Source organism: Podarcis gaigeae (genome assembly GCF_964106915.1).
Source record: "Podarcis gaigeae genome assembly, chromosome: 6".
In the NCBI taxonomy this organism is placed as follows: Eukaryota; Metazoa; Chordata; class Lepidosauria; order Squamata; family Lacertidae; genus Podarcis; species Podarcis gaigeae.
Genome location: NC_139682.1, coordinates 34,665,015 through 34,784,013, shown reverse-complemented (window position 1 = coordinate 34,784,013; position 118,999 = coordinate 34,665,015). Strand labels below are relative to the sequence as shown.

The 118,999-nt window shown below is 43.0% G+C and overlaps 2 protein-coding genes across 11 annotated transcripts; both read left to right on the top strand.

Annotated features, from left to right (window-relative positions):
- The first annotated feature begins 16,820 nt into the window (after window positions 1-16,820).
- Window positions 16,821-60,778, top strand: HIPK1 (homeodomain interacting protein kinase 1). 10 transcript variants are annotated; one of them, XM_083745988.1, is made up of 17 exons: window positions 17,992-18,047; window positions 18,266-18,308; window positions 25,384-26,461; window positions 29,511-29,634; window positions 31,469-31,588; window positions 32,519-32,605; window positions 33,051-33,235; window positions 33,873-34,035; window positions 34,534-34,756; window positions 35,357-35,478; window positions 42,324-42,458; window positions 48,415-48,554; window positions 49,976-50,158; window positions 50,580-50,795; window positions 51,796-52,028; window positions 53,048-53,184; window positions 54,316-60,778. In XM_083745988.1, exons 3-17 carry the CDS (start codon window positions 25,386-25,388, stop codon window positions 54,784-54,786), a joined length of 3,615 nt encoding a protein of 1,204 aa, XP_083602114.1. In that variant the 5' UTR covers window positions 17,992-18,047; window positions 18,266-18,308; window positions 25,384-25,385; the 3' UTR covers window positions 54,787-60,778. The 10 variants fall into 10 exon arrangements, with proteins under 10 accessions (XP_083602111.1, XP_083602108.1, XP_083602110.1 ...); XM_083745987.1 differs by having other exon boundaries at window positions 48,412-48,554; XM_083745985.1 differs by lacking the exons at window positions 17,992-18,047; window positions 18,266-18,308 and adding an exon at window positions 16,821-17,256.
- An 11,472-nt stretch (window positions 60,779-72,250) lies between these two features.
- OLFML3 (olfactomedin like 3) lies at window positions 72,251-78,511 on the top strand. Its single transcript, XM_083746044.1, has 3 exons — window positions 72,251-72,498; window positions 73,489-73,774; window positions 77,022-78,511. Exons 1-3 carry the CDS (start codon window positions 72,391-72,393, stop codon window positions 77,804-77,806), a joined length of 1,179 nt encoding a protein of 392 aa, XP_083602170.1. The 5' UTR covers window positions 72,251-72,390; the 3' UTR covers window positions 77,807-78,511.
- The last annotated feature ends 40,488 nt before the right edge of the window (window positions 78,512-118,999 follow it).

Here is a 118,999-nt window from a genome sequence, read left to right as displayed (position 1 = left end):
GGTGACTTTGAGTAGACATAACTCATTTGTATTCTCAATCATTTTCAAATGAAACGCATCTCTTCTTCTGCAGTCATCTGTGACTCTAGATCTCACTTTTAAAAACAAATAGCTGAAGTTTAGCACTATATCAGAGCATAGGATTGTTGCACTGTGATAACATCCCCTTCCAGGAAAAATCAAATCAGAGCGTTTCTCACCACCACCAAAAACTTTGCCTAATAACAACACGTAACCAGAACATGACTATTGCAGGTGGGAATTAATTCCCAAACTGGCATGATAAAACTGCTACTATGCTATGAGAAATTGATTCTTGAAACAATTGAGGGCTCCTGTACAGCTAAATCATGGGAGGCTGCCCACTGTGTCTCTTTATGAATTATTGCATTCATGAAAATGTTTCTATTCATTCAGCTCTGCTGGGTGCAGCTATTTGTGTTCTCAACTCTAAACCAGACATTCATTTAGATTGCTCAGCAGCTCCCAATGTAGAAATAGAGATTAACCCAACTTTGGAGGAACCCACACCCTCTGTGTGCCTCTGTATGAGTCACTCACCTGGAATTGCCTCTTTCCAGCTAGAAAACATGGCCAGAACAATTTCACACAGAGCCATAGAATAACTGGAAGGGACTTTGGATAGCATCTAGTCCAACCTTCTGCTCAATGAAGAAAACTTGCCACTTCAAAATTCACAACAGATGGCCACCACTCCCAGTCTCTGCTTAAATCAGTAGGAAGAAGAGTTTGGATTTGATATCCCGCCTTTCACTCCCTTTAAGGAGTCTCAAAGCGGCTAACATTCTCCTTTCCCTTCCTCCCCCACAACAAATACTCTGTGAGGTGAGTGGGGCTGAGAGACTTCAAAGAAGTGTGACTTGCCCAAGGTCACCCAGCAGCTGCATGTGGAGGAGCGGAGAATCAAACCCAGTTCACCAGATTATGAGACTACCGCTCTTAACCACTACACCACACTGGCTCTCCTGGAAGCAGTCTGTTTTACCTGCTCCTGCTACTTCTCTGTTTATCTGAAATGTGCTTCCACTAAATTCTTACCCACTGAGTCTGCTTCACCTTCTGAATGACAGACCTTCAGATATTTAAATAAAATTCTCATGCCTTAATATTCTCTTCTGTCTAGGCTAAACCTGTCCAGCTCTTTCAACCATTGCTCAGAGGACCTGGAGTTGTAGCCAATTGACCCCTTTTCTTACTAATGTTTCAACAAATGAAACCAATTTTTAAAAAAATGTGTTACGTGGAAAAAAATATGAGAGAGAGACATTGCACATGCCTTTGTAAATCAAGAAAATCTTTAATAAAAATACATTTTTAAAAAAAGAGAACAAACCCATTTAAATCAATGCACACAAGTTATTTAGCTTCATTAATTTCATTGAGTCTACCCATTGAAATTAAACTTGGTTTCCAGACCCTTCACTATTTTGGTTCGCACACTTTGTCAACGTCTTTCTTAAAATGTATCATCCGGAACTGGAAGCAGTGGATGACAGGGGCAAATGGCAATCTCGGTTGTGGGCGAGGGAATTACAATAAATTGTTAAGAATTCAATATACATGTTCTAGCATCTAATTCCATGTGGGAGGGTTGAGCAAGTTGCTGCCAGTCTTAGTTCCCACATCTGTACAATGGGATTAATAGTGACTTACCTCACATAGCTGTTGTGACAACCATTAGGCAGGAGACTAACACAAAAGTGATAAATGACAGCCATGAACTGAAGCATCATGTGAATACACATCTGATATCTTCAAACACTTTTACTAAGGAAGCAACCTAAGTTGTGAAGATGTTTCAAGTGTGTCAAGAAATAGGAACCTGGCCTGAGACCTTAGCATGAAGGATGGGTAAACAACAACAACACAGGAAACTATTTATACCTACACAAACCACTAGTTCATATAGCTCAGCATTGCATGCACTGACTGGCAGCACCTCTCCATGGTTTCATAAGAGATATTTCCAGCCCTGCCTGGAAAAGCCAGGGATTGAACCTGGAATCTTCTGGATCCAAACCAAATGCTCTACCATTGAGCTATAGTCCTTGCAAGCCAAGGAGATGGCATATAGAATCATAGCATCATAGAATTGGTTGGAAGGGGCCACAAGGGGCATCCAGTCCAACCCATTGTAATGCAGGAATCATTCACCCAACGCAGGGCTCAAACCCACAACCCTCGGATTATGAGTATCATACTCTATTGACTGAGCTATCCAGTTGTCTAAAATTGGATCAAGAAAGACTCAACCTATGAAATCCTTCTGTGGGGATGCCAGGAACACAAAATACTGCAAAGTGAGACCTCCATAGAAGATACAGTCTCTAGCTTTGAGTTCCCTTTTATCTTTCTTTGCTGCATCAGCAAGGCGAGAATTTGCATCTGTGTTATGACTGTGGCTTTTAAAATCCTTTGGTTTGTTTTAACTTGCATGCTGACTTGTTTGTTTTCTTTCTTAAAAACCCTAACATCAATCTTCCCCCAGGTATGGGCCAATCAACATGGAATTATTTCTCAAATCCTTATACAAACAATGAACCACTTTGTGCCAGCCTCAGTATGCAAATTTCCAGGTTGAGGCTGCTTAGCCAGGGGTCAGCAAACTTTTTCAGCAGGGGGCCAGTCCATTATCCCTCACAGTGGCGTAGCATGGGGGTGCAGGGGAGGCTGGCCGCACCAGGCGCAACATCTGGCGGGGGGCGCTCGCACTCACAGCTTTCTGCCCCTACCTGACTCACTCACTCTATCTCACTGCAGTGCTGGCTGTGCGAATCCGATCCGAGCCGCTGGGTCGCACCCACTGTGGAGGGGGTGGGTGCCAGGCGTGCGGTGCGGAGAGAGAGCGAGGGACTATCTGGGGGGGGGGGGACAGTGCAGCGGCCGCCCAGCGCAGCGTTGAGCGCGGGAGAGAACCACACCAGACCAGACCAGGCAGCAGCAAGAAGAAGCTGGCAGCGGCGGCAGGTTAGGGGGCGCAAATTACTTGCCTTGCCCGGGTGCTGACAACCCATGCTATGCCACTGATCCCTCAGACCTGGAGGGAGGGCAGACTATATTCTGAAGAAAAAAATGAACAAATTCCTATGCCCCCCCCCCAAATAACTCTGAGATGCATTTTAAATAAAAGGACACATTCTAATCATGTAAAAACATGCTGATTTCCGGACTGTCCGCGGGCCAGATTTAGAGGGTGATTGGGACGGATCCGGCCCCCGGGCCTTAGTTTGCCTATCCATGGCTTAGGCCAGGGGTCAGCAAGGTTTATCTTGCCTGGGCCGGATCAGTCCTGCTGAGATCCCTCCATGGGCCAGATCTTGTGTGTGCATAAGCGCCTGCGCCCGTGATTTACGGCATCTGCGCGTGTGCACCCATGATTTTCGGCATCTGTGTCTGCACAGACTTGATTTCCAGCACCACAGGCAACTCAGTTTGGGGGTGGCTTGTGGGCCGGTCAAATGACCTCTGCAGGCCACTTCCGGCCCATGGGCCTTAGGTTGCTGACCCCTGGCTTAAACTATTGACACCTCATCCTCTGCTCTTTGAATGCAAAAGAACACCTCACACTTCTTTGAGGAGCACAAGTATAGCTACCAAGCCTGGTAAATTACAAGGTCATTCATATCCTTCCACATAAGCACTATTCACGAGAAGCGCTGGTTCAGGCATGCTCTTGAGAATTTTCTTGGCTCGCAGCTCCATCCCCTACCTGTTTGGGCTCTGCCACTTTTATCAGCATTATATAATGAACATGGTTTTCCAGAAGCAAGGCTTACAGGAAGACTGAAAATATTAAATAGTGTTTCTGAGGGCTGTAGTCCTCATTTTCAATTGGGCAACCTCGGAACTCAGGAACAAGGTCAACCTCTTCTGTCAAGTTGTCTGCACTGAGCTCTTAGCACAGTTTCTATATTTGAATCTTATCACTGGCAGCTCAGTCCTTTGCTGTGCGACAGAGCAAATGACACTTCTACCCTCAATTGCTGTTGTGTGCTCTTTCTGCCAAGGCCATCAACTGTCTCCTTTGGGCTTGGTGTAAGATGAGCAAAAGCAGTTTGGACACTCCTGTCCTAACTATCTAACCCCAGCCAAGCACGGTTCCTGTACACTTGTGGGACAGGCAATACTTTTACAACTTTTCCCATCAGTGGAAGGGAAAGCTGCACCTCTTGAATTTCTGCCTGTCCCAACTTCTTAGTGGCACAGGAACCCTGCCATTATTAGTCACTGATGGTGTGCCATGAAATGTTTCACCTGGTGAATTTTGCTGTTAAAAGGACAGGAGAGAGTTCAGGGGCTATTCCAACTCTGCTAACTCTACAAACAAGGGCTGGACTGATTTAAATATTGTTGGGGAAAAATTTAAAAAAAAATTAAAAAATCCTTCCAGTAGCACCTTACAGACCAACTAACTTAGTTATTGTTATGAACTTTCATGTGCATGCACACTTCTTCGGATACACTGAAACAGAAGTCACCAAACCCTTATATATAGTGAGAGGGTGCGGAGGAGTATTACTCAAAAGGGTGGTGGGAATGGGTGATTGGCTGATAGGTGTGGTAAACCTGTTAAGACTGTTAATGACTGCAAAAAGCAAGGGGTGAGATGGCTAAAAATAGCTTTATCATGTATAATGAGATAAGAATCCATGAGACAGCTATTTTTAGTCATCTCACCCATTGCTTTTTCCTGTAAGATCAAATGCAGTTATTAACAGTTGTCAACAGGTTTACCACACCTATCAGCTAATCACCCATTCCCACCATTCTTTTGAGTAATACCCCTCCCCACCCTCTCACTATATATAAGGGTTCCTTATATAGATTCCTTATCTCCTCAGCCTTTTAGTGTGTGATTATGTTTAGCTCAATGGCATTAAAACCTCCTGCTAATTTTTGCAGTTCAAATTTAAAGACCAAGATAGGGTGGTGAGGTTTTTGTTGGTGGGGGTGGCCCTACATTAGAAGATGAAAAATATTCAGCACTCAGTTTCTAGGATTATATTCTTATCTCCCTTTTTAAATACTTGGTTCTGAGAGTCACTCAGTCTCGTTATGGCTCTAGTAATCTTTCTACATTGCAATTGGGCAGAAATTGTAGCCCCACTGACGGTAATAGAGAGCTTCCGTTTTTTGGCTGCTTCATTGCTGTCTGCTGTCAAATAGCCTCACATTTTCCTGCTGTTGACACAAACATTGTGTAACAGGAAGACCTAAGCTTCCCCCACCTAGCAGCAAAGGAAACTGATTTGAGCTGTTTACAAAATTTCCTACATATTTTATCCTGGGTTTGGGCTCACATTCAGAAAAGCACTTTGACCTTATTTTTTGTACCGAAGCTATTCACTTCCATATATAGAGAGAATCATGAAAGTTCTTGAGAGGTATCTTATTTAAGTCCTACTACAGATAACACTGAAAACAGCCTCTTGCTACAAAGACTTACAACAGTAGCCAGACAAAAGGTTACTTTTTTAAAAAGAAAAAAAAGTGTTTCTCATCTCAAACAGTAACGTTTCCCAGTGTGGTCAAAAGTGTCCAGATTCTAAAGCATGAAATCTAAAATCAAGAAGTAAATGCATATTTAGTCACCATATTTTATTATGAAAGTGCTTCCCTGTGTTTCTCAGCACATTTTCATTGGAATTTTGGAAATCGGTAGTTAAGGTATTGCACATTCCAAGTAGGTAATTAAGCTGTTTTTCTCCATCCCCCATCACACTCAAAGAAAAATGATTACAGATAGTTTATTATACAAGGGTGAGGCCTTTTATAGCAATCCTTCCCCCTCCCACTGTGTTCTGAGTCTGATTCTACATGTTTTGTTATAAGATACTAGTTTCAAGTTACTGTATTTCACAATGAAATCTACAGTTTAGTCAAATTAATTTTTACTGTTTCATGGAAACATATCCATTAGAAAGGACAGCAGTGTATGGGTTTTGCCCTGAACACTGGTCAGGGGAATATCTGACAAAGGAGATAAGGGATGTATTTTTCCCCCCTTTCATGTGCAAACTCTGTTAATAATAGGGTTGCACTGAGTGACAATGTAAGTTTCCCAGTTGTTCCTGTTGGGTAACAGTGGGGGATAGGGGTGAACTGAAGGTAAAAGGAGGTTGTTTTTATTTTAAATCATTGTGCTGTGGAGATGAGGCAGCTGCACAATGTCCTTTGTCATATGAGAGTGAGGAGTGTCAACCTACCATTGCAGCAGCAGGAAAAGCAGGTTCTTTTTCTGTCTGATTTTCCTAAAGGAAAAACAAGGAAAAACTCAAGTCCATATTAAAGGTAGCTTTTAAAAATCTCTTCCTGAAACTAGCACAAACGGAACAAAATAATAAGCACCTTAGAGACCAACTAAGTTTGTTATTGGTATGAGCTTTTGTGTGCATGCACACTTCTTCAGATACACTGAAACAGAAGTCACCAGACCTTTATATATAGTGAGAGGGTTAATGACTGCAATTGGTCTTACAGGAAAAAGCAAGGGATGAGATGGCTAAAAATAGCTTTATCGTGTATATATTTCTGAAATAGTTTTGTAATAGTACTTTGAGATCTTGTATAGAATGTCCTGGGAGATTGAAGTGTTCCCCTACTGTGGGTGAGGAGTTCTTTAAGATTGGGTGGCTGTCTGCAGGCAATGAAAGATCTTCCTCCCAGAGCTTGAGAAAGAGAACTGTCATTGTCTAGGAGAGGTGGTAGATCTCTGATGATGCGTTGAACTGTTTTAACTTCTTCAAACGATTTCAGAAATATGTAGACTGGAAAGAGAGGTTGCTGAATTGCAACTTACTACCAAACTTAAAACCATGGAGAGACCTGGTCTGAATAGAGACATTGGATTCTTATCTCATTATACAAGATAAAGCTATTTTTAGCCATCTCACACCTTGCTTTTTCCTGTAAGACCAATTGCAGTCGTTAACAGTCGTTAACAGGTTTACCACATCTATCAGCTAATCACCCATTCCCACCACCCTTCTGAGTAATACCCCTCCCCACCCTGTCACTATATATAAGGGTCTGGTGACTTCTGTTTCAGTGTATCTGAAGAAGTGTGCATGCACACAAAAGCTCATACCAATAACAAACTTAGTTGGTCTCTAAGGCGCTACTGGAAGAATTTTTTTGTTTGTTTGTTTCGACTACAGCAGACCAATATGGCTACCTACCTGTAACTAGCACAAAGGGAGACATCCTCCAATTTTTAACAAGGCTTGGATCAGCCTCTAAATAAGAGCTGGCAATATGTAAATTCTCCTTCATGCAAGTTTAAAACATTATAGACATTTTTGTTCACTGAAACATACATTTCAATGTAATTTTTTGGTCGGAAAGTATTTTTAAGTGCCATGAATTTCAAAATGCTTATAGGGATGTGATCAGCAGCAGGCGCTTTAGATTGCTGGATCGGAAAAGGGGATATTCGGGCTCAAATCCCCACTCTGCCATGAAACACACCGGGTTACCTTGGCTGTGTATATGCCATACATTAAAAAGTACCCCCCAAATAATCCGGGGATCTGTAGTTTGCTAAGAGTGCTGGGAATTGCAGTTCTGTGAGAAGTAATTACAGTTCCCAGGATTCTCAGGGGGCAGGAATGAGCTTTCAATGTGTGGTGTGTGCACAGCCCTTGAGCTACTCCTCTCACAGCCTACCCAGGTTCATTTGTTTGTTGTGAGGATAAAATGAGAGGGGAGGAATCATCTACAAGCTTGATTTCATTGGAGGTGCGACTCCTTGCAGATTGTTTTTTTCCTTACAATTCTATCCTTCTGTCCTTTTGTCATTAAACCCAAGATGGCATACATATACTTAGCTGTTAGCCCCCATCTCCCATCAAGCCTCTGGTTTCCTCCCCCTAACCCCCATGAGCTCCTGATGCCATCAAACTACTACTACTGTTGCCGCTTAAATAATGGCAAAAAGGCACAAAATGTGAGCTACAAATAGCATTTAGTGTGTTCCGCAGCACATCTCCCGAGGGGTTTTGCCATTGCAACCCTGGAGAGAAAAACACAGCAAAGCTGGGGAAGTCCTATAGACACAGGAATTTGCTGTTGCTCTTGCAGACTGACCGTGGAATGCTCATCGGCTGTGCTAGTAATCACACCGATTGCACAGTAGTCAGTCCATACCAACAAAGGCTACATTAAACTGCATTATGGTTCAGACAAGTTTTGCTTTGCTTTCTGGAAATGATTTTTTGCCCCACAGACATGATTTTTCAGTTGCTTACGTTGATCTCTTTATTTTGATCTATGACTAGGGGCTGCACCCCTTCTCACTTCCTCTCACTAACTTCTTCCTTCACATAGCTATAAGCATTGGATTCTGCACACAGAGCAAGACAAGCCTCTGTGTCTCTTCCCAGCTTTCAGACCAAGACTTGGACAAAAGGTTAAGCCCTGGCCAGTGTTCTTCTACTTCAAGTATGACTTGCCATTCATCCAGGTGGGATAGAAGGAAGACCCAACAGGTCTTTGGCCATCCACATGGGGGGTGCTTATAGCCCGAGCTAAGGCCATTAGCTTAACAAAGAAATTGGTCTGATCAGTTCAGCAGTTGCCTCTACTACAAACTATGATATCAACTGCTTGAAGGTGAAGAAGATGAGGATCTGGCAAAAAAGGTGGTGTTTTAATATGGCCTGGGCAGTTTGTTTTAAATCTGAAAACTGAGAACATTTTATACTTATATAATCTATGTACATGCTGTTCCTTTAATTGTCTGTTATTTAATATCTTAATAAAACATTTGCCTAATATGTAACCCCCCTCCCATTTTTCAGACTGCACATAATCAGCTTTCCAATTGCATTAATCGCCCAACCACATTTTCTGTCCAACTGCATACTAAAATAATAATCATCATCATCATCATCTTTGATTATTGGGGGTCCCCTGAAGCCATGATTACAATTAAATTTCTGACCTATATCAATTGATTGTAGTTTTCCTGTCCTTTAGCTCGATTATGTGCATGTATACTCAGAAATGTCCCACTAAACTCAACAGGAATTTTACCTATGTAAGTATATGCATAACATTCTAATCTTGGTGGCTTTTAATAACCAATCAAATACCTTTCTACTCATGGGAGGTATGTTCTAATCTCCATATAGTAGGAAATACATCCAGAATTTCCCAGACATAGCCGGAAGCAGTTTGTCAAAATCTTTGCCAAAAAAAGCTTAGCAACTTTTCTGTCTGGCCTTTCACTTTTGGAAATATGACAACCCCAACATAGTGTCACCATATCTATTTGGGTAGTGGGTTGGGATGAACAGAAATTAAAAGAGGGAGGGTTCCCCTTTCAGAGTTTGTCCAGATTTCCTCCTTCCTGACCTTTCAAAGTTTGTCCAGGTCCTCCCTTTCAGAGTTTGTCCAGATTTTTCCCTTTTGGACCCTTCGGAGTTTGCCCAGGTCCTTCTCCTTTCAGAGCTTGTCCAGGTTTCCCCCTTTTCAGACCCTTCGGGGTTTGCCCAGGTCCTTCCCCCTTTGAAGTTGTCCAGGTTTCCCCAGACGCCCTTTTCTGGAGTTTGTCCAGGTTTCACCAGGTCCTTTTCCCTTCGGAGTTTGTCCATTTCCCCAGGTCCCTTTCCCTTCGGAGTTTGCCAGGTCCAACCCCTTTTCGAGCTTATCCACGTTTCCAGTTAAGGAGTTTTTCTAGGTTCCCCTTTTCAGAGTTTGTCAGTCTTAGAAAATGGGTGCACCTCATTCAAAAGAAATGAACCCGCAGACTCCTGATGGGAAAGAAGCCTGGTTGGTGCTTACTTCCCACCTGGTTTAAACCAAGAACTGACAAAGCTCTGCCCTGCAGGAGAAAAAAATATTCAAATTTCTTTATGTAAAAACTTGGAACCATTGAGGGAAATCACCCTTATGTGTCCTTTGCTCCAGGGGCTACTTAAGAAACAAAACAAAAGGGGTTAAGTACTGGACCATCAAAAGTTAAGTGGTTGCCAAGTTCCAAATCTAACATGCCAAATTCTTTCCACAGGTATAAATATCAGAGTACTCCTACTATAAGTTTGAATCTTGAGTAGTTTTTACTTAAAAAAAAAAGAAAAGGAAAAGCAAAAAAAGGATTTTAATGAATTTATAATTTTATAATAGTTATAAAATTAGGATAGGAGTTATAATAGTTATAAAATTATAATAGTTATAAAATTAGGAATTTTATAGTTTTATAGTTAATTTTATAATTTTATAGTTATAAAATTAGGAATTTTATAATGTTCCTAAAATGCATATATACCTATGCATTTTAGGAACAGCATTTCCTGACAGATTTTCACATGAAATAATTTCCCCTTTCAAACAGGATACATGAACCTCTAAGAAGACTAAACAAATTAAAAAAGTGTTTGTCCCTTCTTTTCTCCCACAGCACAAATAATAATGAGGGGATACAAACAGTAATTTAAATATTCTATATCCAAGGTTCTCAGAAAAGTAATTGCATTTGTGTTAGTGGCTTTGACAATTTTTAAGTTACAAATAATCTGTTTTCATTTATTAATCAGTTTTCCCATTATATCTATGAAATTAATCTAAGCACAACCAAACATTGTTTGTGGAATGGTATTTGTTTACCTTTTCGCCTGAGTATTTCTTATTAGTTCTGTCGTTGTGGCTAGTTCAAGGTACTTGCACAACTTTAAATTGCCATTCATCTTTTCTTGGTATTAACTCATTTCCCAGTATTTTGCTATTAACATTCTAGCCGATGTTATCACATCAAGAAACACTCTTTTCTTTTCATTTGGGATGCTCATTGTTAGAATGCCAAAATAGATAAGAGTAGAGTTTCTTTAACAATTGTGTGTTTTAGCATTTATTTATTTTTGGTTCCTCATAGGTCATGCCCTTTTTTCTTTTCTTTTTTTTTTTTACTTTGGGGACATGTCCACCACATGTTGAATAAGGTTCCTTCATTTTGTTGCATCTCCAAAACTTATTGCTGATATTTATTTATTCTGACTGATTTGGATGGGATCAGGTACCATATGTAAGCCATTTTCATGAAGTTCTCTTTTATCAGATAGCACATGGTGAATTTTAAGCCTTTCCCCAATGTTTTCCTATTTTTCAGTCCAATAGTAATCTGTGTGGTTTTGATAATATCTTTGTATTATTTAATAATACCTAATTCTTCTCTAAATCTGATGTCTTTGTGTCAAGTCTGTTTTCATCTGACTGGTAAGCTAATTTTTTATTTTTGTTTTCACCTTTCTTGTATTTCTACCCTTTTCTTCCTGTATATGTGGAGTAACTAAGTGAATGAAAGCAAACAAACTTAGTAGATAATAATTATATGGAAATGTGATAATAATATTCAAATGATTAAAATGCTTAACACGCTAAGATTTTATTATTTGTAGCTTCCTAAGATAACTCAAGGAGATTTTATTTATTTATTTTTTGGCTTTTGCCCCTTCCTTTTCTAACTGTGTCTTTAAGTCCCTAAAAAACCCCTTGCAGGATATCCCTTCTACAGATGTTAATGCAGACCCAATGATGGAAAACCCTCAGCCCAATTCCTCCTGATTGCAAGGCTATTTATTACCTGCAGCAGCAACAACAACAACAAAAGATACCAGAGTGGCCACAGCTATCTCTTTCCAAAGGATATAGACTGACAGGGGGCGGGGCTGACAAAAGGGGAAAAGTTGAATTGCAAAGACACTCTCTCACTTTTAAACCTCAAGACTGTGCTCCAGGATTGAAAAGATATGTAAAAGATCACGATTGCCTCAAGATATGCAACTGATATTTAATTAGTTTGTTGTGTGATATTATGTAGGAATGCTAAAATGTGTCTGACAGTATGTTAGTTCCACAAAGAGGGGACCCAATTATTGTGTGTCCTGTAATTGTTTTTATGTTCAGTATATAGTGTCTTATTGCTTACACCAGTGGAGGATTCTCATGCATTTTAAGGCTTCTAATAGATCAGGCTATTGCGTAATCCAGTATTTAGATTAGATCATGTTCCACCTGGCACTCTGCAATGTGCCTTCTCTAACCATTTTTAAATTATTTTAATTCATTTCACACAAAAAAGGCAAGCTTCAGGATCCATGAAACAGCAAATGCATGAAGGTATATATGCCTTGATTTAGCAGGAATGATCCCTTATAGAGTTAAATTGACTAATTTGGACAGGTGCCCTTTTTAGAATGTGTTTTACAGATTGGTTTGAAAAGTTGAAAACCATGATTTGAAAAGTTGAAAACCATGGTGCTATCTAAATTCTAATTGGACTCAGTTTGAATTCGACAAGTGTACCCAGACTGAAACTACCTTTTCCCCCCCTTAAGGCCAAGTGAGCAACTTCCCCATAGTGCAAGACCAGAGCCTATAATAATAAAATCCCATAGAAAGGTCAAGGCAAGGACATCTCTCTCACGACATGTCCAAACCTATGCCAAGGTGACATGGTCTATAGGGATTCACCAGGGATTGTTGCTGCTGTGGTATGATGGAGGAGAGCTAAGTTTGACACCTGAGAACACACAAAAAAGGCAGAAACAAAACAAACTGCATTTCCAATCATTATTGGACCTTCCTGCTAAGTGAGAAACATAGACCACTATTGAGTAAATGTTTCTTCCAAAGTGTTAGAATGCCGCAAGTAATTCAGTAGCAAAATGCAACATGTGTTATTTTTATGTGATATCCTATACTTACACAAAGGCATCCATTTACAGCATACCATATTATTTGTGGAGCAAAATTTTTTAAGAAAAATTCTAGCACCAAAGGGGGTATTGTGATAGGAATTTTGAGGTCTTAGATAGATGTTGAATGTTTATAAGTGTACCAACCAAGCATTTACATAGATCAGCACAGGAAGACTGACCTGAAATCATTTTTGATTCCCAAACTGACCAAAAGTTTTCTCTGCAAGGAGGGGGCGGGGTCAGGGAGCCTTCCCATTGTCTCAGGAATTGAGTAATCAGCATTTTAATGGGTGACAGACTATCAGGAAAGGCTATCAGGAAAGGCAATCAGATAACCTGGTGGACAGGAAAAACAACACCTTTTCTGTGATGCAGATATGGTTTGTGGGGGGTGGTCTTGGGTTACACCCCTTCTGTGATGTATGGAGGGGTAGTCTTGAGCTCCAGGGCAGAGTCTTGAGCTCCAGGGCAGAGAATTAAAAATGTCTATATAAGGCCTTGCGGGCCATTGTTCTTGGTTCCTCCTCCCTCCTGCATGTGGGGAGTGAGGACCCTGTTGCAACGGATGATTAAAGATCAGACTTACTAGCTGCTTTGCTTCTCAATATTCTCTGGTTGGCCTCTGTTATTTTCTCCTACCAATAGGGAACCTACGTAAGGACTCTATATGGATACTCCATAAGGGAAAAGGGCAGATTTTCGTTTACAACACACTCATGTGCTATACTCTGAAAAAGCATGATGCAGCCAGTTTGCTGAAGGAAAGCAGGTTTGGATCTGGTCAGTGCCCAGACCATCAGCAGTGGCGCCATTGGCATCTCTCCCGGCCAGCCTTCAGGGAACCTATACAAGATGGATCTCAGTCTTTTCTCTCTCTTTTTTCTTCCCAACACACCTTGCTCTAAAGATTCTCTTTTCCTGTCACCTCAAACACACACTTCATCACCATGGCAACCTCTGTCTGCCCAGGCCCAATAATTCCTCTCAGATGGGCCATCAACCCCTTTTTATCATGTTAATGCCTCTATCCCAGGTGAAGCACTGGCTTGGAAGGAAACTTGATAAATTTCAAAGGTTCAGACAGGGGTCAGCAAACTTTTTTAGCAGGGGGTCGGTCCATCAGACCATGTGGTGGGCCCCGGACTATATTTTGAAACAAAATATGAACGAATTCCTATGCCCCACAAATAACCCAGAGATGCATTCTAAATAAAAGCACACATTCTACTCATTTAAAAACACCAGACAGGCCCCACAAATAACCCAGAGATGCATTTGAAATAAAAGGACACAGTCTACTCATGTAAAAGCACACTGATTCCCGGACCGTCCACGGTCCGGATTGAGAAGGTGATTAGGCCGCCTACCCCTGGTTTAGGATTTTGACTCTTAGGTTGGCAGAAAGACTAGAAATGGTTCTGGAGTTTTCTTAGCAGCTCCCTGGTCCCCTCTGCAATCCCTAGATTGTAGCTGGATGTGTTCCTGTTAAGGGTTTAACTTTCAGCCACCTTCCCCTGTAAAATACTGTTTCTGGTCGCAACACTGCTTTCAGAAGGGTGAAAAGGCTACTATTCAGATGCTTTTGACCTTTCTTACTCCAATTTAGGGGAAACAGAGTTAAACATCCCTTGCAAGAATGTGACACTGGTTGCATACACGCCATACCTTTAAAGCATATTTACCCCTGCCCAAAGAATCCTGGGATCTGTACTTTACTTCTCACAGACCTAAAATGCCTTTCTTAACTAATTGTAATTCTCCTAATCCTTGGGGTGTACTGTGTGTGAGCTTTAAATGTATATTAAAGATCTGGAGGGCAGCCACTAATTCTGCTATCAATAGAACTTGCTACCACTGATCCTAGGGCTTGCCAATCGGAAGGTCAGTGGTTTGAATCCCCGTGACGGGGTGAGCTCCTGTTGTTCGGTCCCAGCTCCTGCCAACCTTGCAGTTCGAGAGCACGTCAAAGTGCAAGTAGATAAATAGGTACCACTCCAGTGGGAAGGTAAATGGCGTTTTCGTGCGCTGCTCTAGTTTCGCCAGAAGTGGCTTAGTCATGCTGGCTACATGACCTGGAAAAACTGTCTGCGGACAAACGTCAGCTCCCTTGGCCAGTAAAGCGAGATGAGCGTTGCAACCCCAGAGTCGTTCACGACTGGACAGAGGTCCTTTACCTTTTTATACCTACACTAGAAAATAGCCAAAAAGGAAACGGCCTTATCCTGAGTCAGACCATTGATCCATTTCGCATTAGTATGATCCACACCAATTTGCAGCTGCTCCCCAGGATTTCAGAACTGGCTGTCTCCCAGCCCTACATGGAGCTGCCTGGGATTGAACCCAGGACTTTCTAGTATGCAAAGTAGATGCTCTAACACTGAGCTAGAAACCTTCCCTAAAAGGAAACCATTTGCTTGGTGTGTTATGTTGCATGTAATAGCTGGGCCTTGTGTCTTTAGCTGCTGCACAGCAAGATATTTAACAGGTTAATCTTTCTCCTCCACTACTATATACCTATGCTAGGAAAGCTTTACTGTTAGCATTTCATGCAGCTATTAAAAAGCAGGAACTCTACTGGGGGGGGGGGATGGAGACAATTTGGGGATAGCGTGTACACCTCACAGCAAAAGGTTGCATCAAATTTCTACTTTAGACATGACAGAGAGGGGCAGACCCAGGAAGCACAAGACATTTGCCTTTGCTCCTCTCATGAGTGAAGTCTAGAAGCAACCTGAGAAATGGGCTTTTAAGCTTCAGTAACCCAGCTATTTCTGTGCCTAACAGACTCCACCTGAAACTCTTAAGTAATGTTTCAGTTTATAAAAGAGATGTACAGAGGATAGTAGGTTACAGTAAAATGGGCAGTTTAGCACTAATGGGGATATATAACAAAATACTTCTGTTCAGGCCTTGGGGGAGGAAGAAAGGACAGTGTTTCCTCCCCTCCCACAAACATTTCTCTGCTGTACTAGATAAGGGTTTCTAGACTAAAATGTGACCATTTTTATTGCTAGACATGGTACTGGAAAGTAGAAAAGGGAAGAATGCCCCCCTTTTCCTCTTGAACCTGTATATTGTAAGGAAAGACATTTCAGTTGTGAAGCTCCAAATTAACACTTCTTTTCTGTCCCCCCCCCCCACTGCTATCACGTTGAGGGGGGGGGAAGGATGCCAACCCTGATTTTAAAAACATGCTATGAGCATGTGCAGTTTTGCATTTTAAACATACTTAAATCATAGCATCGTGACTGCAGGAACAAAATGAGCTTTGCTTCTCCTGCCTGGGTGGTAAATAAATTTACTGGGGAATAAGCACCATTTTGTAATAGAAAGAATAATATATTTTAAAAGTTTTTTTTTCTTTAAAGAGCATTATGTACATGCCTGGCCAGCTGTCTCTTGGCCATAAAATAGTAAGAAAGGTTTTTGCAGTGAATTGTGTCAGCCCTGATGGGCTCTGAACTAGCTCTGCTTGCTGCTGCCCAATCATCTGTGTGGTCATTTGGGGCATCCCTGAGCTGCAGGGTCCTGGCATCTGGCCTATAGAGCATCCAGCCCCAGCTGGAAAAACCCCCAAAGCATTCCTTTGTAGCCAGTGCAAAGCCTTCAGTGTTTATTAATTCTAAGTTGAAACTAACATCTTTGTTAATTTTTATTGCAGATACTGACTTTGTTTAGAGGGGAATAATGGAGGCAGAGTGGCTTTCTACTTAAAAGTGAGCCTACTTGTTCTGTATAATTGTACCCTATTGAAATGTTGAACTGTTTGTTGGACCCATCTGTAAAATAAGGATAGTAAACTTTATTTAGCTTTGCCTTAGGCAAATGTACTGAATTGCTAAATGCTTTTAGAAGCCATGATAAATGAGCATGTTATCTCATGACCATTAGCCCCTTTCAGATTTCAATTTACAAGAACGTTGCACTTCCCTTGCCTTAGCAAAACGGCAGGATCACAGCATTAAGAGTGTTTTGCAACTACAGATTATATGACTATATTCAGTTATCCCTCCTGGCAACTACTCTTGCTGATTAGATTTGCCCCTCAAAAGGCTGATCTACGTTAATGTTGATTGGACCGTAGGACTAAGCGTGAAGCACTTAAAACTTTATTCACAAAGGCGCTAAAACGTGATGTGATTTACATATGAATCGTATTGTTCTGGCCAGGTGAGACCAGAGTCGACTATATAAAGGCTGGCTCGCCTTCTCCAGAAATGGCCTGGTGTTTCTTTCAGCAGCGGTTGCGGATGCTCTCAGGACCGGTAAAAATACTTCGTTGGCCGTTTGGAAGCGCAAAGAACTCTAGAATCATCCTGAAGACAAGTTCGGAGTGCATTCCTATCCCTTTCAGTCGTTGTCTAGGACTTCGGCGGATCGGTTGGGCTTGATCAGAGAGAGAGGACCTGTGCCGATCCAGAGGCGAGAAACTTGGGAACTTGGGCTCAGCTGATCTTAACCCGCGTGAAGATGGCAACTAAAAGGCGCGCGCGAGGAACTGAATATAGCGGGGTGATAACCACGTCGAAATGGAAAATAAGTAAGTGCGGCGCTGCGCAGCTTGCCGGGGTCGAGCTGTGGCGGGGGAGCCACGTGGCGCGTGAAGCCACAAAGGGGAGCCTTTCCTTTAGGATGCTGCAGGCGAAGCAGCCGCGGAAGAGGACGGCGCTCTGCCCGTGCCTGCGCGCCCCAAAGCGGCTCTCCCCGCGGCCGGCCGATCTCGCTCCCGAACAAGGTGCCCCGGCTGATCTTTCAGGCCATGCTCAGCTGCGTCACGGGCGGCAGGTCCCGCCACGAGGGCCCGTCTCCTGGGTTTAGGCTTGGGGAAGCCGACCCTCCATGTTCTCGGCCTGTGCCTTGGCGCACGTAACATGGAGGCGCTCCTTTCAAGGGCAGCGGGGTTTGCCGTTTCCATTGGAAACGCCCCTAGTATCTCGGCTCTGATCGTCCAGGGTTGTATCTCTCTTTCCCCCACCCCCTCCTTCCCAAATGAGATGGATCCGGGTGCCTGGGGAGGGGCTGCGTGCTTATGATTTGCGTTTTTGCTAACGTATCGCGGCCGCGACGATCGGAGAAAATGTCTCCCGTCACGACGGCGAGCCTCGATTCCTCGGCGCGGCTCAACCGCCGCTGATCACGTGGAGAGCGGGGGGAGGGAAAAAGAAAGCGGCTGTTCGCATCCCCGCCTCGGCGCTCGGCTGCTTCCGCCTGGGCGCTCGGAGCGTGAGGCGTTAGCTGGCGTGCTGCGCTCGGCTGGCTCCGCCTGACTCAGTCGAGAGAGGGGCGCGGAACGGAGCGGGAGCAGCTGGGCTGAGCGGAGGGGCCCAGAGGGCGCGGCGACTGGAAGAGCGGCGGGGGCCGGGCCGGGCTCGCTGGCGGGCGGGCGACGGGGGCCGAAGCCTGGCGTCAGCGGCATCCGAGAGGCCCGGGGGTTGCCCCTGTGCTGGCCGCCTCGAGAAGGCCGCGGCGGCCGCGCTCCCCCTTGCCCGGGCCGGCCCCGTTTCCCGGGGCTAGGATGCGCCCGCTCGTCCCCCGGCACCGGCAGGCAGCTCCCGGCCCGGCCCGTGGCTGAGACACCCCCAACGGCGGCGAGTAAGTGCCCGGGCGGCCCCTCGAGGAGAGGCCTCGGGGTGGGATGCGGCGGGCGGGGACGGCGCTCTGTCGTGGGCTGTGGGCAGGTCGCTTCTCGGGTTCAGAGGCCGCCATCATCGCACTCGAGGGCCGCTGAGGCCTGGCTGGGGAGGCGGAGGCCGAGCGTTGCCAGCCAGATCGCGTAGCTCTTGGTAGGTGGCGGAGTCGCCCGTCGAAGGGCGAGACTCGGGTTCCTTTATTTCTCTTGCTTATGCGGCCCCCGCTCCGTAACAACCTGTTAATCCACAAGGTTCCCCTTCTCACTGTAAAAAAACCAAAACGTCCAGCGAGTGGGGCGCTGTGTAATCCTTTCCCATTACGCCCGTCGCTGGGGCCTCCGGTTAGTGAGTGGGCAGGGCATTTTCATATTCTCTCTCCCCTCCCCCCGCCCGGCTTCCGCCTCTGCCAAGTTTAAACTACGGTTCATTGAAATAAGTCCCTTTTAAGAACTTACTCCAGAGGCATATTCCTCCGCCATCGTCAGCTTTCCTGTACTTGTGCTTATTCATTTAATGACTACTTACGTTTTTATCGCCCCTCTCAAAATATATATCCTTCCAAGGTGGGGTGGCTTATCAGAAATATTAAATTACATTTATTATACAAATATTAAAGCACACTTTAAGAAAACGTACTAAAGAAAATCAACATATTAAAAAGTCTTCTGCTGCTCCTCTCCCTGCCCTGTAGCAGAGTGACCCTGTTGTGGGGAGTGGATAGTCCATAGTCCAGCGCAGGCTCTGAGATTGTCTTCATTTCTTGTCTCTGCTGGAATCCTTCAAACAGGACGCTTGGGTGTGGGTTATGGGGACATAAGCTGCTTTATAGTGAGTCAGATCACTAGTTCATCTAGCACTAATGTTGTCTACACTGGCAGGCACCAGCTCTCCAGAGTTTCAGATGGGATGGTCTAAAGATCTAGCCCTACTTGGAGATTTTTGTGAGGGAGAGCTGCAGAGGGATTGCTAGGCGGTTCTGTTGAACTGAACTAGAAACCTTTAGCAAAAATGTTAGTGTTTTAACAAGTAGAAAAACCAAAGCGTAAGTCATTCTTCAGTAAAATGTGCTCATGTGAATTCCACTCTGTGGTATTGTGATTCTATTCCCATAGCAAAAGTTTTCACTATGAGAATACTTGACATTTTAGTAGCTGAACAAGTGAACTCCTGGTTTACAGCTGGTGGTTTTGATAAACTCAAATGCTTTGCATGCATTGTGGCATTCTGTTGTTGTTATTAAATACATCACAGAATGATTATGCTTGGAGTCAAAGCAGGTATTTAGTGCTGTATTCAGAGGGTAGCCAGATAACCTGTTTCAGTGTTCCTAGATGGGTACAGGTATAAATAGCAAAATTCTGTAGCTAGACTAAAGCCAAAGCCTGATATTATCAACTGTAGAAAAAACTGGCCTTAGTTTGTTCCTCAGACCCCACAAAGTGCATGAGGGATAACATGCTTTATATTAACATCTTAAAGCAAGTATTGTACTACATTGCTTGAAGCAGAATATAGCTTTAATTTTACTTCCTGCTTATGAACAAAAGCTAAATGCCCTCTTCAGAACCAAATATTTATGTAGTCTAGGACTGTGGTATCTTCGTAAGCTCTGGATGTGTGTTGATGTAGCAAATGAAATCTGCTATACAGTGGTACCTCGGGTAAAGAACTTAATTCGTTCTGGAGGTCTGTTCTTAATCTGAAACTGTTTTTAACCTGAAGCACCACTTTAGCTAATGGGGCCTCCTGCTGCCGCTGCACCGCCTCTGCACGATTTCTGTTCTCATTCTGAAGCAAAGTTCTTAACCCGAGGTAATATTTCTGGGTTAGTGGAGTCTGTAACCTGAAGTGTATGTAACCTGAAGTACCACTGTATTAGTGCAGTCCCACCTCTAAAGCTATCTAGGTCACAACACCCTGAAATGCAGAACCTGCCACTGTGGAGATCACACCCTAATATTTTTTTTAGAACTAGATGAGTGGCTAGTGTGAACTTGTTGACATGGCTGAAGAATTGGTGGCAGCAAAAATGTGCTCATTTTTACTGATAGCATTTTGCATTAAGATCAACTTTATAAAACATGAACATTGCCGATGTGGCATCTGACCTAGCTTACATACAAAATGGGGTGGGAGTTAAAACAGTTTCCTGGATACTGATAAAAGTGTTTTACTGAAATTGAAACTTGTGTTGTGGTTGTTCTTTGAAACTTAATATGATGTTTTTAGTACAGCATTTATCCTTGGGGACAGATGTTGTCTGGGAGTGAGAAGTTGAAGGGCCATCTCTTGGAGCCAAACTCATCCCTTCTTAACTACTGGTTTTTACATGCAACATGCTCCTGACAGAGTTGGAATAAACTGTTGGAAAGGATTTTAGCTCTTGAAAACGCTTGAGTCTTTGCCAAAATCACAGAGAAAACATTCATGTTGTTCCTTTAATCTGCCCTTGAATAAGTAGTGTGTACAAGACATTGCTATCTTGGTTTAGAGATCAGAGCAGTCACTTTTACTACAACCTGGCTTAATTACAGTAAGATATGAAAGGTGTTTGCAGTGAGTGGTTAAAGCATAATTGGGGGGCGGGGAAGAGAAGACCTCTCCTGTTTTACCCACTGAGGCAGCTTGAACAGATGGATTAGCTGATCTCAGAAAAACTAAACATGCTACTGTTCTCTGTATCTGGAAGAAATACAATTTAGTTGCCCTCCTCTGCACACATCCCAGCTTGTCAATATCCTTCTTGAATTGTTCTGAGAACTGGACACAGGATTCCAGGTGTGGTCTGACCAAGGTAGAATACAGTGGTACTATTACTTCCTGGTATCACTGTTAAGATGATCACCTGGGTCTTCTTTCCTCTGCTTTTTAAAGGTGGGGACATTTACCTGCCCCCAGACTGTAGGAACCTCACAGGTTCTCCAAGGCCCTGAAGATTTGAATTCATTTAAAGTAGCTAGGTGTTCTTTCCTATCTTCGGCTGCAGCTCTCTCCTTGCATCGTTTATTTTATCACCAGGTTGGGCACTGCTTTCCTTTTGGGTGAAGACAAGACAAAGTAGGTGTTAAACAGTTCCACCTTCTCTCTATCACCCATAGCACTACTCCATGCAGCGGACTACTACTTTTTTGTTCTTTCTCTGCTTCAAACATAGCCAAATAAACCTTGTATTTTTCACCTTTCTTGCAAGCCCGAGCTCATTCTGAGGTTTGGCCCACCTGACTTCTCCCTGCAACTGTATACTCTTCCTTCATTATTTCTCCTTTCTTCCATTTCTAATACATGCTGTTCTTAAATATCCATAAGATCTTATGCTGCCATACTAGATGCCTCCTACTTTAAGTAACCTCCATCCATCTTGGACTCCCTTCTCTTTTAGAATTTCTGATCATGGGATCTCTTCCCGTAGTTCATTAAGCTTTTTTGAAATCAGCCTTCAGAAATCCCAGAGTGCATGTCCAACTACACTCAGCTTTCCCTTGTCTCTGTATAATGAAACATGAGAGGACATGATCACTTCCTCCCAGTACTTCCACTTTGTCAATCAGTTCCTCCCTGTTGGTGAGAAAGAGGTCCAAGAGAGATGTTGCTTCTTCCATCTTCTGGGAAATGAAATTGCCGGTGGTGGAATTTGTTGAACCATACATTCTTGGCAGAGTTAGAGTTTCAGCATATATCAGGGTAGTCGAAGTCTCCCATGACTACTAGAACTCTCCTTTTTGAATGTTTGGTAATCTGCTGTAGGAAGGCACCATCCACTCTTTGGTCTGGCTTGAAGGTTTATAGCAGACACCTGCAGTCAGGTCACTTTTGTTCTCCTCCTACAATTTTTATCCATGTACTCTCAATATGCCTTCAATTCTCCAGGTCATGGATTTACATGTAATACTCTTCCTCTTCCCTACCTGTTTGGTTTGTTCCTTTTGAATAGGTTATACCCCTCAATTTTTACATTCCAGTCATGATTATAATCCCACCAGGTTTCAGTAATGCCTGTTAGGTCACATTTGCCATCCTGCATTAAATGCTCAAATTGATAATAGAATAGCCAGTTGAACATTAGGCTGCCAGTACTTAGGATAGTTGTTATTTCCAGGAATTGGTAGCTTTATATTGTGTAATGTGTGTGTCACTTCAGTTGGCAATCTGATGCAGGGTTTTGAAATGGCTGCTTTGGCTCAGGCTTTTGTCCTGTGTCATGTTTTCTTGTTTTCTGCCTGTCTTGGTCTTCCAGCACATCACAAAAGATTTTAAGGAACACCCTGTTTTCATGTTGGGGTAATCCACATGTCTGATGAGACATACTTGAATTCTATATGTGCAGTCTAAAAGAGACCAAAGCATACTTTAAATTGGTTGTTCAAGTGTGTGTAACTTCCTCTGGATAGTGTGTCATCATCGCTGGCAACAATGAGTTAATTTGGCAGTCTTCATAGCTGCATGTAGTGACATACCCAAAATCCTACATAGAACTCCCTACTAAGTAAATTGATACACTTTTTCCAGAGCTGCTCTTTTGACCGTCCCAGATTACTTGTAGCAGTAAGCCAAACAATGGCTTAATATGAAAGAGCAAACATGTGAATTTGCAGAGAGAACATTGCTCCTTTGCTTCTCTAATGCTGTTGCTGCACTGCTCTGAGCTAAACCATAGTTTGGCTTAGCATTATGTCCAAACCTAGGCTTGCTGTTTATCTCCCCAGACAAACCATGAGTAGTAAGCCATAGAATAAATATTAACTATAAATATTAACTATGGCCCATGGTTTGCCTGGATTGAAATAAAACGGCAAGCCTGCATTTTGACATAATGGCTAAGCCAAACCACAGTATTGGGCTCAGAAGAGGAGTAAAGCAACCAGTCTTGTCTTTGGGAACCTGCATGTTTGCTTGTTCATGTGCTTTGTGTTGTGTGAATCAGGTCAGTGAGTAAAGAAGCGGTGGCTTACATGGGCCATTATGAATGATGACACAAGCAGAAGCTTGTCATTGTCCTCTATGGACAATGTCAAATTGTATTGATGGAATAAGTTGCTTCATTGGCATTGTTTCTACTCCTAGCAAACTTTTCAGTGTTAGCTGGCACAAAAGTGTCAACACTTCTGTGAATGAACTACTGTTTCAAAATGGAGAAACTAGTTTGCAACATGAGAACTTTAGTCAAAGTCAAAAGAAACATGTGTGAATTGGCTGTGGTCTGGTGTCACACTACTACTAAGGTCTTGCAGGAAACGTGGCTTGAATAGCTGTTGGCAAATGCTCTGTTAGTCTTTAAAAACACGTGTTTCTAAAATCCAGGCTCTGCAAGTTGGAGAGAGTGTTTGCCAGTCTCCTTTGTTGAGCCTTACTTTCCTTTCACTGTAAAAGCAAATGATCAAAAGGTTACCCTCTGAATGTTTTGAACTAATCCTTTGAACTATAATTCCCCTCACCTCCAGCTATTGGCCATGCTATTTGGGCTGCTGGTAGCTGGTCCATAACCTGTTTTGTAAGGCATTGCAGATTAAAATCTGTTCCCCTAAATAGGCTTGACAACAAGCAAATATTTGGACTGGACTTTGAAGGGCCAGTAGGAGCCTGCCGCCTTTTCTCTGTGACACTTGAGACATAAACTGTTAGACCATTTATGTTTTTATCTGAAGGTAACCTTCCATACCATACGCGGGTGGCGCTGTGGTCTAAACCACTGAGCCTAGGGCTTGCTGATCGGAAGGTCGGTGGTTCGAATCCCCACGGCGGGGTGAGCTCCCGTTGCTCTGTCACAGCTTCTGCCCACCTAGCAGCTCGAAAGCATGACAAAGTAAAAGTAGATAAATAGGTACCGCTCTGGCGGGAAGGTAAACGGCGTTTCCGTGTGCTGCTCTGGTTTGCCAGAAGCGGCTTAGTCATGCTGGCCACATGAGCCGGAAGCAGTCTGCGGACAAACGCCGGCTCCCTTGGCCTATAGACCGAGATGAGCGTTCAACCCCAAAGTCGTCCGCGACTTTACCTTTAACCTTCCATAATGAAATTGCTAGTGTTTACTTCTAATACTTTAATGTATATTTCTTTTTATCACACAGAACCACAGCACTGAAATTTAGCAAAATATAAACAGTAAAGCTACAGCTCATCAGCATCAGTCATGAGTAGCATCTGATCCTAACATTGCTTAATTGAAGGCAGTGTTGGTGTCCCTTTTGCAATACTGATGGTGAAGTCAGGCATATTCCCTTCTGCTTGTTAGTGTTTTCTAGTCAGTGTTAGTTTTCATTAAGTTGTACTTCCATGTTCTCAAGGCACCTTTGAAATGAACTAAAAGCCAGTTGGTTGGTTTTTTTTTTTTAAATACTTTCAGCACAGTCAAGCTGTGGATCTGGGAAATATCCTTAGGGATGACTTGCTTCTAGGAGTGAGGTTGGGGAGTATCCTTTGGGAGTAATTATTGGGACGACATAGTGACTTCTGTCCTTAATTGTAGGTGGTTTGTATTTCGGTAGAGGTAGGATGGACAACTTGTTTGGTCGTGGTCAGGTGGATTACACATGTTGTATGTAGTAGAGCATAAAGGAAATGATAGAACCTATAAAACAGCAAATTAATGCAAATGTTAACCCCACAATACTTTAACCAGCACATCTACTCAAAGCCATTTTATTAACTCGCATGTTTCCTACACCTGACTTAAAGTAACATTTCAGCAGTTTTCCTTGTAACTACGCATTTGACCACTTACAGGAAAGTTGTACCCCCCAAAAAATATTTTTTATTGTTCTTTGTTCCTGATCCCCCTATGTATAAATACTCGCTGGCCAGGGTGACCAAGAATGTAATATTGTTTGGCTGCTGATGTGGCAGTTTGTGTGTAGCTGTAGGCAATCTATGGAAAGAGCCATTTCCCTTGTTACCTTTGGGAAACATTTGGTGAGGTCACACACTCACCATTATTACTTAGTGGGTAAAGAGAGCTGTGAATCTGGCTCATTCCCAAGTGTGATTTCTTGTTGTGTGATATATTTATTGCTTATTCATTAATTAGCTCTTTGTTTACTCTTCAGGTATGGCCTCTCAGCTGCAAGTATTCTCCCCCCCATCAGTATCTTCGAGTGCCTTCTGCAGTGCCAAGAAACTGAAAGTGGAGCCCTCTAGCTGGGATGTTTCAGGACCGAGTAACGGTGACGAGTATTACAGTCACAGCAAAAACCTCCCAGGTGCTCAAGGGCCAGCCAGCTCCTCTCACCAGGTAGCAAACTTCAGCATCCCTGCTTATGACCAGAGCCTCCATCTCCCTGCTCCTTCAGTTGAGCACATTGTGGTCACAGCAGCCGACAGCACAGGCAGTGGTGGAACAACGTCGTTCCAAAGCAGCCAGGCCCTAACACACAGGGCTAACATTGCTTTGCTGGAACCGTACCAAAAATGTGGATTAAAAAGGAAAAGTGAGGAAGTTGACAGCAACGGTAGCGTGCAAATTATTGAGGAACATCCACCTCTCATGCTGCAAAACAGACCTGCGGTGGGTGCTGCGGCCACTACCACCACTGTAACAACGAAAAGCAGTAGTTCCAGTGGCGAAGGGGATTACCAGCTGGTCCAGCATGAAATCCTTTGTTCCATGACAAACAGCTATGAAGTCCTGGAGTTCTTGGGCCGAGGGACCTTTGGGCAGGTGGCAAAATGCTGGAAGCGGAGCACCAAGGAGATTGTAGCTATCAAAATCCTGAAAAACCACCCTTCCTATGCCAGGCAGGGGCAGATCGAAGTGAGTATCCTGTCCCGGCTGAGTAGTGAGAATGCTGATGAATACAACTTTGTCCGCTCTTATGAGTGTTTTCAACATAAAAACCACACATGCCTGGTGTTTGAGATGCTGGAACAAAACTTGTACGACTTCTTAAAACAAAATAAATTTAGCCCCCTGCCTCTGAAATACATTCGGCCAATTTTGCAGCAGGTGGCCACTGCCTTGATGAAACTGAAAAGCCTGGGTCTAATACATGCTGACCTGAAGCCTGAGAACATCATGCTGGTTGATCCTGTACGCCAACCGTATAGGGTGAAGGTCATAGACTTCGGCTCTGCAAGTCATGTGTCGAAAGCTGTGTGTTCTACTTACTTGCAATCACGCTATTATAGGTAAGTACCCATTTCATTTATTTAAACAACAGGGTTTTGGTTTTTTGCATTCATCCTGTGGCACTTGATAGGTGAATTGTCTCCTTAAATCATGCCTGTCTGCTTTCTGTCTGCTCCCCATTTATCCTTTCCTGTTTCTTTTCCATTTGTGTTTTCAACTTGAAAGATATTTACAAATATTTTGCAAATAACTGGGTTGATAAAGTTGAGTGAGAACTCAGAAGCCTGACTGCTTCAAGCAGACTGCAGATGCAGATGCCAAGGGGGGGGGGGGGAAATGTCATTATTTGACATTTAGAAAAAGAACTTCTATGCTTCTAGAATTTGGGATGTAAAATGCAGTAGATTGAATAACATAGCCAGAATTCAAAAGCCCACACAAATCCCCAAGGGGAATTTATATTTCTCCAATGGTAGTCATCCTTGCCAAATGAATAAGCCCAAGTTTGAGTTCAACCTGACATATAGCCGTTGGCACTTGTAAGCCACACTCTTGGTGTTAAAATTGTGGTATCTGTGTTGGGAAGCTCAGATGTTTGTATCAGATTTGTCAGGCAGCTGCAATATTCAAATAGGTACCCAGTAGTCATGTTGTCATAAGCATAAACCATGACTTGCTGTGCACAAGTGAAATCATGCCTGCATTGCTCTTCCTGGCTTTTGGGAAAAGCAAGCCATGATCTCTGGATTGATGTTTCTGAACCAGATATTTGTTGGATCAATCCATCAATGTCTGATGGATGTTTTAGAAGTATTGGGTCTGGCATCACTTTCGCTGCCTTGACCACAGCAGTGCTGAATGCCTCTGTGTGTGTGTGTGTGTGTGTGTGTGTATATATATATATATATATATATATATATATATATATATATGCATGCTATCAATATGCTTTTATGCCTGTCAAGTAAACGTCTACACTTGATTGAATCTTTATGGCATCCATGAGTATTTATTGTCTACTGTGTGTACCCCGAAGACACTTCCCAGGAAGGAGCTGTGTTGAGATGTAACTCTGCCGAGTATGGATACTGGCACACATGCACAGCGAAAGTGATGCTGGACCCAGTCCTAATAAATCATCCATCAGATGTTGATGGACTGATCCAGCAGTATTGTGAGTTGGTTGTTCCCAACAAGTCATGATTAGTAAGATAAGAATAAAGGACTGAATTTCAGTTCCAATAATCCACAATCCCATGTTCAAATGTACTGTGAGGACAAGGATTATGATCTACTTCCTCCCAGCACCTTTCATGTATAAACACTTCATTCCTTTTTTAAGCCTCTGAAAATAACAATATGCAGCTGGTTATCTAAACAAAATATATTTAGAACAAGGAGGGGAATTTGATCTACTACTTGGTTTGGTGATTGACACAAATAGTTCAGTGGCAACTGCTGTCCATCTTGATATCACACATGGTTGAGTTGGTGACTTTGTTGATTTTCCTGTGTTTGCTGGGAGAATATGACTGATTAATACCTACAATCCTTGGGTGTGTGTGTTAGGGTAGTGTTTCAACCAACACTGGGATCTCTTGTCATTTTTGTGTGGTCAGTGTATGGCTCACTGGATAATGAATTTGGGCATAGTTTCAAATTCCTCCGTAGAACTCACTGAGTGACATAGGATAACCACTGTTTTCCTAAAGGAAAGGAAACTAGGTAAAGAAACATGGAGCTGGGTAGAGAGGTTGGACTTGGTGGTCAACTGCAGCTTAGGTTTATGACCACATTTCTCAACATGTTCCTTCTGTTTTGGGGATAAAACCTTTAATAATCCTATAGATCTGGCAATGAAGTTGTTATTTTCCAGCGTAGCCATGTTTGTCTTACTCACTGGACTTAAGCTGTATGAAATTAAATGTTGTAGTGAATTGTGTGCTAAATTTGTCAGATCATTTTCTCACTGTATTGCCTTTAAAACATAAACAGGCTGATCTTATACCTTAGCAATAATTACCTAGGAGCTATTCCTATTGAATTTAATTCGTTGAGTTATCCCAAATGTGAGTGCATACAGCCAAAGGTTGTTTGTGTGGAAAAGTCATGATTCTGTGCCCACAGAGTAAACACCATCGGACATAAAAGCTTTACTTTGAAGTATATAGTGCTTAGGTTTGGGAAGTGTTGTTGTATTAAATCTATTTGATCCAGAGGAACAGTCTGTCAGCAGAATGGGGATTGAAGCGATATTTGGCAGTAACCCTCGGCAGTACCTTGTGCCACCTCAAACCCTGTTTCAGAGGGTTCCTCAAACCTCTAGACCAGTGTTTCCCAACCTTGGGCCTCCAGCTGTTTTTGAATTACAATTCCCATCATCCCTGACCACTGGTCTTGCTAGCTAGGGATGATGGGAGTTGTAGGCCAAAAACATCTGGAGGCCCAAGGTTGGGAAACACTGCTCTAGACCAGTGTTTCCCAACCTTGTGCCTCCAGATGTTTTTGGCCTACAACTCCCATCATCCCTAGCTAGCAAGACCAGTGGTCAGGGATGATGGGAGTTGTAGGCCAAAAACATCTGGAGGCACAAGGTTGGGGATCAAAGAGTCCCCCTGTCACCAGAGGGACAGCAGTTGTTATAACCCCTATGGCTCTGCTAGGCTACCCAAGTTGAACTCATTGAATAGAAGACTGCATTGTGCTGGTATTATAGAAACTATGTGTATTGCTAGTTCCATTTATTAAAGAAGAAAAATGTACTTTGAGATAATTGTATCAGCTTTGATAGACTTCAGAGGGTGATCAATGATACTCTTTTGCACTAAAAGCAACGGAATACTGCAGCACCTTACAGGCTAGGAACGTCGTTATGGTATAAGTATTTGTAGGCCAGAGCACACTTTACCAGATGCCATACATTATCTGGGGTGCTGTATTAAATGTTTTAAGTCTTTAAGATGCCATAGCACTGATTATTGGTTTTGCTATCACTTTTGCTCATTCATTCTTGGCTATACATTTGATAATCAAAACTTTTTAATTCAGTCAAGTTTATGAGATTTGTGAAGTTGTTAGTAATCAAATATACTATTGCATGTTTTTCAGAGCTCCTGAAATCATCCTTGGTTTGCCATTTTGTGAAGCTATTGATATGTGGTCGCTGGGCTGTGTGATAGCTGAGCTGTTTCTTGGTTGGCCACTGTACCCAGGAGCATCAGAATATGATCAGGCAAGTTTGTGTAGATATTTATATAGTTTACATTCAAATCTGAATTCATATTTGGAACTGGATTTAATATCACTTTAGCACTTGATAATGCCTGTCCAAATTTAGCCACACTCTTATAAACAAAAAGGTGCCCTAAGCTGACACGGGTGGCGCTGTGGGTAAAAGCCTCAGCGCCTAGGGCTTGCCGATCGAAAGGTCGGCAGTTCGAATCCCCGCGGCGGGGTGCGCTCCCACTGCTCGGTCCCAGCGCCTGCCAACCTAGCAGTTCGAAAGCACCTCCAGGTGCAAGTAGATAAATAGGGACCGCTTACCAGCGGGAAGGTAAACGGCGTTTCCGTGTGCTGCGCTGGCTCGCCAGATGCAGCTTTGTCACGCTGGCCACGTGACCCGGAAGTGTCTCCGGACAGCGCTGGCCCCCGGCCTCTTGAGTGAGATGGGCGCACCAACCCCAGAGTCTGTCAAGACTGGCCCGCACGGGCAGGGGTACCTTTACCTTTACCTTTTAAGCCTGCAGTCCTAAGCAGATTCAATCAGGAATAAGTGCCATTGTACTCATTGAGGCTTGCCTCTGAGGAAATAATGTTAGGATTGCACTGCAAATGCATTTGTGATTGGATTATAAACATCTAATTCATGAGCACTGTACAATTGATCTAGAGAGCTGGATTAGATCAATAGTCCTACTGTTTTCAGATGGACACATGCGAGAAGCACTGGTTAGTTGTAGTGCTGTGCATTGCCTCATTCAGTTCCAATACCCAAGACCAGAAATTACAGGATTATATAAATCACCCAACTGTATAAACTTCTTTTGAATGGATAGGTTACTGGTAGATAACATAATATGCTGACATTCTGACTTCTGCCCTGGCCATGACAACACCTCTCTGCTGATGAAGGAGGATGGGACATATTCACTGATGTTGTGCTTTGCCTGAATCAGTGCTGCTCCCTCCTACCTCTGCTTAAGCTGACTACAGGCATACTTTTAGACAGTTGCAGTTCAAGATACCTGGCCTGTCCATCTTGGTGGGACCAGCTCAATGAGCACTTTCCCCCCTCAGCTCTTTTGAATGTTCATTTGGGTGGGTAGATGGGGGTCATGTGGTTCCTTCTGATCAAGGCACACACATTTTTTCACTGCCATTTCCAATTACACCATTGTTCATGGTTTACCATGAATCCATTGGTCTGGGCTATATTCTTTTCTTCAGGACGAACAAATCACATTTTATAGTGGCATCAATGAACAAACCTTGGATGTGGTTTGCTTGGAGTGAAACAATCCATGACCCCTGGTTTGGACATACAATACAATTGATTTTAATAATATGCTGTTGAAAGTAGGCTGGTTAAAATTGCACAAATCAAATGCAGGTAAGTAGAGCACCAGGTCTGCTCAGGTTACCCAGCACATGAGAGCATTTAAGCTCTGTGCCTTGCTTGTGGGACAAGGCCTTCTCAACACCCCAGCTCTGAGATGCTTGCACAATATGTTGTGGAGCCATCAGAGTTCATTGACACCACACTGGAATCCACTGGAAATGATTGTTTCCTGGGTCCAGGCTAGAAATCAGTTCAGCCCTAACAAGAAATTGGGAATCTGACGCAAGATATGGTTGGAACTGGATAATGCAGTAAAATATATTAAACAACTAAGGTTTGCAAAGAAATGTATTTGCTTCAGCATGGTAATCTGTTAAGTGAATATTGACTGAGTTTTAAAAAAAGAAAAGATCCCACTGTATGTTTTCCTTCCTCTGGAAGGAAATGCATTTAACTATTTACACAGCATTCTGCCTTTATCATAGATTACTTCTTTTTTCCATTGCAGATTCGTTACATTTCACAAACGCAAGGACTTCCAGCTGAGTACTTACTGAGTGCAGGAACGAAAACAAGCAGGTTTTTTAACAGAGATCCAAACTTGGGATACCCATTGTGGAGACTAAAGGTTTTTATTTTTTTTCAGACATTCAATTTATTGTCGTAAGAGCAGTATTTGCAGCTTTTGTAGAGGAAAAACCTTTAGTTATTGCATGTTCACCACTAGGTTAAGATAACTTTGGTTGGAGACCTAACCCCATTTACCTTCGAGGAAGCCCCATTAAATTTGGTGGGGCTTAACTACTGAGCACATGCATTTCTTCTCTGGGCACATCCAGTGAAACAGTTACAGTAAAGAGAGCTACCTATTGGTGTGACTAATTTGTATGCAGGAGCAAGTCTTTTCTGTTTGGCTGGACTTAAAAAAAATATATTCTTGATTTCAATTACATTCATTTTTTAGAATTAATTAATTAATGTCTGCCCTTTGCCATAAGGTCCCATGGTGGGTTACAGCTTTCAAAACAGTGTCAAAAACAATTTAAAACAACTAACTTGTTCAGCTGATTCACGCACAGAAGGCTCTCTTTGTCACCAGCAAAATAACATCTTAATAGAAAATTTAAGTCCATTAACATTAGTTCTCAGAAAACTTTTCAGTGACAAACCCTCTTTTTGCTAAAAGATATATTGTCAGAAAATCACTTTTGCAATCCCCTTTGCTGTAAAGCCATCCAGTGATTTAAAATCACCTTTCAGAGTTTGAACTACTGTTTAGAAACATCTGAAGCTTCACATTATGGCTGCCTTGTAAAATATCTGATACTTTGCTCAGGTTGGCTTGTATTTGTCCTTGAGAATATAGATGAGAACATTAATTTGGCGCAGTGTCATTTTTCACAAGCTTAGGTAGCAAGGTTATGATGGCCTATCATTTCTGCTTCATAGGGCATTCCATTTGTCAATGGCTGATTGCTTGTTGACCTAGCTTTGCTTTTATTGCACTGAACTGTAAAGCCCTGTTAGAGTTGCTTGTAACATGTATTTTATTTGATAGACTCCAGAGGAACATGAATTAGAGACGGGAATAAAATCAAAGGAAGCTCGGAAGTACATTTTCAACTGTTTGGATGACATGGCGCAGGTGAGCTGCTGAGAAAAATAATGATGCCTTTTATACTACAAGCATAATTACCCAGAGCAGTAGTATTTTACACTTGCTCTACATAGGAATCAATTATATTCCCTTCCTCAGGAATTAAGTTTGCAATTCTGTGCCCTCTTCTTGGGAGTAAGCCCCAGTGAACTCACTGGGTCTTATTTCTGAGTAAACATGAGTAAGATTTCATTTTCACTTCTATTCAACATGCTCTTTTAAGTAATATAACAGTGTGATTTCCCCCCCCCCCCAACATCCATATATTAGAGAAACCAGAAGAGGAAGGAATGAGATCCTGAGTCTAAAGTTGAAATGATTCTGCATTCTGAGAGCCTAGAATAAATGTATATTGTGTATCTAGTAATTTCCCTGCTATAAACTCAATGGTTTAGGCAACAGAGATCAAGTTCCATTTTTTTTCTCCTACAAGGTAAATATGTCTACAGATTTGGAGGGAACAGACATGTTGGCAGAGAAGGCAGATCGAAGGGAGTACATTGATTTGTTAAAGAAAATGTTGACAATTGATGCAGATAAGAGAATTACTCCGCTGAAGACTTTGAACCATCAGTTTGTGACAATGAACCATCTACTGGATTTCCCACATAGCAACCAGTAAGTTTCTGACAGATGTTTGAAACAATGTCCGTTCATTTATTCATTCACTCTTGTAGCCTGTCCCTCCCTCAAGGTTGAGACAAGTAAAAAAGAAAGCATATGAAAGCCTTCTAGAAGTTCACATTAACACAAAATAAATTCAAACTAGAACAAACTTGATTTAATCAATGGAATTCCCAAAGTGTATTTATTACCTCAATGGAGTTATTTAAAACAAAAAGTTGTTGCAGCTACTTATTCCACCAACACCTTTGATTTCTTATTGTCAGAATCCTTATATCCCAGATATAAAGTGGATGCTTAGCAGCCACCTCAAAAGCATACCGTTAGGATCAGGAGCATCTGGCCTTCTAGAGTATTTGCTCTACATCTTCTGATTATCCCTGACCATTTGCCATACTAGATGGGGTTGATGGGAGTTTGAGTCCAGCAACATCTGGATAAATACTGGTTCCTAATCCGTGATCATTAGTGTTTGAACTTTGGGATTTTGATGGAGGGAGGCTGGCACTCACGGTTATATTGATGCATGTTAAAATAAGGTGCAGAAGCATAGCACATATAGCCTTACATGCTTGGTAACTAACTACAGTTTCACAGCCACACAAATCTTTGACATCTCATTTCCTTTTAGTGTGAAATCCTGCTTTCAGAACATGGAGATATGCAAGCGAAGAGTTAATATGTATGACACAGTTAATCAGATAAAAAGCCCATTCACAACACATGTTGCACCGAACACAAGCACAAACCTCACCATGAGTTTCAACAACCAGCTCAATACTGTGCACCACCAGGTAATTAGTTCTGTGTTGTTGTTGTTGTTGTTGTTGTTGTTGTTGTTGTTGGGAATGAAAACCAATAAAAACTGCTTCCGTCATTTCCTGGAGTGATTCTCTTTAATCTAGATCTTATTCTAGATTAGTAATCATGAATTTAGTCTGAAATCAATGCTATATGTAATAGGCAGCTACTGCTATGCAGTGGCTTCCTTATGAATTCCATACCCAATTCCAGACATTGACCTTTAAAGCTCACCATGGCCTTGGACCTCTTAGAGCAGCTCTCCTGTGACCTGCCTTCATCCCTCACCCTTTCCCATTGTAGCTAACTAGCTGTTTAGTATTATACTGCTCACCAGCTGGTCTGTAAAATATGTCAAAGAGACAGAAAGTTGGGTTAAAGTGAGCGGGAAGCCTGAAGCGTTTCTTTTGTATTGGTTTTTGTGGTTGATTTTCAAATGCTTGAGCAAAAGACATGTTTTGGTTCTAATGATGAATGTTCCTATTTTCCAGGCTAGTGTGTTGGCTTCAAATTCTACAGCTGCTGCTACTCTGTCTCTGGCAAATTCAGATGTTTCACTGCTGAATTATCAGTCTGCTCTCTACCCATCATCTGCAGCACCGGTTACTGGTGTGGCGCAGCAGAGTGTTTCCTTACAGCCTGGAACCACTCAGATCTGCACCCAAACGGATCCATTTCAGCAAACTTTCATTGTGTGTCCTCCTGCTTTTCAAAGTAAGTGTGTGTGTGTGTGTGTGTGTGTGTTGGGGCTCTTATATTTAGTCGTTTTAAAGCTATAACAGCCAAGGTGCACATATATTACATATAAGCCACTAAGGTATAATTTGACAGATTTCATGTTTTAAGAGTTAAAAGTAAAACTCTAACATGGTGCTCAGTATACAAATTCTGAAAACTGAAAGTTTTGAAATAAGTAAAATAGGATACAATGTGCAGCTGAGCAATGGTTTCGCTTACGCTTATTCCAGGCTAAGTGGAGGAATCCAAGATGATTTGAGGGTTGCTGCGGACAGACTTGGATTTATTGTTTCATATAGAGTTGGATTTGGGGGATTATTATTATGTATTCAATTTATATCACACCTTTCTTACTGAGCGAGGAAGGTGTTTTTGAATAGGTGGTATTCCAGAAAAATATTGCTTAGACTGTACAGCTGGTCTTCTGCACCAAGTGTGTAGATAGACTTAGGCATTTCTCAGTGTCAGTAATTATTTGCTTTGTGTTTGTTTCGTTTGTTGGTAAGTGGGCTCTGAAAAGTGTACAGATAATTAAAAGCAGTAGATTAACTGTTCTCTTTTCGTTATTTCCTACAGCTGGTCTTCAGGCAACCACAAAGCATTCTGGCTTCCCTGTTAGGATGGACAACACTGTTCCAATTGTGCCACAGGCACCAGCAGCTCAGCCATTACAGATCCAGTCCGGAGTTCTCACACAGGTAAACGTAAGGAGAGCCCTTAAAATGTCAGTAAATTACCCCGAATACAATTACTGGTTTGTTCTAGATTAAAGTTGGGAACCAGAAATTACTCAAAGTTGGGTGGCAGAGTCCTGCCTTCCAATACCAAAGACAAGACAATAAAGCATGGAAATTAGTCTTTTTTTATCTAATCTATCTATGTTAAAGGTTTGGCCCTAATAAATGGGCTAACCCATTAGCTAAAATAAAGTTGTTTTAAATTCTTCTCAGTTTTTATAATACTATTATAATTCTATTATGGATACTCTGTTTTTCTACACCGCTCACATATTATCTGAATGCGGAGTGGTTTTTAAATCCTTAGCTATAAATGAAGTCCTGAGTTTTAGGCAGTTTTCATTCACAGGTACAGATAAAAAAAACACAAAGCAGAATGTGTTCACAACTGAAAATCAGCTAAAAAATTAGTGCAATATTTCATATGGCTATGTTGAGTCCCAAGTCGATTCCTCTTCCCTTTTCCTTACTCTTTCTACCCTGCCCCCATTCATAACAAGAATACTTGTTTCATTTTGTGATGTTGTATTCGTAAAAGCTTAGATGATATCAAATAATTAGATTTCAGTATATATTATTTTGGAACTCTAATCCCATTTTATATCCTACTAGAAAAACCAAAGTGATATCTGCTTCAAGGAATACTTGTATTTTGCTAAAAACTAATGGCGATTTTTTTTTCTTTGAGTGAACATGTTCTCAGGTGGGGTGAAAGCTCCCTCTAGCCTTCAAAGGCAGAATCGCAGCTGCTTCAGAGGATTTTGCTCACATCCACTCACCTTACACGGCTTTCTCCTGCCTTCACTCTGAGGCAGTTGGGGTTCACACTTGGCTATTCAGATTTGGTCAGTATTGTGTTTTGGAAGTGATTTCCATTCAGCGTGTGGTTATTTTCATAGAATCCACTACCCCCATGCTGGAACAAAAGAATTCTAAAACTAAATTGCCACATCTTCAACGAAAAGGGGAAAGGAAGATCTTGTGAGTTTGATATCAAATAAGAAACTTCGCTTTGGGGGTTTTTTATGGGGAGGGACAATTTTTTGTGTGTGGTCTGGTTGGCAGTCCCCTTCCTGCATCTTTCCATGACTGTTTCAATCCCTTCTACATTTGCTTTTTTCACCTTGTCACTTGACTCACTTCCATGACTCTTTGAAAGGCTTCCCCCTTTCATTTTTTTTTCTCCTTAGTGGCCGTTTCCCTACCACTTCAGGCCCTTGGGAGTTAAACCAGTTTTTCCTCTGTGTGTTAGTGGCTGTTGGGTTCTTATGCTGAGACCCTGCCATTGTTGCCTCTCCCCAGAGCTCCAGCCAGCGCCAAAGCAGTGCACCATTTTTAAGTAGCTGTTTGGCAAAGCCATTGGCCATAAGTCACAGAAGCTTAGTCTGTTTCCCACCCCCACTGGAAATTATCCTCATTCGCTCTGAGCCAGTGCTGCAGCAGTTGAGGAAAACTTCAGCCACATTTGAGCGGGGTGGGGCAATGACAAAAACCTACATAAATCTAAAGCCAAAGTCTTTAGGGCAGCTAAAAGCATCATATTCTTCCAGCCTCTTGTGGTGACAGTTTCCTTTTTAAGTTCCAGCATGCTTTAACAAATCATGGCGCTGCTGATTTGGAGGTGGCTGAAGGCACATTGTGGAACAGAATCCAATGGCATGGTGGGATAATCTCTGCTGAGGCTGTCCTCTAATCCAGTGTTTCCCAACCTTGTGCCTCCAGCTGTTTTTGGACTACAATTCCCATCATCCCTTGCCACTGGTCTTGCTAGTCAGGGATGTTGGGAGTTGTAGTTCAAAAACAGCTGGAGGCACAAGGTTGGGAAACACTGCGTAATCCAACTCCATTAGGTCTAATGAAGTCTGATCTGCTTGGAGTAAAAAGGCAGGCTGGAGGGAGTTTGGATACTTTTCCTACAGCTTGCTTCAGGCCATTGGAGATAAGGAGGCCCTTTCTGAGGGGGTGGAAGTAATGTTGGTCCAGTCACGACTTGTGGCACCTTTTGAAGAGGATTTTTTGGGGTTGTTTTTTTGCTGCTTCTATCTCAGGCCATTTCTGTGCCTCATAAGGCTCCTGTTCACAGCTGCTCTCTGTAACATCATCATGACCTCTAATCCAAGTTTGCCCTGTAATTTAGCTCTCTTCCAGGCTTTGCCTAGCACTTCCAGTAATCTTACTTGGGTGCAGCTTCAGTTGACTCCACAAATGCTGCTCCAGATTAAAGGAGCCTTGTTAGGTGACTTTGCTAAAGAGCTGTCGGGTGCCTAACAACAACCTGCAGTCATTGCCTCACACTCCTGGCAGTGTCTGCTCAAGCTCCTCAACCAGTTATTGTTCCAGTATCACTTCTGGCTCCAGCAGTTCCGGCTGTTGTACCAGCTGAGCTATGGGATTCAAGTGGCCCAAGGGAAAGGCACACAAGAAGTGTAAGAGCTTTTCTGCCTATAGGCAGTTGGAAGATTGAGGATGCTGTGTTTGAAGAGGAGTTTTCAGACGTTGATGACTGGAGTGAAGGACCAGAGGTTGAGGAAGTTCCTTCTAATAGGCACCATTCCTGCCTCTTCTCTGAAAACCTGTGACACCTCTGGATCTTAACAAGCCTATGGATAAACCGGCTTGCATTTCTTCTAGTTGCCTCAGCTTCACCCCAAAGAGAAGGCAAATGGAAAAGGCTTCAGTAATATATAAGTAATAACAATCACAATGGCATGAGGAGAGGGTACCTGTTCCGGTAATTCTGGTGGATTTGTAGAAGTCTGACTTTGCTCGAAGGGAGTCTGCCTTCACACAAGTCCAGACAAGAGCACAGACTTGTTGAAGAAATTGCTGATGTCACAGTCCCAAAGGATCACACCATATTAAATGTCTTCAATCAGATGAACCAAAGCTATGAGAGCAGGAAACAGCTCAGCAAGCCAACAGTGCCTTTTATTGGTCTTACTGAAAGTAAAAAACTGAACCGGCATTGCTGTCAAAATGGAGGAACTTGAATCCTGGGCAGCTTCTGTGCATGCCCCCAACACTTCACTGGCAGATACTGTGAATATTATGAAAGGAAGAGCAACATGGACAATGGATGTGAAAGAGTTGCCATCTTCGTTGTAAACTGCACTGTTTATCTCAGCAAAACTGTGCTGTAAGCGAGGAAGAGGAATAGATCCATTTACTTTCAAATGGTCAAAGATTAAAGCAAACAACGTGCTGCTTCTCCTAGGCTGTTTTTTTGTTGTTGTCTTTTTGCATTTTGCAGGTTACTCTACCTCTTGTGAAAACTCCTAGGACTGGTATTTGTAACCATTATTTGCCTTATGATGACGCTTGCCCTTCAGAAAGTAGGAAGACTAGAGGCTAAGATTTATCAGCTACTTTAAAATGAGGCTGCATTTTAAATTGCATTTTAACCTGTATTTTAAATTGGTCCCCCCCCCTTTCCCCTATTATGTTTTTACTATTATTTTATTGCTGTTAGCTGCCCTGAACCCGGCTCTGGCCGGGGAGGGCGGGGTATAAATAAAAATTATTATTATTATTATCAAAACAAAGGACACTTGATGACTGTTTTTTTTATAAAAAATTATTAAAGATTTCTTGGTTTACAAGACACTTTACTGCTTTTCCTTCATCATTTACCTGTTTAACAGGGCTTCCTTTTTAAGATTTTCCTTCATAATTTACCTGTTTAACAGGGCTTCCTTTTTAACATTTTCCTTCATAATTTACCTGTTTAACAGGGCTTCCTTTTTAACATTTTCCTTCATAATTTACCTGTTCAACAGGGCTTCCTTTTTAACATTCCTCCCCTCCCTTAAACTCCCCTCTCCCACATCTAGTTAGCCACCTCCTTCCCCACAAGCTCCTCGTCCCTCCAGTTTGAGTGTTTCTCCTCCCCCTCCATTTAAACTCCCCCCTCCAATGGCAATGGGCAGATCACTGCCAGTTTTTGATACTGGGATTGCAGCCTGGTTTATTGCTTTCATTTCATGGATCAGTGGTCTCATTAGATAGTAAAATTCATGTTAATTTGCTGTTTTGTTTTTAATTGTCTGGAACGGATTAATCCATGTTGCATTACTTTCTGTGGAAAAGCACGCCTTGGTTTTGGAACGCTTTGGTTTTGGAACAGACTTCTGCAATGGATTAAGTTTGAGAACCAAGGTACCACTGTACCTCACTTCTGCAATGTCCACAGAAAATTGCACAAGAAGTAAAGCGGGGCTGATGCTAGTTAAAAATAAACATTTTTATTTCCAGGGATGGGGAACCTGCTGCTGGAGCCCAACAGTATCTGGGAGGTCGTAGGTTTCCCATCCTTGATATCAATCAGATTGCTAAATCTGAAAAGGATACGCTACTGTCACCCAGAAGGATTGGAATTGGTGCTTGTGCTAGGCCCTAAAATTGGTCTCAAAAGTCCTGTTGTTCTGAGCATCTCAGAAGAACCAGTGAGATGCTAGATGCTAGATGCATAAAGTTATCCCTTGGGAAGTGCAAGCCCTACAGTGGCTAAGGACTGTTTCAAAGATTAGTCCCAATATTAAACTAGTGTTGATGAAAAAGTACTATAATGCATTGTCAATTTTTGTAAACTTCTGTTTGAATCTTAAGTGGTTCTTTATTTTGAAGTATTGACTCTTCCAGTGGAAGAAAAATGTATTTTCCATGGCTTAGATGCTGCAAACAGTAAATGTTGTGTATATTCTGGAACTTTCTTTTCCTTGAAATAATAAAATGTATTGGAATTGCCTCTTTTCTTTCCAACTTATGGAGCATAAATGAACCAATCTATTTTCAGTACTCCATGTTTGTATGTGTTCAATCATATGCCAGTTCTGTCCCATTTCCCCATTAAATGAAATTCGAAACTCTGGAAAAGAGAGGACTATACTAAGAAGTCGTCCGGTATGCCAATGAGTTTCCACAATGGATCAGACTTAAATGGATCAGCTAAAGCTCCCAGCCATTGGAACTGTGATTGCTTTAGTTTGTGTGGGATGCCCAGTTTGAAGACTCACATGCCAATTTGGACTTTGGTCTCAGGAAGGAATGTGGTCCCAGTGCATCAACTGTGCTTGTGCTGCACCTGTATTTTCTCATGCTTCTCTGTGGCTGTACAGAATTATTGGACAATTCTCAACAGGATCCAGTGTGACTCTGTAAGACTCTCCTGAAGGTGTACTTATAGCGGACAACTCGGTGGATTCTACACATTTTTTTGTCCTGGACTTTGGTGGTTGGTGTGGTAATGAGATTCACCTTGTGGCTGTGGCATTGGAATGTGGATCAAGCTTCTCATCTGAACCTCTCCATGGAACCCTGTGTGGGACGAAAAGGTTTTGGCGAGAAGGTAGTAAAGGACATTTTAGTTGAATCCAGGTTCAATCCACAGAGATGACTGACACTCTTACAGATATTTGCAACCAATACCAGCCGTTTTATTCTGTCACTTCGGTCTTGTTCTAGGTTTTCCAAAGAGTCACATGAAGGCGATTCTTTCCAGCTTGAAAGATTGCTCTTGGCTACGAATATAAGGAAACAACTATCTTTTTCCTGCGTGGACAGGTGCCAGTTTCAGTGACGTAAGTTTCTGTCCGTGGTGGACCAGCAACGTAGAGAAGGGAGTACCATTGAAGGAAGCCACAGTGGACATCATTCATTTTGGATGTCAGCCTCTTAATCTTAATCTTAATTGATGCCAGACTCAAACTTCGGGTCTCTTGCCTTGGTATTCAGCACTTCTCTCTGTAGTTTCCTTTTCACCATGTGCTTTTACGTATGACAACACTGTAGTGAAGAAAAAGTGGGTTGCCGAGAGAGAACCTGCTCTCTGGCACTTCAAAATGAAGCCCCTAGACCCCATCTGAACAGTGTTTTTCCTGTATGTTTTCCTTGTTTGTTTTTATATTCTTGTGGTTCGTGTGGGCTGTAGCAGATTGGACAGCCATAAACTATTTGGATGCGAGCAGAATCTTCTTAAACAAGCTGTAATTCTGTCTCTGAGCATTAGAGGGAACTCATATTCCACCAGAGAACACCTTATCACTCAAAGGAAAAATACATTTCAGGTAAGACCAACAGTCCTGTTTGTTTCAGACCAGAAGATCCAGAAAGCCTAACGGTTACATAAATGGCTAATATAATTTTGTGGTCTTTGCCATGGGACTTGGGTGATATCATTGCAAACATGTTCAGGTCAGGCATGATTAAATGAAAGATGCACTTTATAACCTGTCCTTTTTTATATCTATTGTGGAAGGCATTTGGAATTACTCAAACTAGCACAACAGAAATCCAATATGGTATTCTTTGTAAGTGCAACAAAACAAATGATTCTTATCTATTAGAAAGTGAAGTTTTATGTCAGTTTGGTTGTGGATATGTTTAATGAAATTATTCTGATCATTGAATGGCCTTTTATTTATTTAAACAAAGTCAATGGACAGGCAGGTATTGCTGTTTTTATCTTAAAGTACCAGAACACTGGTTTTGCAATCTTACATGTCCAATAGGACATTTTGGAGGCTATTAGTCTTTCCAAGCCTTCCCTGCACTAGTTTAGATATTCCTCAGGATTAATATTGTAAACACAAAAGTTTGTTCACTGAAATTCAGGAGTACTTAATATCACTTAATATCACTTCAGGCAAGAGATACTGAATTAAGCTGATAGAAAAGCATATTTATATCAGAGCATACCCATGAGTTCTGCAAGCCACTCAAAAGCGCCACTAGTTTCCTTGCGGAGAAAGCCTTTCTGGGCCTGTTTCCTCAGTACATTTGTTTCACTCACTGCCTAATCTACATTTCAGGGAAGCTGTACACCACTAATGGTAGCAACTCTTCATCCTCAAGTAGCCACCATCACGCCGCAGTATGCGGTGCCTTTTACTCTGAACTGCGCAGCCGGCCGGCCAGCGCTAGTAGAACAGACGGCTGCAGTACTGGTAATTGCCTCCCTTGATTGTGTTCACTAACGGAGTTTTTGTTTTAACTTAGACTTGCAGAGGGCATGGAAGCATGTGCCATCTTGTGGCTGTGTTCTTGCTACATCTTAATGTCTCGTTGTTTTTCCTCCCCAACATTGCTGAAGCACTGTCTGACTCTGATGTTTAGTGTTGCTCTGTAAAGAATCCAGATCCATTGACTGTTGTTCTTTACTAGCCTAGTGTGTTGATCAATCTCTTCTCCTAATCTGAGAAGAGTGGTAATTGCATTTCTTCTTTCTTTACTCTCCTATCTTTTTTTAACATTTTATTGATTGAAAACAAGGGGTATGGCCCTTAGGTTGACTCTGCCATACGCATCTGGGCAGCCAGGATTTGACAAGTTAAGCTTTTTAAAGCTTCTTCGCATGTAGAAATGTTTCAGGCACTGAAAACTTCTAATATCGGCAAATACTTTATTAATAAACGGCTTTAACAGTACAGATTTCTTAACCTCTGTTGAACAATGCTGACCTCCAATTCTCCCTGGCTTTTCATTACCTCTGACCAATCATTGGCAGTGTGCATCATCCTCAGAGAGATGTTGCTCCCCACCAATACTTTTAGTTCCTTTTGCATTTCTTGGTTGAGATTAAAGGTGAGCTCTTACCTTCTAAACTGTTTCTCAGGATAGTTTGTTCTTAAACTTGCTGGAGATATTAAGGGAAGTGTCCATTTTCAAATTTTTCTTTCTCTGTCTGAATTTGACTGGTACCTTCAGTGGAATTCACACTGTAGGTGCCAAAAAACAGTCAATTGGAAACTCCAGAATCAGATCAGTGAAGTTTATGGAAACATTGCAGTGCACTTGAAACCCTGGTGTCCTCACGTGTCTTGCAAAGCACACTTCCATTTGTTACATACATCGTTGTCTTTTGTGGCTTTAAAGTGATAATTCATGAGCATCTTTATCTTCAAATAGATACATTCTGGAGCATTGTTGGCTCTGGTCAGAACCAAAGTCTCACCAGATGAGGAACTGCTTCTTTTGGCATTGCTGTTTACACCATAGCAAGTGTAAGAAGGCAGACAGGATGGGATCTTAAAGGTTATATAATTGCATGTGCTGAAAAGACAACTTAAAAGATTTCATAGGTCTCCTGTCTGCCTCCCCTCATTCAATTCAGATTGAATTTCAATTGTGGAAACATGGATGCCTGTGCAGAACCTAAATGTTCTGTGACTAGCTGCTGTAAAAGACTTGAGTTTCTCATCCAGTAATCTGGTACATTCCTCTTTGGACATTGTAGAATACTTAATCCAGCGTTGTATATACTCGACTGTATATACTCTTAATCAAAATTCATTGACAAGGAAAGCTGTATAAGATCTGTATAAATCATTCAAATTAAGCACTTTGTATATATATTCAATTCTCTTTTGGCTCATGGGAAGGGGAGAAGAGCTCTGCAAGGCACTGACAACTTGAAAATCCTTTTGCGATTGCCCCTCCCCCACTTCTTTCTTTGATTTCACCAGGCACTGCCTGTGTTCTTTCAAACCTCTTTGCAGCCTTAAGGTCTAAAAACTAGCTTTAAAAACAAAAACTTACATTCTTGGAATGTTGAATTTTGCACCCCATCCTAATTTCTGTACTTGTGTGGTGCAATGACCGAATTTACACCCCCCACCTCCCGACTAAATCCACCTGCCTACTTGGGTCCTGCTTTTCTCTCTGAATTTTGGCTTCTAATAGCCTTTTGCCTGAAGTGCTCACCTTTAGTGCTTTCAACACTTCTCCCTTTTGCCGCTTCATCTAAGTTTGCATTAGCCATTTGCTAAGCTTTGCATATTTTTGTCCCTCCTCTGTCAAGCAGTTCGTCGCTTGGAAGGCCCGATTTCTGCCTCCTGGTGGGACATTAGATCTCGCACTGTATTAAACTCTCTGCTTTGTCTTGTGCAGGTGTTGGCTTTTGGAAAGAGGCATGGTGTGACTTTTAACATAATTCTCTCTTTTTTTTAATTATTCCGCTTGTATTGGCAGAGGGGTTAGCAGTTCTCTGCTTGAAGGCTTCTTTTTGGAACCAGTAATGTGGATCTGTTAATTGCAGAAATATGTCAACTTAAAATGGCATGTGTGCATGGTTTCACAGTTTGACCATATGTGTGGAACTCTAAAAATATATATATACTGCAGAACTTGTATCTTAAGAAGACTTTCTGTGTAGGGAAACCACTGTTATTAGATGGGTTTGAATTTAAATATGGAAAGTGCTGCAAGCTTATAACTGATCACTACACATTTAATTGTGATGAGCAGGGGAAGTCTACCATAGGAGTAGGTTTTAAAGAAGCTGTCAGTAGAGATTTCACTTTTTTTGTATTTTTGTGCCGCTTTTCACTCACATGAGTTGCAAAGTGGCTTTCATACAATAAATAACATATTAGAACATCACAAATGTATCAAAAATTATAAAAAATAATCAACAAATTATCAATAAAGCAACTACCTTCTATAAAACACTAATCTGTTTTTTAAGTTAAGGAAATCTCAGCAGGCTATGCCTTGCACCAGGATGCAGCCTTTGTGTCATCGTTTGGAGGGGGAGGAGTTGTTAGAAACATACTCTGTCCACACCTTTCCCTTGTAAAGCGTCATTTAGCCGTGGGCACAAAACAGAATCTCTTGCTCTCTAGAGTTGCTCGCTCAGTAGGGCAGAGACACAGCAGTAGCCTCTCAGCCATGGAGCTGGTGCCATCTACCAGGAAGGAAAAGGCAACTGCAAGGTTGGGGTTGTGTGGACTTGCTTACAGAGCCAATCCTTCCTTCCTACTAGTGCACCCACACAATCCCTACCTTTTCCATCCCAGCAACTCCACTGCCAGGAGGCTAGTGCTGCTTCTGTGTCCCACCAGACGAGCCACCCCTGCTTGCTTTGTCTGCAGAGCAGAAAGTGCTGTAGTGGAGCCACAGAGGCTGGATCCCAGTGGTTCCCAATTAGGGGTCCACGGAATGCACCCATGGGGTCCAGGGCCCCCTCCCTTGCCTCCCCCCTCAACTAATTTTATGTCCCTTTTTTCATGGTAACATCACAAATGTTAGGGTCTGTTTTAGGGCTGTGTGATTTTTCAATATGTTGGCCAAAATCAGTTTTGAAATCACACTGTGTTAACAATTTTGACCTGGCAATATGCAGCAATATATCACTCCTTGCACAAGGGAGAGCAGGGCAGCCGATTTCAAGGCAACACCAACATCGCATGATTGAGTGCATTTGATGTCAGCATGCCCGTGGTGTATGCAAATGCCACACGCCTGGGTTCAATTTTGAGATGGGGCGCAACCTCCTCATTGGAGCCTGCCTCCTTGCTCCGAAAGGCATCTCAACGTTCGGGTCAACCCTAAAAAAACTCAACAACTACAACCCTAAAAAAAGTTCAACAGCTTTGGGGTAAAATCCTAAAAAAATGTCACAATTTCAATCCTCAAAAAAGGTACAACAACTTTGTTTGGCCCTTTGGTCGGCCCTCACTGCCCTTCACTTCATCAAATCTGGCCCTCTTTGAAAAAAAGTTTGGACACCACTGTGTTAAGTGCTTTGTGTGTGGCAGCCGCCAGCTCCCTTGCGTCCAGCCACAGCACTGGTCCTCGGGCAGATCTGACCCTGGAGGTGGAAAGGAGAGTCAAAGCAGTGTTGCTGCCGAGGCAGTATTCTCATGCTGGCCTCTGCCCAGCGGGTTCCCTCTCCCCTGCTCCCCCATGGCGTGTGCAAACCTGGTCAGAAAATTGTGGGTGCCTGGCCACTTCATGAGGAATGTGCAGGGGGGCCTGGAGCACCCAGCCCCCCCTGCACCTGGTGCCTATGCCTCATGTTGAGGGAAAACAAGGCAGCTGATGGTCCTCATTTCAGGCCGCTGTGGCACTACCTTCCCCTGGCCCTGAGGTAAAGGAGCTTTACTTAGCAGGAAAGTTGCAGTGGCCACAGTGGATATTCATGTTTATTATCTGCCCACTGACAGTGGCTTGAAGCACCCCCTAGTCCTCTCCCACTCAAACTACATGCAGTGGAGGTGACTCTGCTTCCTCTTCTCACCACACCCATCCCATTCCTGCAGCTGCTCCTTGCCTCATGCCCACACCTGACCTGCAAGCACCCTACCCGCCCTATCTCTGTGACTGCTCCTACCCTCATCCCTATGCCTGACCTCCAATTTCCAACATTGTGATATATTGGAATATCATGATGATTAGCTGCTGATATACCACAATGGTGAAAACCAGATATCGCTCAGCCCTGGTCTTTTTTTTTTTTTTAGCATACCTAAAATCCATTGCCTATTAGGGACTACCACCAAAATTTTCAAAAGTAGGGCATCTGGTCAGTCATTTGGGAGCTTCAAAAGCTTTCTCCAGCCTGAACATCACAGCGACTGATACCAAAAGGCATTAGCACGCTTAGCGATCCTGCAGAGTATTTGCAGTTCGCGTAACAGACTCAATGGCTCAGCATTTTGGCTAATCTACTTTATTTACATATAATACACTCGGAGCATTCTGACTTAGCTCCTTCCTCTTTCTCATCAGATAGCAAAGAGAAAGAGACAAAGGACAAAAGTCCCACTTCATGGAACACAGTAACATCAAAACATCCTGTCTCCATCACTTCCCACATTGTGGAATGAAAACATACACAGTCATGTGATAGAAAACAATCTCATGACTGCAAACACAGAGCAAGAATCCTAACACTAGGCACATCAAAGAAGCGTTTCAGTTCAATGCGTTGCAAACTTTAGGAGAAATTGGGTTGGCAAAAATGGAACTCCACAGCACCATCTGGTGTCGTAGTGTTAGAATGCATAAACAACTTATATAAAGCGCTTTTTCTTTGCCAATGCAGCTGAGTCCAGAGTCTACTAGAAACAAAGTTTGCCTCTAAAGCCTATCTAAAATGTGTAGACCCTGGTAACTGAGAAATAATTGTAAGAACTTAAATTTCATTTGTAATCTATAGCCATTCTTTTTATAAAATAAATGCTGAAGATACTTAAAACCCCCTGAGAGCCAACTAATTGTATTCTCTTGCAGTTCTAATAGCTGGATCTTATGTGCAGTTGAAGTGCATAAAGCCACTGTAATAGCAAGTTATCAATTTCTTTAGGGTATTTGCCCAAAGTATTTCATACGCAGGCAAGGAAACTCTCAATTCTTGTTCATTTTACCTTTTGGAATACCCACAACGTTTCTATTTCTATAATGTCTGATCTTCGAAGCAGTTGTTCCCCAACCATTTGGACTCAGCCAATCCTGCTGTACTTCCCTCCCGCCCTGTACCAACATCTATTCTCCAAGTATGGATGCAGAGATCCTTGCATGGGTTGTGTGCAAGAAGCTTGCTGCACTGTGCAAGCGTCTATGAGTTTGTATACTAAGTTAATTGGTGAGCAGGGTAGGTATTCAGGTAACTCCAAAAAGGCAAATTTCAGGCTGATTTTTGTGTGTGTGAACATTTACTTCCTTCCCATGTGATAACCAACCATTGGCATTGGAAGAAAATAATACTAAAAACTCATCCTCCCTCTCCCCAGACACCAATGTCCTGAAGTCCCCAAGGCTCACCCACCCCAATAGTTGGGAAATCATCCCCCCCCCCCCCCCGGGAATCCTGAGCCTGTCAGTAAGCTGCTTAGATGCATTCTGATACATTTTCTGCAGTACAATATGAACATCAAACTCTGTGGCAGGTAGCCTCTGTGATGTAAACGTAACCAGAGTGACGGGGGTGTTTTATCCCTGAATATCTTGTTCACTTCCTTTGTAAAATTATTTGTAGATATGCATTCACATGCCGTTATCTCTGCAAGTTAACAGTCTACTTACTTCTTTTACTTTGAACAAATTGATTTTTCTTCCACAGTCTTTAAAACGTTAATCTTAGTAAACCTTTTGTTTTTTCTGTTTGCTGTCTTGCAGCAGGCTTGGCCTGGAGGCACCCAGCAGATCTTGTTGCCTTCTACCTGGCAACAACTTCCAGGGGTTGCACTGCACAATTCTGTTCAGCCTACAGCTGTGATTCCAGAGACAATTGGAAGCAACCAGCAGTTGGCCGACTGGAGGTGAGCAGAAAAATAGAAGTAATCTTTCCAAAGATTACATGTTTTGAGGCTTGAAACACAAGGAGATGCAGGTAGATTGTTGGACCTAAAAGAATTGGCTTCCCATGGACTGGACCTCCTCCCTTCCTCCCCAGTCTCTGGGGTGAACAGTAGTGCAGTGAGAAGGGGAGGAGTCCCTGAAAATTGGGTGGAGGCAAATGCCGCAAGTGGGAGCTCCACGTCTGGATGTTGCTTCCACCCAGTATTTAAGGATTTGCCTCCGCAGCCCGCTCCATTCAGCAGAGTTTCCCGAGCCTCAGGAGTGGCTTGTCCAAAATGAATGATTGAACTCTTGCACCATTTTGAGATGTAAAATAAGCAGTGAAACTTCATCTAATTTTCTATATAACAGGGGTATGGAACCTGTGGTCCTCCAGATTTTCTTAGGCGTGAATCATCTCTGACATACTGGCTGGGGCTGATGGGAGTTGTAGTCCATAGCATCAGAAGGGCCTATAGGTTCCCCATCTATGCTTATATCACTTATTTAATAGCATTGTATTGACCTCTGCCTTCTGATACCTGTATGCCTGTGTTTTAAGTGTGTGTATAATGAGTGTTTTAAGTGTGTGTATAATGAGTGTGAGGGACGCGGGTGGCACTGTGGGTTAAACTATAGAGCCTAGGACTTGCCGATCAGAAGGTCGGCGGTTCGAATCCCCGCCACGGGGTGAGCTCCCGTTGCTCAGTCCCTGCACCTGCCAACCTAGCAGTTCGAAAGCACGTCAAAGTGTAAGTAGATAAATAGGTACCGCTCTGGCGGGAAGGTAAACGGCGTTTCCGTGCGCTGCTCTGGTTCGCCAGAAGCGGCTTAGTCATGCTGGCCACATGACCCGGAGGCTGTATGCCGGCTCCCTCAGCCAATAAAGTGAGATGAGCGCTGCAACCCCAGAGTTGGTCACGACTGGACGTAATGGTCAGGGGGTCCCCTTTACCTTTACTTTTATAATGAGTGCATGTAGAATTGGCAGTGAGACAATGGAACTCCTTCTCCTGAGTTTGGTGAAGTTTAGGTATGTTTTGAAAGCTATGCAAGACACCTGTCTGGGTTGTTTTCTTTTGTGGCTTTTGGGAAAAGGGCACTGTACTTTATTGATAATCTACTAGGATTAAGGATGTAATTCTCCCCTCCTCATCCCTCTTGGGAAGCTTGTGGAGCTTGTCTGTTCAGATAGATTGGGAAACCAAGGACAAACATCAGATCATGCATTCTAGGGCAGTCTCCCCTACCTTCTGGTGACCTCTAACTTGGCCAGGCTGGCTGGGGTAGTCCACCATTATCTAGAGGAGGGCACAAGGATGGGGAAAGCTACTCAATGAGTTGATGTCTTTTCTACAATACTTAAGATGGGCATTTCTGCATTCTTTCCTTTTGCCTTTAGAAACGCCCATTCACATGGAAATCAATACAGCACAATCATGCAGCAGCCATCTTTGCTGACCAACCATGTGACTCTGGCTACAACCCAGCCTTTGAATGTTGGAGTGGCTCATGTTGTGAGGCAGCAGCAAAATAATGTCGTGCCAGCAAAGAAGAACAAACAGCCATCTCATAGTGCCACAAAGTAAGGATTTCTTCCCACTGTGATGGTTCTTGAACAAAATAGAGAGAAAGCACTTTTCAAACAGACCCATATTATTTAGACTCTGTGTGTTGCCTAATAGCAGTAAAGTTAAAACTGGGTTAAATCTTACTTTGGCAGTCCTGTTCTGAGAACTGTCATGTATTGACACTTACAGATGTTTTTGTAGTTTAGAAATAGTTAATATAAGCCATCTAAACGTGGAGTATGAAAAATCTCAAGCGGTGTTTGGGACATTCACTGATATGGGCCTCCTGTGACTTCTAATTGATGTTATTTTGTACTGATTTGTACATTGTCCTTTAAGCTTCACTAGTCAAGCTAGTATAAATCCCTCAAGGGAGTGTCAATATTGCCCACCAATGGATTTGCTTATGATAACCATCATTGTATTTTTCCGTAGGCCTGCATCTACACTAGAGGCAATTCCATCTCAAGTCTACTCTCTAATTGGGAGCAGCCCTCTGCGTGCTACATCTTCCTCCTCCAATGCTTTCCTTCCGGGGCAGGAGCAGCACCAGCCCATAGTCATTCCAGACACTCCCAGCCCCCCAGTCAGCGTAATCACCATCCGAAGTGACACTGATGAAGAGGAGGACAACAAATACAAGCCTGCAAGGTAGAGGTTTTAGCTCCTTCCTAAGGGACCATTGCTAATGCAGTCCTTTAGGGAATTCCAAAGATTAGTCAGGAATACCACTCAAGAATTTTTGAGCAGGTTCATTTTTAAGTGTTGAGGGGATAGCCATTGGATTGTTCATCTTTCTTGGGATGTGGTGGATAACTGAACACTGCTTTTATAGCTCTAGTCAGATGTTCTGGACTCTATGCTAGATCTGGTGGCTAGGGACCAATACACAACCATTTTTAGTCATGCAAGGAAGTTGTGGATTATGCCGCATAGGTTTGTTCTGTATGAGTCAACTAAACATTAAGTGAACATAAAATATAGTGTAATAAAATACTAATTCCACTGTAATTTGAGCTGGCACACTCCAGGGGATATCAGAAACGGTTTTTAGAGGAATGTGAACCTCTTCAAACCTTTAAATTTCTTTGTCTTTATAAAGGGTAAAAGCTAAAGAAAATTGAGGGAGGCACAGAATTAAATATAAAGCTGAGAAGGGGTGGGAGAGAAAAAGCAGCAGTGCATCTGCATGGACTTGGAGAAATGTTGCTTGAAGTTTCAATTGTATGAACCAATTTAGACATAATACTTGCTGGGTTTGTCTCCCCTGACTTGAATGCTAAGGGGTGGTTGGGGGGCTGTGCTTTAGAACATGTGTTGAGTCAGAGTGATGCAATGAATAGGATGATGGACTTGGACTGAAACACCTAGGTTTCAATTCCTACTTCACCCTGAAGCTCACTTTGGGCCTGCTGCACCCACTCAGCCTAGCCTAATAGGGCAGTTTTGAGAATGAAATGGTGTAGTCCTCATGTATGCACTGGGGAGAAAAGATGGGGTACAAATATAATACCTAATGCAATTCTTAGAATTGTGAAGCTTGCAGCAAGTAGTATTATACCCCTTTATTTGACTCCTTTGTGTGTCTGAATGTCCTGGATATACATTTGGTGAAATGTTGTAATAAAGCAGTTGAATGTTTTTCTCTTAGCTTGGGCATGAAGCAGAGATCCAATGTCATCAGCTACGTTACCGTTAATGACTCCCCTGATTCAGACTCCTCGCTGAATAGCCCCTATGCATCGAATGCGCTTTCCACGCTCAGGAGCTCCGGGGGAACTCTAGAGCCAAGCCGAGGGGCAGCTGAAAGCTCCAACTCCCGCACCATTATTGTGCCTCTCAAAACACAGCTCAGTGACTGTATCGTAGCCACCCACGCCTCAGGTAAGAATGGTTGCCAGCAAAACTCTTCCATCACGGAGCTCATTTTCATTTTAGTCTGTTGGTTATATATATATATCAACAACACAGACAGCACCCTGTTGTATGTATTTATATTTTGTGACCATTTGTATATATTTAAAATACAATAAAGTTGTTACTAGAGAGGGGCAAAGATCTATACAGTACAACTCTCCCCTCCAATATAAGAGTATTTGTACTACCGCTGTCATTTACTAAGTTACCGCTCTATTTATTTTAATTGTATTTGTGTCACTTTGCACAAGGCTTCCTAAAGTGATATACAATATAATAACATATATGAAACATAAAAACAGTTAAAACAGTTATCCAGCCATGTGTTCATTATAGATGTATGGTTGCTCTTGATGAGTGGAGGACTTGCTATGTTGAGCAATTTAAACATAGGTTTCTTATTTGGATGGGCATTTGCCCAGAGAACTGGCCTTTAAATATTCAAAATAGTAAGATTATCCTGAACTTGAAATTGGAACTAGGTTGAGTGTTTTATGGACCATGCTTTGCAGAACACCCCCCCCCCTCTGTGTAGGTGCTCCTTTGTTTGCTTGTAAAGCTATCAAGTCATTTTAGGATAATCCTCTTCACTTGTACAATTATTTCCCTCCATAGTAACTGGTTGCTATGCATCTTTAACAGAGCTGTATTTAATATTCCCCAGTTTCAAACTTTGTTTTGTGGAGGGAGCAGTTTTGGAGCAATAAAAGTTCTGATAACTGCTATTTTTGTAATACCTTCATAGAAATCTGTGACCACACTTGGAATAAAGTTCAATTTATTACCGTCATGCTGCATGGCAAATCAGTTTTAAAATGGAAGGTACTAGCAGAAGTAGTTTTTAATATGACATGAATCTGCTGTTTATTGTGGCAAGGGGGTGGGGGAATTCATAGTCTATGCTGGTTTCCTGCCACAATATCTAGTTTCAGCTCCTTTACAAAGTGAGGCTATCTTGTGGACTAAACACTGATTTAACATTGCAGGTGTCCTGAGTAGCCTGAGCAAGACCAAGCCGGTGGCGTCTGTAAGTGGACAAGCATCAGGGTGCTGTATCACGCCAACAGGATACCGGCAACACCGGGTGGTGACAAATGGTGTACAGCCGCTCAACCTTAGCCAGGTAATCAGGGCTCTCCTTTCAGATGAATACTGGCTGTAAATCCTGCTGTGATGTTGGACATTAGCAATGACTCGTGAAGCTGAACAGTGAGAAATACTCCAAATGATGAAGCACAAGGGAGCTGCTATAGATGGGAATTGCAAGGGGTAGTAGAGGCAAGTCCCCACTTGTGCGCGACCACACATGCATGGCGCGGGGAACCTGGAAGTGGGGAGCACTGGAGTGCCCTCATAGCTTGCAGGGAGACCCTCCCCAGGGCATGAAGAGGATGTCCTCTTTGGGCTCTGGGGAAGGTCTCCTCGGGAACCACGAGGAATGTCTCCTTGTCAGCCATTTCACTTAATGCACACAGGGGCCCAGAATGTAACCCCCACATAAGTGGGGAGTCACCTGTGTTCAGGCAGATTTGAATTCAGTTGTCAATTCTGTTTGTACTTCATGTCCCTACAGTTTTGGGCCAAAATAAAGCCTGTGCACCAGATCTGCCACACATTGTTCCTTCCAGCACATTCCAGGAACCTCTATTATATGAAAGATTTTTGAGTTGCTGTGGTATCTAGGCTTTGAGCCACATTCAGTACTGGGGAGAGCACAGTGTCACATGATCTTGGTTTTCAAACTAAGCTATCATACTGTCTCTCGCGTTTCCAGCTAAACATTTTGTGCTACAACTTGATGCTATATTGAGCAGTTCTAAGTAATATCTATCTCTCTTTAGAGCTGAAACCAGAGTTGGCATGTGCCATTAGTTTGTTGCTTCAGAATAAGCATTGATAATTTTAGAATATTTAGAATTTGGAGCTAATCTACTCCAACCACTTTCTTAGTGGAGTATCTGCAATGCAGGATGCAACAGCAGCACTCCAGAGAAATGGTTGTCCAGCCCCTGCTTTAAATCCTTCTAGCAAAGAACCTCTATTCATTGTTTTATAGCTCTTCAGTTCCTCCTAATGTTTAGCCAAAATCTGCTGCTCTTTAATTTCCGTCCTGCCCTTTGGAACAACAGAGAACAAGCCTGTTCCATCTTAGCCCTTCAAAATTATTCATCTACATGGATGGCTCCTAATACGGGTTCTTTGAATAATGTCCGTCTGAATGTTTTATCCATTGCACTTTCCCCCTGCTTTGCAGAACCAGCAAGGAACTGTCCTGGCTTCACAAGAGAGAAGTGGAAACCCAGCTCCACGGAGACAACAGGCCTATGTTGCTCCCCTGCCAACAACGATCGCTCAGGCTCCCTACACCTTCCAGCATAGTAGCCCAGTGCATCCCCACTTGGCAGCAGCAACGGCGAGCCAGCCTCACATGTACACCTACGCACCCACTACTGCTGCCACTCTGGGCTCCACCAACTCCATCGCGCATCTCTTTTCCCCTCAGGGCTCTTCCCGGCACACCACATACACAACCCACCCGAGCACTCTTGTGCACCAGGTCCCAGTCAGTGTGGGGCCCAGCTTGCTAACCTCTGCCAATGTAGCACCTGCTCAGTATCAGCATCAATTTGCCACCCAATCCTATATTGGTGCTTCCAGAGGATCTGCTATTTACACTGGATACCCACTGAGTCCTACCAAGATTAATCAGTACTCTTACTTGTAGCTCTTGGGCAGGGATTAATGGTAATTGTTTTCAACTTGATCGTAGAAGTGATGAGATCTGCAGTGGGTTTTGCAATATTCTAACAGCTCCACAACAGGAACATCTACAGAGTCGGAGGAGAATAATGGGACCACCTTCCTCTTGTTGACAATTCTCTATATGCTGTCTAGAGTCGGGTTGTCACTTGGTGGAGCCCTACTGTTTGGGGGAAAGCTCAGGTAAACACCGGGCAGAACCTTTTGAGTCATATTCACATTCAGATTTTACAGTTAAACTTTCATGGATGCTTTAAAAAAACAACATCAAAGGCCTGAACCCCCGTTTATTTAAAGCTATTGTTATCCTAATCAAATGGGGAAAGGAAACCAAGGACTTTCTGAAAAGGCTGGATTTTTTTAACTCTTAAACTTACCTTAGTACTTGTTTAAATTATTTTAGCAGCTTGCACAAATCCATATTGCCACTAAAAATGCACATTTAACTCTAGGTTGCTAGGGCAGATTTATAAACTTGAGTTAGTATTTTAAAGTTAATTTTGTAATTCACATTCTTGATAGGCAATAGCTGAATTCTGCAAAAGCAGTTACCTTCTCATTTCTCTGTGTGTATATTTTATATATGTATATATATATATCTATATATTTCGCTCCCCAGTTTCTTGGTTTTAATTGTCTTTTGTTTAAAGCTAGTGTAGCAATTTTTATTATCAGTCTCCATTTACACCATAAATCTTTTCCCTCTTGTTTTAAAATTTTAATGTATGAATCGCTAAAATAAAGTTGAATTTAAAAAAAAAAACTGCAGAAAGTATGAATTTACTTTCTGCTGTATGTGTGATCACAGCCTAGACTATGGTTTTTGACTGTTTTGCCGGAAAGCTCTTGTTCTGTGCTGAAAATGCATAGGTTTGCATTATGACTTGAGGGCAGGAGCCACTGGGAACTTCTTCTGATTGGGACTTGCTGAATTGAATAGGAGATAACGCATCACCTGTTCATTTCCATAGACTTCATCAGGAGCTCAGACATTTACACCCTTTCAGTTTGATTTTTTAAAATAACATTTGGAGCTGGATTCCTTTCCCAGAAATGCAAGGGTCTCTTTCCCTTCATATCTTTCATTTCCTGATCTAGTTATCTGAGGAATCCAAAATTCACCAAAACATCAACCTACTGATATGTACAATTTTTTATACTCCTGCATATCCCTCTGGGATCTTCTTGGCAGAAAACTTTAAAGCGCTCTTATTAAGACTTGTATACAGTAAGTGCATGTAGGAATTGCAAAAACATGACACATAAATTGCAGATTTTAAAGGTTTATTACTGAATTTAAAACTATTTTAGAAGTTTTGTAATGGTGGTGTTTTAATATTTTACAGAAAATGAAATATGTACATATTGATTAGAACAAAATATAACAAGCAAAATTTCCTGCTAATCCCAAATGTTCTGTCTTTGTAATCAAAATGTGTAGTGGTTATACTTGAACTCTGTACTTCGTGTTCGTCTAACTCTTAAATGTTTCTGGGGATGAAATTTATCTATTCCTTTGTATTTAAACCAAAATGAGTTGATACATGTTGGAATGTATGTGAAATAATGCAATTGTCTAGAGCTCATCACTGTAGCACTGAGAGAGAGAAAAATGGAGCCGCATGAGAGACAAGGATACCTTCTGATTTGTTTTGCACAGGTATGTGTGACTGGTGTGTCCCCCACCCCCACCCCCAAATAATGTAGTGCCTTAAATGATTATGTAGTGTGACTAGAGTTTACAGTGAGCTTGCCTTATGATGGACCAGCAAGCCCCTCCGCTCTCCGTCAAACTGAAGCAATTCATTGAGCGTATCCAACTGAGGATACATAAGTGGTAAAAAAAGGTTGCTTTAAGTTTCAATGCCAACATAAATGATCTGGCCAGAGCTAAGTATTTCACGTCTGTTGATTTCAGCTAGAAATTTAAGGGTGTGCTAAACACATTCCAACTGAAATTGATAGCCTCAGTTCAGACATCAAAGCCAAACATGGTTTCTGCTAACCATAGTTTAAAACTGATGGTACAGAGCTGCTTGTCTGCGTTTATTTTCTGTCCTCTGTGCACTCAGATTCATGTATGTAGGTTTCCTCCTCAATTGCTCAGCAGTCTTAAGGAGGCAGAGCAGTGACTAAGTCATTGTCAATTCATGCATCACCATAACTTGTCCATTCATTTTGCCAAACTTTGTTTCTTAACCATGGGTTGGTGTTATGTCTGAATGGACAAGTCATGGCTGACTATCGGTCAGTAAACCAGGGAATCAGAAACCATGGCTTTACAACTATATTGAGCAATTGAGGAAATCTACATATACATGAATCTGAGAAACCATGGCTTTATAAACTATGGTGATGCACGAATGTTTGTGTCCTAGGTATTTTATTTGGAGTAAAGTTTTCCTCACCCCACCCCCGATATTACCTATACTGTTAGCTGTCGATGCATCTTTAATAGGGTATTGTGCTGGGAATGCATTGGGAAATTTATCTGATGTTGCAGAGGTAATTAAGCATGTGCAATTACTTTCCCATAAATTATATTGTGACATATTTCTCCCCCTTGTGTGTAGCAGATTGTTTCTTGTAAAATATTACTAGTTTGGTGTTAAGAACTTTTATACCAAAGAGAGCCTGCTGGAAAGCACATAATATTCTGAAGTTTTATTTAACACCACTAGTAATGTGGCGTTTGGGGAAGATTTGAGAGCTGTAGCACTTGGTATTGTAAGGAAATGCACACCATCAGCAGGCCAGTTTAAGTGAGCTTTTGTACCACACTTCATTTTCTGGATTCTGTCAAACTACTGTTCACTTCACCACTGTCGTTGTATAGAGGATGAAATGGAGAATAAACTGCCTTGGAGAGTGGTATTGCTACAGCAATAAAAGGCTTTGACAGCCTTGAAACCCCAGTTTGTATTCTGTCTAATCTGGATCATAAGGCTAGTTAGTTTTAGTACATTACAAAGAATTCAGAAATGAAGAGCCCATTTCTGAAACAGTAGGGTCAGGGTTATTGCCCTGTTCACATTTGGGCAAGGCTATAGCATGCTATCATGCATTTTTCAGAAATGGGCTCTTCATTTCTGAATTCTTTGTAATGTACCAAAACTAACTAGCCTTATGATCCAGACTAGACAGAATACGAACTGGGTTTTCAAGGCTGTCAAAGCCTTTTATTGCTGTAGCAATACCACTCTCCAGGGCAGTTTATTCTCCATTTGGACAAGATCATTCTCTAGATAATGGCAGTGATGAAATGAAACAGTAGTTTGACAGAACCCAGAAAATCAAGTGTGGTACAAAAGCACACTTAAACTGGCGTGCTGATGGTGTGCATTTCCTTCCTTCAGTGATCTTAGTCCTACTGGGGAAAGTGGCATTAAGTTTGTGGACCACAAGCCTTACAGTTTTCCTTTATAATGAGGAATCTGTTGTTTTTGGCAATAGGAGAGTGTTTGGTTAACACCGTAACTAGCTGTGAACCTTTTACTGTACTTTTGCTCTCAGTTCTTTTTAATCTTTTCCAAGATTAATACAGAGGAAAAGATATCAATACAGAGGAAAAGAGTAAAAAGGCATTTCTTTTTTTTTACATCATTGGTGTCAACAACACTTTCTGTTGCTGTGTAACATTATCAAAATGGTTTCTTGCTTAGTGCCACACCCATTTTTAATTTTTCCTCCCCAAATTCTATGGCAAGACCTTTAAGGGCAGAGTTGTGCCTTTCCACCCAAAGAGATAAAATCATAATGCACCTCGCAGAAATCCTGAAGTGTTTTTGAAATTGGGTTTTAAAAACACTCAAGCAGTGGATTAATGTAAAGAAGGATTTCAGTTAAAATTTTAGGGAAGTAAATTCAAAATGCTGGTCTGAAAGTTTCCCTAAAATTTTAACTGAAAGCCATCTTTACATTGGAAATCTACTACTTGAGTGTTTTTAAAACCCAGTTGCTACAGGCCTCCCCCCCCCTCCTGCTTTAAACATTTTGCATGTAAGAAACCCACAGGTCCCCTACCCCTGACTTAAAAGGACAATTAAAGCCCATCAGAGTTAATGGCATAGGCAAACTCTGGCCCTCTAGATGTTTGGGACTCCAACTCTCATCATCCCTAGCTAAGAGGACCAGTGGTCAGGGATGATGGGCATTGTAGTCCCAAACATCCGGAGGGCCGGAGTTTGCCTATCCCTGGTCTAGACAATCTTTAGAACTGCTTCTTATCCCGTAACTCTGATGGGCTTTAATTGTCCTTTTAAGAGATAAGAACCATTTAATGTCATTTTGTTGCTCTGGCTAGTTTCAGAGCAACAAAATGTTTTTTTTTAATATCTGAGGCAATTCATCAAGGTCAGTCTAGACTGGCATAGGCAAACTCTGGCCCTCCAGAAGTTTGGGACTCGCAACTCTCATCATCCCTAACTAACAGGACCAGTGATGAGGGATGATGAGAGTTGGAGCCCCAAACATCTGGAGGGCCGGAGTTTGCCTATGCCTGGTCTAGACTAACCTTGATGAATTGTCCCAGATATATATATATATATATAAACATTTTGTTGCCCTGAAACTAGTCAGGCCTGTTCTAATGGTTCTGCCCGACCAAGGCCTTGTTTTCACAAAGAGCAGATGTGGTTGCAAACCCTGTGCCTGGATTCCTCTTACTTTGGGCTGTAGGTGGGGGTGCAGATGATGGGATGTTCTGGCATACCACCTCCACACCCCCAAAAGCATAATTCCCTGCACATAAAAAGTGTCAAGCTAATTATAATCTCTCCGCGCCCCCCCCCCAAAAGCATGCAGAAAATGATGTATGACACAACATTGGCTTCTTGTTAGTCTCAATTCACACACTGAACTGCATTTGCTGTTTGTGAGAATTAGGCCTTAGGCCCTATCCTTTTCTCCCATTGCAATATCCAGCTTGCCTCCCTGCGGATGGAGAGATGTAAGGCAATAGCTGTGCAGTCTATATGTGAACATACTATTTTAGCAAAAGCAACGTTTTACGTAAAATTAAAGACTTAAATGCTGGGGCTGCATTTTTGCACGCAGCTGAATGTGTGCAAGTCCTGTTGAAATCTGTGGGACTTGCATGTGTGCAACTGTTCAGTTCTGCAGCCGGTGGTGGGGGTTGCACAGTAATTTGCCTTTTTTATAATAAGATAAAATGTTTCACCTAGTCACTCTTGAGATGAGTGAAACCAATTCCTTAGTATTGTCCCTGACAGCTGAACTCTCATCTCACAGCTATTGATACTCCACTGCAAAACCAACTTCAGAGCTTTACTGCTTGCACATAGTTGACCAGTGCAGCACTATACCTCTGACTCAGTTTTTTAATTTAAAAAATACATGAAATTAAATTGCTTCTAGGTGATTGGATTGGCACAGCCCTGCTTTTTCATTTTCATTTTTAACTTATGAATGGTGCCGCATGTTGACATAGTTGTTTGTTGCTAAACTTTATATAATGTGTGATTTCAGATTCAGCTTGAACTATTATCTAACTCACTACATGTAGCAGTGCATTATATGTAATGTTAGTATTTCTGCTTGAATCCTTGGTATTGCAATGGAATTCCTACTTTATTAAATGTATTTGATATGCTAGTTTACTGTGTAGAGTTTAAATTTTTTCTGGTTGTGCTCTTCCTTTTTACAATCCGCTAGATAAAGGTAGTTTCTGACAATTACTGATCTATGTTTGTATTGCCAATGTACTTAGGGGGTAATGTAAAAATCATTTTAACAAAAGGAAATACAGATATTTAAAAAAATTTAATACTAACTATATGGGAAAATGGTCCATTGTGAAAACATAGTTTATCTTTGGATTCAATGTTTGTCTTTGGTTTTACAAAGTAGCTTGTATTTTAAGTATTTTCTACATAATATGGTAAAAATGTAGAACAATTGCAATGCATCAATAAAAAGGGTTAATTTTCTGTACTCTATTCATTTGCTGTTTTATGACTCGTGTTTTATGGTTACAAGTCCCAAGGTCTAATTGAAAGATTTCCTTTAAAAATAAAAAATTCGGAAAATTTTAATCTCGGTGGTAGAGCATCCGCTTTGCATGCATAAGGTCCCAAGTTCTATCTATGCCATCTTTAGGTATTGTTGGGGCAAGAAACCCCAGAGGGCAACGGATAGTCATTGCACTTGTCTAGAATGAACCAATGGTCTGGCTCTGTATAAGGCAGCTTCCTGTGTACCAAAATAAAGAGTGCTAATACTCTGGATAGTTGATGTGGAGTCCTAAATATTGTCTTGGGAGTGTGGGTGGGTTTGTGTATGCCCCTGTATGTGTTTGCAGGGCTGCTGGAAAGTAAAAGGGATAATAATGGGGGGAGGTTAAGGCCAGGAGCCCCCTCCCTCCCGATTCTTTGCTGCTGCAGTTTCAATTAAATGTGTATACTGCCCTACATCAGATATCAGGGCAGTTCACAACATAAAATTGCAATATAAAAACTACAAAACGCATAGTAAAAACAAGAACAACCCATTCAATAGGGCATTGGATGCCAATCAGCCAAAGGGCTGGTTGAAGAGGAACATTTTCACCAGGCGCCTACAGGTGTGTAATGAAGGTTCAGCCAAACCTCCCGATGCACAGATACAGCTCTAATGTTTGAGCACTTGGCAGGCAACACCATTGCTAAGGACATTTAATCATTGTTGCTAAGGAATGGAAGGAAGGAAGGAATACACAGACCCACACATGTCCCTCCCAGAGCAGCAGAAGCTGGATGGGGAAGGATACTGGGGTAGGTTTGTTGGAAGCACTTTTTTCATGTCCACGTTATTTCCTTCATTCATTCACCAGTGTGCTGCCCTTTACAGAACACAACAGGAATGTCTGGTTTCGGTATGTTTTATGCAGAAGCAACTCCCTTGAAATGAGGTTTCCTTCCTACCGAGAAAAGAAAATGGTGCTATTGCAGGCCCTCCACTTTGATTTTCTATGTTCCCTTCCCACCCCTGCATCACTACTGGTCTGCTTGTCATTAATGAGCTCTCAACATCTGAGAGGTGGGGTTTTCAGGACCCACTCTATTCCTGTGACACTTTTAACTGTTTTTAACATTGACCTTTAAATGTTGGTAACATGCCCAGGGACCTGCCAGTGAGAAGCGGGTAATCATCAAACACAACAATACACAAATATGCATACAAAATGAATTGACAAAAACAATAAAATACCTTATACCGTATTTTTCGCTCCATAGGATGCACTTTCCCCCCTCCAAAAATGAAGGAGAAATGTGTGTGCGTCCTATGGTGCGAATGCAGGCTTTCGCTGAAGCCTGGAGAGCGAGAGGCATCGGTGCGCACCGACCCCTCTCGCTCTCCAGGCTTCAGGAAGCTATCCGGAAGCCTTGCAAGCCCGGTGGGAGTTCCCGCGGGCTCACAAGGCTTGCGGGCAGCAGCCTGCAGCCCCAGCGAGTGTCCGCAAGCCTTGCGCACCCAGCGGGAGGTCCCGCCGAGCGTGCGAGGCTTGGGGCGGCAGCCTGTTGCCCGAAGCACAGGGAGCCCTCCGGAGGCGAGTGTCTGCAAGCCTTGCGCGCCCGGCAGGAGCTCCCGCCGGGCGCGCGAGGCTTGGGGCGGCAGCCTGCGAAGGAGAGGCACTGCGCAGAGCGAGAGAGAGAAGCGCCCCTTCAGCAACACGCCTGTCCAGCGAAGCCGGAGGAGGAACAGATGGGTCTCCTGTTCCTTCTCCAGGTTCGCTGAAGGGCGATGCCCCTTCTCCCTCTCTGCGCAGCACCTCTCCTGTGAAGGAGGGACGCTGGGCAGAGAGAGAGAAGGCGCAGTGCCCCTTCAGCGACGCGTCTGTCCTGGCTTCTGCTTTAGCCCTGCGCAGCCTCTTTGGGCAGGGGGAGCCTTCATCCCGCTGCCCTGAAGAGGCTTGGTGCGGTTACCCCAGAAGCCAGAACAGTCACACGGTATCCCAGAAGCCAGATCCCTCTTGCTGTTCTGGCTTCTGGGGTTCAGAATAATTTTTTCTTGTTTTCCACCTCCCAAAACTAGGTGCGCCCTATCGTCCGGTGCACCCTATGGTGCGAAAAATACGGTAACTGCAGCAGCTTACGGTGGTTTGGGGGCGGGGAGAAATGGGGATCATTGTGTCTGGCAAGCTGAAATATTTGTGCAGGTGGGGTATTTGTCACCCTGTGACATGGGATTCCATCCAGTATTCCCTATTCCCTTTCCCCTTTTATCTTCACAACAGCCCTGAGAGGTAGGCTAGGCTGACATTTGATAGTTCAAACACCAAAGTTGTGAAAACAGCAAATACTTAAAAAGTCCTTGTTGCTTATTTGGGTTGGCAAACTTTGGGGTACTTTGCTATAAATATCAGGACTATGAAACCTTGTTGAGCTTTTTCGGGCCAAAGTTGTTGAGCTTTTTTTTTTTGCAAAATCTCTTTTAAAAAGGGTTTTTGAACAAAATTCGCCAAAATCTACACTTCCAACATGGGCTGCCATAAGTCCGGATTTTCCTGGACATTTCATCAATTTTCACCCGGATGCTGTTTAAGAGGGCTGAATACTGGCTATGCCTGGGAAATTCCGGACGTATGGCATCCCTAGCTTTAGTGAGCATCATACTGAATAATCTGGAAATTACCATTTATGTGTTTGCATTCTTGTGAATGTGCACTGTTTTTTATGGACGTGTATGAACAGATGTTTACATTTGAAGTAATTACCTGCACAATCTCCCCTGCCCTCCTTCCCAAATCTGGCCATTCCTCTGCTCTAGAAGTAGCCAATGTGGTGCCCTCTGAACGTTGCTGAACTTCCAACTCCCATCAGCCACCAAGGTTGGTGGCCAAGAATTATGGGAACTGTAGTCCATCAACATTTGGAGGACATGGCTTTGGCCCCACCTGCTCTAATCCTTTATCAAATTGTTTCCACTACATATAATGAAAGGAAATGGGGATCAGATCTGGAAACCACAATGTCTGGTCAACCCTGCCCCTCTCTGCTCATTCTCAGAAGTACCATAATTTTCTGTTAGGCTATTTGTATGGGGGGGGGGGGGAGACACACCTCCAAAAGCTTGGAGCTCCAAATTTCACAATGTTGCACCAGTTCTTGAAACAGACTGTGGTGTTCAATGCATATGAGATCTTGAGAAAAACGCTGATTGGTAAACCATGTTGCCCGGGATGTGTTAACCTAGCTGGAAGAATGCTATGTTCCTCATTAAGGTCTCAGCTAATGGAACAGTTTCTAGTGTATTATCTCATGTGCTTCTATATTAAGTCTGTGGAGAACTGTCACAGCAGTGTAAGGAAAAGGTGTTTGCAGGGGGTGCCTTGTCTGACAGATGCATGCAAGTGCCCTAATACTGAAAGTTGGAGTCTGGAGCCCTGGCTCAAATTAAGCCTTGCCTACTTAATTATATCTATCTGTCATAAGCCTAACCACCACTGCTTTAGTGCTAGGCTAGCCTACTTTACATAAGACTGTTTTGTATTCGAGGGCATCCCCTGCAAACACCTGTTTGAAAGATGATCTGAATTGAGTTTGGTTTGAAGATAAAGGACCATTCAAGGAAGAGCAGGGGCCTAGAAGTTGCTTTTAGCAGTTAGTACCTGGGCAGCGAAAGACTGAGGGCACAAGGAGGAGGGGATGACAGAGGACGAGATGGTTGGACAGTGTTCTCGAAGCTATGAATATGAGTTTGACCAAACTGCGGGAGGCAGTGGAAGACAGGTGTGCCTGGCATGCTCTGGTCCATGGGGTCACGAAGAGTCCGACAGGACTAAACGAAAACACCTGGGCAGCAGAATGAGCAGGCATTACAGGCCATCTGGTTGGTTATGGTCATTCCACTATGATGTGAGATGTATTTCAATTTTAAAAAAATTGTTTTATTTATTAAATTTGCATACCACTCTATATCCGTAGATCTCAGGGAAGTTCGCAGCATAAAATTGCAAGATAAAAACCCAAATTTGATTCTACTCATTTCTAAATTTGCATCTTTATATATCAATTAGCATATGAACATTTCATTTCATTTTTTGTCATTTTTTGTGATGCATTTCCTCTGTTGTCGAGATAAGGAAGTGACCACCTTATTCAGTACATTTAGAAAAGAAAAAACAAACCACACATAAAGGGCCTTGTCAGCTGCTTGAAAAGAGGCAAGACTATCTAATGAAAAGTAATCTTGTCCTTATAGCAAGTTACAGAGCCTCTGCTAAAGTTTGCATTTATTTAGATGGCATAATTTTTTTATATATATAGTATTTTTTATTGAGTTTGTGAAATACAGAAAAAAGAATAAAGAACATATTATAAGAGTAAAGTAGAAAGGTTACAAATTTTCTTGTTCTTTTTTCCAAGTCTACTGGACTTCCCCACATCCTCCCAACCCTGCATTCTCTGTGATACATAACATCAGCAATTTGTTAACTTGTTTCAATACTTGTTGTATCTTTCATTTTATCATGTTACCCAATTTCAAATGTGTTATAACCCAAATCATGTACATTTTCATTTAAACACAATAAAGTTGTTTCATTATTCTATCTCTGACTTCTTGTGCCTTAGTTTCCATTTCTTTAGTTTAACATTACTGAAGCTAGAATTTCCTAAAAGGTGCATTTTTTAACATTCATACAGCTTATAATGTTTTTTCAGATAGTCCTTAAATTTTTTCCAGTCCTCCTCGATTGTTTCTTCTCCCAAGTCTCGGATTCTGCCAGTCATTTCGGCCAGTTCCATGTAGTCCATCAACTGCGTGTGCCATTCCTCCAGTGTGGGTAAATCTTGTGTCTTCCAATGCTTTGCAATCAGGATCCTTGCTGCTGTAGTAGTGTACATAAAAAAAGTTCTGTCCTTCTTAAGCACTCTCTGGTCCACCATGCCCAGGAGGAAGGCCTCTGGTTTCTTAGGTAAGGTAAATCTAAGTACCTTTTTTAGTTCATTATGAATCATCTCCCAAAAGGCCTTCACTTTCGGGCAGGTCCACCAGAGGTGAAAGAATGTCCCTTCCGCCTCTTTACATTTCCAACATTTATTATCAGACAGGTGATATATCTAGATGGCATAATATTGAAATGATTTTGGTGCAGCCTCTAGGTGGCACCATAAGCTTTTGAGTAAAAGCTATCTTACACAAAAGCCAAAGAGGTAGAAAAATGTAGAGCTGCTTTGTTTACCCAGCAGACTGGGGCAGCCAACATGGTGGCCTCCAGAAGCTGTTGGAAAACAACTCTGCATAGCCAATCAGTGGGAAGAATGGAAGCTGGAATGCTAAAACAGCTACAGTGCACAAAATTGGCTGCCCAATAAGGCTCCTTTAAAGGCAAGTGACCAATCATGGAAAAATAAATGCACACCAAAAAGAGCAGCAGTGGTTTGGTATTGCTGGCGGGGGAACAAAGGAATCCCTAGCTCATATTGTGATAGGAATTTTATGGTCTTAGATATATGGTAATGTTCATAAGTGTACCAACCAAGCACATACATAGATCAGCACAGGAAGGCCAACCTAGAACCATTTTGATTCCTAAACTGACCAAATATTTTCTCTGCAAGGTCAAAGTGGGAAACCTCCCCATTGTCTCTTTCCTCACAAATCCTGTCTTAAGGACACATTTAAGATATGAATAGGGTTTGAGCCTGTGACCTGGCCCAGGAACTAAGTATTTATCACTACAAAAGAATGGCTGGGCTTCCCAGGCAATCCAATCAAGTAACCTGCCAAACAGGAGATAAACAACAACAGGAGAAAAACAATATTCAAATTTCTGTTTTAGACCGCCTTTTCTGTGATGTTGGTGTGATGTATCTGAGGGGTGGTCTTAGGTTACACCCCTTCTGTGATGTATGTATGATGTTTCTGGGGGTGGTCTTGATCTACAGGAGGGCAATTTCAAAAGTCTTTATAAGGCTTTGCACACCATTTTTCTGGGTCCTCCTCCTCTCCTGCGTGTAGGGGGAGCACCCGGTTGCAACAGATCAATAAAGATCCAGCTTACTAGCTGCTTTGCTTCTTAATATTCTCTCGTTGGCCTCTGATATTTTCTCCTACCAATAGGGAACCTATGTAAGGACTCTATATGGGCTCTTGGATACCCCATAAAGGAAAAGGGCAATTTTTGTTTACAACAATTTCACGTTAAATTTTGTAGCAGAACCTAGAAAGAAATACTGGATATGCTACTGTACTTTCCCCTTCTTTTTACCCTACCAAAGATGAACATTTGGAACTCAAATGCAGTGCTACCCTTGTGATGATGGTGGGAGTAATAGTGTGGGGAGAGTTATCTACTTAAGCAAACCTGCCATTTCATTTCTCTCCTCGCAGGGAGGGTTGTAGCTCAGCAGATGCATTGCATGCAGAAGATCCAGGATCAATCCCTGCCATCTCCAGGGATTCCTGGAAACAGGACAGGAGCTGGTGCCAGTTATATGCAGAGCTAGATGGGCCACTGATCTGAATTGGTGTAGAGCCCTGACTTCTCTCTTGGGTGGGCAAATCAGCTGCTCCTTACAGCTGCTCCTGTGAGCCATTCTAGCTTGTCCAATGGCAGGGCATGTGACCTTGAAGCTCCAGAAAAAGGGAACTGGTTCTTTCCTGAAATTAATCAGAAACTATTTGCATTCTACAATAATGCTACTAGACTGTCAGAGAGATATTGATCTATTGCGAGATTTGCTGTAGACCTGATTGCTTTGCTAATACAGGCAAGCAGTGGCTCATTTCTAACTGTCTTTGTCAGTGAGGGTTTTTTTTTTAATTAAAACCCCCCAACTTTAATCAAATGCAATGCATTTGAACTCAAATGTTTCCGGGCCTCTTTCCATTGGCTACTGTTTCAATGTCAGTTAATGTTAGTGGTCTTCATCTCAATTATAAATGTTCAAATCTCCCTTTTTTCAGTTTGTGGGGATTAATTGAGAAGTGGGAAGAACCTTGAGCTCCTTGGAGGAAAATGTGGGATATAATTGCAATAAAGGCAATAAGGAATAAATAAAATAAAGAATAGGAGCAATGAATCGGGAAAATGGTTCAAAAACCATTTAATTAAGAAAAAACCTGGTTTTCAGTGATGCTCTTTCTTTGAGCAAAAGGGATTTTGCGGTGGAGGGTGGGCAGGAGGGTTTTTCAGATTATCTACCTTCAGATAACATGCTCAATATTAACCAGACTTGTATGGAACAATTTAACAGAGGATTTTCCCATATTCTAGGGAACACCACTATCCCTGGTGCTGGGTCTATTGGACAACCATGGGAATGAATAGGGTGCACTATTCTAGTTGTTGTTGTTTTGTCATTTAGTCGTGTCCGACTCTTCGTGACCCCATGGACCAGAGCACGCCAGGCACTTCTGTCTTCCACTGCCTCCTGCAGTTTGGTCAGACTCATGCTGGTAGCTTCGAGAACACTATCCAACCATCTCGTCCTCTGTTGTCCCCTTCTCCTTGTGCCCTCCATCTTTCCGAACATCAGGGTCTTTTCCAGGGAGTCTTCTCTTCTCATGAGGTGGCCAAAGTATTGGTGTCTCAGCTTCACGATCTGTCCTTTCAGTGAGCACTCAGGGCTGATTACCTTAAGAATGGACATGTTTGTTCTTCTTGCAGTCCATGGGACTCTCAAGAGTCCTTCAGCACCATAATACAAAAGCATCAATTCTCCGGTGATCAGCCTTCTTTATGGTCCAGCTCTCACTTCCATACATCACTACTGGGAAAACTATTCTTGTAGGATATCCTATTAAAGCTACCAAGATTATTCTCATGCATCTACATATTGCAGGCAGGCACCAGGGAATTTTATTTGCTATTACTGAGTTTCTCTGGATAAAATGATAGATAAACTCTAGGAACCTCTGTTTGAAAACTACTCTAGAGTTGCAACATGGCAGGGACCATAAACTAATTTGGCCATAAGCCTTAGAGCAAGATGTGAAGCCTTGTTTTGTGTTCCATGTCTGAATGAGAACAGAGGTCCATTCCCTATGAAAACATATTCTGACCATTGTAGAGCATCCAAGTGGGTAAAGACCAGCACTTCTGGCATTGCATATGAAGTGGAGGCATGTTCTGAAAGCAGGTGAGGCAACTGAATCTGTCAAACACCTGTTGAGTGTTCTCAAGTAGCCCAGGTAGTATTAAAGACTGCAATAATGAATGAATGAGCCTTCTGTCTTTCCCATAATCACTTCATCAACTAGTACCCTATTACTTCTTTTACTCCATAAAACTTGCATGCAATAGTCCTACTTGCACCCTGCCTGGAACTCAAGACTTTGAACCACATTGATGGCCTAAATGGTCCTGTTGAGTTATCACCACTGCATTGACTTCCCAAGGATGAGTAGCAAGACGATCATTATTCTATCATAAATGTGTGGGTCCTGTCATATTGTTTGAGCCAACATTTAGAATTTGCTGCTTATGTCAAATCAAGAGTTTTGCCACTTGATACACTATGTACTTGGGATCTGATTCCTCTATATAAAATTTATGTGCAATGGCATCATTTATTAACTGTGTCTATATGTATAAATTGTGGATGACACCTGCAAACGATATGTGACTTTTTCAGGATTAGTTAGCATGCGAAAGCCAAGATTTGTGTACCTAGGCATCCTTCATAAATGACACTATGTGCATTTATTTTGTACTTGGGAATCAGATTCTGAGTACAAAATGTATCCACTCAATTCAGATCGTATTATCTACTATCAAATTCCATGCTGAATAAACTAGTTCAAAATGTAAGGAAAGTAATAGGATAATCTGGGAGGTGGTAAGGTAAGAAAGCAACAAAAGGGCTGCACAGAAATAAAGCCCAATATGACTTCTCACCAGTACTGCAAAATATTTTTGTTTTGGGGCATTCTTAGGGCATAGAACCTGGTTGAAGACTTGCCCATATAACTGTGACACTCAATAAGAACTTTATTTCTTTTGAACTCCTTGTTAGCCACCCCTCACTGGAAATATCTCATGTGATATAACTGTGCTTTTTTAAAACAATGGAAAACCCCTCAGATTGGTTCCTCACTTGAGGAACCCCTAGCCTATGACATCTCTACTCCACATTAGCAGAAAGAGAGTCAAGAAATGTCCCTAGCAGTGGGGGACCAGAAACTAGACAAGGACATTTTTTCTATGAAATGTCAAAGCAAGCTCCCTGGGACACAGGTTAAATGATACCCTCTAGAACAGAGGTGCCCAAACTTTTTTCAAAGAGGGCCAGATTTGATGTAGTGAACATGCATGAGGGCTGACCAAAGTTATTGAAGTTATTGAGCTTTTTTTAGGATTGAAGTTGCTGAGCATTTTTTACGGATTTACCTCAGGACATATACTGCCATGGGGGTTGGATTAAATTGACCGGCAGGACGGATTAGGCCCCCAAGGCAGACTTTGGTGAGGGATGGTGAGAAAAACACATTTTTCCAAAGAACGAGACATACAACAGCCCACTGTGTGAAATCCTGCAAAATGAAGGGTTAGGAAAGCGGTGAAATTTGATTTTGTTTCACATTTCTCAAGCCAATATGCAAACTGAAACACAGCTATTCTTTGACATTTTTGTGATGCCGTTCTCAGAACCAGACTTTGTGCACACAAATACATATACAAAAACACATTATATCAGGGGAAATTGCTTGCAGAAGTATGCTTATCAGCAGAAATGCTGATGAAACTAAATGATTTTTTATAATTAAAAAATCTCAAATTGCTGCAGAAATGTGGAGAACTGAAAATTCAGTATCTGAAACGAGACACTGAAACAAAAATTGAGTGATTTTTCCATCTCTAGAAATGTGTGTAAGTAAGAGAGAGAGATTTGAGCTTGCCCCATGTATAGCATCTCACTCTAGTTCCAGAAATCAGCATCCCTGTGGTTTTCTAGTCATTGCTTTGGCTGCAGCATCAAAATTTTGGAGAGACTTCTGTGTTCTGTTCTTGCTTCTTTCAGTATGTGATTTTCACAACAAGAAATGGAATGAGATCAGGGGAATGGAAGGGACAGAGGAGATGGCCGGTTGATGTCAAAGTAAGTACACAGAACTAGGGCTTTGACGTTAGTACATAAGCAATAGCTTCTAGATGCTTCCTAGAAGATTGAATTTAATTATTTCCTTGGGATTCATTTGGCACTCCTTTCTCTCTGCTTCAGTACATGGATTGGCTTATACGATGAACATTTCTATCAATGGCACTCAGATAACCCCATGAGCAAGGGAGGTGGGTGGGGAAGGAACTTCAAGATCAGTCTTTCTTGACTCAGCAGTTTTAATCCTGGAATTATGTCAACTAGAACATAATTATTGTATTTTATATTGAGAGATTGTAGTATTAAACATCCACCCACCACCACCATCACCACCACCACCAACAACAACTGGCCTGGTGGATAGTCCTGTGGCTGAGATTTCTGGACTGCATATGCAGAGCCCATGTGCCTACAAGTTGTATTTTCTGTTGAGGTTCAGGTGTGGCACATTGTTTGGAGCATGGCCAGTGGATGTGAGAAATCTCTGCACCTTCACACCTACAGTGTATGTGCAATTGTTGTGGAAAAAGGGACTCGACCATCCTGAAATGCTGTTTTTACATAAACAAGTCAAAGAAGAAAAAAGGAATCACAGCTGAAATTTGTTTAGGGGTTGTTGCTGCTGAAAAATAAATCAAGTATACTAGGAAAGAGTTTAGTCTATATCTCCTTGCTAATAGTACTGCTGGTTCTGAATGAAGAGTGGGAACCGACAGCCATCCGGATGTTTGTTTGTTCATTCAAAAGCATGGATAAACTGCTTAAACGTTTGTAAATCTATGAGCAGTGCACAATATATATTAAATATCATTAAAAAAAACACACAATGTAAAACCAATAAACATAAGTGAAACAAATAAAAGCAGGAATTTGGGGAATTCAAATAAAGAGAAACAGGGTCTGTTCTTAAGGGTCAGGTTAAGCCTGTTGCTGGACACCAACAGCAGCAGCCCGTGTGGCCAGTGATCAGCGATGATGGGAGTTCTTGTCCAGCAATCTCTGGAGCACCAGAGGTTCCATACCATCTTCTAGACCTAGACTTATGGAGAGTTCTTGCACACACACACCCTTTTCTGGTTCAGAAAAAGGAATAATTCAAGTTGGCTAATATTGCAAGTTAAAAATATAATAATAAAGTAAGAAAAGAAACCAAAGCAAGAAGCCGATATAGTAGCAGATTAAGAAACATTTAAAAAAAGGGTACCAAGAATGATCAAACAATGGTCAGGGGAAAGCCTTCCGAAATAGAAGGCAGTGGCATTGCCACAATTGAGGCTCAGCCACACATCCTTGGTGCTTGAATGATTCTGGCAGTGAAAGAGTTAAGTCTCACAGCTGTTCTCTTCATGGGATAGAGCGGCCTCTCTCCTCCAGAACTGGCCATCTGGTTTTAATAAAGTGCAGCAAATGAGGCTGTGCTCCCTCCCCCATTTTTTACGGAGAAACTGTCAAAACATTCCAATGGTGTGAGCTCGACTGCAGCGCACAGACTGCGGGCAAAGCGCAGGACACCAGGTACTGCAACCATGGCTCCCCAACATGCCTTGCTTCTGCTGGTTATCGTGGCCAATGCTGTTGACGGGCAACAGCATCAGTTAATGGAATACATGGAGAGGAGGCTCGCTGTCTTAGAGGTGAGAGCACGGGAGCAGAATGGTCTCCTCCTCTGGGCCTGGTGTGCGCACAGGGTGAAGTGCATTCCAGGTTGGATTTAAGGGTGCTGGCTCTGCAGTTACTTGAATATCTAACTTTGACAGAAGAACAGCAATCACCTAACTTGGGGCAGGGGCAGGGAGGCTCCTCTAGAGCTGCAGAGGTTTGAAAATTATTATTATTGAGGAACTATAATGGTCTGTTGTCCGTTATCTGTTGACCATTAAGGAAGGTTATTGCCTGTAGGTGCAGGTGGTCTGATCTTTGAGAGTCTGGGGTAGTAGATCTGGAACTCTTGGGCTGCCCTGTGTGGAAATGCAAGACATTGCATTGCCTTGCTCCTCATTCCATAATGTCGCAGCTCCTTAGAACATAATTGGATCTTTTGTTTCAAAACTCAGTGGTTCTACAGCACTCTGTATGCTTATCAGCTAACTTCATCTGATAATCCGGCAGCAGCTATCCAGAGCATCAGTAGCTGGATGCAGAGCACTCACTGACTGGGAGGATAGGGTAATAAAAGTGTCAAGACAAAGGCTTTTTAAATCTAAAATAAAGGCATGGCGTTTTCTTATCGCTAGGAACAAGCATGTGTTTGCAGAAAGTCTTGATAATGTAACTGCAGAGTGCATAGGGATGGCTAAGAATTCAAAAGGCAGATGAGAATATCTCAAAATGAACAGGCATCTTAACACGCCAGGACTTTAAAGCCAAGCTTACAATTTTGAGAGCCTGATTCTTGATTTTAGATGTTCATGCAATCTGTCAAGACAAATGTAACCTGGACTCTACATGGCGACCAGAGTCCCAGGGTGGGTAGGTTAATATTGTGTTTTTTAATACTGTCAACCATCCTGTGACCCTCGAATGAAGGACAGGATATAAATTTTAATAATAATAATAATAATAATAGTTTAGCATGTCAAGGGGGCTTTCCTTAGGTGCCTTATCTTCTTTCCTCCTTCTCTTAGGAGCGGATCACGCAGTGGCATGATCAGAGCAGCCGTTACTCCACTGAGCTGAGGGATTTCAAGAACAAGGTTTTGTCCATGCTGGAGTCAGTGGAGAAAGACCGGGAGACACTTCGCTCAGAGGTGGAAAACACTGCAGTGCGAGTGGACCGGCTGGAGCGAGAGGTGGACTACCTTGAAACTCAAAATCCTGCCCCACCCTGTGTGGAGGTGGATGACAAACTAATGGAGAATCAAGTTGCCAATGCCAAGAAGCGCAAGAATGAGAAGTATGACAAAATGACAGGTGAGTGGACAACCTCACAGCATGCACTCATACTAATGGTCGTGCCAGATGACCCTTCAAGGCAGGCTTCAATGGTTGTTGTGGTTGTGGTTGTTGTTGTTTTGCTTTGTGTGATTCTTCTACAAGTCCCTCGGCATTGACCATCAGTGCTATATTTTGTCCCCATGGCACAAACATCTGTGATTAGTTGCAGAGGAGAGAGCTGTGTTTTTGGGAGAGGAATACAGCCAATATTGCTATGTGACTTTTTAGAAGGGACTAGATCACATGCAGTCTAGAGCTGGACACCTATTTCAATGCACACACACCCTCCGATCTCTGGATAGTAGCGGTTAACTGATAGGCCTATGAAAAATGGCAGCATGAAATTTGTGAAGGCTGTTCACAGTTCTTTGAGAAGGAAGAAGGGGTCTCTTTGTTCGCAAAATGACTCTTCTGTTTAGCAAACCTTTCTTTCTTTATTGCATTTCTTTCCTGCCCTTTTTTGGGCAAAGGAGTCCTGAGGGCAACAAAATGGGGAGGCATTGCTGCAGCAGGAGGGAGGGAGGGAGGGAAGTGGATATGCATTGTGAGGAACTGCAAAGCCTTTAAATATTTTTTTAAACAACAACAACAAATGAACATTTCATGCTCGCCAAATGATGAAGGGAGTGGAGTAGGCTAGAGCAGGGTAATTAATTATTAAGCAATGTCACAGGCACTGTCCAATAGGGATTTGTGACATCGGTGCAACTACAGTCTACACAGGAATTTCAATAGCAATGGCTAAGCAGTTGGGTTGGATGGATGGAAAATATTATAGATTGAATCTTGGGACAATGTGTTATCTCTGACATAGAAAGGAGGATCTTTTGCAATATATGTGCAGCAGCTACTTGCCATAAAATAAGGGACTAGCGTACTTTAACAAGTAAGTTTGTGACATAGCAGGTTAGAATCCTGTGCACAGTTAGGCTGCTGAAGTCCCATTGGCTTCAATCAGATTTAAGCAGACTGTGAGCAAGATTGCAGCTGTGGTATCTAAAACACATCCCAGCCATTGCAAGTGAGCAATTCTCCCAGGCATAATGTTTTGTGAGTTATGCAATTTCTCCAATGCTTCTCACAAATCTGACTTCCCTGTGAAAGGCTTTTCCATTTGGGCTAGTGATCGGGGAAGCTGGGAGAGTATATTTCTTCCGCTGCTGGAACAGACTCCATTGTTGTGTGCCCTTGAGACAAATCACACCATATTCCAGAAAGTCAGTTTGCCACATTGCTAGCTCTTCATGTGTCTCCTCACATATGACTGTTGTCATGCTGCAGTGCTTTGTTGTTTTTGGTCCTTTTGTTCCAGATTAAAGTCTGCTAAGATGCACTCAACACTGTACAGATAAATTTGGTTTTTTTTAAAAAAGATTTTTATTAAGATTTTCAAAAGTTATATAGAAACAAAACAAACAGTAATAAAAAACAGACAAAGAAAACAAGACAAAAGAAAAAACAAGTATAATTTCATTCCCTTTTTTTCTTATAACTTACTTTCCCGACTTCCCCATACCTCCCCTCTCTGTATTCCAATTTCTATTTTGTTAATTCAGCAAATCCTTTCCCTTACTTTCGTTTAGTTTTTAACCCTTCTTTTCTTACTACTTATCCAATCCGGCTGGAAACCACATAGTTTCTAAACCAACGTCATTCTAACATTCATTTATTTTGCAATATTTCTTGAGATAGTCCTTAAATTTCTTCCAATCTTGTTCTGCTGTCTCTCTCCCCTGGTCTCGGATTCTGCCAGTCATTTCTGCCTGTCCCATATAGTCTATCACCTTCATCTGCCATTCTTCCAAGGTGGGTAGATCTTGTGTCTGTACAGATAAATTTGACATGAATTAATTGTAAGTTTCTCATCCATGTCAGTTGCATATCTGTTCTATCCCCTTTCTGCATTAATCTATGATTCCTCATATCATCTGCATGAAAACATGTATATAAATACATTTCTGGCGTCATAATTCTCACAAAATATAATTTCTAAACAAATGTTTTTGGTTCAAGTATGCATTGCTGGCAGTATTTATCTGCATCTGCAAAGCAAACAAACAGAGCAAGATAGAGTGAGCCATCCTTGTTCCTCCAACATCTGGCAATGAGCAGTATGCAACCTCTGAATATGGATGCTGCTGCCATAGAAGATTGCCATTGATAGACCTATAATTCATCCATGCAGTGATGATCCCTTATCAGAAAAGGAGCAGCTGTGAAACTCTGCACAGCTATGTAATATACTCCCAACTTCCAAACACCTTCTCCCTGCAGTTTAGGCCTTGAGGAGAACTGGTCAAGGAGGCTACTCAGTCCCAACCTTCAGTGTTTTAAGTGACGGCCAATGGAAACTGTATGCTCTGCTGCAGAATCAGCTATTGAAATAAGTGCAAGACAGATAGTAATGAAAGCTTTGTTGCTAGAGCTAAGCTGCACAATGTAGTAGAGAAGCCAAAGCCAGGAGAGAATCAATTCAGTTTGCCAGAAATAAATCAGAAACAGCTTGTTATATTAGTACTAAAAGGCCAAGTCTGGTTTAGGCTGCTTTTTAAGCAAGCAAGTCTAGCTTCAATTCAACAGTGATTTGAGACTTTGAGGGCAGTTCCCCTAGTCCACCAAAGGGTGCATGTTTTTTGAGGGGTGGGGGAAAGGAATAGGAGGCAAGATTTATTGAGTTCCCTTTCATGAGGGAGGACCATGCAGAGAAAAGTGCAGAATTAGCAGGACTGGGAGAATATCTTCCACATGCGATTAATTCTTTCTGTGAATATAATGCGAATACAAATGTCTCTACCACTTTAGGAGTTGCAATTTTCATAATGCAAGAGACACTTTGAAGACAGGTCTTTGGTCTTATCTAGTACTATTTGTCAACCAGATGTCTGCAGGAAGCTCACAAAGAGGACGGGTGGTGGTATATATTTTATGTGTGTATGTTTGTATTTTATGCACACACTGCTTTTTCAGGCATCAACCTTCTTCACAATACAACCAAATGAATGGAAATGCAATTTTCAACTAGTCCCAAGAGTCTCAGATTCAGCAAGGAGTGGGAACAGTAGGAATTAAGGCATCAGGTTCTGAATAGGACAAATATTCTGGAATTTGTGATTTGCCCACATGTCTGTACACTATTTTTAACGATTCCTTTGCAGTTTTGTGCTATAGATTTGAGAATGAGAGCAAAGCACACTGTTAACTATCCTATGACTATTCTTTATAGATTGCAGTGACACAGTGTCCCAGGTGAAAGCCATGAAAATCCTAAAGCGGTTTGGCAGCACTGCTGGACTCTGGACCAAAGACCCAGTGGGAAATTCAGAGAAGATCTATGTGTTTGATGGCACTAGCAATGACACCGTGTATGTCTTCCCCAGAACGAGAGAGTTCACGCTCTTCTCTGCTACACGAAAGGCTGCACGCATCAAGCTACCCTATCCATGGGTCGGCACTGGACACTTGGTATATGGGGGCCATCTTTATTATATCCGAAGACACGGCACTTTCCAGGTCATCAAGTTTAGCTTGGCCAACAAGACTATTGTGGATAGTTCAGTTTTCCCTGCCGAGGAGCAGATCCCTGTCTTTGGTCTTTCATCCTATAACTACATCGATCTGGTGGCCGACGAGGAAGGGATCTGGGCTATTTATGCCACACAAGAGAATGAAAGAAACATTGAACTGGCCAAGCTAGACCCTGCAACCCTGGACATTGAGCAAATGTGGGACACACCATGTCCCCGGGAGAATGCAGAGAGTGCTTTTGTCATCTGTGGTGCGCTCTATGTGGTATACAACACGCGACTGCCCAGCCGGTCTCGTATCCAGTGTGTCTTTGATGTCAGCGGCTCAATGGCAAATGAAGATGCTCCCCTAGTCTACTTCCCCAAGCGATACGGCTCTCACTCCAGCATGAAGTACAACCCCAAAGAGAGGCAGATCTATGCTTGGGATGATGGCTATCAGCTTATTTACCGCATGGAGATGAAGAAGAAGACCGAAGTCTGAGAAAGGCCTAGAGCTCTGGTGGACAGCGCATCAGAAACATGCTCCATTGCCTCCCTGCAGATACGACTCAGCTGCCTACTCATGCACATAGCATGTTCAGCTCCTTAGAAAACCAGCAAGCATGGAGTAGACTGGACTTCCTGATACATCAAACATTTTTAATGCAGAAATTCTCTGCATTTGGGGAGGGGAGGATTCGCCATTTCTTTCTTTTTTTCCAGCTCACTTAAAATTGGATTATTATTATTTTTAGGTAGGGGGGGACGTTATGCTTGAAAACATAAAAAAATACTGGGGAATAGAGTTAATCGGCTCTATTTTTGAAGCAGGGGCACCCCCCTCTACATTTCCATGCTGCCTTAGAAATCAAATTGGCACCACCCCGGCAGCCCTGCTATTTCATAGATGCCTCCCTTTTCAGAATGACAGCCCAGAAGGATCTTAAGCTGCCTGCCCAAATGAGGCAGTGAGCAGGCACTCATGATAATTCTAAGGCCAGGCACTGCAGTAATAATAATAATAATAATCCCATAGGGTTTGGTTAATTTAAGAAGAATGTAAAACGTATTTTTCTTCTTGCTTTCCTTTGCCCTCCAGAAACTTTAATTGGACAGTCCAGGTGGCAGTTTCCTGCTTGCTTGTTGTACCTTATTATTTCTGTTGTTCTATTTAAATCTCCTTTCTATAAATCAGAATATGACTGTATAGGTTTTAGTTTTGTTTTGTTCATATGCCGCTGAAAATACTAGAGGGAGCTGCTCTGGCCCAGCCTTCATATTGAGATCTCTCTCTGATTTGTGGCCCCCTTCTGAGGTGGTGGTTCTTGTTGTTTGCCTGAAAGTTAGTGCCTTGTTAAAGATTAGTCTAAACAGAAAGCCGCTCATGAAAGCTACTGAGACTGGCTTGCCTGAAATCTCTCACAACAAAAACAAAGTCAGCTTTCTTCCAATTCCCAGCTTTCCTATCTAGCTGTTCTGTTCCCTCCAAAAGTCAATGAGAATTGATTGCACTCGGAGCCTTTGGTCATGTTTCAGGTTGTCCTCCTTTTCCATTTGTATTACAGTTTCTTACTAATTGCTGGATTTGTCTAATTCTGGCTCTGTTCTCATGCCATTGCCTCTGGGTTCTTTCTTTGTTAACTGAGCTGTGTACACACTCCCATTTGCTTTTGCATCTACTAAGCTCCCACCATTTGTATGGGAAGCACTACATCTCCAACATTTGCCATAATCCACATCTATCCTGTCATTTCTTCTGAAATACTGCATTCTGATGCATTTCCCCACAAACCAGCTCTGATAAGTATTGAGAAAATGTGTTTTAAGCCACATGTCCCTAATGCTAGTTATGTGGTTTCCATATGTCCTTTAACAAGGAAACCTCTTAAAACTCTCTGGTAGGGTGTGATTATTGCAGATATTAATATTGCGCTGCCTGAAGCAATTGGATGCATAAATGCTGACTCTTGTGGGAATAAAAATGGTCCAGGCCCGTAAACATGATTCAAAGCTTTACTAACAAGAACTTCATAACAGGTACAAGAACAAATCAATGATACATCCAAATAGCTCCATAAGACATAGCGTAGGCTCCACATCTTCTCTGAAATATTATATAACTCAAAACAGACCTAGCTTCCATGTTTTCTCTCTCTCTTCACGTACAGCCTAAATTCCAGCCTGAGGCTGTTTCTCCTGGAGAGGCATTATTAGCACATCTTTCTCTCACTGTGCCTGGGAACAAAAGACAAAGGCAACTCCCTTCAAAATTTGCAATTGAATATCTTAATCATGTGACCTAAGGTTGAACACTCACGTGAAAGAGGAAAGAACATTGACCCAGCTAGAAACTCAGAAAGCTCTTTTTTAGCTTTAGTATACCACAATGGAATTTTCCAATGTTAAACCCTTCAGCATTACACATGCAGGCATTATCCATGTCAGTGTGCAATTCAACAATTATACTTAACAATGATTGTGTCCTGTGCTATGGCCGTAGCTGTCAATGTTTCCCTTATTCTGAATAGAATTCCTCACAAGAAAAGGGAAAAGTTGACAGCCATGGCTTAGGCAAGGCATGTCTAAAGTCTGTTTATTTTTCTGGGTTAAAATCTTTAAAAAAAAGCTCAATAACTCTGGGGTTAACTCCTTAAAAAAGCTCACAACTTCAATCCTAAAAAAAGGTCAACAATGTTGGTCGGCCATCATGCATGTTCACTTCATCAAATCTGGCCCTCTTTGAAAAAGGTTTGGCCTAGACAGAGTGGAGGATGTGGGGGTGGGGGTAAGAGGTCGTTCCATAGTTCTCACCAGGCATGCTTCCACTTCACTTGGGGCGAATCCAGGTTGAAAGCAAGGTGTCTGGCCTCTAACCTAAATGGACTTCATGTGACCGCTGGATGCTATTGGCTGTTGGCTGAGGCCTTGTTGAGTGCTCCAGCTTGCCCATCCTGTGGACACTGACTATGTTTGTGTGTGTACCGTACATTTAAAGCACATGACACCTCTCCAAATAATTCTGGAAATTGTAGTTGAACTTTTTCTTTCTTCCATGATCTTCAATGTAGCCATATCAGACTGCATATTAGTAAAAGAAAACTACACAAAATCCGAAGCACGGATTGCCCATGCCACATCTGGTTTGGTTCTTAAGTACAGTGTTCATACAATTGACCATTGGGAGGAGGAATTTTATGACACATCCGCACTTGAAGGAAATGTGTTAACATTTTCCTCACCATGTGGCCATTTGCTACAGACGTCAGCATTACCTACAGTCAAAAGCACACCATGGTATGTTGCATGGTAGGCAAATGATTGCTTGTAGCCACCAAGAATTACTCTTCTGCCTCAACTTATTGACATGTTGTTTGCATCAGGTCTTTCAGAAGATACAGAAGATTTCTTTCAACCTTCTTCTTAGACTACATTTCCCTTCCCTGCTGGGAGAAAGGGAAATAGCTGTAGGGCTCTTCAGCAAGATTTTTTTTTTAAACAAACATTTGCTCACATCTGCCAAGTCCTGGCTTGAATCATTCCATTGTCTTAAAAATGCAACCACAAATGGGAGAGAATCTCCTGCCAGCTTGACTACTTCTGTCCTAACAGATGGCTCATCCTCCCAGGAAGGCAAAACAGCCGAACTCTTAGGTTCCAAACTGTGGGTTGACTGGGCCTTGAACCCATCAGGCTAACAAGAGTTAGAAAAGAGTTGGAAAATCACTGCAAACCAAACCATAAAAGGATTAAATTGTGTGTAGGAATTCCTGAACTGAATAGGATTTATGCCATATTTTTTCCCTTAAAAATATTTCTAACCTGCTTGTCATCTGTACATATACCAGGATGAGGTACAGCATAAAAACAAAACCACAGACCCCAGAATGGAGAAATTGTGTATGATATGGGCTGTGAGGGTCCTACCTTGCTGAAACTAAGCAGGCTGGAGTCTGGTCAGTACCTGGATGGGAGGGACATACAGTAGGAACAGAGTCAGACCAAATAATTCAGTATTGTTTACACTGATGTGTAGCAGCTCTCCAGATTTCCAGATGGGATATGTCTGAGCCCTACCTGGCAGTGGCGGAGCATATGCCCGCGCTGCCTGGGGTGCGACCCCAAGGGAAGCAGGGCTCAGAGGCCGCTCTCCCACACGCCACAGTTCAGGATAGGAAAGGGGCAGCGGACCCGGCAGCAGAGTTGCTATGGCTGGGGCACAGCCAAGAAGAGCAGGTGGCAGCTTTGCCGCTCCCTCTCCCCCTGCTCTCTGCTGCTGGACCAGGGCTCACCTGGCAATGGAGGTGGAGCTGTTGCTACTGGGCACGCCTCGCCTTGGCCGAGGTGGGATGCTCTCTGCTGCCGGGTCAGATGTGACCCGGCTGCAGAGTTACTGCAGCTGGTCGCAAGGTGCCTTGCAGCCAACTCTCCTGTTCTCCACCACCGGGTCACACCTGACCCAGTGACAGAGCTGCTGCAGCTGGGCATGCCTTGCCACGACCAAGAAGGCCTGCTCTCCACTGTTGGTTCAGAAGTGGAGCTGTGCCAGGCACAAGTGCCACAGTCATGGCACAACTTCTTCTAGCACAGAGCCAGGCTCCAATGAAGGAGCCTGCTGTGGGGGCGCCTGTTTGTGCCCCCTCTCAAAATTTCACCTGGGACCAAGGCACCCCCCCCATGCTATGCCTCTGCTACTTGGAAACATTGGGGATTGAACCAGGGACATTTTCCATGCAAAGCATATGCTCTACCAAAGAGACACAGTCCTAGACTGCCTAGGAACCACATGCACACTGCCTTGGGTTCCATGCTGGAAGAATGGAAGGATATAAATGTAATCACAAAAAATACTCCAATAAAACAAAAGAGGCAAGTTAGCCAAAGAAAAGGTGATGGGTGGAGGGTGGAGATGGGCTGGCAAGGTAGAAGAACCGATTGGACTTCAGAAAAAGCAAACTTTAGGCAGAAGTTCCTATGGGACCTTTTCCACAGTTTCTTGGCTGGCTGCATCTTCAGTTTCTCCAAGTTTAAGGTCTGATTGCAAATACATAGGCAGGGAAGAAGAGGGGAGAGAGATTTATGCAACAGCTTGGCTGGAGAATTGCTTGGCTTTAAAAAATTCCCAGCAAGTGCGGAGACATAGTGTGGATTACTCCCTTGGTGTGCCCCAGGCCCCCTCCAGAATAATGTCTTATTGTGGATGTCTTTTGCAATATGTTATTAACACAAATAATAGTGCATTAGTGGTAGACTTATTTTGCTTTGCTTTGTTCATCGAGCAGCACATTATTGCTGTCTGGAGGGGCGATAGCACAACAAAAGCAGGACAAAAATAAACCAGAACATTTGTGGTATATAAAGTCTGCAGGAAGTTATGGGATATGCACTGACTGGAAGTGAAGCAGTGTGACCGCTCAAAGCTTTTTCAAGTGCAAACAGCATTGAAGGCAGGATTGCATGTGGCTACCTCAATTGCATAAAGAGCACAAAATAATCACAAATGTTCAGTAAAAAAGGATGACCAGGGTTTATGTGCATCCCAGACTCTGGGGTCTGGTGGGAGATTGTTGTGGGTTTGAAGCTTGGAAAGGAGGATGATAATTACCATTCCCTCTTTGGGATTCTAAGACCCAAGAGTATAAGTGGTCCAGGAACTTCATCTAGGGGAAAATAGGAGGGAAATGGCACTTGTGCTTGTGAGTAAAAAGAAAACTCTCTCCCCCACCTTCCACTACCTGTTATATTTTCCAACCTGGCAAAAGTTTCTATGCTAGAGTTGCCATATTTCAAAAAGTGAAAATCTGGACACAAAAGTTGTTGAGATTTTTGCTCAAAGCTGTTGAACTTTTCAAAAGGAAATTGGCCAAGATCGACGTTGCAGCATTTCCCGCCCAGATGCTGTTTCCGACGGCCGAATCCCGGCTAGGTCCGGATGTATGACAACCTATGCTTTTGATGGGGCAGACATCTACACCATACATTTTGTGCACATTTAAAGCGCTCACCTCAAATAATCCTAGGAACTGACGTTTGTTAAATGAGCAGGGAATTGTAGCTGGTAGGACTTTAAAGAGACAGGCATGGTTTCCAGGCTGCAATCTTACTTAGCTTTCTTTTGATAGGAACAAACACACTTCTCTGTTTCTCTTGGGGCTGTGTCCTTCGAGGCTAAAGTTTGCTCTTTGACAGCATTGTCAAGGGCTTTTGTCATGTTGTAAACAGATGCTGGCAACTGGCCTGAGGCCAAATCATTTCTGCGCTTCCAGCCTTGAGGCACAGAGGGAAAGGAGAGCTACATCTACCACCTCCCTCCCCAAACTCGGAGCTTCTTAATTGCTGAGCTCAGCATTTTGTCGACCAGGGGAGAAAATGTTCTGATAAAAGAGCTGGTTTTGCTCTCAGTCAGGGATCCAGACTCATTGCTCTGCAGCTTAATCCAGCCTGCTTATTAGAACTGCTGCAAAGCTCTATTCCTTCAAATGATTTTTTTTGCAAGTTACCTTCTGCTTGGTCAGGAAAAGGCTGCTGTTTGTGGGGTTGTTCTCTTCAGTGATGAGCTGGTGGCTAATGCAGTGGTTCAAAATGCTTTTAATATGGATAGACAGAAAAAGAAAAAAAGGCTGGTGTTTCTTTTCATCTGTCAGTTCCCAGTACAAGTCACCTGTTCATTAGCACTGTGTGCTACACTGCCACTTCTGAGTCGTTGGCACCCACACTCTAAGGTTCTTGTGACCCACTATGATGGAAATAATTGGTCTACTGCTGGCACCCTCCATGTAGTTGGAAATTGCTAATTGAGCTCCCTACATGCAGGAATACTGACACAAGCAACTAGGGCATGACTTTGCAATGCGGGGCAAGGGGAGATGGAATTAACGAGGAAAAAAGAAAATGGGACACGAAACAGCATAGATTCACCATAATTCGGTTATGGCAGATTTTAATCAGATGGTCTGGAGAGCCTCAGCTCCAGGGGTCAAATGTAGCCCTCAAAGCCTCTCTGTCTCGCCCTTGGGACTATCTCCAAATCACACCCATCTTTGGCCATCCTTAGCACCTTCCTTGAATGTTTTTTGCCTGTCTGGAATGTGTCCTTGAACTGTAATAAAGCCTGTCGCAATGAAAAGCTTCCCCTTAAAGTTCAGAATTTAGCAAGCTGCCATAAGAGTAGCATATATTGACTGGACTTCTTAAACATGTCTACAGTGACCTCTTGTGGCTGATGACTTTAGGAGTCGGATTACTTCTATCTTTTAATTTTTGGAGCAATGGGTTGGAAGCATCATTCAGGCATGGCTGGTAGTCTTAATGGCTTCAGTCCTGGATAGCCTAAGGGCTGCCTTCTTCTACGTGTTCCTTCTTGCATGCTCCAATCAGCACCCCTGACCTCGTTTCAGTTCTCTTCATCTCATCACACAACCAGGGTTAGGGTATTTTCTGAATTACTGCCCACCTGCAGATATCATGCCAAGCAAGGTGCACCATGCTCAATCACTTTATGGTTCTAGGCAGCTGGTAAAGAGGTGGATTTTTTTTTAAAGTCTGTTTTTCTGTCTGGTGCTGAGCTGCATTAGAATTATTACTATGCTGTTTCTTCTTGTGGCTTTCATGGTTGGATTAACATGGGGGCTGTTTTAATTTGAAATATTGTTTTGGGACTGTGACTTTTTCGCCAGCTTGTGTTCCTCGGAGAGGAGGGTATACATTTAAAAAATAAATATATTACCATATGTGACATGAACAACTTATAGTTCATTTATACTAATATTTCCCATAGCTTTGCTGGAAAATAACAGGAATCCCTGTGGCACCTTAAAAGACTAACATTACCTTTTTGTGACATTAGCTTTTGTGAATGCAGTCTACTTTATCGGATGCTTGAAATGTAATCCTGAAGCATATATATATATATATATATATATATATATATATATATATATATAATCACAGCAGTGGAGGAAATGTAAAGGAATGGCTTCAGAGGGAAAGGGTACATGGCCACCCTTCTGGAAGTTGCCAAACAATGTCATTCTAGGAAGTACTAATAATACTGTGTGCACACAGGGCTCCTCCAGTTGGCTTGTTTATTCAGTATTTGTCCTGATTTGCTTGCACAAAGCTTATGTAGTGGTTAGACCGTGCCTAGTCTTTGTTCAACAATCATTCCAATTGTTTTCTGGGTGGTTATATAACAATGAGCATTTATCCTGCATTCATTCCGGTTAGCTTGCATCCTGATTTGTTAACACATCTTCCCATTAATTGTTTGTTCATCTCATACTTTTCAGTGCAATTCCCCATCACTTTCCAAACATCAGCACGTCACATGCGCACGGCAGCCACAGAATTTTGAGGGGGCCTGGCCCCCTCCTTGATTTCAACAATTTGGGTGGTTCCCTAAAAAAAAAAAAGCAGCAACAACTTTGCAGGTGTCAGGCATTTTACTTTTCGAATTCTGGCAATCCTAGCCAGTCTTGTGTACATAGACTCAGGTCTGGCTCTGAAGGATCGCCTTGGGTTCCTAGCATCCTGTTTTTGAAACATTTCCCTTGTAGTCTTCAAAACCATATAAATCATAAATGGCTGTCTGTGGGCATTGCTGCAGAAGTGTGAAATAGGGTGGGTGGGGATGGGACAGGGAAGAAAAGAGCTGTGCTGCCAGTGACTTCCAAAGAAATCTTTGCTTAGTAAATTGCTCACACTTTCATCCATCAATCCTAGCTAAGCAATCAAAGGCATGAGTGGGTGAGGGAGGGTGGGTGTGATTGGGGAGGGAATTGCAACCTATTTAGATCTTTCTCATGAATATCTTAATACGCAGCAGGGGAACTAATCACGTGATATTAACATTTAAATTAACTGGACCTACAGAAGTCAGCAGCAGGAGAGAGCCATTTGCTCCTCAAACTAGGCGCTCGCATGCAGTCCCATCAAATACACATGCACTGGGCAATTTAAAATTTGCATGCTATTTTAAAGGAATAAATGTGCACAAGTAAGCAATTATCTGCATCTTTGCTCTCCCCCCCCCCCCAACTCCTGCTCACTCTGGAAGAGCAGCAGGCGGACAACACAGGAAGCAATGGTTTGAATGGCCTGGTTGCTGTCCCTCCTGCCTCCTGCTCCTCAGCATTTTCTGAGGCTCAACCTGATGAGCCCATGAGTAAGCAAAATGCACAAGACTGTATTTATACAATAAAAGGCCATGGTTGTGCTTGCACCCTTTGCTACTGACTGATGTGACAGAAACATGGGTGGTGGCTTCTTTCAGCATTTGGTAACTGCCAGGGAAGCATGGTGGTGCGCAAACAGGGCACAAAGGCATACTTCCACGTCATTCATGTTTACATCCAGGCAGGACTCCAGACCCCTCTGCATGGGTGAAGGGCTTGACCAGGATAATCAGGGTGTTTCATCTCCTCTGTAGGCTTTGTGATCTGCTGTTCCTTTAAATTGCGGTGGTGAACCCTCCTTTTTGGCCTCAGGGCCACATTCTGCTCTGGGCAACTTCCCAAGGAAGTTGGGAGTGAGCAGATCCAGATGCAAGAGTGAGCAGATAATGAATGTAAAATTCACCTTCGTACAAGGGAGGAAGTGTGGGCTATAATGGGAAGATGAATGAATGAATGCATGAATGATACTGTTGCTGTTGAGTTCCTATGAATTATTTTAAGGCTACAAACTGAGCAGATCTCTTTCTCCCTTCACCTACCACATTGCCAGTCACAGGGAAGAGATGCAGTGGCTGTCCTGGATGTGGAGGAAGTTTTCCTAGGTGGCAACCCCACCTTAATCCGCTGAATAGGTTGAGTGTGGCTGGTTACCAGGAATATCCTGTTCCATCCACCATCTTGGAATCTTGGTATTAACCAGAGGAAAGTCCAGTTCCATCTCAAGAGTGTTTTGAGTAATACCCCCCCCTCTCTCCTCTCCCTCCCTCTCTCTCTCTCTGTATGCATATATGCATACATCATACTTTCCTGAGCATTTCCAGCTATTCATAATATCCCATAACAGTTGCAGTCGGACCCTGGTTTATGTTAGCTATATTTTGATTCATTTTTACATTTCTATCTCACCCTTACTCCATGGAGCTCCCCTCTCCCTTTTTTATTTTTACAACAATTCTATGAGATGGGTTAAGCTAAGAGACAGTGACTGGCCCAAGGCCCAAGACTTGAACCCTCGTCTCCCAGGTCTTAAGCCAATATTCTAACCACTACACCACACTGGCTCTTACGCTGGTGATGAGTGACAAACTGCAGTTGCTTACTTTGACTGCTCCTTTAGCTCAGGGAAACTGGTGGCTCTCTGGGTGTTGTTGGACTCCATCTCCCATCATTCCCAACAGGTGTGGTCAATGGTCATGGATGATGGGAGTTGTTGTCCAACCATCTTCTACAGGAACACAGGTTCCCCATCTTTGTGTTAGCTTCTTGTGTGAAGTGCAATGAATTTTTCTCCTGGCTATTAGCTCCTCCCTTTTTTTTAGAGAAACCACCTAGCACAGGGAGGTAATAATAATAATAATAATAATAATAATAATAATAATAATAATAATAATACAATTTTATTTATATCCTGCCCTCCCCAGCTGAAGCTGCGCTCAGAGCAGCTAACAACAGTAAAAGTAACACAATTTACATAAAATCACAATCAATTTATTGAAATACATTCTAAAATCAATTCATTCTAAAATCAATTCAGAATCAAATTAATGGCAACCATTGGGTTAGAGTTCTGTGAGGGTTGCCAAAGGAAGGGGTCAGGCTGTGCCTCGGCCAAAGGCCTGGTGGAACAGCTCTGTCTTGCAGGCCCTGCGGAAAGATGTCAAGTCCCGCAGGGCCCTAGTCTCTTGTGACAGAGCGTTCCACCAGACTGGGGCCACAGCCGAAAAAGCCTTGGCTCTGGTTGAGGCCAGCCTAACCTCTCTGTGGCCTGGGATCTCCAAGGTGTTTTAGTTTGAAAACCGTAAGGTCCTCCGTGGGACATACCAGGAGAGGTGGTCCCGTAGGTACAAGGGTCCTAGGCCGTATAGGGCTTTATCTTTCTCTGACAGGAATCATAGAATTGTAGTGTTGGAAGGAACCCCAAGGGTCATCTAGTCCAACCCCTTGCAATGCAGGCATCCTGCCCACAGTCATTCTTGGGTGGGTTCCAACCAGCAACCTTCTGGTTAACAGCTGGAGCCACTAACCCATTGTATCACAGGACATGGGCTTTTTTTATTCCTAAGATTATTATTATTTTCTTCTGCTCTGTCTCTCAAATTCCTTCTAATAATATTTTTCATCTGGCAAACAGCAATTTTCTATAATTTCTCCTTAACACAATTTCTGCCATATTCCACATAATATTCAGAAAGTGTAATCTAACACTGCTCTGTTGGCATGGCAACAGGGCAGGTAGAGCACCCTGAGACACATGGGGAATATTGCTTTCCACCCTTTGTATATTTTAACAAACTGGATAGAAGCTGCATTCCTGACTCTCACCGATGGGCCAAAGAGGGGAAGGTTATTTGTTTACCTTGCAGATACTTCAAAGCACCGTCCATGCCAAGCAGAGCGCCATGCTTATTCCTCTGGCATTTTCATTGCGCACAGTAGTTGGGCTGATTTGTTAAATGCTTTGACTGAAAACCTTTCGAGCAATCAATCCCACCCACCCCTTATATATCAAGCAGCAGATGAACTAAATGTCTGAAACTTTATTTTTTAACTTTTATTTGAATTTTTGTTCAATTTCATTAGCCCACATTTCATTAACTACTCGTTTCAAACATGACCACAGATTTTCATTTACCAGCGATCAAATCATTGAAAGTATTCCATACAGTCTGTTACAAATTTGCATCACTTTTTGCATCTTTTATTTATTTATTTCATCAACTTTTTATACACTGCTTGATTTTAGAAAACCTCAAAGCGATTGAGAAATGTTAAAACAGGAGAATCAAGAAAAAAATCACAACCATAACTTTAAAACATACAAAAGTTAAAATACTAAAGCAGATTAAAATTGCCTCAAACATCTGGATAGGCTTGTCTAAACAAGAATGTTTTTAGCAGGCACCAAAGAGAATACAGTGATGGACTCAACAGGCATTGTGTGTGTGTATGTGTGTGCATGTATTTCAGTGTCAATATCACAAAATCAATACAGGGTTGAATCTATCAAGCCTTTTATGCACGCACCCCTTTTAGAGCTACTGATCATATAGCAGAAATGAGTTTTAACAAGTGGGACTTGCAACAAAATGTTGCAGTGGAGTGGTCCTATTCAGGGTTCCAACCATTAATCCAGCCAAATGCTAGAATATTCCATTCCATTCCATCCCCCCCCATCCTTTTTCATTTTCCATCCTCCCTCTCCCAAAAGTCAGTCTGCCTTCCCTTGTCACTGAGTACTTCAGTAATGCTTGAGATACCTTTGTGGCTTGTATCCCTTCCCATGTATTTAGTGTTTCCTAGTGCTGTCGTGTGTCCGGGATGTCCTGGACATATCCAGGATTCATCCATCGGAAATAGCGTCTGAGCGGAATTTCCAAAAATCGCTAAAAATGTCTGGGAAAGCACAGGCATGTGGAAGTATTGAATTTTTTTGGGGGAGATTTCCCTTAAAAAATAGCTCAAAAACTATGGCAACTCTAGCGTTTCCCCATAAATATAATTTGTACTTTTGCAAAGCAAAAGGCAGCAAATGTATCTTGCATCACATCCAGAAACATATTGAGGCCTGGACATTGACAAATGTGCTGGAAATGAAAGTTCCACAAGGACACCTCTATAATAACTTGCCTTTGGCCTGTGGCAATCTAGCTGGTAAAGTGTTTGCGTTAAAACAGTGGGCTGATCTCTGTAAATTCTCTTTTAGTCCTTGGGATCACCAGGTAGAGAGGATAAAACCAAATTTAGAGAATGTAATCCCTGGTCAATCAATGGATGCAAAAGAATAAACAAAGTCAAGGCACTAAATAAACTTCATGTATTTCTGTAGCGTGGTTGTGAAAATGTTTACTTTACAAGGAAGAAGTTGAGGGCCTGTGGTCAATAGAATATATAAAAATGACCAAACAATCTCATGTGAATTCCTAACACTGAAATGCAGACACTTGTATATGTCACATCAACGCTGCCTAGCCTGTTAGGATGAACGGGGTGCTGCCCCAAAAACCTCATTTTGCTCTCAACCATCCCTCACCTGCCTGGCTGCCTCCTTGCTTACTTGCTTACTTACAACCAGGGCCTTTTCAGCTGAAACTTTCCAGAATGGTGTTCCAGCACCTCTCTGGTGGCCCCCAGAAGTGTGACAAGAGATCTGACCAGCTTCCGCAAAGCCCCTCTGCACCTCCAGCTCATGAGGAGACCCACCCCGGACATCTTCTATGGGCTCTGGAGAGGGTCTCCTCACGATTTGGAGGTGCAGAGGGGCTTTGCTGAGGCTCTTCAACCTCCCAGCTAACAGCTCAGAAGCAATCACACCGTGTTCAGTGGGGCTTACCCCTTTGTAGGTTTGGGGGTGCAGCATTAACGTCCTTTGTTTTGAGAACTATACAGATGATGGCTATCTCAAAGTTGGTTTCTGGGTGACATAAGTCCCCTTAGACTGCAGATAAAGCAGAGCTTGCTCCCAGTGCCAGCCAAATTGTTTTTGTTGTAATAATAAATAAATAAATAAATAAATAAATAAATAAATAAAGTGTATTTATACCCCACCTTTTTCTCTGACAGGGACTCAAGGTTGCTTTCAGATAAAAGAAGAACAATTATAGTGAGGACCACCAGGATGAGGGTGGGAGGGGAATCAATCAAATTACAAAGGTGAATATTTCTGTGCTAGACTTTATTCTGATCTGAGAAAGAATGAGCATTAATGAAGCATTTGGCAGAGCTCGTGGGTCTGATTTCCCCATTAACCTATGCGTATTTTAATAACATCACAGATCTTGCGTGCTTTTAGTACAAGCAGAATATCAAAGGTGACTTATAAACAAGGTACTCGATCGCTAGCTTCTTCACGCATGTGGGCGTAGATGGATGTGCTTTGCTATGGGATAATGTTCATCATTAGCACTGCTTACACAGAGGGTGGGAAGATTACACAGCAGGAGGGAGAAACACTCATTGACAGAAATGGTAGGAGAAACCTGCATGACACAAGGGTTTGGGGGATAGTCCTTGATTTTTATGCCAAAATGGCCCTTCTTCAGGCTCATTTTTCTTAAACGATTTACTTTCTTTCTTTTTGGTTTTCACAGACTGACACATCTCAGCGCTACCAAGATGTTAATTCCAATGAACATTAGTATCTCCCCAAGTTGCAGAGTTGAACAGTACTGAAGTTGTCCTATGTGGCTCATGGTGCATTAGGATCTGTTTATTACTGAAGAAGGCTTTTACCTGTAGCAGTAGCAGCATCAGCAAACACACCTACTGCCCTGGAAGAGACACTGTGATGCCACTCTATTTCCTTGTATTATATAGCAACGCTATAGCCACATTAATTTATTTGCCAATTTTTCTGACCAAAAGAAAGCTGTGACCAACATATTAAAACAATAAAACACACAACATTACAAAGTCCCCTGGGAGGTTGTGGACTCTCCTTCATTGGAGGTTTTCAAGCAGAGGCTGGATGACCGCCTGTCATGTATGATCCGGTTGACATTCCTGCATTGCACTAGACTAGATTGCACTAGGGGTCCCTTCCAACTCTACAATTCTATGATTCTAAGTCATCCCAACTTCCCCCTCCTTCACCAGAAAGTTCAGTGAAGTTCTTCCTCCACCCTGGCCTCTTTGCTGGCAACTTCATTTTGCCCCAAACCCTTCCTGAAGGAGAGGGACTCTTTGAAAGGTTCAGCACAGCACTAATTCTGTCTAGAGAAAAACAAAGCCAGTCTGAGAAACTTGAAACCTGGCTGGTTTATAATCTAGCTGCTTTCCTTTGTGTCCTTGAAAGAGGTTTGGCAGAAACATGTTTTGAGTACTGTTTTCTAATGGAAAACATGCCTTTCGAGTTCTAATAGATGGAATCTAATCAAATTGTTCACAAAAACCTTTAGGTATAGGTTTCTGGAGACATTAACCAGTACAAATCACCTGTATAAAAGACATTAGGAGAGGGATGTCATTTCCATGGGACAAGGCTTTCTACAGTGTCTACTGTTGTTATGGGAGTAGTGTGATTTCTGCCTATCACATGCCATATAATTTTGATAAGTCACTTTCTCGTTGCTTCATTTTATTTCAGGTGACTCGTTTTTTTTTTGGCACAGAATACTGAATCCATCCGTTTTACCTCATGGGAGCAAAATCTATTGTCCTAATTATTTGCAACTATCCTCTTTTCTTTTTTTAAAAAAGGACCCTTCTTTTAGCACTTATTGATCCTCGAAAAGGGACCTGCAAATTAACTCGACAACGCAACAAGCCTTCTCATAGTTGGATAATTTCTCCACTTGACTCATGGTGTGTGTGCTGAACTCTTAACCCCAGCCAAATGACCATCTTTCAGAAAGGAGTTTACTGAAATCTTTGTACAATCAAGTAAACAAGTATGTTTTAATTATATAAAAATGGACAAAGTGAATAGTGGCAAACCCTTAACCTGGCAGTGGAATTCAGTGAAAGGACAAAGGCAGTACTGGATTAAATGCAGTCAGTTCAATATATTTTGTGGCCTGTGAAAGAACAGCAAATGCTATTCCCACACCCAAGTATAGTGCCCAAGGTTGGCTTAGTTATTTTGGTACCTTAGGCAGAGAATCCCACACGTGCCTTTCTCTGGCAGTAAAAAGACAATAGTAATAAATTCTATAATTACCAGTTTGATGTCTTTTCATTAAAAAACCCCCAATTTATTAAAATTTCAAAATAATATACATACATTGTAATAAAAATCTAATAAGAGGAGGATGGCCAGAATCCAGCCATGCTATGTTGTTGTCAGGGTCTGTTTCCTCCTTTATATTCCTGCTTATCCATATGGCCCTCTTGGATCTGAACTTTCCTGTCCTACAGGTATCACTCGTCTCTGAATGCTTAGTTGCGTGGTTTCTTTTTAATCTTTTACCTGTTTAGATTTTTAGTGTTGCTTTTAATTGTTTTAATGTACAGGCAAACCCCCCCACTCTTATGTACATTCTATGCACGACATTGGGAAATAAATAACGAGAATCATACCCAGAAATGGAGGGAAAGAGCTGGAGAGTCCTCCCAACTCGCAAGGAGACCCTCCCCAGAGCCTGAAGAGGACATCATTGTGGGCAGAAGAAGCCCTGAAGAGAGCTGAGATGCAGCAGGGCTTTGTTTAGGCTGCTCAGCCTCCCCATCTAACAGCTGGCACATGGAGCAGTGCAGTAGCAGCACCCAATTTCCTGTGCATCCTCCAGCCGGTCCCAGAGCTTCAACATTAGATACTTTGGTCTGGATTGGGGAGAGCGCTGGAGAGGAGGGAAGAATATGCATTTGGAGGCTTGCCCACTTAACATGAGTTATCTTATGCAAGAGGGAGTCTGGAATGTAAACCCTGTGTAAGTGGGGGCCGCCGCCTGTATGTCTAATGTAATTGATCTTGGTAAGAAAAGTGGCCAACAGATATAATAATAAATAATATTGCAAAGCAGTTCTCAGCAGAATAATCTGAGAGGCAATGAAAATTTTGATACCTATTTTGGGAGGAAATATGCATTTAAACTATGTATTCTTGAGATTAAATCTTGAGATTCTTGAGATGTATTCTTGCGGGGGGGGGGAATGCAGATTCAGGTGACAATGAGATGGGATGGTGCTATGGGTAACGCATGCACAGAAGCAACATGGACTAGAAATAGGCAGATTTGTCCATCTCTGTGAAATGGTCCTTTCCCCTTTATCTACCCACAAACAGGGTACAGAATTTTGAGAGGCCATTTGTGCACAGCTCTAGATTAAATTGTCTGTTTTGGCACTGGACTGAAAATCTGCCTGTCTGTATATCTCTGTAACACCTCCAGTGACTTCCTGCAGAGCAGACCCCAGGCTTCTTTTAACCACTGTTTGGTTTCTTAATTTTCCATGCGTTTTTCATCTTCCCTTGCCTTCCAGCCACACATGAATTTTCCAATATGTGTCAATTTATAGCCACACTTAAGAGAAAAGATGTGCATGTTTTGTAGAGCTGAAGAACTGCAGGCAAACTTTTCCTGGAAAGGCTGGTATGCCCTGTGGACTGTATTCATTTGCTCAGCAAGGCTTATTAACTGCTCTGTGTTTGTCTCCCAATCAATTCCTCATGTATTAAAAATTGGGGTGGGGGGAGAGAGAGAGAAGAAGTGTTTCATTAAACGTAAGTCTTCTAACTGACCCTCTGTGCTTCCTGGAGTCCTGAAGACCCCATTCCTCTGATAGGATATAAATTGCAGTCTAATAGGCAAAGAATTAGCCTGGGAGGAAAGCAATGACAAACCTAGACAGCATCTTAAAAAGCAGAGACATCACCTTGCCAACAAAGGTCCGTATAGTTAAAGCTATGGTTTTCCCAGTAGTGATGTATGGAAGTGAGAGCTGGACCATAAAGAAGGCTGATCGCCGAAGAATTTATGCTTTTGAATTATGGTGTTGAAGAAGAAGAAGAAGAAGAAGAGTTTGGATTTGATATCCCGCCTTTCACTCCCTTTAAGGAGTCTCAAAGCGGCTAACATTCTCCTTTCCCTTCCTCCCCCACAACAAACACTCTGTGAGGTGAGTGGGGCTGAGAGACTTCAAGGAAGTGTGACTGGCCCAAGGTCACCCAGCAGCTGCATGTGGAGGAGCGGAGACGCGAACCCGGTTACCCAGGATTACGAGACTACCGCTCTTAACCACTACACCACACTGGCTCTCAAGGAGACTCTTGAGAGTCCCGTGGACTGCAAGAAGATGAAATCTCTCCATTCTTAAGGAAATCAGCCCTGAGTGCTCACTGGAAGGACAGATCCTGAAGCTGAGGCTCCAATACTTTGGCCATCTCATGAGAAAAGAAGACTCCCTGGAAAAGACCCTGATGTTGGGAAAGATGGAGGGCACAAGGAGAAGGGGACGACAGAGGAAGAGATGGTTGGACAGTGTTCTCGAAGCTACCAGCATGAGTTTGACCAAACTGCCGGAAGCCGTGGAAGACAGGAGTGCCTGGCGTGCTGTGGTCCATGGAGTCACGAAGAGTCGGACACGACTAAACGACTAAACAACAGCAACAACAGGCAAAGATTTGCAAGAGTGACTCGATGGCAGGGGTTCTCAAATTTTGTTTTCTCAGGACCCACTGAGGTTACCATGGTGAGGGGGTTCACCATTCAGAAAATGATGACACAGGGGCAGGTCTCGTTGAAAAATGGTGACAGATTCAAGGCGGAGCTTGGTTGAGCCATCTGGCAATTACTGCAATCATTTTCTATTGATACCTAATCCCTATTTTGAAATTGTCTCCTTTACCAGCCTCTCAGTCCATCGGCCATTTTCTTCTGCTTTCCCTAACACCCACCTGGCCATTTTCTCTATTTCCCTCTCTCTTTCCCCTTTCTTCTTCTTGAGCCTTGCTCTCAACTCATTCTTGTTGTACACATGTCTGTGAACGATGCCTGCATTGTGCTGCTGCTGCTGCTGCTGTCATTAGGCCACAGCACAACTGCTGATGGGGCAAGGGGGTTATGTCCCTGAGGCCCAATAGTGGTTCCTGGCTCATTTTGAGAAATGCTGCTCTATGGACTTGTCAAAGCAGTATAGCCTGCCCTAAGTTAATACTGCACTGGAGGGGAAGCTCTGTTCAATTATTAAAAGCACAGAAATATCACACCCATGTAGAATCTGGACAACATAGGGCAAAGAGGGTTTGTTTTCCTTTGTCCATGAGCAACTTTAAGAGACCTTTTGGTGCAAGAGCATCTGAACTATGGAATCTGCTGCCCCAGGAAGTAGCGATGGCTTTCAAAAAGGATTGGACAAATCCACAGAGGAGAAGGCTATTGCCAGCTGTTATCCATAAGGGCTAAATCCATGGTTAGAGGCAGTCTTGCTTCTGAATACCAGATCCTGGAAACCACAAGTGCTCCTTTGGTATTTAAGGCATTTATATACTGCTTAATTATTTGCCTTTCTAAGTGATGTGAATGAGAACAATCCATACAAACGGGATAAAAATAATAATAAATGATCATAAAACCAAACACTGACTTAAATGCCTGCTGGAACAAGAAAGTCTTAGTCGTCTGCCTGCGGTTCAGCAAGAAAGGTGCCTTTCCAATCTCATTTGGGAGGGGATTCTGCAGGCTCAGGGTCACTATACTGAATAAATAAATAAATATATTTTCAGCCGTGTTTGAGGTACACTTTCTACTCCAGTTTCATGAGCATAGCCAGGATTTTTGTTAGCGGAGGGCAGGACTTTTCTTGGGGGGGGGGGACAGAACCGACATGATTGGTAAGTTAGTTTAGTATTTCTATTGTTTAACTTGATGGGGGTGGGGACAACTGTCCCACTGCCACTGGTTGGCCACTGGAAGAACAGGATGCTTGACTACATGGCCCAATGGCCTGATCCAGCAGCCTCTTTTTATGTTCTTAAATGAAACATCCTGCTGAAGGCAATATTGATATCGCAGAAGTCTTTGGGTACCTTGTCTTGCAAAGATATGCTCTCCATTTGCATACTCCACTCCTCCTTGATGACACTGTGCTGGGGTTGGGGATGCTCAAGTGCTACCAAGACTGAAGAAGGTAGCCATCAATGGCATAAGCTTTTCTGTAGGGAGGTGGTGCCTTGACATTCAAACCTTTTGCTATGGAGTTGTGTTAGACTGCCGACTGCCAATTCTATGAATCATTGAAAGGAGTAGATAAGGAAATGCCAATACATTTAATGCAATATAAACTACCTGTTCCATAACTGGAATTAGACTGCTGGGTAGAAGTAGTAATGCTCAGTTACATAAGCATTATGCAGGTGATCTACTCAAAAGACATTTGAAATAAATGACAAGTTGAACTTAAAAATAATAAACAAATGAGAATATAACAGTTCTGCTGGATCAGACTATAGGTTCATCGAGTCCACCATCCTGCTTTGCACAGTGGCCAAGCAAATACCTCAGGGAAATCCATATGCAGGGCAAGGAGGTATTTGCCCTCTCCTACTGATTCTCTCCATAGGGAGGCGGGTGGTGCTGTGGGTTAAACCACAGAGCCTAGGACTTGCCGATCAGAAGGTCGGCGGTTCGAATCCCCGCAACGGGGTGAGCTCCCATTGCTCGGTCCCTGCTCCTGCCAACCTAGCAGATTGAAAGCATGTCAAAGTTCAAGTAGATAAATAGGTACCACTCCGGCGGGAAGGTAAACGGCATTTCCGTGCACTGCTCTGGTTCACCAGAAGCGGCTTAGTCATGCTGGTCACATGACTTAAAAGCTGTATGCTGGCTCCCTCGGCCAATACAGCAGGATGAGGGCCACAACCCCAGAGCCAATCACAACTGGACCTAATGGTCAGGGGTCCCTTTACCTTTACTGCTGCTCTCCAGCGGTTGGTATTCAGTGGCCTAGTGCCTTTAAACCTGGAGATTTATGCAATAAAGTTGTGTAAACTTCCAGAGTATCTAAGCCACAACCATCTAACTGACTGGGTGAAAGAGGACAAGAGGCCAACCTCAGTCCATAGCGATCTTCAGCTCCTTTTATGCCAGTTGCTATCTGTTATGCTCACAAACAGTGTTGAGCATTCCACCTAGAACGGAACCAGCAGGTAGCAGTAACCAGGACGTATTGATGTTGCCTGCAGCCTGGCTATGCTGGTCTGTTTCATCATTAGCAAGGCTAGGGACTTCCCCACTGCTTTCCCCAGATTTTCATGGAAAGATCCTCAGTGACAATGGCCCTTGGAGTTCTGTCTTCTCCTATTTACAGCAGGATCCTGGGAAGCAGGACTTCGGGGTGCCATTGTCGGCTTGGATAAGAATGACCAGGGCTCGAACAGTTAATGCTAGTGAATTTGGGAAAGCTCAGCAAAACCCTTCTGCTTGAGGGCTGAAAACCAGTCTCTCTTTATTAAAGGCAACAGACGTTTCCCTATGGAAATGGATTATTCTGCATCGGTCTAGGGTAGGGTCCAAGTACTGTTCTCTGAAGCATCATAATGCTCCCTTCTGCCTCTGTGTGAGGCAGGACAGCAGGTTAAGTGGGTCAGCTAGGGTGTGTTTGCCTGCAGAATGCCAAGGAGCCATTGTTGGCTTGAGTTTGAAGGGGCCCCCTGGTGTTTTACTTGGCAGGAATGGATTATGATTATTATTATACACCTGAAGATCACAGGCAGTTTACAGTATAAAAACACAAAAAACCATACCATAATAACAACAACAACAAACGCAACCTGCCCCCACCCACAATTTAAATGGCCATGGATGGTTTAATTAGCCAAAGGCATGGGGGAAGAGGAATATATTTTGTATATTTATAACAAAATACAGGAAATGTATGCATTTTGGATAACATGTGAACATCAATTAAAAACTCAGCACTGGTAAGTGCAAAGTACACAAGGGTTCCCGCACAGCCTGCATTATCTGCTTTTTATCTGTGCCTTGGGTAGCCTGGAAAAGAACCCAGACTATACAGTGATTGAACTAGCTGCAGTAATTTGTTTTATTCTAGCACAAAGTGTCTCAGTTTGACAGAAAACTAGAAGGGTTGGGAGATCATAGATCAACTCACTGAATTATCGTCTTGGAGAGAACAACAGAAATGTAAGCCAAGTTTCCTAAAAAGCAAAACCAAGAGCAGGTGATTATTCCATGGACATGTTCCTCTCTGATACAGGCTACAGACATAGATTAGTTTTTAGTATTAGCATTCACTTCCCTAACAGGCCTCTCAATAACTCTAATATTTCCTTTGATTTACCTTCACATCTTCTGGTTTTTCATCAACAGAAATACAACGCCTTCCTGTCACTCTTAGTAAACTCTCCACAGAAAAACAGACCTCTCATCTTTCTGACATTTAACCACCACAATGGTGCAAGCCTATACATGTCTACTCAGAAGTAAGTCATGCTGAGTTCAATAAGGTTTAATCCCAGGTATCTTCCATTGAAATCAGTGGGGTTTACTTCTGTGTAAACATGCACAGGATTGTGCTGTCAATCTGTTCATCTTTAAAGTACCACAGGCATCGTTGTGTTTTTTTTTCTATTATAGATTAACACGGCTACCTGTCTGGAATTTTAAAACCTCACATTATCTCTCCCTCTTTGTTCCCCACGCTTTCAATATTTATAAGGGTCACAGAGAGGAAAAATAAAAAATTGAACTGAGTCTTAGAATTAATTAAACTTGGTACATTTCTCACTCTGGAGAAGAAAATGGAGAGCTGGAAACAATAATTGAAATGTACCAAATCCATCAGAATGTAGGAACAATTGATTTGCATCAGAAATGCAGTTGCTTCAGCTGACAGTTCTGTATAAACAGATAGCTTCCTTCCCATCTTCAAATTGTATTGCTATGCATGTACATGCACCCGGTTTTTCCAAGCTGAAAGAAGTTCTAGGGCACACTACTTACCCAGGTTTAATTTCATTTGGAAGGCCAGGAGTAGGCTGTTTGCCTGAGCCCCCTTCTAATTCCTGGATCCAGCACAGATTCAAATCCTGGAATAGCCACGCAGTAGCGTAGCATGGGTTGTCAGCACCCGGGGCAAGGCAAGTAATTTGCGCCCCCTAACCTGTGGATTTGTGCCCCCTAACCCGTGCCGGCCCCCCCTGCACACCCCACGCTACGCCACTGTAGCCACGCCAGCTTCCTGGTGAAGTAATGGCCCTCTAAGTATGGGCCATTAAGGTAACACAGGAAGTGGTTTTGTGCCAGGTGGCAAATGGGTGGGCCCCCATCCTTCAACTCACTGGCAGTTAGAAACGCAAGGGCCAGAGTTGAAGTGTGTGAGCTAGAAGCTACTAGAAGCAGGAAGCAGACTGGAAAGCCAGGGAGAAACATGGCCCTCTTGGGATGTTAATGCTGTGAATCTCTCCATCATAGTCTCAGGTTGTGTATATGTGCAAATATACCAGTTATCACAAAGACACCACAGTGTCTGCTGTACCTAATTTTGAAGGAAACCAAACCCTGGGTGAGTGCCTGGAACCCCTGGAATCTTGAGGTGGCATGCAACAATATACTGTTATGTAATGTTTGTGTTTAGTTACAAATACTCAGTTTGAACATAGATGGGTGGAGAAACAGCTTAAACAACAGGCAGCCAAATCCACTGGTTCATAGAGACAAGTTGGGGCATATTCTGGTGGGTAGGAGGTGATGTGAGAGTTTTGGAAGCTATGGGGCTATAGTGCAAGGAGTCAAGAGAGAGTGCCTGGAAATCAATGTCAAAAACTGATTTCAACTGACCAAGACAAATCTTTGAATACATACCTTCTAGATTGTTTTGGACCACTGGTCTGTTGCAAAAGAAGCAACACAACCTTCTTGTTCCATTCAGGTTCCATTTGGATGTCACACGTAGAAAGGCTTCTACAGGGATTATTATTACTCTGTTCTGAGGGATACAAACCAAGGGCTCAGTGAGTGCCTCAATCTATCTCATGGGCATATAAAGTCATTAGCTTCCTGGGCACTGGAAAAAGAACTGGATTTGCAAAGCACCGCACTTGGATGCGATATCATCACTTACAGTAATGAAAGGTTAGTGGAAAATATGTTCTGTGGCTGCCCTGTTGGATCACTTCTTTCCTTGTGGGGTTGTAGCTGCTACTAGTTTAATTGCCAAATATTTTATTGCTTTAATAGAAGTTAGCTAAGTAATAACATTCCCTCCCCTTCCCGGTTCTCTGTAAAACGCTTCCCTTTTGGAAAGCAAACTCAAATCGGGAGGTTTTATATTGTTGTAAATTTGGCTGCCTTGATTACTGTGATCAAGTAACTCATGGGTGGTCAGAGACGTAACAAAAGGGAACATTTAATGCTCCTTCATGACTGGAAATCTCTCTCTCCTTTGGAAGGTAACACTTTTCAGCTAGTGGGAGGGACAGAAAAACTAGCTTGTAGCTGTTTGAGTTTGGACACAGATGGAGAGAATACTGTAATATGTTTAGCTGGACTGGAGGCAGCCTGAGGGACTGAGCCACACTGTTGGTTTGGGACTCTGATTCAAGATCAAGACTCCTGCTTTCCTGCCTATTTAGAGCTGGAGATCTGTTTATGGGCTGTCCGTTCTGAGGCAAAATGTGGATTTGTACCTGCCTGTCTCCCCATCAGGGCCGTCTTACCCATAGGCGCTAGGGGTGCAAGGCACCTGGGTGCCAGGCTCTCAGGGGCGCCAGGCCGAGAGTTCGGGGCCCGAGAGTTGAGTCCGGGAAAGAGCCCACCTGTTGGCTGGAGCGTTGTGATGGGCTCTTCTGCTGCGGGCAGCTCTGCGCTGAAAGTTCAGAGGCGACCAAGCCAGCGAGACACTGAGGCGGCTGACCGGCTCCGCCCTCATGTGCGTCTGGAACTTGGCAACCAGGGGTGTGTGTGTCACCAGGTAGATTTTTGCACCCCGGTGCCGCATATGCTTAAGACAGCCCTGATCCCCATTAATGTAGGGGCATCCACACGATGTCCTCTCTATCCTCGTATTGTCCCAGACCTTTCCCCACTTCAAATATGATCCTGGCTAGTCATTTCAAACTTACCAAGGTTTAGAAAACCTGACATTTCCAGAACAACACTGTGAAGAGGAGAACATCACGTGAAGGTCCCTTCATTAATAGGTGAAAATCCACATTTTGCTCCAGTATAGGGAAGCCCTGAGATAAGTAAAGCAGAAAATTGCAGGCAACTTTTCAGTGAAAGATTCAAAAAGTGATTTACAACAGTGAATACTAACAAATAAAGCAAGAAGACTTTGTCAGCATTTCACTCCTCCGTTGCTGGATGTGTGATTGCTATATCATATGTCTGTGTTTACTTTCCAGGCTTGGAAAGTGTGAGAACAGAAGCCAGTCTTATCTCTCTTCCACTTGTACTGTACTTTTGTACTTTCTCTCTCTCTCTCTCTCTTGGAGAAGAAGTGAGAGGATGCCATGATTGCTTTGTCCTCTATACCAATATATTGCTTAATATATCACTTAGAATGCTACACTCAAGCTCCATGATTGTTTCTGCTATACAGTGGTACCTTGGGTTACAGACGCTTCAGGTTACAAACGCTTCAGGTTACAGACTCCACTAACCCAGAAATAGTATCTCGGGATAAGAACTTTGCTTCAGGATGAGAATAGAAATCGTGTGGTGGCTCAGCAGCAGCAGTGGGAGGCCCCATTAGCTAAAGTGGTACCTCAGGTTAAGAACAGTTTCAGGTTAAGAACGGACCTCCAGAATGAATTAAGTTCTTAACACTGTACTCTGCTGATTGAGCGTGCACATGTCTTTTGATATGTGTCGCTGGTGCGCGCAGGGACTGATTTGTGAACGTCCTGGGCTGTGCTTCACCAGGAAGACACCTGGAGAGGTCTGTCTCATTCCGGGGGCTGCGTGTGCCTCCCCAGGCGTGTTCCGGCAAACTGACCATTACAAAATCCAGGACATACCCACAAGTTACCCACTAAAAGCAACAGCTTAATAAGTACCGGTAGGTCTTTGAGACCTTTTTAAAGGTGTCAGGTTTACAACTTTCTGTAAGCTTTACCTCTGGATCTGTCAAAGTAGGTTTCTCCTGCTCTCTCTCATCCAAAAGAAATTAATTCCTGGAGATTTGCCTGTGGAATTCTCACCAATTGGGAAAGAGTTAGCAATATGCATATGCATTTCAGAAGCAGGAAAAATGAGGACATGCTCTTCTTTGTTTGCTCAGGTCTTGTTTTGTTCCCTTGCCTTTGCCTGCTTGGTTTTTCTCCTGACAGCTCTGAAGGTCTTCTTGATGGAGCAAACTGGTCTTGTGCGTTGTGTTAGGAGCAAGAAAAGCAAAATTAAATCCAGGCAATTTAAACAAGCGTATTACAAAGCTGCTATTGTAATGGAACAAGAATGGGGGATAATTTCTTCGTTTAATTCTTTCTTAATGGCTGGTTGGCAAGTATAATCACAGGCTTTTAAGCTTCAGATAGGTATTTCTGCCCACATAACATCTGGATGAGCTCTTAACTCATCTCCCTTGAATTACAAAGCAACAACAGAGCCTCTCAGGGGATTTGTAGAACAGGGGTAGGAGGGACGCTTCAGTTCGGGGGGGGGGGGGTAGGTGTCAGAAAGAAAGCATGCGTCAATGGGGTGTGCGCGCGTGAGAGAGCATGATTTTCTGGTGTCCTTTCTGGATATCACCATAGTTAATCACAAGAATCCAATTCTCTAGGAAAATATTGCTGCTGCAGAACTTTATTTACTCAAAGCCTCTCTCCCCACAGTCCATGACTGTAAAACACTGTCTGCAACACATATGAGCACAGGATGTTTTGTGAGCATGTGTTGTGTGTGGATGGGATTGTGTGTGTGACATCTCTGGAACCTGTGACGTTATTAGTGATCACTTTTTACGCCATGGGGATTTTTTCGCCATGGGGATTTGTGCATTTTTTCCTAATCTTTAGAGCTTTGAGAGGCCTCTGCTGTACTGCAGCACCGGACTATAATTCCCATCATCACTGACTATTGTCCGAGTACGCTAGGGTTTATGGAAGCCCAGCCCATCTTTTGAGGTCTAACTCTGGAGGACAGCTCTGGGACACTGACCTGACTCCTCTTGCACAACCAGAAGCTTCTTAATTCCTCCTTGCAGCTGTGCCAAAGCTTGCTAAACCACTGCTTAGCATTACTTTAGAACCAGCTCTCGGTCCTCTCCCTTTCTGAGTCTTTCCACTCTGCCTTATTCTCCCTCATTCCTCTTTCTTCTGTTCATTCTTATCCTTTATTGTTACCTTTCCCCTAATGTGTTTATGGAGCAATATGATGTGTTTTTGCAACTTTAACAAAACTGTAATTTATTTTTACAATTCACTTGAGAATCTAGTGTGGTGTTCCAAGAACATGCCCTATTTTGCTTTGCAAAAGTTCAACCATAAATAAGAAAAGAAACCAATGTTGGTGGTGGCTCAGGCAACAGAGAATTAATCACTCTCACTGTGAAGAATTTCCCCTTTATGCTAGTTTTAAATCTTGCAGATACTACACTCACCTCGGGGTTTGTTCTTCAAGGAGACTAACATCTTGGGCCAGTTCCAAGTTTCACTTGGAAACCACTCCATTTCACTGGATTCTTGCTTAAACCCTTAGGTGTTTTTTAAAATATTTTTTATAAAGGTCCATTATATACTGGTTCTACAAAGAACAAGTTTTTGTCATGACTTTCCGTTAGTGGAGCAGCAGCAACCAAGACCGAAAATGTTTTTAAAATTCTCTTCAGATTTGCTGACAGAAAAGACAGTTAGATTACAGGTGGAGGCTAAACCAGGAGTGGGGAACTTTTTTCAAACCTGAGAGTGGCATTCTCTTCTGTACAACTTTAGGGGGGAGGGAATCAAAAGTGAAATTTGCTTTTATACACACACTCACCACCCACCTGTAGCAAAGCAAGATGCACAATCAGAGTTCAAGGAAACCTACTAGCCAGGCAAAAGTGCTCAAGGAGGGTGTGATTCAGGACCATTAGGGCTGGGAATGGGGTGTCGTTTGGGAAGAGTCCTCCTGAGGGCCAGATAGAGAGGTTTGGAGGGCCACATTTGGCTCCTGGGGACCAACCTCTGTGCAAAACCTTCTCAAACATAGCCCATTATCCAACTTCATTCCTTATTGTCCCTAGTTCCTTTTCTGGAGCTGGACTTATAAACCTTTCTGTGGTCTGTGGACAAAGTGAGATGCTTAGTCTTTCACTTAGCCACCAATGTGCTGTGTCCATAGCTCTTGTACAACTTGAGGTGGGAGGGCTGCACAGCTGTAGAATATCTGCTTTGCATGCAGAAGGTCCCAGGTTCAGTTTGGGCACCTCCAAAGAACCCTGCTTGAAATCTAGGGGAGCTTAGATCAGAAGTGGTTAACTTGTAGCTTGCATATGCCCCCCTGATGTTTTTTTGCAGCCCTCTAAACCCAAAATTTTCATTTGAAAAAACATTTTTTACTTCTTCCATAGATGCCATGATGACAAAAGCTTTCTTGTGCCCCCACAATTCCCCTCTTTTTAAACCCACAACTGCTTCTATGTTTTGATTCCACTGTGATGTCAAGACACCACCCCTGAGAAGCCACCCCAATTTTACCACTGAAAAAGGATTCTTTAAATTATTTTTAAAATTATGGGGAAATTTCCATGTGCTTCCATGAGCTCATTCTGGGAATCCTAGTGTGATAAAGTCTAGGCATCTTCAAGCAGCATGGGAAAGAGAGAGCTGTCAGTCGAACAGACTGCTGCAGAATCGTTGCCAGACCATTGGCTTCACTTTCTGGTTATTTCACAGAATCACAGAGCTGGAAGGGTCTTAAAGTCTCATTAACCCCCTGGCTTGAAGCAGGGCCTCCTTAAAGTACTCCTGTCAATGCCTACCCAACCATGCTTGAAAACTTTGAAGAGGAGGAATTCCCACAGCCTTCCTAGACTGCTTGCTCTTAATAATGAAACAAATGATTGGCGATGAGCTAAACTGCAAAAACTGGTTTTCAAGCTGGGTCCATCCCACTCTCGTACTGTTTCTTGGTGTTTTAACTGCCTCTCTCAGCATCCCTATGTGTTACAGCACGGATAGAGAACCTATGGCTTGCAAGAAGTTGTTGAATTACAATTCCCATCATTCCTGGCTTTTGGGCATGCTGGCAGGAGCTGAGGCTGATGGGATTTGGAGTCTGACAACATCTGGAGGGTCTAAGGCAAGGATGATCACCTAAGGCAAGGATGGAGAACCTTTGGCCCTCCAGATGTTGTTGACTTACAACTCCCATCATTCCTGCTAATATCCATGATGGCTGGGGATGATGGAGTCTGGAGTCTGACAACATCTGGAGGTTTCCCATCTCGGTGCTACTTACAGGTCATTTTTTAAACACTCAGGCCTATGGGATTCTGTGATGATTTCACTGAAACCATGTATTAATATTAATCATCATTTCATAAAATTTTACTACTGCTTTATATATTATTTAACTCAAGGCTAGCATTTTGATTGAGATCCCCTCCAGAAGAAGTGCTTTTTTCCTTTTTTTTGCAGGTGTATTCTGCAACATGTTCTTGACACAATTACAGTGCATTGGTGGTAGATTTATACTGGACTGTCCATACATCATTCTGCTTTATTAGTTGTTCTGAGATGTTTTGTCAATTTCACCATATCATTGCTGTCTGGATGAGCTATAGTGAAACAATGGTGGAACACCCAACCAATCACTAGAAGAACATCTGTCTTATTAGGGTGGTCATACGGCTTCATTTCCAATCAAAGCATAGCCTGTCATTTCCTGTCATTTCCTGCTGAAATCCATTACCTTTTGAGGGGCTCTTAAACAAACAACAGATATTGTATTGGTGCAAAATACTTGACTAGAAGATCTTCCAATAACTCTGTGTGATTATTTAAATAACCTTTCCATAGTAAAGACCTACTACTACTGCCAATCCATTTCTGCAAGGTCTCACAGCTCCAGTTTATCTCCACATCCAGCCCACAAAAGCTACCTTTGACCAAGCCATGTCCTGACCTGGCAGATTCCTGGGATGAACTCAAGCATGTTGGACAACTGCAGCCTTAAGGGATGCATCCTAAGTATGACACAGCTTGTATCAGAAGTGGCTTTCCTACTGGGGAGAAGGGACCTTGCTTTGGCATAGCAGACCTTTCATGGAGTAAACACTGCACTTGTTCATTGCATCATAACATGAGTTCTCATTAAAAATATTTTGGAATGAGTGTTTCAGTGACAATAAACAAGAGAGGGCCATTTCTTGCCCAGCTGAAAAATGTGTCCATATTTGGGGGCATTGTCTACAGTTTGCTATAAAATTCAGATTTCTCTATGACCTCTCCTTCTTGGGCATAAGGAGCTAAGCTGAATCTTTAAAGACTGCAATCCTATACTAACTTACATGAGAGTAAGTTTCATTAAATTCAAGGGGACTTAATTCTGTTAGGATTGCAAAATCAAGCTGTCCCTCTGGTTTGTTCAGAAAGTGGAAAAACATGATGAAATAACAGAAACTGAAGGTAGCACAAAGAAGATAAGAGGTTCTCTACCACCTAGTATAAGCCACCCTGATTTACTAGGCTACTAACTTAATTCCTTGTTGGCCAGTCTCTTGTCTCAACCTGGGTGAGATAATGCCTATTGCAACCCATCCCTTGTAACACAAGGCATTCATGGTTCCTCCTCTAAAGAGCTTGTAATGTTACCTCTAAAAATAGACCTTCCATCAGAGGTCTTTCCCAGTCCTGCTACCTGAAATCTTTCATGGGAGATTGGTCTTTTAACTGCAATAGCTAAATGGGACCTCCTTATGAAGAGGCAGTGTTCCAAGGAATTCCGGGTATTGGAGACGGACAACAAGGAAGGGCTCTCCACATGCTTGGCATTTGGGCTTCTCAGTGGCACCAACTGGCCAGAGTTGGAAACAGAATGCTAGACTAGTTGGACCCTTCACCTGATCCAGCAAGGCAATTCTATCCATTTGCATTTCCTGTCCAGGATTATGCAGAGCAGCTGCTACAAAACTGACGACTTAGAAATGTGCGTTTCTAACTGAATGGCAGTTTAGATTGAGCAGAAAAGAATATTTTCCCCAAGGAACATTGTGTCAACAGTCTGCTGCAAATGACAGGGCTTTGACTTGCCCACTGGTGTGCTAGGTCTTCATATATATATATACAGAGAGAGAGAGAGAGCATACAAGAATTCCAAAACCACAATCTTTACATCCTGACCACATAACCTATTAAAACAAAAAACAACCAAACTTGGTAGTGCACTGAATGAAACAATGTTTCATCACTTTTCCGGACAGTTTCAATTACTGACTTGGAATCTGCAATTATTTCCATGCTTTGATCAAGATGGATGGTGTTGTTGCATGAACTCATTTCAATTTGCAATAACATAATTGCATCTCGAGCCGACAAGGATCTCATGGACACTTGGCCGCATACATGCTACTGGCTTAAAATGCAGCAAGGTCATTCTTCTTCTCAGTTTGGATAGAAACTGGTTTGGGAGGGGACGTTATCAGGATGCAGTATTTCAAAAGAAACAGCATGATAGATACAGGGCAGTTCTAGACTCCAGCTAATGTCATCTGTACACTGCTTTCCAAACCAGCGGTGAGAGTGCACAGGCCACAGAGGAAATGGTAGTGTGTACACAGCCAAAGAGAATTTTTTTGTCACACAGATTGAATTTGATGCTGGGGGCTGGGTGAGTTTCATGCAGTTAGCTTCTACTCCTCAGGATAGGACAGAGCTTTACAATGCAGCTAAAAAAGAGGTTTTTCAGACACAAATATTAAGCTTATACTTAGCAGTTTCTTTTTTAAAAAAATTATCCTTCCTACCAGAGGCATTGTTGTCTCTCAGGGCCCATGGCGCAAATTTGATTCTGGGCAAATTACAATGGTGGGTGATTGGGACTGTTGTGTATTGAGTCAAAGGATTTTATATCTGTATTATTATTGTCTGTAATTGCATTAGGGTAAAGTAACTGCCTTTTGGTTTCAGAGGGTACAGCTACTATTGGTTCATTTAAGCTGCTGTATTTGGATCCTCTGTCTTATTGGTTGCCTCCAAAAGGCAGGACTGTGATTGCCTGTTATTGTTCCCTCCAAAATGTATCCCTTCTAGCTAGTTCCCTGTCCCTATAAATGTAGCTCTCCCCACCTCAGGTCTTAGTCTTGTTGCTTTAATAAAGAAGTGTTACTAGAGAGCTGTCTCCAGCATATTATGTCAAGAGAGCTGAAATCACAAACCCCACGTCACAACAACTGGCGACGAAGGTGGGATCCGGAATGCTGAGGAGCGGTTAAACGCAGCCCTGCCTCAGAGTCCGGATTGTAGCTAAGAACAAGACTCACTGGCCAGCTGAGAAGACGACCCTGCCCACAGGACAATGGAGAGTCCAAGGGTATTGGAGCCCTTCCAGCCATCAGAGCCCCACACGTGGGAAGACTACATCGAACGCTTCAAGTTCTTCGCAGTGGCTCAAGGGATCACCGATGCCAGCAAAAGAAGGGCCACATTCCTGAGCTACTGTGGGCCTGAGACCTTCAAGCTGGCCAAGGCATTGCTTGCCCCAGCGAAGCTAAGTGAGACATCTCTCAAAGATATTCTTGCCTGCCTAACAAGCCATTTAGCGCCTACTGAGACCAAGATGGCCCGGCGGATGGAGTTTCATAAGAGGCAGCAGCGTGCTGGGGAGTCTGTATCTGCATTTCTAGCTGAACTGCGGAAGCTCGCTCAGCACTGCGACTTCCAAGATCTGGAAGAGACTCTCCTGGATCGGTTTGTCGGTGGTCTGAGCAGCAAGAAAGCCAGAAGACGCATCGTGGCTAAAGAAGAGGTTACCCTTGCTTCAGCCTTGAAGGAGGCCACCGCCACGGAGAATTATGAAAGAGAGGAGCTTGATGCCAGTCGCAGGGCCCCTAAGCCACAGATAGAAGCTGCGCATGCCATGGACGAGCTAGAGGCTACTCCGAGCCAGAGCCCAGTCCGTGGGGTCGAGTCAGTGCGTCAGGCCTGCACAGTGCACAAAGATCACCGAGGCAGGTGCCCTGGTTGTGGCGGAAACCATGAGCAGAAGAGTTGTCGTTTCCGGGATGCTATGTGCCGGACGTGCGGAAAGACAGGTCACATCGCCAGGGTCTGTAGATCGGTGGCGTTGGGAGCGACAGGAGCACCTAGACTGGAGCATCGCAGACCACCCACAGCAAACCATGTTCTAAAGGACTGCCACTATGTAACGGAGATCAACGGGAGGGTCGTGCAGTTTCCAGCGCAAGGCAAGGCACACGTCAAAGTGAAGATTGAGGGTCAGCTGTGCGACATGGAGGTGGACTCCGGATCTGGATTCACTATCGTGTCGGACCAGACCGCGAGGACATTCTTCCCCAGGGGTAAGTTGCCCCCTCTGGAGCCCTTCCCGGCAACTTTGCAGTCATACTCAGCGGGCCGCATCCATGTCATGGGAATGTGTGCCGTGAGAGTACAGTTCCGGGACAAACAGGCGGTACTCAAACTGGTGATTGCGAAGGGCAGTCGCCCCAGTCTCCTGGGCATTGACTGGTTCCCCGCCCTGGGACTGAGTATATCAGGGCTTAATTCAATCCAAACCTGCCCTGAGATGAGCGAGGCTTTATGCAAAGAATTTGCTGGTCTCTTTAATGGAAAACTGGGTTGTTATAAAGGGCCCCCAGTTGACTTCAAATTGGACCCTGGGGTGGTCCCAATCCGACTCAAACCAAGGCGAGTGCCATTTGCACTGCAACCCAAGATCGAAGCAGAGCTGGATAAATTGGTCAAGCAGGGAGTTCTCTCACCCGTGGACTCCGCTAAGTGGGAGACTCCAATCGTCACGCCCCTTAAAGCAAATGGGGAAGTCAGGATCTGTGCTGATTACAAATGTACTATCAATAAGGCACTCAGGGGAAACTCATACCCCATTCCAGTCGTATCACATCTGTTGGCTAAACTGGCTGGGGGCAAGGTGTTCGCCAAAATTGACCTGGCACAAGCTTACCAACAGCTGCCAGTAACCCCACAATCAGCGGTAGCACAGACTATTGTCACACATAAAGGGGCGTTCAGAGTTAACAGATTACAATTTGGAGTTTGTGTGGCCCCAGGGAATTTTCAAGGGCTCATGGAACGTCTGTTAAGAGGTCTGCCGGGGGTCTTGCCATTTATTGATGACGTTTTGATTGCTGGAAAAGACCCACAGGAACTGGTTGCGCGTGTCCGTGCAGTGTTGCTCAAGTTCAAGGAGGCGGGGTTGCAACTAAAAAAGGAAAAATGCAGTTTTGGGGTGCCAACTGTGGAATTCTTGGGATTTAAAATTGATGCATCAGGCATCCACCCCACAGATGCTAAGGTTAAGGCCATCATCGAGGCACCACGACCACAGAACAAGACGGAGTTGCAGTCATTCCTGGGACTTATTAACTTTTATCATTCGTTCTTACCCCAGAAAGCTTCGGTAGCTGAACCATTACATAGACTGTTGCAGAAAAAGAATGTGTGGCGATGGGGGCAGGAGCAGCAGAAGGCTTTTGACTCCTTGTGAGGAATGCTGAGTAGCAAGAGCGTCCTGGCTCATTATGATGAATCGAAGCCGCTGGTCCTGGCATGTGATGCCTCTCAATACGGCCTGGGGGCGGTGCTGAGTCATAGGGAACCGGATGGGTCGGAAAAGCCCATCTCTTTCTATTCCCGTACGTTGTCGCCCACGGAGTGCAACTATGCTCAAATTGACAAAGAGGCGCTTGCAATTGTGGCAGGAATCAAAAAGTTCCATGATTATGTGTACGGTCGTCATTTCTCCATTGATACGGACCACAAACCACTGTTGGGGTTGTTCAACCCGAACAAACAAACGCCACAAATTCTCTCCCCCAGAATGTTGCGTTGGTCTATATTCCTGAACGGGTTCCAGTACACCTTGACCCATGTGCCGGGGAAATGGTTGTGCCACGCTGATGCGCTGAGTCGATTGCCCCTTCCTGGCGGGAGCAATGAGGATCCTGCTCCAGCGGAGCACATAATGATGCTGGGAACACTTCCGGGGGCTCCTGTAACGGCTACTGATATTGCTGAGAAAACGAGGAAAGATGCTGTTCTCTCCCGTGTGCTCACTTGGGTGGGGAGGGGGTGGCCAGGTGGTCCGCATGAAGACAAATTCAGGCCTTATGCGACAAGGCAGCACGAGTTATCCATGCATAAGGGTTGTCTCCTGTGGGGAGATAGGGTGATCATCCCAGCACCACTGAGAAACAGGGTTCTTGAGACGCTTCACATGGGACACCCGGGAATGGTCAGGATGAAGTCGCTAGCCCGATGTTATGTGTGGTGGCCTGGAATGGACCAGAACATAGAACAATGGGTACGAACATGCAAGGCATGCCAAGAGGTGCGGCCAGAAGTGGCCAGAGCACCAGTTCACTGGTGGGAGCAGTCCAGATCTCCCTGGAGCCGGCTGCACTTAGATTTTGCTGGGCCATTCCAGGGGAAGGTCTTTTTGGTTATCGTCGATGCATATTCCAAATGGTTAGAAGTGGCGATGGTCGCTAGCATGGCATCAGCTGCCGTAATCAAGGTGTTGAGGCAGCTGTTTGCAACCCACGGGTTACCTGAGACCATTGTATCAGATAATGGGGCAGCTTTTGTATCCCAAGAATTCAGGGCATTCTTGGCTGATAACTTCATAAGAGGGGTCACATCCGTGCCCTTCCACCCATCCTCCAATGGGCAGGCGGAGCGCATGGTAAGAACAGCCAAAGAATCCATTGCGCGCTTAATGGAGGGTAACTGGTCAGCTCGCATCGCGCGAATGTTATTTTTGCAGCATGCGACGGCGTGTACTGCGACGGGCAAGTCGCCAGCTGAGCTGCTCTTGGGTAGAAGATTGGTAACGGTGCTGGATTATGTCTACCCGGATAAAATGCCAAACCGTAATTCAAGAGCAAACCCCCAGGCTGAGACTGACACAACAAGGTATTTTGCCCCTGAAGATCTGGTCTGGGTGAGAAACTATTCACGAGGTTCGCGGTGGGTGGCTGGTGTGGTCACCCGGGCTAGTGGACCTGTGTCCTATTATGTGACCTTGGAAAATGGGCAAGTTTGGAAGAGACATATAGATCAGCTGAGGCGCCGGGCGGTCAGCAGGGAGGAGTCTGATAATTCATCCCTGGCTAACGACGCAGAGCTGCAAGACCAGTGTGAAAATGGCCCAGAGGTGCAATCACCAGGGGCTTCAGCAAATGAACCAGGGTCTGCTAGTCCTCAGGATGACGAGGTACAGGTAGGGGACCCTGAGATGTCTGGAACTCCATCTGTTCCTGACGAAACCCCTATAGCAGCCCCCCTACCACAGGTGACACCCAATCCAGAACCGGCAACACCTGTTGTCAGGAGATCAAGTAGAAGTTGTAGGACCCCACAGTACCTGAGAGATTACGTCTGCTGTGCTCACTAGGGGGGGGAGGGGTGTTGTGTATTGAGTCAAAGGATTTTATATCTGTATTATTATTGTCTGTAATTGCATTAGGGTAAAGTAACTGCCTTTTGGTTCCAGAGGGTACAGCTACTATTGGTTCATTTAAGCTGCTGTATTTGGATCCTCTGTCTTATTGGTTGCCTCCAAAAGGCAGGACTGTGATTGCCTGTTATTGTTCCCTCCAAAATGTATCCCTTCTAGCTAGTTCCCTGTCCCTATAAATGTAGCTCTCCCCTCCTCAGGTCTTAGTCTTGTTGCTTTAATAAAGAAGTGTTACTAGAGAGCTGTCTCCAGCATATTATGTCAAGAGAGCTGAAATCACAAACCCCACGTCACAACAGGGACTTTGCCACACTGTTATTTGTTACCCTGAAAACTAGGGTTGAAAAACTTTCCCAGCCTGAGGGCCGCATGGGGGGGGGTCACCTCCCAGTGGTGGGCAGGGCAGGAGGCAAACATGGGCTGAGCAATGAAGCTAAATGTTACCTTTGCAGACAGTGCCGGATTTACATATAAGCTAAACAAGCTACAGCTTAGGGCCTCACTCTCTACATACAGCAACAGTGTTTTGTGTTGTGTAGGCTCCTATGATGTACATGTGCAAATGGCTTTAGATACCTATTAGGTCCATAAATTACCATAGATTCAACTCAAAAAACGGTGACAATTTGTTGTTGACAAAGGACATCTGGACATATAAAGGGCCCTATTATCTTCAGTAGCTCAAACCTAAATCTGGCCCTGTTTGCAGAGTAGGCTGGTTTCTACACACACTTGCACACACCCTTAATCATCCACATGGACAAACAAGAGGCATTGTCAGAGTTCAAAGACAAAGGCAAATAAACCCGGGATGCAAATAGAAAAGTCTTGTCAATTTCAATTCTCTGATTTTGACAGAAGTCATAACTTCATAGCAAACCATCCTTCTCTCCCATCTATTGCCTGCTATGTGTTCTGGAAGGAGAATAAATGAATGTACATAAGAGGCTGCTGTATGCTTTGGTGAATCATGTGGATAAATCCAGCTTCTTAATGTGCTCATAGAGATGCCATATAAATTCTACAGAGGTATTGGGCTCCCTCCAACATCTTTTACTCACAGAACAACACAACAACATCCAATGAGGAAGCCTCATTTTTGTCCAGGTCATATGCTGAAAAATTGTGAAAGCAATCTCCTTCATAGTGGCAGTTTCAGAAGAATTTCTTGCAGGATGGATCACCAAGACCATGCAGATTTGCATGCTGAAGAAGGCTGATGTGCACATAGCTGGTAATAATGCATAATGTGAGATGATGGTAATAATAATACTAATAATAATAATAATACTAATACTAATACTAATACTAATAATAATAATTTGATACAGATGTGAATTTGCATTCCCACCCAGCACAATTCCTAGTGGTTCACGACTTAACATTGCAACTCCAAACATGCCTACTCAGAAATAAATCTTGCTAAGTTTAAAAGGACTTAACCCCAGGTAAAGTGTGCATTTAGGATTGCTTGCAATGGAGCAAATGAATCCTATGCATATTTTCACTCCCTGGGAAGTGTTATTAGAACTGCAGCCCAAAAAACTTAAGCATGTCGCAGAATGTAAAAAAGCTATGCTTGCAGACTTGCACTGTAAAATGCAGAAAGCAGGAAAAGGAATGACATGCAATAGGGCAGGGAAGAGACAATGGAGGAGTGATGTCCAGGGGTCAAATGTCTGGTAAACAAAAGGGCCCTTTAACCATTGCTTGATTATAATAATGGTCAGGGCAATGAGAGTACAGCAGGTTTATCTTGGGAGACTGAAAGGGATTTTAGATGTAGTCAGAGAGATAAAAATTAATAATTTGATTTTAGATGGCACTTAATTATCAGATTATTGGTTTGATTAGTGAAGGGCAAAACTTGGAACCGGCAGAACTATATCTAGGTGGCATGACTTCCTTCCATTTGTATAATCCCACAAGTGCAGAAATTGGGTGCATTCAAGTAAATCTGCTCTTATCTCCATGACAGATACCTAGTGACCTGGAATTAGATGCTATAACCATGGCAACAAATAGGTGATGGAAGAAAATTACTGCTATTAACTCAAAGATAGGGGTCAAAATAAATAGAAATTACCAATTATTATCTTTTCTGATGAAACAGAGAAGCCTATTATTAACTCCCTTAATTGGTCACTTAAACAGATTACATGCTTAATAGCCAGTTAAGTTTTCACAATGCAAATGAGCCGCTTTTGAGTCACAATCTCCCCTGAATAGCTCAATTGAAGAAGAAGAAATGTGAGGCTGACTGAATACCTAACAGAATGGACAAATCCATTAAACAATCTATGAACTAGGGTAGGAAGCAGGGAGGGGAGATTAGAGTTCCTTACTTGCATGCAGCAAAGCCAATTACTCACATTTCGCTGTTAGCATAACCTAGGTAATACTAGCTAGGTAAGTGTATGCTTAGGTCATTGACACAGAGACAAAATTTCAAGCGATTGTGCAAGAATTCCTACTGACTGTCACTTATGGTGACTGTGCCTTAGGACAGTTTGCCATGGCAAAAGATTAGACTTTCCAATCTAAAGACTTTCACATCCGTTAGTCACTTTTGAATAATCTGAATTCCTCAAAGTTCAGTCTTGGGAGAGCTTCTGGTCTTGATCCTGGGTGCTGAGGTGGCTGCTGTGGCCAGCAGAGTGTTTGCCCAGCTTTGTTTGGGGTGCAAGTTGCTCCCCTTCCAGGATAAGGCGGGTCTAACTACTCTCATGCATACTCTGGTTGCATCCATCGCAAATCAATTTATGTGGTACTGCCACTGAGATATGCTTGGAAGCTTCAGGTGGTACAAAAGCTGGCAAGATTCTTGGAGCCTGACCAAGATTCACTGACCATATGCCAGTTTTGTTTCATCTGCACTGGTTCCCAGTTCAGCTCAGCTCAGTTCAAAGTGCTAGGTCCTACTGAGTGGTAAAATGTTTGGAAGAGGATATTTGAAGCACTGCCTGCCTATTGTGTTCAGCATCAGAGTATCCCTCTGCTTTCAGCAGCATGATTATTTGGGATGTGAGACAAACCTTTTCTACTCTTAGGTTGTGGAATTCTCTTCCTAGAGAGGTTTGACTGATTTCCTCCTCCCTCTCCTCCTTTTTTTATTATACACTTTTGGGAACTCTCAAAGCTTTCTTTTTGCGTAGCTTTTGAGTTTGGGTTAAAGTTATTTCTCTCCTGTTTTTATGGCTGAATTGTTTTTATATTGCTGTTGGTTTTGCTGCATGCAATTGATTTTAGTTGGTGTAGGTTGGATTCTCTTAAAAATATTTTATGTGCTTTATATATAAAAAGAATATAACCACTTTCCAGCTTATTTTATAAGAAAAAGTAGCACACACATTTCCAAACACATACACACACACATTAGTCCTGCTGGACTTCTCCCCTCGCTCCTAATTATATTTGTGAGTTAATTTTATGCCAGCAATGATTTTCTCCAATTAAAAAAAAAAAAACATGCAATTTAAAACATTTCTTTGAAACTTGTTTTATTTTAAAGTTAGTTAATATAATTCTGTGTTCCCACTCCATAGATTAGTTGAAGAGTTTGCAAAATCATATATGCGATTCTATATATAAACACGGCATGTTCCTATTCTCAGAGCTTTTCTTCCCATTGGACCCTTAAATTACATCTCCTTTCTCCTGCTGTGTAATTCTACAATTCTTTCTCTCTATCTGAGGCCTGGGAGTTTGCTGTGTTTAGCACACGCCATGCAGGTCTGATTGCTATTATCCAACTAGAAACAGAAGGAGCAAATATATATTTATTGCTAACTGAAAACAAGCAGCTTACGAAACCTTTGACATTCCCTTTTGCATTCGCTGAGGACAATGAAGGAGACAAAGTTCACAAACATGCTGCATTGAGCAATACTGCAGGGAGTAATTTTAACTTTGGTTATGTGTTTAAAGATGTCATAACAAAAGGCTCCCTTGTATTATGGGGGAGAGGGAAAAAATGCCCTAAATACAGCAATCCCATTCAACGGAATCTTTCTCTGTATTTAGCGGAAAAGCTCTTTGGAATAAACAGGACAGCCCACATCAGAACCAGCATGTATGCTGCTGTCTCCGTACAGTGATCCCACATTGCCTCTGTAATTATGGTCATATGGTTGTTTATCATTAGCATAGTCCACTGGTGAGAACTCTAGCCGCTTGAAAGTTCATGTGCGCTGCAGCCTTGAAGGGAAGGGAAAAGGGGGTGGGGTACTCAGCAAAACTTAACTGTCATTAGAGCTTTGTGCTTGGTAGAAACTTAGGCTGTCTAAGCAGCAGCTTCAGCCCCAGTGCATTCCCAGCTCTAGCATTTGAAGCCATGCATGGATGATGTTAGCCACAAGCCACAGACATCCTGTAGTTTCTTGACAAATATTGCTGTTTGGTGCACTTTCCCTCAAACCACCCAATTTGAGAAAGTAAGCCACATTCCCTTTGCAGTTAAGATGCGGTGTATCCACTTGAGACAGCCATTGTGGATGCTCATATGACAGCTTCATGGACAGGAGTTCAGGGTGTGGGGAAACAAAACAGGGAATGAGCATTGGGTGAAGATATCCACACACCCCTCTCTGTGGTGTGGACAGCAAATGTAACTTGAAATTGTGTGTGTGTGTGTGTTGTGAAACTGCATTTGTACGCAATTGTTTTAGCCTTTGCATCTTTCTCCAGGAGAGTTCAGCAACACGTTTCTCACAATGACTTGTTTTGCTGAAAAGAATATGGTGAATGATCGCTCAACGTCTCTCTTGTAACTTGCTGTTGACCACTGGCCTGTGATGGCCTGGGATTCCGATTCAGAGGATGAACCAGAGGAATCCCAGCCTGCACAGGAGTCCCCGCCTCCAGGGCCGGCTGAACTGGGGCAAGGCCTAGATGCTGAAGAGCCTGCACCTGTGGCAGAGCACCAGGAGCTGGCCCCAGGTGAAACCCTTCTGGCCCCAGAGGTGCTTGAGGACTCAGTGGCATCAGGTGAGCCTCCTCCAGGGCCCAGTAACCCTTCGGCCTCTCCTGATCTGCAGAGGCTTAGGGCAGAGAGGCGAAGGGAACTGGTTGCTCCCAGGAGGAGTGCTCGCCTTAAGGCCAGAGGAGGCGGGGCTCCTGGGGGCCGGGACCGCCCCCGGCCTTAGAAGAGGATAAAAGCCTAGTCAGCCCGGTCCCAGGTTGCGGGAGCAACGTCGTTGTTGGCTTCGGACCTTCCTGTGTTCCTGACCCCTGCTCGGCCTCCTGTTCCTGACCATCCGGTACTCCTGTTCCCTGCCCGGCCTCCTGTTCCTGATCATCCGGTGTTCCTGTTCCCTGCTCAGTCTCCTGTTCCAGCGTTCCTGTTCCCCGCCCGGCTCACCGCCTCGGACCTCGCCCCTCTTTGTGTGGACTCTGCTTACGCCCACGGTACCTTACCCCCGGGACCAGCACAGGCCTCCTCAACTGGAACAGCTGATGTCAGGGGCTGAACTGAGGAATGGTGGGTACCGGCCC

Coding starts and splice junctions, on each gene's coding strand:
- HIPK1 (XM_083745981.1), top strand. CDS start 17,349: ATGCTGCAGGCGAAGCAGCCGCGGAAGAGGACGGCGCTCTGCCCGTGC. Junction 17,452..25,383: donor CGATCTCGCTCCCGAACAAG/GTGCCCCGGCTG, acceptor TTTACTCTTCAG/GTATGGCCTCTCAGCTGCAA. Junction 48,555..49,975: donor CAGCAGTTGGCCGACTGGAG/GTGAGCAGAAAA, acceptor TTTTGCCTTTAG/AAACGCCCATTCACATGGAA.
- OLFML3 (XM_083746044.1), top strand. CDS start 72,391: ATGGCTCCCCAACATGCCTTGCTTCTGCTGGTTATCGTGGCCAATGCT. Junction 72,499..73,488: donor GGAGGCTCGCTGTCTTAGAG/GTGAGAGCACGG, acceptor TCCTTCTCTTAG/GAGCGGATCACGCAGTGGCA. Junction 73,775..77,021: donor GAAGTATGACAAAATGACAG/GTGAGTGGACAA, acceptor TATTCTTTATAG/ATTGCAGTGACACAGTGTCC.